This window comes from Cupressus sempervirens, chromosome 7 (genome assembly GCF_028749045.1).
Source record: "Cupressus sempervirens isolate cs-2001-9-10 chromosome 7, ASM2874904v1, whole genome shotgun sequence".
Taxonomy (NCBI): domain Eukaryota; kingdom Viridiplantae; phylum Streptophyta; class Pinopsida; order Cupressales; family Cupressaceae; genus Cupressus; species Cupressus sempervirens.
Genome location: NC_143124.1, coordinates 600,031,385 through 600,175,563, shown reverse-complemented (window position 1 = coordinate 600,175,563; position 144,179 = coordinate 600,031,385). Strand labels below are relative to the sequence as shown.

The 144,179-nt window shown below is 37.2% G+C and overlaps 2 protein-coding genes across 2 annotated transcripts; both read left to right on the top strand.

The window, feature by feature from the left end:
- The first annotated feature begins 38,922 nt into the window (after positions 1-38,922).
- On the top strand, positions 38,923-130,255 carry LOC149548162 (putative E3 ubiquitin ligase SUD1). The gene is made up of 9 exons (XM_089792202.1): positions 38,923-39,491; positions 68,677-69,360; positions 69,767-70,546; positions 70,710-70,921; positions 71,028-71,417; positions 128,234-128,391; positions 128,483-128,646; positions 128,734-128,880; positions 129,321-130,255. The coding sequence occupies exons 1-9, from the start codon at positions 39,300-39,302 to the stop codon at positions 129,744-129,746; spliced, it is 3,153 nt and encodes a 1,050-aa protein (XP_089648328.1). The 5' UTR covers positions 38,923-39,299; the 3' UTR covers positions 129,747-130,255.
- LOC149548163 (uncharacterized) lies at positions 108,445-111,892 on the top strand. The gene is made up of 5 exons (XM_089792203.1): positions 108,445-109,241; positions 109,381-109,619; positions 109,735-109,887; positions 110,036-110,436; positions 110,574-111,892. Exons 1-5 carry the CDS (start codon positions 108,568-108,570, stop codon positions 110,871-110,873), a joined length of 1,767 nt encoding a protein of 588 aa, XP_089648329.1. The 5' UTR covers positions 108,445-108,567; the 3' UTR covers positions 110,874-111,892.
- Positions 130,256-144,179: the final 13,924 nt, after the last annotated feature.

The following is a 144,179-nucleotide window of genomic DNA, read 5'->3' as shown; positions in this document are numbered from 1 at the left end:
AATGGTCTAGACAGAATCTTGCTTAAGTTTTTAGAGCTAGAAGAGTCTAGAAAGGCACTAGCTAAAGTCCATGATGACATTTGTGGGGCACTCTCCAATGGCCTTGCACTTGCTTGGAAATTACTTAGGACAGGTTATTACAGCCAACCATGCAAGCTGACGATGTTTGTTATGCTAAGTCCTATAAGAAATGCCAACTTCATGGCATCTTGATTCATGCTCCTAGACATGAGCTTATACCCTCTATTACATACTAGCCATTTCAGAAATGGGCCTTTGACTCATTAGGAGAGATTCATCCAAGTTCATCAGGTGGCCACAAGTTCAGTATCATAGCAACTAAATATTTCACCAAATAGTTATCTACTACTACAAGCAAATAGGTTGTCCTATTTATACTCAACCACATCATTTGTTGCTACAACATTCCTTCCTCCATCATTACTAACAATGGAGGACAATTAAAGAACAAAGACCTCAAATAGTTGTGTAAGAAATTCAAAATCAAATAACATTGGTCCTCAATCTACTATCCTCGAGGGAATGACCAAGTTAAGTCCTCTAACAAGACATTTCTCAAGATTTTGCATAGAACAATTCATAAATTAGGGAAGGACTGGCACTTACAAATCAATCCGACACTATGGGCCTATAGAACTACCATACATACTCCTACAGGGGCCACACCCTTTTCTTTACTCTATGTCTCTAAGGTTGTTCTGCCCTTAGAAGTTGAGATCCACTCATTGTGAGTCTACTTACATGGGTAGATAATTGATGAAGACCATAGGGCTATGTGAGTACAAGAGCTAGAGACCCTTGATGAACATCGCAAGGTTGCTTTCAATCATATGAGAGCTTATCAAAAGTTCATGTCCACTACATACAACAAGAAAGTTCATCCCTATGAGTTCCAAGTGGGTGAGCTTATGCTTAGAGAAAATCCCCAAAATCAGTAAAATAGAGAGCAAAAAGGGAAATTTGAACCTAACTTGTTGGGCCCTTACATTATCATAGCAACATTTGGGTTTGGTGCTTATCTCTAGAAGGGGAGAAACTTGTGAAGCCTATTAATGTCCTACATCTAAAAAATTTATATGCTTAAAGGCTCACAACTCAACTATTTGTACATATCTATTGATCCTAAAAAAATCCTAAAAAATTAAATAAATGTCTTGAAAAAATGATCATCTTAGTGAAAACCTAGCAATAGGCACTTTGATGTATCACCAAAAAAATTCAAAAATTTAAAAACTACAAAAAAATTGAAAAGAGTCCTAAAAAAAATCCCAAGTGGTGAAAACCTGGAAACAGGCGCTACTTGAGACCCTTACACCTATGTCTATCAATCTCACTCATTCACTCTGCAAAACATTTCCTAGCTTGGAATTGTCTCTTGTCCTTGTCTCAGGGACACAATTTCTTAGCCTATTGGGGTCTCCTCATGTATTAGGGTTTCTTTGGAAACTCACAAAACAATGTTTCTCAACACTAGCCCAAACTTGACACCAAGTGTTTCTCAACACTTTTCAAATAGTCTATCTACAAACTCAGATGTTGTGATATTTCTCATTATCACAATCAAATCTTGAAGAAATGGCCAAGTGACTTACATACATGCACTTAAACATTTAAATTTCTAAGCTATGATGAACTTTATCTTTCTTTATGTGTTGTCTATGATGATTTCTTTGCTATGTATTCCCTCCCTAATAGTCTTTTGAGGATCTCATGGACTAGAAAACTAGGGGCATGGGGCATGTTTACTTGCTTTTTGCTTGTGGGTATGCTTTGTTAGTCTACAGTTTTTAGAGAAGTCATGCTTGTCCTACTTGACACTTTGGACCTACAAATATATCATCCTTGACTATTTTTGCAAGACTGCACTTGGGATTTATTTGGGCATTTATGCCTTGATACATGTGTAATCTTCTTCTATTAAACTTAGGGAATCTAATTGTGCAACCATCTTGACTTACATGTCTTTGATGCTTAGATTGGATTTCCACATTTCTATCTGATATTTATCATATTCATATCCCCATAGTTATACTAGTGATGGTTGTATGATCTTATGATGTCCCTAATAAGATCTCAATGATGAAATTAGAGTCTAAATACTTTGTGTTAGTTGCAAGTAAACCAAATTTCATATTAGTTTGCATCATAGGCTCATTTTCTAGCTTAGTCTAGCATTTTCTACAGATGGGGAGAGCTCTCTCTTCATCTTTTCTTACACGTGCCGGCTAATTGCTTTCATATCTTCTTTTCTTTCTTCTTGATCATGTGTTTTTACCTTCTTTATCTTTCACTTCACCTCTTTACTATCCTGTCATCAGAAGGGTTTAATCTAAAAATCACATTTGATCTATCCAAGTGTTACATTTTCAAAACATGAGTCTATATCCTTCACAGGAGAGCTAAAAACTATACATAAGAGAGATCCATGAGCATATCAACATGAGCATAAAATAACACACACATGAGCAAGAAACTAAAACATCACATGGAAACATAAAAATGTTGAAACATTCATACAATGAGACAAGTACACAAGACTATCACCCATACCCAGTATCTCATATGTATCAAAATATGTCATAAATGCATATACAATTTGAGATCCAAAATCTGGATATATGTATCAAAATATATGGGATACAATAAAATTGTCATGAAACATTAGCCTGGACCTAAGATTGGCTTCCCCCCTCATGAGTAGGCTATGTCTGGGGAGGAGCTATTGGTTCCCTCAACAGTGGTTGATCTAATCTACCAACCCTCTCAGAGTACATAAGTACCCGTTGGTCCACCTGAATTGCAGCAATGTACACCATATGATAGCAGGTCACCCTAGTCGTCTATCACTCCACCTCCCACTAGGCCTCTACTAAATCTCTTAGAGATCATTCTCACATGTCTGCCTTAGCCCACACATCCACCAGTTGTTGATACCTAACCGCTATGGTCATCCTCAACCTCTGTACCTTTGCCTCCAAGGCTCAAATCCTAGTGTCTCAATCATCATCCCCTCTAGTAGGCTACTCTATCCATACCTCCACTTGCTCAGCTTTCCTACATCTCAATGGACACTCCTCCTCACCATCCCTCATGACCTGGGCCCATCTGCCTCTCCTCCTTGCTCGAGAACTACTCTTGGCCTCCATCCATCTACCACTTCTACCTCTGCCTCCATGTTGTCTCCTCTATTTGTCCCATGTCCTGTTGTTGCGAGTGGGGCATTTGGTTGTGTAAACCTCAAAAATGGATGCCTCTACATCTCATATGGATATTTTAGGTCTACCCCCGCATTTGCCACCTCTGGTCTATAGTCTCAAGGATTATGCATTAGAGATGATGTCTCTCATATTCTTGCATGATAATCTAGCATAGGCAAACAACCATGTGCCTCCTCTCCATGGTATTGTGCATAAGTCGTAGTCTCTAGTGGGACCACTTGTTACTCAGCAAACTATCACCACACTCGGCTAATCACAAAATGCTCCATGATGTCTGCATGCTTCTCGACTATGGGTTAGCTATAATGCATATACTGTAACTCCCAGGAGTTAAACCATCTGTGACACTAATAGTGCAACCACCACACGAAAGATGTAAGCTCATCCTAGATCTGTTAGTGGTATGTCACATCCCCATTATAACTGTGGGGTATGAATCTTGTATATTTGAAAATGAATGGTTGGTTGCACTCCCACTGTTGAACTCACGATCAAATCATGACAATGTGCTCCCAAGCCCATATCTAAGCCAGCACTGATCTGATGCCCATGTATTCCCCTCATGATAGATAATCTTGTGTACTCATGGTACATATCAGCTAGGATCACTGGTCCCCATACCATCCTCCAAGGTTGCCCAATCAAATTTGCTACCAATCTGCCCCATCCTAGTGGAAAGCTCTTCTAGCTCCTGTCGATAACCAAAACTTGAGCAACCAACGAACATAGCAAACACTATAATGGGTACTCATCCCCATACTCATCTATGAGTTGCTCCCAACTCAAATAGTAGTCTAGGATGGTAACATCCTAAAACATCTCCTACACAGTTGCCTTCTCCTCTGTCAGGGTCTAATCATAATAAATCTATGACATGTAAAATCCTCACATTAGTATGCCTCGCATTTATATTAGAAACTTAAAACACAAAACAACAATCAAACATAAAACTCACTAGATTGTTGTAACATGGTACCTGAAGGATGCGATATACATCCTCCAGTGTGATGGTGGCCTATATAGTAGCTAGGTGAAAGGTGTTGTGCTTGTTATGCCATTGCTCAACTAGTGTAGTCAACAACCCATGGTTTTCTCGTATATGGAGCATCTGTGTCACCCACTTCAACCCCATACTTGATATGGTGACTCTCTCATTATTAGTAAGACGTTGTAAAAACATGCAACCCCATCACTTTGGGGGCCTTGGCATGAACTTCAGGAATCATGAGCTGTAAAACAAGGTAAACATCAGTAATATTGCAAAAAGTGATCAAACATGCAAGAATCCAACCTAAAAACTCAAAAAATAGACGATTGATACTTCTTTCTATAGGCATGTGATACTTTTTATTGTCTAAGTATCGTACGATACTTTTTAAAATACTCGGGTGATACTTTTTACAATACTCGGGTGATACTTTTTGCCTGGGTGATATTTTGCATCGACTCAAATGATATTTGGGTATGGCTGACAAGACATACTTTTACAAATGGGCAACACATTTTTGCATGCAAAAAAAATGTATGGTATTTCTTAAAGTACCCATGCGATACTTTTTTTAAATATTGTACGATATTTCTCATACAAACCCCTAAAATGTGCAAAAAAGATTATAAATGCATCAAAAAATGAGAAAAAGTTGATTTACAGACACCTCATAGTTGGGTGGCTAATTCTACAATCAGTTGCACTTGAAACAATGTTGGTGGGTCAGAATGCCTGCTAATGCCATTTTTCCCTCTCCAAAGCTCTCAAAATCACAAAAGACAAAACAAATTGAAAATGACACTTAGACCCCTTATATAGGTTTTTGATCTCATTTTGGCTCATTTTTCAAACTCCTCAGAATTCTGAGAAAATTGCACCCCTAGCTAATTTTGATGTCCTAGATCCATTTTCAGGATTGAAATCAAAATCCAAGTTCATCTTGATAGTGAAGATCGCATTTCAAAAATTCCACCTTCTTCTATGCAATTAGCTGACCATTTGAGGTCTAATCTTCGAATCTTCACTGGAGCATCTTCATTTCTCCATGTCTTCACTATTTCTACACTTCATATCTACTTCACTTTACATTTTCATGTCTAAATCATCTTTTCTACTCCATATAACCTAATTTTTATACTTTATCCTTCATGGTCAACTCTTTTCAAACTGAGGCATTCCACCATTTTCCTTATAGTCATTCTTTGGTTCTAATCATCTATCTGTCATCTTGGATTTTGCTATATCTCAATTTTCTCATATCTAGCTCTTTTTCTGCATCCCCTTTATCTCATTTCGATTTCATTCCAAAGGGGGCATAAATACTCTATCATCACTTGCTACAACTATCTATTTCTCAAGAGCATATGTTTGATCTTTTCTTTTGCTCTTGATCTATCTACCTTGCTTGGTGTTAGCATTCTTCTTGAGTTCTGACATCATCTCTTTCATACTATTCAGTGTTGTTGCTATCAAGCTATACATTCAAGATTTGCTATCTCTTTATGCATTTTGTTCTTTGGAATCATTTATTTCTATCTATTGCTGCCTACTTGGCTTCTGTTTTATTTGATGTAACGTGTTCCTAGATCAATCACACATTAGTCAAAGAGGGGAAAATGTAATCACCTAAAAATGGTCATCTGGACTATTAACCCCCTTTTCAACATTTTGGCTAAATAAATTAATCACTTGTCTAGGCCAAATTGCTAAAAATCTATTAATTTGGTTATAACCTATAGTTTGACTATACTATCCTAAGTTCATTATTTGATTAAAAGAATATGTCCCATTTTAATTAAATAAAAGACCCCATTCTTCTAACCCACTCAATGTTAACACATGAAGCATTATTCCTATTTCAAAATTAAAAGAAAAGGCTTTTTGCCTCACATAAAAAGTCAACTCTTTTCTTATTAGTTGACTTCCTCTTGCACATGGATTTTGCCATAGTCAACTTTCAGCCTCAATCCTTCATCCATTGATCTTGATCTCCAACATTCGTACATCTTTAAAAGAAAGAGCTCTCCCCTTCTCAAAGGATCCACACTCTTGAGTATTGTTATGATGCAGGTTTATCATTCAAATTCTCAAAGAGCTTTGTGGAGAATTTATATTTCCTTCTCTCATTCTATCATCCATGGCATTTTAGTGTAGATGCATATAACTTAGTATTTCTTTTGCAATAATCTAGCTCACATAGTATAACTATGTTGGTTTTGTAACACATCTCATTTGCTTAATCTAGTTGTATTTGTGCATCTCATTCTAGTGTAGATCATATTTGCATTGCATGTTTGAGGAACTCATTGTGGACACTTGCATTCTTGCTCTTGTCTCAAAGAACCTCCCATTGCATGGTTTGCTAGGAAGGAATGTGTCTTTAAGGCTCAGTTGAGAGCCACTTTTATACTTGAAACACACTTCTTCCACTCCATGGATAGGGACCTCTAAACCGACATTCAAGCATTCCAATCTCATGGAATCACTTGGATAGAAGGGTTTAGAGTGTGACACAATCTTAGTGTACACTATTAAGGTTCCATCAATATTTTTTATACAATTAGTAATCTTTGTTATCTTTTGAACATAAGATCTTAAAGTTTCATCCTTTTTCATTCTCACACTCTCTAACTTGCTTTCTAATTCTATAAATTTTCTAATTTATATGCTTGTTTCCTTCATAAAATTTTTGCAACTTAACCCAAATTATAGGAGTTGAATCTATTTCCTTCACCTTATGAACATGAATTTTGACAAGGCACTAATCAAGATATCCCTATTAATCATATTTCGTACTAATGCTCTCATCTCCTCATATATACATGAAGATAATTCATTCTTTGACTTTATATCTTCCTGATTCTGTGCAATCATCCAATAATTAATACCGAAGCAAATCATATGTATTTTCATCTTGTTTTTCCACCTTGCATAGTTATCACCACCAAACTTGGGATTATCCTTCTTGTAAGCTATCCTAGATCTCATCAAGCTATTGAACTTCATTCTCAAGGAGGAACACAAGCTTTGATACTATTTGTTAACTTCTAGGGTTTCTATTACACCAAAAGATAAACATGTCAATAACCACTAGAATTATAGAAGATATATGAGGCTATTAAATCACATCATGAATCTAACATAGGACACATGCCCACTATCAACACTTACAACCTACAAATACACCTACACTTATACATAAAGGGATTCTAAAAAGATACAATAATAAGGAAAAAAAATTCCCAAACACACAAAATATCAGAAAGCTAAGAAGGAACACAAGCTTATTGATCTCCAAAAGGTAAAACTTTGTTATACATTCTAGTGAAATGAGTTAGAAAACTCTATCAACTCTTATAAATAACTGTGTAAGTTACAAAACACCACAAAAAATGGTAACAACTAACTTCATAATTAATTATAAGAGGTATTTAAAACTTCTTCAAAATGATTACATAAAAATAGGGGCTCATAAACACATGTCATATGTACTCAAATAGCCTATTTTCAAGCCCACTAAAAGACTCGAAAATAGCTCCAAAATTAAGAAAATGTTAACCTTGACCAATTTCATCATAGATACAAATGAAAGTTCTCCAACTTTCCCTAAATTGACTCAAATTAGTCCTCATATCTGTACACTTGAAAGTGTCCCACTCTAAACCCTTCTATCCAAACGATTCCATGAGTTGGGAATGTTTGGATGCCGGCTTAGAGCTCCCTATCCACGAAGTGCAAGAGAGTATATTTCAAGAATAAGAAGGCTCTCAGATGAGCCTTAGAGATACTCTTCTTGCTAGTAAACCATGCAATGGGAGGTTCCAAAGACAAGATGCAAGAATGCAAATGTCCCAAGGAGTTCCTCAAGAATGCAATGCAACTAAAGATTAAACTAGAATGAATATGAAAAGTGCAGCTATTCTAAGCATGGATGAGAGTGTTACAATCCAAATATTAAGCTATGTTTAAGCTAAAATGCTATGGTATGAGAGAATGTAGACAAGAAATAGAAGTTCTCCACAAAGCTCCAAAGAAACCTGTTAGAAAACCTGCAGCATAACAATATTCAAAATGAAGATTGATTGAGGGGGAAAGCTCTCTCCCTGTTAAAGATGTATGGATGGTAGAGATCAAGATGAAGATAGTGGATGATCAACAGTGGAATTTGAAAAGAGGAGTGATCCATGTGCACACACAAGTCAACCAATAGAATATAAGTTGACTTGTCATATAAGACAAAGTCACAAAGCCTTTTCTTTTAATTGCAAAATAGAAAAAGGACTTTATGTGTGCACTTTAAGTGGGTTAGAAGAATGGGGTCTTTTATTTAATTAAAAGGGGACATGTTCTTTTAATCAAATAATGAACTTAGGATAGCATAGTCAAACTATAGGTTATAATCAAATAAATTGATTATTAGCAATTTGGTCTAGGTAAATGATTAAATTAATTTAGCCAAAATGCTGAGAAGGGGGCTAATAGTCTAGATGACCATTTTTAGGTGATTACATTTGCCCCTCTTTGACTAATGCGTGATTGATCTGAGAACACATTATGTGAAAGAACAGAAGCCAAGTAGGTAGCAATAGAAATAGATGTTTGATTCTGAAGAATGAAATGCAGAAATAGATAGCAAGTCCTGAATGCACAGCCTGATAGCGATAGTATTGAACACTAGGAAGATGATGTTAGGATCCAAAAATAATTCTAACACCTAGCAAAGAGAATAGATCAAGAGCAAGTGATAAGGTCAAACAAATGCTCCTAAGAAATAGGTAGCTGTTCTAGTATTTCTGCCCCCTCGGGATCGAAATTGAAATGAGGTAAGGGGATGCAAATACTGGCTAGACATGAAAAAATTAGAATATAGCAATGTCCAAGATGACAGATAGATGATTAGAACCCAAGAATGACTATAAGAAACTGATAAAATGCCCCAGTTTAACTAGAGTTGACCTTGAAGGATATAGCATAAAAATTAGGTCGAAACAAGTAGAAAGGTGATTTTAGACATGAAACAGTAAATTGAAGTAGATATGAAGTATCGAAATGATGAAGACATGAAGAAATGAAGATGCCCCAGTGATGATTCAGAGATTAGACCTCAAAAGGTCAGCTAACTACTCAGAAGAAAGTAGAATTTTAAAAGACAATTTTGACCATCAAGATGAACTCGAATTTGGATTTCGATCCCGAAAATGAATCTAGGATGTCAAAATTATTTAAGAGGTCAAAACTTTATATAATGTGATGATAAGATAGAAAAGAGATGAAGTGAAAGATTAAGAAGGTGAAAAGACATGAACAAGAAGAAAATAAAGAAATATATGAAAGGAGTTAGCTGATATGTCCACAAAAAGATGAAGAGAGAGCTCTCCCCATATGCAAGAATGCAAGACTAAGCTAGAAAATGAACCTAAAATGCAAGCTAATATGCAAAGTGGTTTACCAGCAAGAAGTGCATAACATTTAGACTCTTAATTTCATCATTGAGCATTTATTAGGGACATCATGAGATCATACAACCATCACTAGTATAACTATGAGGATATGAATATGATCGATATTAGATAGGTATGTGGAAATCCAATCTAAGCATCAGAGACATGTAAGTCAAGATAACTACGTGATTAGATTCCCTAAGTTTGATTTAGCAAGATTACACCTATATCAAGGCATAAGCGCAAGGATAAACCCTAAGTGTGGTCTTGCAAAACAGTCAAGGATGATACATTTATAAGTCAAAGTGTTGAATAGGACAAGCACAAATGCTTACAACACTATAGACAAACAAAATATACCCACAGGCAGAAATCAAGAAGACATGTCCCATGCCCCCAGTCTTCTAGTCAATGACATCCTTGAAAGACTATTAGGGAGGGAACACATGGCAAAGAAATCATCATAGACAGCACACAAAGTAGATAAATATCAGCATAACTCAATCATTTAAGTGTTAAAGTGTGTGTGTGTAAGTCACTTGGCCATTTCTTCCAGACTTGATTCTGATAGCGAGAAATATCGCGACATCAGAGACCATAGGTAAACTATCTGTAAAGTGTTGAAAAACACTTGATGTCAAAGTGGCTGGGGGTAGTGTTGAGAAACACTATTTTGTGAGTTGTCAAAGGAACCCTAATGCGCAAGAATACCTCAATAGGCTAAGTAGCTATGCCCCCAAGATGAGGACAAGAAATAATTCTAAGCTAGGAAATGTGTAGCGAAGTGGATGATTGAGATTGATAGACATAGGTGCAAGGGTTTCAAGTAGTGCCTGTTCCCAGGTTTTCACCACTTTGACAGTTTTTTTTTTTTTTTTTTTTTTTGGGTGATACATCAAAGTGAGGTTTTCACTAAGATGATCATTTTTTTTGGGACATTTTCTGATTTTTAAGAATTTTTTCACGATCATAGATATATACAAGATAGCTGAGCAGCAAGCCTCTAAGTATAGAACTTCTTCAAGTGTAGGATGTTGATAGGCTCTGCAAGTTCTTCACCCTCTGATGTAGACAACTGGTAAACACCAGACCCAAATGCTATTGTGATAATGTAAGGACCCAACCAGTTAGGTTCAAATTTCCCTTTCTGTTCTCGATTTTGCTGATTTTTGGGATTCTCTCTAAGCACGAGTTCACCAACTTGGAACTCACGGGGGTGAACCTTCTTGTTATATTGTGTAGACATGCACTTCTGATAAGCTCTCATGTGATCAAAAGCAGCCTTGTGATGTTCATCCAGAGTCTCTAATTCCTATACTCTCATAGCTCTATGATCTTCATCGGTTATTAACCCATGTAAGGAGACGCGCAAAGAAGGTATCTCGACTTCTAATGGGAGAACAGCCTTAGAGCCATAGACTAGAGAAAAGGGCGTAGCCCTTATAGGAGTACGAATAGAGGTTCTATAGGCCCAAAGTGTCGGATTTATTTGCAATTGCCAATCTTTCCCAGACTTGTGAACTGTGCGGTGTAGGATTTTCAGCAGTGTTTTATTAGAGGCCTCAGCTTGGCCATTCCCTTGGGGATAGTAAATGGAGGACCAGTGTTGTTTAATTCAAAAAAATTTGCACAATTGTTTTAAGTCCTTATTCTTGAACTGCCCTCCATTATCCGTAACAATAGAGGATGGGATACCATATCGGCAAATGATGTGATTTAGTATAAATAGGGCAACATGTTTGCCTATAGCAACGGATAATGGTACAGCTTCAACCCATTTAGTGAAATACTCCGTTGCTGTGATGATGAATTTATGACCGTTGGATGAGCTTGGATGAATCTTTCCTACCAAGTCAAAGGCCCATTGCTGAAATGGCCATTATGTCACAGAAGGGATTAACTCTCGCCTGGGAGCATGTATCAAGTTGCCATGGAGCTAACATTTCTGACAGGACTTTGCATAGCGCACAACATCAGCTTGCATGGTGGGCCAGTAATAACCGTCCTAAGCAGTTTTCGAGCAAGTGCAAGGCCATTAGAATGTGCCCCACAAATGCCATCGTGGACTTCGGCAAGTGCCTTCTCGGACTCTTCTAGCTCTAAACACCTAAGCAACATTCCATCTAGACCCTTCTTATACAAGTCACCAGAGACCAAAGTGTAGTGTGAGGCATTACGAAGGAGTTGGCATTTTTGGTTGTGCGTGAGGGTTTCGGGAATAACCTGATCACGTAGGTAGGAGAAAATAGCTGCATAGCGGGAGGAATCGTGACCCACAACAGTGTAGATCACCTGGTTATCTAAGGAATCATAGGCTAGATGACGCAATTCTTCCACCAGGAACTCAAATCACGATTCATGTTCTTGTAATTGGAGGATAGATGCTAAGGTGGCCATAGCATCAGCAACCCTGTTTTCTGCTCTAGGAATCTGTTGGAATTTTACAAAGGTAAAATAATTACTTAGAGCATCTATCAACTTTTTATAAGGGATCAACTTGTCATCCTTTGTTTGATATTCATTATTCACTTGGTTCACAACTAGTTGAGAATCCCCGTAGATGTGTAGCTTAGTTATTCGCCATTCAAGGGCCATTTTGGTCCCATTTGTTAATGCTTCATACTCTGTAATATTGTTTGTACATGGGAACAATAATTTGTAGGACTTTGGGATCGTATAACCATGAGGGGAAACAAACAACACCCCTGCTCCTGCTCCATTCTGTGTACGGGATCCATCAAAAAACATCTTCCATGTTCTATCAGTAATGTTCATGATCGAGGCATCTGGAAACTCAATTTGCATAGGTGCTACATCTTCAAGTGGGAAGTCAGCCAATTGGTCAGCTATGGCCTGTCCTTTGATTGCCTTACGTTCAACATACTGAATGTCAAATTCGAAAAGAATCATCATCCATTTAGCAAGGCGACCAGTAAGTGCAGCTTTACTTAATAAATATTTCAAAGGGTTTATCTTGGCAATCAAGTGAACTATATGGGCCAACATATAATGCCAAAGTTTTTGGGAGACAAAAACTATAGCAAGGTATGCCTTCTCTATACTTGTATAATTTAGTTCATAAGCCACCAAAGTTCAACTGATATAGTATATGGCTCTTTCTTTACCCATCTCATCACTTTGGGCTAAGAGTGCTCCTAGAGAAGAATCCATAGCTGAAATGTACAGAATCAAAGGTTTTCCCAAAATGGGTGGCATCAAAACGGGCAGTTTTTCCAAGTAGCCTTTGATTTGGTCTAAGCTTTGTTGACAATCACTGTTCCAAATATGGGTAGATCCTTTATGCAGATTTTTATTGAAAGGTTGAGCCTTATCAGCTAATTGAGAGATAAATCTTCTTATGGATTGTAGTCATCCTTGCAGACCTCTAAGCTGACTGATAGTCTTTGGTGGAGGCATATCCATGATAGCTTGGACCTTTTCAGGGTCAACCTCAATGCCTTTTGCTGAAATGATATAACCTAGCAATTTTCCAAAAGTGACGCCAAAGGCACATTTTTTTGGATTCAGCCTAAGTTGGAATTGTTCCATACAGTCCAATATCAAACTAAGGTCTTTGAGATGTGTGTCTCGTTTCTTTGATTTTTCCAATGTGTCATCAACATAGTCTTCCATGTTTTTATATATCATATCATGAAAGATGGTTGTCATTGCTCTTTGATATGTAGTGCCAGCATTTTTGAGCCCAAAAGGCATGACATTCCAGCAAAAGGTACCCCATGCACATGTAAAAGCTGTCTTTTCTTGGTCTGCTGGAGCTATCTTTATTTGGTTGTACCCAAAAAATCCATCCATGAGTGAGTACATCTCATAACCTGCAGTCATGTCCACTATCATATCGATGTTTGGTAGTGGAAAGTCATCCTTGGGGCACGCTTTTTGAGATCTCTAAAATCAATACAAACTCATATGGATTTGTCATGCTTGGAGATAGGTACAATGTTGGAAATTCGCTCGGCATAATCAATGGCCCTAATAAATTTTGCATTCAATAGTTTTTCTAACTCTGTCTTGACCAGTAGGGCCACATGTGCATGCATTTTTCTCAACTTCTGTTTGACAGGCTTGACATCTGGTGAGATTGATAAGTGATGCATGATGAGATCTGCATCAAGCCCTAGCATGTCAGAGTATGTCCATGCGAAGTTGATCTTCTTGTCTTGAAAGAATTGAGCAAACTGTGTCTTTTCTTCGTCTAACAAAGATTGAGCTACATGGATAATCTGAGGACATTCTTCTATTCCCAAGTTGATAGGCTGTGTAGGTTCGACTAGAACCGAAGATCTATCCTGGAAATAGCTTGGCAGACTACCAAGTACCTAATCCGCAGGTGCCTAAAAGAGGTTTTCACCATTAGATACGCCTTTATTTTTACATTTTTGAGGGTCAGACACTGCCACAATGTGGTTTTTATCGTCTGATCGCTTATTTTTCCTTTTAATTTTTTGACTGAGGTACTTGATATCCGATTTTGTCATGTTAACCATGGGTTCGCTGGTGGAAGAAATGACAGGTTCAATTTCGTTTAGATAACAAGCGATCTCATAGTCATTTTGGAAAGATCGTATTTCAGGTCTTTGATTTTGGATAGACCAATCTATGAGATCTGGGTAAATTAGTGAGAGTGAGGGAGAAGTTTCAATGTGATTGATATGGAAGGAGTCATCTCTGGCGACCTGTGAAGTTGAGCCTATAGAAAATGTCGCAAAAGAGTCCAGCTCAGGAATAGTCCTGGAGGAACTAGCGTGATCCATTGAGACATGTTGTGAGTCAAACTCATCCGACCCCATACTAGACCGTTCGACTACATCGGGTTGGGTTGCATAGGCATGAATGACATCCACCCCTGGCTTGCAAGATGCATCAGAGAGGCTTTCCCACTCATACTCATGAGAATCTGTACTTTGACCCCTATCTATGAGATGAGCAATATTCTGCCTAATTCGTCCTCTATTTATGTCCTCAGAAGTAGACCCTTCTTTTTCTTGTTGTTGGGAGGTAGAAGCTTCTTCATTATTAGTAGTCACTATTTCTTCTCCCCAAAGGAGGGAAGTGAGAGGAACAAAGTCTTCGTCTTGTGCAGTAGTACTAATTACGGGAGAATCATCATCCTCCAATTCACTAGACATGAGCAATTTTCGATCACAGTTTGGTGTATTATTGCCTAGCCCAAAGCCTAGACCAGCGGTGTCTCGAGCATCACGACCTTGAGTGTGACTTAAAGGTTCAACTAGAGCGTTCTTACAACCAGTTAAGGACCTTTGCCCCTGGTAGCCCATTTTTGTCAGAAATTTATAGCCTTTTCCATATTTTTTGGGAGAAATAGGGGTAGTCATTGTAACCTCCTCATCTTCCTCTTCTCTGTAGATCCATTCCCTAATAGCTTGTTCTTCCTTCTCTGCTTCCAGTGGTATGGAAGATTGTACAAAAGCGCCAAAAAGTGTCATAGCAAAAGCAGAAGACTTCTTTGCAATAGTTGGTTTCCCATAGGATCGAGGGGAAATTGGTAAGGCAACAATAGAGTCCAAAGTGTACTCGCCCATACCAAGGCTCATCATTTTAAGTTTTTGTTCACATTCTCTGAAAGATGGTGCTAGCTCATGAGAAGAGCGATTATGTGGGACTAGCATTTCAGAAGCAGATAATGTGTTGATAGACATGGAGTTGTCGCCGGGGAAAACTACTTCAGTACCATTAAAAGGGAACTTAATGCACTCATGGTATGTAGAGGGTACTGCTTGCATATCGTGAATCCATGGTCATCCCAACAGCAAGTTGTGTGCAAGTGGTATGTCTAAGACTTGGAAAACGACATTCTTCTCAACTGGACCAACTCTGATTGGAAGTACAATTAGGCCTTAAAGGCCTTTCAACCTCATCATAGGGCTTTATAGTGATCTTGCGCTTAGGATCGATGGCAAATTCAAACATGCCCAATTGTTGGATTACATTGAACAAAATGATATTTAACCCTACACCATTGTCTATCAGGACTCGACGGACGCGGGTACAAAAGATTTGAACTTCGATATGAAGAGCAAGGTTATGGGGATGACTGAGAGCTCGGTCATCTTCTTTAGAAAAGGTGAGATAGTGAGGCGAGGAGATGTGGCTCACCATAGCTTGGAATTGTTCCGCATCAATATCTGTGGGAACATTGGCAGAACGTAAAGCTTTCTCAAGGATATCCCTATGCAAAGGAGATAACTCTAGCAATTCGAAAATGGAGATTTGTGCTTGCGTGCATTGCAGTTGGCTAACAAGATCATAGTTCGAGATTTTGGAAGTAATTGGTTGTTTAGACGATGAAGCATTTTTAAGATCATTAGTAACTTTTAGGACAACCTTAGATTGCCCCCTAGTGATAGCGTTGAGTGGTTCACCTTGAGAAGATGAAGACTCAGCCACTTGGAGTACCACCTTGGGTCTAGTATCAGTATGATCTTGAGGAGTGGATCATGTCCTTAAGACCACTCTTGGTCATTCATCTTCAACATCATAATTTGGCCAGTTTTCATTGTTGGAGCTTGCCATACATATGTATTCAACGGGCTCAAGCATGCTTATAACATTATCAGTGTCAGCGTAAGCATAACTGATTTTGGTGTCATGATTCTTTTTGGAAGCTACCCTTGAGGTCTCACCCTTTTCATATTCAAGTAATGGTTTTTGGAAAGCCTTATGATCAGTATTCTTAACAAGGCCATCTATAACAACTTTGCCAGCTTCGATGAGGTCTTGAATTACATCTTTGAGTTTGAAGCAATTCTCTGTGTTATGTCCCTTACTTCGGTGATAGCTGCAAGTATGATCTTCTCTCCACCATGGAGACCTAACGGGTGGATCGTAAGGATGTGAGTTGTCTGGCAAGGTAACCAATTTGTTTTCAATTAAGGTTTTTAAAACCACTTCATAAGGTTCGACCATAGGTGTGTAAACACGTCGCTTCTTTGCAAATTTAGAGTCTTTGTCAAAGGTTTGTGGTTTTGATCCTTCTTGTTGCTTTGCTGCATAGATGGCATTGGAAAGGTTAAATGCAGGTTCATTAGTCTTAGGAGTGTCCACTACTCCGTCATTGACAACATACTTGTTTTTGTTCCAAGGTTTTCCTTTGTCTTTACAGTTTCCATTGTTAATTGTATCCTTGTTTATGGCAATATCACCTCTTTTGATAGCAACATCCTCAATGCGATATGCACTTTCTACCATGGCGTTGAAGGATGTGAATAACTATTTTCTTAGATTAAAGTATAATTCGTGTACAAGCGTATTGACAAAAATGTCAATTTTTTCAGCCTCAGGCACTTGCCGAGGATACCGAGAGTATAAAGTTCTCCATCGTTGGAGGTATATTATAAAAGATTCTCCTGGTTTTTGTTTGATGTTGCATAAGTCTAGCACAGTCACAGGATGTTGAATGTTGTATGAATATTGTTGGATGAAGCGTTGTGCAAGTTCGTCAAATGTTTTAAGAGGAGGACTCAATTTTGTGAACCATTCCATAGCTTGTCCTCTTAGACTTCTAGGAAACAAACGCATAAGAAAGGTGTCTTCATGCATAAAGTCCATGCTAATAGCATAGAAATGTCTCACATGGGCATGAGGGTCACCATTTCCATCGTATTTGTCATACTTAGGAACCTCTATATCCTTAGGAAATGGCAGCATGTATAGACTCCTATCGAATGGAAGAGCGCAAATTGATTCAACAAATGATGTCTTAGGTGGCTCTTTTGAAGTTTGTAGTTGTGCAAATTGTTTCCTTAGTTCCTGTATCTCTTCCCTTAAGATTTCAGCCTCAGTGGGCTCTCGTTTTGGAATAATATGTTCAACATTAAAACCTTGAGAGAGTTTCCAGCCCCTAGCTGCCATGTATCGAAAGTATTGGTCTCCATTTTCCTCTAAAGCTCTAAGCATTAGTTTTTGGGTGAAGCCATCTTGTTGAAATTTGATCACGTCTTCGCTAGTTACTTCTTCATCACTATCATGATGAGATGGTTTAGGTGAAGGACATGCGCCAGCGGCAGCTCTAGGAATCCTTGGAGGCGTGTGATTACCATCATTGTTTTCAAAGGGATTTCGAGGACAAGTTCCTTTATATCCTTCATAGCGTGCCTGATTGTCAGTTTCAGCTTGTCGATTTTCTCTCTCCATAGCATATATAGCCTCCAAAGTCTTTTGGGTTTCACGTGCTTGTTCTTCTAAGCGATGTTTAATTTCATCAGGGTGCACCATAGTGACTATACCACTCGTATCCTCGGGTGTCTCAAAGGGTGTACCAAATGGATTTTCAAAACTATAAAGTGGGTTGTGTCGAACGTTAGCTGTTTTGCGTTTGAGAAAATTCGAGATTCTTATCACAAGGTTTTTTGCGAGGATGTTTGGGTGGTGTTTCCAATTGCTTGAAAATGAAAGGCATGTGGCTATTGTTACCAACTTGATATCTAGTTGTGATCGGCATGTAAAGAGTTGTCTTTGTTTAGTAGGACAAGAAAAGCGAGCCAAATTTGAAGCTTTTACGATCAAGACTAGTCACTTGTCAAAATGTGATAGATGGCTTGTCAAACAGTGCTCAAGATCTTACAGCACGGGTGACTCGAGCCGAGCGGATGAGTGAGAAGCTCAATAGCAGATAGCTAGAATAAAATAATAGCTGAATTTTGACAAGTGATTTATCAAGACATTTCAAGACTTACATTCGACGGACTAAACCCATCTTTTCAACCTAGGACGAATTCTTCACACACTGATACGTAGCCAGGATCAAGGGTGACCAGCGTAACACTCCTTAGGCCAAACAAATCCAACGGAAAACTCTGTTTTTGACCCAAAATGACTCTAGGCGATACTTTCTCAAAAGGAGGGTGACATAAGTTCAGCAAACAGTGTCGTGTGACAGAATTTCAGGAACAGTGCGACACATTTTTCTCAAATGACAGATATTAGGCCCAAGTGCGATAGAATCTTGTAAACAGCGTGATATAATTTACCAAGGCATGCGACATAATTTTTTGAAAAAAATGTCGCACGATATTTCTTCTGAAAGCATGCGACAGAGTGTCAGTTTTGTGCAAAAAAAGTCAATTTTTTGGTTTGAAGTTCGTTTCAATTTGTCAATCAGACAGTCGTTTTAATCAAACAGCGTTTCGTTTCAGTTCGTATCAGTAAACAACAAGGTTTGCAAATAGTATGTGTTGTAACATGTCTCAAAACAATTGATCAAGGGTAAAAAAAACCTTGTCAATACGCATTTGGGATATCAGAACGACCTTCCTAACAACTTTTTTATCGAAATGTTTATGTTGCAAGAACGTTAACACTGGTTGAAACATCGAAAACAATAGCCAAGCAATCTACGTTAGAGTCATGGTTCATTAATCAACAACTTGGCCCATGCTTGATGCTCCTTCGCCTCACACCAAGTGGTTTCCCACAAGATATATTGGCTTTGTCATGGAAGTGCCATAAGCACAACCAAGGGAACACATATGGTGAGTGTGAATCTTGGGGTGATCCGGGTAGTCCACTAGGATCGATCCTTGCACCAAGAAGTTGAGCAGCTGAAAAAAGGTAGTTACTAACTTAGGGTTTTTAGATCGAACTTCCGTTCATAATGTTCTTCTTGCTCCCAATTACGGGACACCTCACCTTAGATGAGTAACCGATCTCGCGATCACAAGAGTACCTTAAGCATTCTTGCCTAGTGATCTCCCTATGGTCGAAATCCCATAAGCAATCACACTAGGCGAAGACAAACACTACGTCTACCAAAGTTTTGTGTCCTTGGTAGCCTTGAGTTTATAGTGGGTTGGAAGAGCCAGGTAATCGGCTTGTCCCCACTTGGGTCATTCCTCTCAGGTTGTCCGAGAGCAGGCCCTCTAAAGGATTCTAACTACACAAAGTGGATCAACTTTCAGAAGTCAAGATTTCTGGTTCACCACAAGGGTGAAGAGCATACTCTCCTATTCCAATCATTTTCTCCCAAACATGCCAAAAAGATTCAATTACCCCTTGCTTTTGAAACCAAATGGCAAGTCAAGATTTTTGATTCACCACAAGGGTGAAGAGCATACTCTCCTATTACCAAAAGACTCCAATCACAAGTTTTATGTGCCTAAAAAAATGAACAACTATTCAAATACCGCACATGGAAACAAAAAATAAAGCAAGTTTGGGTTTTTATGCTTTGGGCAGCCCTGCAAACAATGTTAGTAGCCCTTGCACATTTGAAGCTTTGACATGCGTTCTTTTGTATGCAAGGTTTCAATTTTTTTCTTCACAAAGAGGGCAACCTGCAATCACAACTTGTTAGCCCACAAGTTAGCACAAAATAATCACAAAAATCGTGAATTAAACCTTTGTAAAACAACCTAGAAATCTTCTTAAAAATGATAGTTAGCCAGCTAGGAAGAAATTTGATCAAATCCCTCAAGGAACGAGCAAAAAAAAAGTCAGGCGATACTTTTTGCTCAACAAATGTCGCGCGATACTTCATAGTATACGCAGGCGACAGTTTTTGTTTAGGTGACAGTTCTTCTTAAGTCGTGCGACAGATTTTTGCACAGAGGGTGATAGTATTTAGGTTGCGAGAGCGAAACTATTTCCAAAAAAGTGTCGCACGACAGTACTGTGAACTGTCGTGCGATACTAGAAAAATGTCGCCCAACCCTGCGACTATAAAAAAAGAAAAAAAAATAGAGCAGTAAGGGAAATGAAAGCAAAAATAAGAAAAGGTAGGGCAAAACGTACAGTCTGGCCCCATGGTGGGCACCAAAAATGTACACTTGATTTGTGTCACGCTCTAAACCATTCTATCCAAACGATTCCATGGGTTGGAATGCTTAGATGTCGGCTCAGAGCTCCCTATCCACGGAGTGCAAGAAGCTAGTATTCAAGCATGAAGGCTCTTAGCCAACCCTTAGAAATGTGCTTCTTGCTAGTAAACCATGCAATGGGAGGTTCCAAAGACAAGATGCAAGAATGTAAATGTCCCAAGGAGTTCCTCAAGAATGCAATGCAAATGAAAATTAAGCTAGAATGAGATGCAAAGTGGAGCTATGCTAAAACATGTATGAGAGTGTTACAATCCAAATATTAAGCTATGTGAGATAGATTATTGCAAAATAGAAGCTAAACTAACATGCAACATGAATCTAAGCTAAAATGCTATGGTATGAGAGAATGTAGACAAGAAATAGAAGTTCTCCACAAAGCTCCAAAGAAACCTGTTAGAAAACCTGCAACATAACAATATTCAAAATGAAGATTGATTGAGGGGGAAAGCTCTCTCCCTTTTAAAGATGTATGGACGGTAGAGATCAAGATGAAGATAGTGGATGATCAACGGTGGAATTTGAAAAGAGGAGTGATCCATGTGCACACACAAGTCAACCAATAGAATATAAGTTGACTTGTCATATAAGACAAAAGTCACAAAGCCTTTTCTTTTAATTGCAAAATAGAAAAAGGACTTTATGTGTGCACTTTAAGTGGGTTAGAAGAATGGGGTCTTTTATTTAATTAAAAGGGGACATGTTCTTTTAATCAAATAATGAACTTAGGATAGCATAGTCAAACTATAGGTTATAATCAAATAAATTGATTATTAGTAATTTGGTCTAGGTAAATGATTAAATTAATTTAGCCAAAATGCTGAGAAGGGGGCTAATAGTCTAGATGACCATTTTTAGGTGATTACAATATCCTCTTAAAATGTCTAGAAACTCCTCAAATCAATCCTAGTTATTTGGAAATCTCATTAATTTTCTAGTCATACCCCCTTTGACTCGTAACTCTTAACACTATTAATTTTGCATCATAAACAAAAACATTCTAAGTGGATTTCTAAATTATCACTTAGAAATATTCTTTTCACTTTACCTTTGTATGCAAAATTGAAGCAAAATATTCACGAATTCCTATGTGGTAATATCTCAAGTTTTTTTTCAAAAAAAAGATATAAAAATCATAAGGGTTGGAAATGATTTTTAAGGTAATAAAGCACTAACACACAACATATGTATCATTGTTTAGAAATATTTCTTCTCTATTGCTTAACCACCAACTGTTTCATTAAAGATTTGATGGAGGTTTTTTTGAGTTTTCTAGAAGTTTCCTTGTAGATTTTGTAGAGATCAAAGCCATGACTAGTAAGCTCAAGTTCCATTTAGGAAAAAGAAATAATAAAAATACTTCACTATTTTGTATTTCTCATGGTCAAAGTTCTATTTCTACACAAAAAATAATGAACATTTTATCTCCATGGTTTGGAGCTCAAAATCTATAGATTTGATCTACTTTAACATTAATAATAAGGAGGAACAACTAATTGAAATTGGGGGAATCTTTTGTGAGCGGGATGGGAGCTGGAGCAGATGATTTAGGTGTGGTGAGCAGGAAAGGTGGTTTTTAGATTTCAAAAGGAAATGACAATGGTGCAGGCCCATCTAGCGAAGAAGGTCAAGGGGAGAAGATGTTAGATATAGAGAATGAGAACGATCCAGATGGAGGTGGGGCACCTAGGGACCTGAGGGGGACCCAGGCCAACGGATGTTGCAAATATTTTACTTAGAAAATGGTCAAGTTTATTTGGCATCAAGTAGGCGAGTAAGTCTTCCTTTCCTCTGGTTAAGAATGTTTCTTCTTTTGAGCAAGGGTTAATTACTCTGGAGATCCTGGACCAAATCATAGACATGAACATATCTGAAATGGATCAAAATCTTGTGGGGGGGTTCTTAGGAGCCAGGCCAAACATTGAGATTGTTTGTTCCTATGTCAAAAGGAAATGGGCCTTGAAGGGATAGGTTGAGATAGCTACTATGTCAAAAGGGTGTTTATCCGTTAGCTTCTCCAATGATGAATATAGAAGGGAAATCTTATGCAATGGACCATGGGTTGTGGGTAAGCATACTTCAATTTTGCATAGATGGTCCTCAAACCTAAACTCTCAAGATGAAATGATGACCCACGCCCCTATCTAGATAAAACTTCTACGTATGCCTCTTGAGTTTTGGGTTGAAGATGTTTTTCAAGGAATTGCTAATAGTTTTGGCAAACTCTTATCCATGGACCTAGTTACAGTGTTTAGAAGAAGATTAACTTATGATAGAATCTATGTGGGGGTTATTCAAGGAGTTGATATGCCAATGTTATTACACTCAAAGCTAAATTGGGAGTCTGGCAGCAAAAGATTGAATATGAAACCATCCCTTCTGCTTGTTTCCACTACAAAAAATTGGGCCACTTGGCAAAGAAATGCTCCACCTTGTCAACATATATAAAATTTTAAGAAAATTTGGGTTTGTAAAGGATCTAAGGATTGTGTGGATGTTGATCAAATATGTGATGTGGAGAGAACTAATAAGGTCACTATTGGTTCTTAGGTAATAATTCTTCAACAGGGTAATAGTATTAAGAAGGTGGCTATGGTGGCCAATGTCTGTGATCAAGTGAATTCTACCCAACTGATTAATATTGAGGAGATTAAGATTAAGGGAACGAACCCCATGGATAATAATCTGGTAGCAAAGGACAACCTTATTGATGATGGCAAGATTACCAATAGGGTTGGGAATAAGGATAGTGGAATTCATATTGAAGATATTTTGGGAGACTGTAGTAAGAATTTAAATGAAAGAAATGAATCACACTTCCAAGAGACACAGGAGTGCATCATTCTTGGGTCGGGCTCTCATGATAAGAATAGGCCTCATAGAGGAGATCATTCTATGGATGGCTCATCAAACTGGGGGGATGTTAAAGATATCTCTAAAGCCTTAAAGGAAGAGGGAGAAGTTATTGGTGTAGACTAGTCAGATGTGAGGGCTAAAAAGAAAATAAGGAATAAAAAAAGGAGGAGATTATATTTAAGAAGAATAAAGAGAATGCTTTGGTGATTAAGAGAATGAGGAGTAACAAGACATGGGATGTTATGCATTTCAATTCTTCAACTAGAAAGAGATTTTAATAAGGAGATCTCAGGAATAACAAAGCTAGGGATGGTTGTCAACCCCTCACCCTGTTTGGGAAGGGTATCAAATCTAGGGATGTTGGCCAAACCCCTATTTCTACAAGGAGACCTTTTAATGTGCAGAAAAGAATTGTGGAGACCAACAAAAGTATAGTAGATGGTAGTCAGAGGATTATCTTAGATTCAAAATATTTCCATAAGAAATGAAGTTTATTTCATGGAACATTAGAGGATTAAATAATCCTCATAAGAAAGATATGGTGAGGAACATGATTAGAGACAATAAGCCAGATATTGTTCTTCTATAGGAAACAAAGATGCTTAAAGATAAAGTTGAAAGTCTATTGTTGTTTAAAAGTGGCAAGATTCTAGGGGGTGATGCTAATGAGGCCTCAAGAGGTATGGCTATTTTTTAGAATGATAGATTTATTTGTGGGGAACTTGTTTCACAGAATATAAATATGATGAATATTAGATTTTCTAATACTAAGGATAGCACTTCATGGGTATAACTAATATTTATGCACCTAACACTAAATGGGGTAGGAAAGATCTTTGGGTTGATCTTTCTAATCAAAAAAAGAATTTTGTGTATGAGAACTGGGTTATTATGGGTGATTTTAATACACCTCTAAAATAAAATGAGAAGATGGGGGGCGGTCAAACCAATTTGGACAGCAAGATGGATTTGATGGGTTTATTGATAGCCATCTTCTACATGACATGGATCTACATGGTGTTGACTATACTTAGATAGATAGAAGGTTAGGGAAAGACCTTATCCAAGTGAGGTTGGATAGAGCCCTTGTTAGTAATTATTGGTTTTTGTATTATAAATGCTCTCTATCTACTCATGTGAGAGTGGGCTCTGATCACTACCCCATTTTTCTTTTGTTTGACCCAATCACTATTAAGAAGCACTATCCCTTTTGATTTGAAAAAATGTGGACTCTCCATCTTGGGTTGGAAAACCTTGTTAAGGTCTGGTGGGGTATTCAAGTAGAGAGATGTTCAACCATGTTTAAAGTTGCTAAAAATTTGAGGAATGTTAAAGATAATATCAAAAGATGGAACAAGGAAACCTTTGGGAACATCTTTGACAACAAAAGGAGAATTCTTGAGGAATTAAAGGAGATTTAGGAAAATATTCATTCTGTGCGAACTTATGAGTATGTGTCTAGAAAGGAGGAAGATCTAAATTTGATTGAGATGAATGATATTATTACCAAGGAGGAGATGTACTAGAGATAGCGATCTAGAACCTTTTTTTTTTTAAAAGAGGGGGATAGGAATACTAAATTTTTCCGTACGACTACTTTGAAGCATAGAATGGTTAATAAGATCTCTAGACTCAATGTTCATGGTCTTTTTACTAATGAAGATGAGGCTATTAAAAGGGAAGCTATGAATTTTTTTAATGGACTACTAGAGAGTGAACCCAATCTAGATAAGGATAAGCAAAAGGAGTCTCTGGAGTGTATCCCTAAAAGCATCTCTAATGATCAGAATAAAAATCTCACTACCATTCCTACTAATGATGTAATTACTAAGGTTTTTTTTTTCCTTTGAGGGAGATAAAGCTCCTAGTCCAAAAGGTTTATCCTTCCTCTTTTTTCATACTTATTGGCATATCATTCAAGAGGATGTTTTTAATGGTGTTAAAGAGTTGGGTCTAGAAAACTCCTTGAGGAATTGAATGGTACTTTTCTGGCTTTGATCCCCAAAAATGCTAGTGCTGATTGTATGGACCAATTTAGACCTATTAGTCTTTGTAACTCTTTTTATAAAATCATATCCAAAGTTCTTACTCTCAAGATTTTATCTTTATTACCTTCTCTGATTTCAAGACAGTAGAATGGGTTTGTTCTAGGCATGCAGATTTTGGATTCTATCATTATGGTGTATGAAAATATTCACTTCCTTGCTAAATCCAAGAAAGAGGGGTTCTTATTAAAGCTCAATTTATCCAAAGCTTATGATAGGGTAGATTGGGAGTTTTTGAAATGTGGGCTGGAAGTTTTTGTGTTTAATAAAAGATTTTTGGAATTGGTCCTTATGTTGGTTTCCTCTACCACCTTTTTTATTCTTGTCAATGGTTCTCCAACTCCTTTCTTCTGAGCTTCTAATGGATTAAGATGAGGGGAACCACTATCTCCTATCCTATTCATTCTCATGGCTAAATGTTTAGGTAGATATGTGGAAAAAATGGTTCTTAAGGGGGATTTTGTGGGACTAAAACCTTCTTCTAAGAATTTAACTTGCTTTCATCAGCAATTTGTTGATGACTCAATTATGATGGGAGAAGCCTCGGTCAAAATATGAGAAATGTCAAGAAGGCTCTTGAGGATTATGGGAAGGCTACTGGACATATAATTAATTGGAACAAAAGCTTGATTTAATTTATCAATGTTAATGAGAATAGACAAAACAAAATCAACATAATCATTGGTTGTGAGGTTGGCAACCTTTTGGGATCTTACCTTGGTCTTCCTCTTTGTCTTGATCCTCCCAAGTCCTTTTGGAGTTCTTTGATAGAAAAAATGCACTCAGATTTAGTTAGTTGGAAAGGTACCCTCCTTAGCCAGGCACGTAAGATTACTATTCTTAAATCCACTTTACAGAATATGCCTCTATATGCTTTGAGTATTTTTAGGATTCCTAGGAAATATGCTTTGGCCATTGAAAAAATTTAGAAACATTTCTTATGGTTGGTATGGAAAAGAAGAAAATAATGGCTTTGATTGTCTAGAATAAAGTCTATGTGCCAATCAAAAAATGAGGACTAGGACTAAGAAAGATTAATAATATGAATGATTCTTTACATGCCAAGCTAATATGGAGATGGTATAAAGAGGAGGGAAAATGGAAAGATATTTAAAATGATAAATATAACTGGGAGGATCGAGGGTTTAATCTCTTCCTTTGTAGTGAGGGCATTCAAGGGGGATCTATGATTTGGAAGCAAGCTTAGAAAAATAAGAAATTGATCAAAAAAGGGGTTCGACAGAAGGTTGGTAATGGTAGGACTATTCATTTTTGGGAGGACATTTGGATTCTTGATCATACCCTGAGTTCTAATCAGAGGCGGAATGGGTGTATGGATCAATGCAAGAACTTTTTTGGTAATTTTGTTGTTGATTATTGGGAAAAGGATAAATGGTGAACCTTAACAAAGTGGATGAGAACCTTAATGAACTTAATAAAATTTTGAATGCTTTCTTTTTAGTTCAAGAGGAGGATACTTTAATATGGAAGTATAATCCTAATGGGTTGTACTATGTTTCCTCTCTATATGGAAATGCTTTCAAAGACTATTAGGTGCCTTGCTCAGCTAAAGCTTGGTTTAAAATCTTGACCCCTAAAGTTAACATTTTTTTTGGATTCTTTCACAAGATAAAATTCTTACCATTGACAATTTAATGAAGAAAGGTATGTGTCTTGTTAGTAGGTGTTATCTTTGTAAGGAAGAGGAAGAGTTAGTTAATCATCTAACCATTCATTGCTCTTATACTGGAAGGTTATGGAAAAGGATTTGTGGTATGATGGATATGGATTGGGTTTCCCCCCTTGGTATTCAAGAGTTATTCCTAGCATGGAAGTCTCCTTCTCGCAATATCTTGATTATGAAGTTATGAGAGTTCATCCTCCCATTTCTATGTTGGGTGTTTGGAAGGAAAGAAATGATAGGGTGTTCAGAGGGAAGAAGACTAATTATGTTTAGTTATTTCATAAGATTAAGCATATGGTGATTGAGAATATTATGGTTTTTAGGAAAGGTCATGAACCTCAAAATGAATGAGAAGGCAAAGTGATTCAGAATTGGAATTTGGAAGGGTTAATTTTCTCTAAGAATGATATTAATCTTAGGAATTTGGCTAGGTGGGATTGTCCACCATAGGGCTAGTGTAAGATTAATTTTGATGGGGCCTCAAATGACAACCTAGGGATTGTGGGTTGCGGTGTCATTATCATAAATATGAATGGGGATAGTTGGATGTTATGGCTATTCCTATCTGGGAACAAACTAACCATGTTGTAGAAGCTAGTGCAGCTCTCCATGGTCTTATTTTTGTCAAGAGTATGAATTTGAAGAAAATTTGGCTTGAGGGGAATTCCTTTAATATTATTAACTATCTTAATAAAATTAATAATCCCTATTGGACTATCCATAATATTATATGCAAGGCTATTATTCTTATTAATTCCTTTGAGGATTGGGTTATCACTTACAACTACAGAGAAACAAACCAAGTTGTTGATTGGGCTGCGAATGTGGAATGCAATAGTCATGCAAAGAAGATTTGGAATCATGGTGACAACATCCCTATTGATGGGCTATCCTTGATAGAGTACGACAAGGTTAGAAGTTTTCAAAAAAGCTTTAATAATGATGAACATGACATTTAGGAATAATTATGAATTGGACAGGAATGAGGAGTTGCAGCCTATGATTAGTTTTGAAGAGACTATTCATTCATTGCCACACAAATTATTGGTCTTTATGCATAATTTTTTGTTGTTGCGATATTGACATCGAGTTTTCCATATTGTCTGTTTCTATTATGACTGGGAGAATTTGTTACAGTTTAAGGAAGACGGGATGCAAGAGAAAGAGGGTCGAGCCAGCAAGTTGCAAGGAATGAAAGAAGAAGATAGATATATGGGATATTTTGGAACAACATCATTTCACAAGCTTCACAAAGAAGTTAAAGGGTAGCAATCCTTCCATTACTCGTCAATTTATTAAGACTTGGAAGGATGATAGTATTCTGGTGGGAAACCAGAGAATGGATGCCATGGAGGACATTATAGCAGAAGCTATTGGTCTTGATACAGAGGGTATCAACTTCTACAAGGATAGGAAGCTATTAGATCGTGTTGTTGAAGAGTTTGTGGAGATGACTAAGGAGCATAATAGGTTGGTTAAAATTGCTAATGCCTGTTTTAGCCCTGGCTCCATTTCTCATCCTTGGAGGTTTATCATGTTCATGGTGATTGAATACCTAACCCTAGACGATAGTTTTACCAAGTTTTTTGGGCATCATTTTATGTTGGTCAACCATTTTAGACATAGGGTTAGACTTAATCTCCCCTTCTACCTTAAGAAATCATTAGGTAACACCATTCTGACTATACAGAACAATCTTGAGGGTTGTAATGTCCCCATCTTTTTAGCATATCAGTGGAGTTCTTAGCCTTTAAATTCTCTGAAGGCTAAGTGGAGAAATAAGGAGAAATTGATTAAATTAATTTCTTATAAAGTCAAAAGTCAAAAAAAAAAAAAGTGACTTTATATTTAATTAATTGGAGAATGCATTAATTATTGGAAGGGGGAAGCTTCTAGTAATTTAATTTTCTAGAAGCACAATTAATTATTGTATTGCAAGGGAGAAGCTTCTAGCAAGTGCATTAATTATTGGGAGGGGGAAACTTCTAGAGAATGCAATTATTAAATATTTTATTTCCTTCTACGAGGGTCAAGGAAAAGCATAAAAAGAGGTGAGAGCTTCATTGTTTATCATCCGATTTTGTGAATTGCATTTGATATCAAGTTGGGAGAAGAAACTAAGGTTTCTGATTTCAGCCAACCATTGGAGAACATCAACTCTTCAATGTTGCAACCATTTGAGGTGGTGAAATATCCATTGAATTTGATATTTGGGAGAGCTTCAATTCAAGAGTTCTATTTTGTGCTTAAATTGGAGAATAAATTTTGTTTGCTACAATATGCATCCAGGATGTCACGCTACAATGTCTATGCTTGATTCATTTCCATTCTTGGGCATCACTATTATCATTGTACTTCATCAACATATGATTTTGTTGTAATAATTCAAAATAAATTTTTTTGGCATCATTGTTACATCTTGTTTCCATGTATTTGCACTAATAATACCAAAAGAATTGCATTTGAATATTAGTTCCTTGAGGGGTTACTACAGTGGTATCAGAGCTTGCTTGCAAAGTGTTTGACGAAATGTCAAACAACTAAAGTATAAAGAATTTTGGTGTTTGAAGAAGTTAGAACTTTTTGGGGTTATTACAGTGGTATCAGAGCTTGCTTGCAAAGTGTTTGACGAAATGTCAAACAACTAAAGTATAAAGAATTTTGGTGTTTGAAGAAGCTATAACCTGTTGGGGTTATTACAATGGTATGAGAGCGGTTTCCTGCCAGCTTGACAGGGTTTATGCAGCCATCATTCAATTTAGTTTACAAAAGAAAAAACAAAAGGGCTCTATTTACACAGGGAACTGGCACAGCTGAGAACATGGCTGATAGACATTCTCAAAGTCCACCCATAATTATGAGAGATGATGAGGCTTTATAGTGTCAGGATAGGCTTCTATAGTTAATCGAGGCAAGTGCATAGGAAATGATGGCTATGATGCAACATTTGATTGGGGAAAATAGGAGAAATAATCATAATAATGACCAGGACAACAGGAGCATAGTAGGATGACAACATAGGACTCGGTCTGGGACAACTGACAAATCCACATGTCCTACATTCAGGGAAGAAACTCCAGCACTCACACCTGATTCTATGGAAATAGATATTGCAGATGAACTCCAACAAGTGAGGAATGAGTGGGATTCATTACCAACATATGTATAGGATGGATGGAAATTTGATAAGTACTTGAACTATAGAGCTATCAACCAGAAGAAGTCAGATAAACACAATGAGTTGCAACAGGTCACCAACAAGTTGGCATTACCCACATTTGATGGCAGTGGGAAAATGACTGCCTATGCTTGGATTCATAAGGTGGATACTTTCCTATCTCTGAAGACTATGACAGAATTTGAAGCACTAAAGTATGTCACTTTACACTTAGATGGGGCAGCTTATGATTGGTGGACACATGGCATGATCACATTGCAATGCAATTAGGTAACCACTTATCATGAGTTCATGGATAGATTGATAGAAAGGTTTGATAAAAAGGATCCTGAAGTTTACTTTCGGGAATTAGCCCAGTTGAGATAGTCAGGAGGCTTAGAACAATTTATCAATGACTTCCAGAAGCTTTCACTGATGGTGCCTAACATTTCAAAATGGAGGCTAGTCATTTTATTCACAGAGGGATTGACTATACCACTCAAGGGGTGGGTAAAGGCCTTTGATCCTCCTACATTATAGGAAGCTGTAAAGAAAGCCTACAGTATGGAACTTGCAGCTTTGGCAAACCAGTTTAGTTCAAAGGGTTCTTCATCATTTAGAGATTACAAAGGGGGATTCAGCAAGGGTAAAGAGAAAGTTAGTGACTCAAAAGGCAAGTCAACTGCACCTTAATGACCTACGTAAGAAGAAGCTATGCTTCTTTTGCAAAGGTCCCTATGAGTTTGGTCATGAATGTCCTATGAGGCCTAAAGGGAAGGCTAACCAGGTGATGTGGGCTTATTACGAGGGTTCGAATTCAGATAGCTCAGAGCATCATGATGAGGATCCTAATGAGGCAGAGGGTGAACATGAGGTAGATAGTGTTGAGAAAAAAGAGGCTTCAGAGCTACATTTGTAGGAGGCACATCTGTCTAGTATTCAGAGAGAGGGATCTTTCAAACTTCAGGGAGTCTTGGCTAGAAAGAAGGTTATTACTCTGTTGGATACAGGTGCCACGCATAATTTCATTGATGCATGATTTTGGAGAGGCGTGGACTCATTACTGAGGAGTTTGAGGGATTGAGAGTCGAGGTAGTTGATGGATATACTCTTCGTTGTGACGGGATGGTGTGAGATCTACCTTTGCACCTGAACAACTATAAGTTCAACGCAGACTATTATGTGGTCAACATGGGTGACATGGACATAGTACTTGGGATGCAGTGGCTACATTCTTTGGAGGAGGTTACCCTAAGACTGAAGGATATGGAGATACGATTCGAGATGGATGGCAGGACTCATGTACTAAAGGCTATTTTTGATGGTGATGTCAGGACTATCTCATTTAGGCGGATGGAGAGTTTAGCCAGGCATGATGATACAAAGTGGGTGACAATATGCATCTTGATGCCTACCCAAGAGAAGTAACATAAGACTGAATATCATCCGAATATTCAGAAATTGAGAATCAAGTATGAGAAGGTATTCAACGAGATTCCACCAGGCAGGCCATCAGACAGAGGCATTAAGCACATTATTGAGTTAGAGGAAGGTGCTAAGCTTATCATGATCGCACCATACCGACACCCAAGATGACTCAAGGATGAGATCGAGAGGACCATCAAGGAGTTGCTAGCAATGGGACACATCCGACCAAGTAAGTCACCTTTTGCATGTTCTATTATTTTGGTAAAAAAGAAGGATGGTACTCTACGGATGTGTATTGATTACAGGGTGTTGAATAAGAGAACTATAAAGAACAGGTATTCCATCCCATGCATCGATGAGTTGATACATGAATTGCATGGGGCTTGTTATTTCACAAAAAATGATTTGAGATCAGGCTATCACCAGATCAGAGTTCGAGAGCTGAATATTGAGAAAATTGCTTTCAGATGTCATTGTGGGCACTTCAAGTTTGTAGTCATGCCTTTTGGTTTGACTAATGCACCTGCCACTTTTCAATCCACTATGAACAGGGTCTTCCACCAGCAGTTGAGGAAATTTGTGTTGGTGTTCTTTGATGATATGTTGATCTATAGTAGGACTTGGCAGGAACATTTAGAACACTTGGAGATAGTATTGAGCATTTTATAGAGGGAGTCCTTGTATACCAAGGAGTCCAAATGTGATTTGGGGATGACAGAGCTATTGTATCTTGGACACATCATTAGTGGAGAGGGAGTGCGAATGGATCCTGAAAAGATTTGTGCTATTATTGATTGGCCACCACCAGAGAACCTTACACACTTGAGGGGGTTCCTTGGTCTATGTGGATTCTATCATAGGTTTGTCAGTGGCTACTCACGACACGCAACACCTATGACAAATTTGCTGAAGAAAGGGGCATTTGTGTGGACTCGGGAGGCACATGATTGTTTCATGTGGTTCAAGGAAATAATGACTACATGCCCAGTATTAGCATTGCCTGATTTCACAAAGCCATTTGAGCTTCAATGTAATGCTTCTCGAGAGGGAGTCGATGCTGTACTCATGTAGGACAAGCATCCTATAGCTTATGAGAGCAGGAAACTCAAAGGGCCCGAGAGATCATTCAACATATATGATAAGGAGATGTTGGCCATCATGCATGACTTGGCCAAATTCATACAGTACCTTGTAGGCAACAAATTTTGTATTAAAACTGATCATAACAGTTTGAGGCACTTTTTGGGACAGCGAGACCCGAATGATTATCAACAAAAGTGGGTGAGTAAGTTACAGGCCTATGATTTTGATATCACATATGTTAAGAGGACATAGAATGTTGTTGCAGATGCTTTATCTCATAGGCCACACTTCACTTCTATGATTCAGATATCAAAGGATTGCTGACACTTGATTGTAGCAGAATATGCCTGAGACACAGGGGCCTTTGAAATAGTGGAGGGAAGAGCAATCGACACCAGGTACACTTTTGCAGATGATTTGATCATTTACAAGAACATGATTTACTTAGTCCCAGGATCGAAAGTGAAACAATTGATTTTGAGAGCACTCCATGATTTGCCTATAGCAGGCCATCCCGAGTATTTCAAGACTTACAGGTTAGTTCAGGAGCAGTTCACTTGGAAGGGGCTTAAGGCTAATGTTTTGCAGTATGTGTGTGAGTGTCTTGTTTGCCAACAGAACAAACAAGAGCACACTTATCCAACAGGGCTCCTACAGCCACTTCCTATGCCTGAAAGGAAGTGGGAGTGCATCTCCATGGATTTTATCACAAGCTTGCCTAAGGCCCAGGGGCGCTATTGTATCTGTGTGGTGGTGGATAGGTTGACAAAATATTCTCACTTCTTCCATATCACTACTACATACTTAGCAACTTAGGTGGCAGAGATCTTCTTCAAGGAGGTTTTCAGAGTACATGGTTTGCCTCAGAACATTGTGAGTGACAGGGATAGCCGCTTCATGAGTCACTTCTGGCAGGAGGTATTCTTGTTGTGTGGCACCAAGCTTACACCTAGCACCTATCATCACTCATAGATCGATGGTCAAATAGAGATTGTGAACAAATGGGTGGAAGGGTGTTTGAGGAATTATGTGGCAGCTCAACAGTGAGCTTGGGTCAGATGGATATATCTCTGTGAGTATTGCTACAATACTACATAACATATGACTATACAAATGACACCCTTCATGGCACTTTACGGTTATGAGGCTATCGTTGATTTTAGGGAAATGAACTTGAGGTGACGCACTATAATGGAGTGTTTGGTGAAATGGAAGGACCTGCTAGTTGAGGATGCAACAGGAGAGAATGAGGAGATTTTTCAGCATCCGGACTTAAAGTTGCTTGAGGACAAGCAATTTCAGGGAGGGCGGACTGTAATGTCCCCATCTTTTTAGCACATTAGTGGAGTTCTTAGCCTTTACATTCTCCGAAGGCTAAGTGGAGAAATAAGGAGAAATTGATTAAATTAATTTCTTATAAAGTCAAAAGTCAAAAGTCAAAAGTAAAAAAAAAAACCAAAAAAAGAAGAAAAAGTGACTTTATATTTAATTAATTTAATTTATTGGAGAATGCATTAATTATTGGAAGGGGGAAGCTTCTAGTAATTTAATTATCTAGAAGCATAATTAATTATTGTATTGCAAGGGAGAAGCTTCTAGCAAGTGCATTAATTATTGGGAGGGGGAAACTTCTAGAAATTGCAATTATTAAATATTTTATTTAATTATTGTATTGCAAGAGAGAAGCTTCTAGCAAGTGCATTAATTATTGGAAGGGGGAAATTTCTAGAGAATGCAATTATTAAATATTTTATTTCCTTCTACGAGGGTCAAGGAAAAGTATAAAAAGAGGTGAGAGCTTTGTTGTTTATCATCCAATTTTGTGAATTGCATTTGATATCAAGTTGGGAGAAGAAACTAAGGTTTCTAATTTTAGCCAGCCATTGGAGAACGCCAACTCTTTAGTGTTGCAACCATTTGAGGTGGTGAAATATCCATTGAATTTGGTATTTGGGAGAGCTTCAATTCAGGAGTTCTATTTTGTGCTTAAATTGGAGAATAAATTTTGATTGCTATAGTATGCATGCAGGATACCATGCTACAGTGTCTATGCTTGATTCGTTCCATTCTCGGGCATCACTATTATCATTTTACTTCATCAGCATATGATTTTGTTGTAATGATTCAAAATAAATTTTTTTGGCATCATTATTACATCTTGTTTCCATGTATTTGTACTAATAATACCAAAAGAATTGCATTTGAATATTAGTTCCTTGAGGGGTTACTACAGTGGTATCAGAGCTTGCTTGCAAAGTGTTTAACGAAATGTCAAACAACTAAAGTATAAAGATTTTTGGTGTTTGAAGAAGGTAGATCCTATTGGGGTTATTACAGTGGTATCAAAGTTTGCTTGCAAAGTGTTTGATGAAATGTCAAACAACTAGAGTATAAAAAATTTTGGTGTTCGAAGAAGTTATAACCTGTTGGGGTTATTATAGTGACCATGCTTGCCATGAAGGGTTGATGGTTCTAATTATGAATATTCTTAAAGCAAAGAAAATGGATATACCCCATTTTAATAAGAAAAATTTGGAGTGTGGAACTGAGGGGAGTGAATAGGATGAGGGCAATGATGAGGACATGGAGGAGGAAGATGATGAGAAGGAGGTTTAGAAGAGGAAAAAGCTTGCTCTCGGGAGCTCATCTACGAAAAAAAGGAAGACTAAGGAGGTGGATTTTGAGATGGACACATAATATGAAGAGGAGCCAAAGGAGGGTATAGGGAAGAAAACCACTAGTAATTTTGGTATTGCTACCAATTATAGGGGGAAGAAAATTGATAGGGTTTCAAACATTCCCTCTAATGATGAACCTCTGATCAAGAGGATGGAGTGGAAAGGTAAGAATTTGCTTTCTCAAGGGAGGGCTAATGACAAAGGTACAAAGGAGGAGGATTTTGAAAGAGACAATATGGAAAGGGATGAGAATTACCTAGTTCATAACAAGGACTATGAGGAATAGGGGTATTGGAAGGGAATGATTGGTAATCCAAGATTGAGGAAAATGGATATTAGTAGAATGTAGGAGTAGATGCAGGACATTAAGAGAGAGTTTGATTAGTTAAGTAGGACAACCAGAGGTGAGAGAAATCTCGGTCAACATCTTGATAGACTTTTTGAGGTGATGGGTAATGCAGAAGAGGTTAAGAATCTTATGAAGAGAATTACACCTTTGGAAGCCAATAACAGAGCTATGAAATAGAAGATGAAGGATTTGTAGAAAAGGCTAGATGGCATGGATGACAACATGGTCAACACTGAGAATTCGGTTAAGAAACTTGTTGATCAAAGTTGCTCCATCTTGAAGATTATGGCAGACAAAATTAACATTCTACTAGATAAACTGGAATAGGGGAGAGTCCAAGGCTTAAAGAACTTGAAAGAGCAACATGGCCCCAATAGACAAACCAAGGCTAACTCTAAGAAGAATGAGGTCATGCAAGTCAAAGAAATGAATTATCTGAAGGCCTCTATGGTTAACATGAATATCCTTGCAGATTAGGCTGTTGATGTACTAAAGACCCTATAACTGTCTTTTTGCTAGCTTTTTGCTTTCTTTTTGTCGTCTTTTCTTGATGTTTGTATTAAGGCTTATGGTCTTAGTTAGTTCTATTTTTTGGTGTTGATGCAGAGTTCTTCTGGGCTTCTTTTCTCTTGTTATTAACTACTTTGTAAAAGGTTTTGGGTCCTTTAAAACCTATTTTTAAACATTAATAATAAGGCAATGCTTATCAACTCCTATCTATTGTGCAAGTCACGACCTACATGCTTTATACATTTTCTTGTATTTCATTTTTCCTATTAAAAGATCAAGGTTTTATAGTTTTTTTTTTGCATATTGTGAATCCACTTTTTACATAGATGTTTCTTGATATTATTTTCTATAGGCACTTCGAAGTTTTTCTCATTTTAAGACCATTGGCTGCTCCATTGGTACATTTGCACATCTAGGTTTATTTATATTGGTTAGAACTATTCATTGTTTTATAGAGATGTATTCACTACTCTTAATCATGTGTTTACAAAAATGATTCCTTACCCTCATTTATTTGTGCTTTTTTCATTTATGGGTATAGTTAAATCAAATAGCCTAGTCTGTAAAGATTTGTCTTGAACTAAAGCATTTTTTCTTCATGATTGCATTCCTTATCCTCTATGCTTATGTGATTACTATTGACCTTGGAATTGAAATGATTGTTCTTTTTTATGTGACACTCAATCTCTAGAAAACTATGAGTATTGATATCATTATGTTTCCATTTTTTTTGTATAAGGCCTTGACTCTTTCATCATTGGTTTATGCGATTTGCATGCTCCTTGATTGTCACATCGTACCGATGCTTAAACTGAAAATCTAAGGCTTTTGCATTATATTCATTGTCTTCACATAATCATTTACATCTTCTTGAAGTGCTATTTATATTTTCTTAATAACTCTTTCATGTTATTCACCATCCTTGTGTGTTCATGCTCTTTCCTCTTACTTATTTAATTGTCTTGTTTAGTTTCTTTAATGACCATTTTGCAAATGATATCACTAGATTTGAACCATACTATTGATGTTACATTTCATTTCCTTTCATAAATATTGTCTTTAAAAGATGTTTAACACTATGTTGTATGTAGGTGCTTGTGTATAATGACCACTACCTTTATTTGTCCATGCTTTTTCACTAATCAACTAAAAAGATACTTTAATATAAATATTGCACCACATTAAGGTTTTTCTTTATTATTTTTGTTAGTAGTCCTTTATTTCATTACAACATGTCTCTTTGGACACAGTTTATACCCAAGGTATCATTGATTCTATGAATGTACCCTATTTTTTTTGGATCATGAAAAAATCAAGACAATTTTACAATATTTTTTTTGCACCATGATAGTCAATATCATTGTCCTTTTAATATGGTTTGTTGTCCAATAATTTCAAAAGTTAATAATCCTTTTCAAGACAACCATGATGATTGTACATGTGTCTTATGACACTCCTTTGATAAACAATGTTTTGGAGGGATCTATGCACTATCATAATAATATTGCAATTTTAAGCACACTACTATATTTTATTATTGCTACCTCTTTAAAATATGTCCTCAAGCTATTAATTTAAGGAAAGATCACAAACATCTCTACCATCAACTAGATAGTGTGTCATTTCTCTCCATTCTTTACTATTTCTTAAAATTTCACCATCTCTATTGACTGTGATAGTGCCTTTGGACTTCTTTGATGTCATGATGCAATTCTCCTATTGTATCATTACTCCTATTGCATGCAATGGCATTGATTCACTATTTGTGTATTATTCTATTTATCCATTGTATGGTAAATGATATTGTATTGATACATGCTTGTCACTATTAGTTTCTCCTTTTATCATCAATATCACCTCATGGTTCTCTTTTAAGGAATCAAGACTGCTCTGTTACCACCTTACCCTCTTAGGTTGATTATTGATAAAATATAACGACTTCTCTTCAATATACTATTCTCTTACTATTTCATATTTACTTTTCTTATCATTGCAATCTTCCTCTATGATTGCTACATAATGTACAACTTTATCTCTTGTATTTGGGTCCATAGTCATATATCTCCCACGATAGATCCTTTATATCTCCCAACAATTTATCTTGCCATACCATAAATCTCTTGACAAGGCTCCTCATACCTCCTAGCTGAGCGTCACACACACACATCAATTTTTCCATCCATCTTGACATCGCAAAAACAAGGTTACGAGTGTAGAATATCCATTAACAAAACACATTATCAACGATGTACCTATCATCACATCATCACATGGTTCTCAACCTTTGGTCAGAGTACTCTCGTGTAGCAATCCAACACTTCATTGATAAAAGGGAATCAAATGTAAGACCATCCTAACAATAGAATGTGTGACCATTGTCATGCTACTAGATGAACCCCCACTTTTATATATAGTTATTAACAATACTACTATATTAATCTCCTAATAAAACTCTAAAATTAAAAATAATAAATAATTATGTGTTTCATTGAATTTTACCTTTAAAAAATAATAATATATTTTTTCAATACAAAAAACTTTACAAATTTGCAATCTGAAAAAATAACGAAGAAAATTAAATATATATAATTTTTTAATTTGGCAAATTGCGGACAATCAAATTAAATGGCTGTGCTGAAATTATTCCCTTTTTTCATCTGTAATACGCGCGTAACTATTGAGATTCTATTTTACCAATAGAAACTGATCCTTCTTTCCCACAAATCTCACAGGTTTCTTTTCGGAATATATCAATTTCTCGTAGTGAACTCGATGGAAGGGAATCGATAAAAAAAAAAAATACACGATGCCGCAAGGAGCGATGTGGGCAAAGTAGTTTACTACTACGCCACATCGATCAATATTCCTGAACATGCAATTTCCAGAATTTCAATCAAGGAGTCAGAGATATGCATGATCTTTGAATACGCATACATTTAAAGTCATTTGTTTAATTTTTCGTCGACTGGGGATTATTTTCTTTTGGAATTAATGGCTGGAGTGTCGAGAGTGGGGGTGAATGAGGAGGAAGAGGACGAGGAGGATGTGTGCAGAATCTGTCGAAATGGAGGAGAGGAGGACAATCCATTGCATTATCCATGTGCCTGCAGCGGCAGCATCAAGTATGTCCATCAGGATTGCCTTCTCCACTGGCTTAATCACAGCAATGCACGCCAATGTGAGGTATGCTATGCAATACCCATTCTAAACTAAAGGGTTTTCTCCTTTATTATCGCACACAAATCCAATTTATGAATTAGTGAGTTTTCTCCAACATCCACATCCAATTAACGGACTTATAAATTCTCTTTAACATTCATAAGCAATTCTTGAATTCACTATTTGCTCTAATACCCCTGTTATGCTTCAAATTTCTTTCACATCAAACAAACAAACCTTACTAAAATCCTGAAATTCTGCAAATAAGGGTATCCAAAAAAATCTGCAAAACAAAAGACCAATACAATTCTGTTCTAGTATATCCGGTACACAGAATCACCACAGCTCTCAGGTGAGCCACTCTTAATCGAGAAAACAAACCAATATTGGAAGGATTGAAAGTCGGCCTGACTTGACGACACAATTCTGCATTAAATAACGTCACTGTATTAAGAACATTAGATTTTCACAGTGCTTGATTTGTAATTACAAGAAAGAAAAACTGCCTTTATTTACAACATTTACATTTGGGATCACCTATTACCAAAATATGTGTGTACAGGGATATGTGTCTCATTTCTACGTATATGAATTTACAGGAATAAAGCAAACAGATTGCCTTACAAGGGTAAGACAAATATGAGATTTTTTTACGGACACTTGCTTTGTGTTCCAGGGTGATGTGTTCCTTACATAAGATAACCGATTTGGGAATGTGAATGTCCCTCGGATTTGGGGATAGGAATGAAATCCAACTGCTGCATGCAAAGAGGATTTCTCTGAGACGCTCCTGCCAAAGCCAGGGGAGCTCTCGGTGGCGTCCCCACCTGCAGGGGAGGCTGGGTGGGAAATCGATTTGGGAATGTGGATATCCCACGGATTTGGGGATAGGAATGAAACCCAACTGCTGCATGCAAAGAAGATTTCTCTGAGACGCTCCTGCCAAAGCCAGGGGAGCTCTCGGTGGCGTCCCCACCTGCAGGTGAGGTTGGGTGGGACTCACTAACATCTTTCGGATGGCCAGGGGATGCCTGGGTGTACCCAAACAAAGTTGCTCCATGTCATGAAATTTTTTTTGATTTGTGTTAAAACGTCGAACAAACAGACAATGTGATGACTTTTATAAATGGATGACCCCTTGGAAGACTGAGGATTATTTACACAGTTTTGGAGGCAAAACAGACTATAAAGTTTAATACAGCTTTCATTGTTTTCATTTAATTGGATGCATACTCTTATCTTTACCTTAGAAAGTCCGGATGTTTGTGGGACTTGTTGGAATGTGTAATTTCCCCCTCAAATGAAATACTAGAGGATTCTAGAAACTCCAGCTGGATTACTGAATAGGGTTAGGTAAAATTAATATATAGTTTTGTAAACTTCTAGAAGTTGTTTGTGTAGATAGCTCTAGAAAAGTCTATTTGTCTTATGTCGGTTAATTTAGATGTTTTCGGAAACAATTAAAGACCTCTATAAAAGAGGTACAATGTAATGTTTTTTATCGATTAGGCAATGAAATGATTCTATAATTTCTATAAGTGCTTTTAGTGTGTATTTTGTGTTTAATTATTGTTGTGGATCCTATCCATCCACCCCCATCAGATTGGTATTAGAGCTAGGTTGTGAAGTTCATATGTTGAAGATAATATCTTCTGATACAAAGAAGTATATGATTGTTGTTGTCCAGCCAATGAGTCAGATCATGTGGAAGTTTTGAATAATTGTTGAAGAAATTGGTTTGGAGAAGAAGAAAATCATTGCTCCCATAGAAAGAAAGAGTGAGTATTTTATTGGAGGCCCCTGTTTGTGGAGGATTTCTATTGTAGATCACAGTCGTTGTCATTGAGGAGTGTCGATATGAATCATGGTAAGTATGAAATTTGATGTTAATAGTTGATGGTGACAAAGGTTTTCAGATTTGTGTTTTAAGAGGGAGCTTGGATTTTCATTTGATAGATTTGAGTTTATTAAAATGGGAAAACATGGTAAAAGAGTGTTAAAAAAAAATATAAATTTGACTCTTGAGATGGATTGTTTAAAAGAAAAATTATTGAAACTAGAGATAGAAAAGTTTGCAATGATTAAAGAGAGGTCAGAAGAAAAATGTAGACTTTTAAATGAAATTAGTGAATATACAGAGAGTATGGAAGAGTTAGGGGATAGGCTAAAACTTTTGTGGAAGTACATAATTGGTAGGTGAAGGAAACATGCAAGCTTAGAGAACAAAATAAAGAATTAGAAGAAAGTTAAAGTTATTTGATGATATTGAGAAAAAGAACAAAGTTTTAGAAGAAAATGTGAAGAAATTGGAAGAAGAAAATATTATGTTAAAGAAGAAATTGTCTACTTTGAAACAAGAGAAAGAATGTTTGAATGCGAAACCATTTTTATGTGATGTATCACATGACAAATGATTTGAGTGATTATACAATTAAGAAATTTGATTTTGCTGAAGCTGAAAGTGTTTATGAAAAGTGTAAGAATGAAAATGACAAGAAGTTTGCAGATTTCGTTTGTTATGTTGGTCTGAAGATTATGGAAAGAATGGGTTTCAAAGGTAAAGGTCTAGGAAAGGATGAACAGGGATTAAGGAATCCGATTGAGACTACAGTCAGGCCAAAATATGCAGGTCTTGGATATGATGCAAGTAGTGGAAAGATAAATAAAGGTTCAAGAGAATTAATTGAAGGCATAAAGATTGTGCAATGTTCACACTGTAATAGAAAAGGGCATACAAAGGATAGATGTTGGGATTTAAATCTCTTTGATATTTGTGGTTTGAAAAATCATTGTGATAAGACATGTTTAATTGAGAGTGCAATAAAGATTTTATGTAGGTTGCATCAAAATGGATTGTGGATGGAGCTATGGATCAAATTGGCAGAAAATTGTAGGAATGATCAGAGGTTTATTTAGGTACAAATGTTCAAGTGTAAGAAGGAATGCAGCAGCAGTGGGAAACAGATTAGAGAAGGGCATCAAAGAGGCAAAAGGTTTCAATGTCTACAAGCATGAATGTGGATATGAAAAATACACAAAGAAAAATAAATAATAATCATGGTACAATGGAATTTGTATGCGACAACATTTGAGGTTGAAATTAGGGGGGAGTGTTGGAATGTGGAATTTCCCCCTCAAATGAAATACTAGAGGATTCTAGAAACTCCAGCTAGATTAATAGGGTTAGGTAAAATTAATATTTAGTTTTGTAAACTTCTAGAAGTCATTTATGTGTAGATAGCTCTAGATAAGTCTATTTGTCTTATGTTGGTTAATTTAGATGTTTTCAGAAACAATCAAAGACCTCTATAAAAGAGGTACAATGTAATGTTTTTTATCGATCAGGCAATGAAATGATTCTATAATTTCTATAAGTGCCTGTAGTGTGTATTTTGTGTTTAATGATTATTCTGGATCCTATCCATCCACCCCCATCAGTACTTGGGGAATAAAACAAAACAATCCATTGTAATGTCCTCCCTTGTCTAATTATCTTTATTACTAACTAATTAATTTGTTAAGTCTTCATTTAATAATAATAAATCTCTAAAGGCTTACCTTGTGTTCTCATACAACTACTTAAACATATTAAGCATATTTTGTGTATAAATTTAACTGTGCTCATAGAAATTTTAAAGTGTCTAATCCTGGCACGAATGATCCGCATCCAAATCCGGATCCAGCCTCTTGGGCACGAATCCGGTAACTAAGCCAAAAACACTTCGAGGCCTTATAGCATTTTTGCCTCATTTTTTTAAAGTATTAATTTCTAATGTTTCCCATGTAAAAACATTATGCTATTATTTAATTCAGATTTCAAGTTTCTTGCTTAAAAATAAGCAGCAAAATACATATTCATGGGGCAACCAGCTCCACTATTATTTCCTAAAAAAGTTGAGCAGCCACTGCTGCCAAAATAAGCTAAGGAGTGGCATGGGAACATGCTATTGGGCAATGAATTAATAAAGAGGGGACATTTTGTTTTAAATTCCTATTTTTCAGTCATTAAGGAGGGGGGCACTTTATAATTATTGATAAATTTAATCCAAGGAAAATCACCTAAAATCTAGGATTTTTGAGGTGTTTGCAGTTTTTTTTGATGAAGAAGCTTTACAAGTGGGCAGATGGGAAAGATAATATGATTATTCATCTGTTTGTTTTTATATATTGTTTTTTGCAAGAAACATCTCTATTTTTACAAGACGCAGCCCATGTAGAAACCTTCTTCTGAATGAAAACCCAGAAAAATTGTCTCGGAATCTTCAGCTTCCAAGTTGTGGTTTACAGTATGAACTAGTTTTATGCCGCAGTCCTATTTGGGGCAGAAATCAGGTGGAAAGCTAGAGAAATTAAGGTGTCTCCAAAAGGCGAAATGCCGGGAAGAATTCACAGCTCTGTGTCATAAACAACTGAGTTGCAGGTCTGTAACTTATTCAACCAATCTTCCATATCAGACTATCAGGTTAGTGGCAAATGATTTCAGCTTTGGGGAATAATTATTTGTAAACTTTGTCAATTGGACTTTCAATTTCAATCAAGGATATTCTGCTATTGGTTGTCAATATCTCTATTTTCCATTTGTCTTTCTGGGTTTTCATTTGGTTGCAATAAAACAAAACCTTATTGTGTAAGTTAGATTTAATCCAAGGAAAGTATATTTCAGTGGTATCAGAGCCTCAAAACCGGCCAGCCTCTAGGGGTTTCAATATGCAGAGGTACTGTTTGAATGCATGTCACAGGTTCTTTCACTGCATGTCAAAATTAGGGTTGCTTTCTTGCGCCTAACCCATTGCACACCAATATAAAGTACTATGTATCCTAGAGGATTTGAACCACACAAATAGAATACAATGAGTAGGACTGGACAACAAGAAGAGCCAGGAAGTAATCCATGAGAAGCAGAAATGGGAGAAAGAACAGATGGTGGCCCACAGAGAGAATTAAATAATCAACTTAGCGAGTTCCTGACAATTTTTGCGCAATAGCAGCAACAAAAAATGGAACTACAGAGACAACAGCAACAGGAGCTACAAATGTAACAACATCATCAAATGTTGCAACAATCCTAGAATTGTATGATCACAACAATGGGAAAATTGAGAGTTGGATGTTTGAGATCAGGGATCCTGACGCAGTCAAGGAGAATTCCCAAAGGAGATGTTTCATGTTGCAACTAGATTAAACCACAGTGAAAGTGCCCAAACAAACTTACAAGAAACACTGCAGAATGGAAGAAAGATCACTGTATTATAATCAAGTTGGCTAGCTAATGCAGATACTACATCACCATTGTCAATATACAATTGCTATGAGATAGATACATCCACTGCCTTCAATAACCCCTTTCGCATCTGATCATTCCTCAAAATTAGGGAACCACAATCAGACACTAGCTATTGTTGTTTGATGTAGAGCTGCACCTTTGGAACACTTCTTAAGGGTTAAGTCACTCAAGAAGCCTCAACAATGGGCTCTATCACATCAGTAAGGGAAATTTTGGACAAGTTCATTTCCTCAACTCTTCTCCTACTTGCTCTCTTCTTCAATAGATCTTGGGTCAATCCCAAACTTCCTCAAACCATCAATACCCCCTTTCACTTTAGGTGACATCAACTAGCTAAATTGCTCAATACCCACAAAACACACTTTGAAGCATTTGAGACCTTGACAACTTGGAAATGGTGTTAATACCTACCATACAACATGTCCCAACCAATAGAATTGATCTCCCAATCCAATATATTGTACTTGTTTCTTTAGGTACCCAATTTCCTAGTAGCCCTATTCAACCTGTTTTTTCCACTTAACTTCCAAATCTTCCCGAAGACTTCTCAAACTAATGGGCATTCCAGATACCCTTCATGGAGTTCTATTTGATACCAAAGTTTAACTCTTAACTATAAAGGCAAGTGTCATAAGTTCCTAACACTGACAACTTTCAGAGGCCTAATAGGCCTACATAGGCCAGGTTTATGAAACGACTCTTATTTGCGGGCATGACATATCAAACCTACCACTTGGAGCACTTAGAGAATCTTAAAACCAGTTTGAATCCAAGGTTTTAACTTCCCACTCCAAATATTCAACAAGTTATAGGAGTTTGTAGTATTGTGCATGATGTAACTAGGTAGCAATCACCTCCTAGGACATCAATTTTCTATCACTTCCCAGTAGATACACAAAAATAGCTTACAAAATCTTAAATCACATTGTATAAGCTAGAATTCTTCAAAAGGCCGTAAAAAGTTAACGGTGGAAAATGGATTTATCGGCAACTCTTCATCAAACCCTAAGTTAATAAGCAAATTCAGACCTCCTGATACAAATTTCTAGTTTTCTCTGAGACCACAAGACATAGAAACTTGAAATTTGATGCATTAGAAAGCTAAGCCTCATCTATGCTAGTTCCAATTAGTTTCAACCTCTGACCAATCCGTACATGTTTGTACAAGTGCTTGTATTAGCAAAATGGACTGTAAACTGTGTGTTTTTCATTCAAACAATCTTATACATCAAAATCTGACATGCTGACACCCTCCCAACTTCATTTGACCTCCTAGCTCTTAAATGTACCTAACCCATGGCTTTTCATGGTTGTCCAAGTGGACTGACTCTTGGACTTCCATGTTGTCGAAAAATTGAAAAAAGTCACAAAAATGCAACTTTTGCAATTTTGCAAGAAATGTGGTCAAAATGACAACTAACAGAGCCAAGGTCTAATTGATCATTGCGTCGCACTTTATAAACTCATCCGATTGAAAGAGAACCAGTTTCCGAGGTTGAGGTAGAAGCAATGTACACCACAAATGATATTATAGAGGCTCGAAATGAATACATGTAGCTTCCAACTGATATAAAGCAGTTCGTGAACCAACATAAGGACAAAGCTAGGAATCGTCTGGAAGAGCAAGACAAGAGGCCTAGAAGGAAAACTAGACTGGGCTTCCAACCAATAGAGTACAAGGATGTCGTGAGCAAAATTACAATTCCAATGGAAGCGGAGAATTATCAGCTAGATCATGGGTTTATAAGTTGGACACCTTTTTGGAACTCAAGCCCATGGAAGAAGGAAAAACAATTCAGTTTGCTACCATGCAGATGGAAGGAGTAGCATGTGACTGGTGGCACCACGAACTGGTTTCCCAAGATCATGCCATGATTCATTCTTATGAAGAGTTTGTTAAAAGGCTGATTACTCAATGTGACCGGAAAGACAAAAAATTCCATTACAAGTAGTTGGCACAACTCAAACAAGTAGGACACTTGGAGTCTTATATAAATGGATTACAAAAATAATAATTTAGTGGTCCCTAATATGCCTTGAAAAGGGTAACAATGCTCTTCAAAGTGACAAAATAAAAGGTCTAGTTAAGTCTCATAGACCTAGTTCATTAGATGATGCCATCGGGTTAGCCATGAACCTAGAAGTTACACCCTCCTACTAGCCACCAAAGAAAGATTTCAGTCCCTGGAGTTCTGTTAAGAAAAGTTCAAATCAGCAGAAGAACATGAAATTCAATCAGCAATGGAACATATGTTCCAAAATTGAGCTAGAGACATAAAATGACTTAAGAAGGAGAATTTATGTTTCAATTGTAAAGAACCGTGGGAACGTGGCCACTGCTGTCTTCAAAAAGGAAATTACATTTAATAGAAGTCCATTTTGATGACGAGGAACAAAAGGAGCAGGAGATCAACATTGATGAAGATATTACACAAGAGGTTCAACCTCGACAAATTGAGTTGGAAGATACTGTAGAAAGAGAGACTCCTCATATTGCCACATTTTTTGTAGTACATCGCAGCGGTCCTTTCTGCGTAAAAGGTGTCATTAAAGAACAAAGAATGGTATGTATAGTGGATAGGGGAGCTACACATAATTTTATAGATAAGGGTTGGTGAGCAATTGTGGACTGCAAGCTGAGAAATTCTGTGGATTCAATGTTATTGTTGCAGATGGATTTCCATTAAGTTGCAACTGGGTTGTGCCACAACTGAACATATAAATGGGAATCTACACACTGGCAGGTGATTTTTATTTTCTTGGGTTGAGTAATGTGGATGCTATTTTAGGGGTACAATGATTTTTATTTCATCCTTGTTGCCTACCCACCACCACTTGCAGAAAGGGGTGTCTTTGAGAGGTCCCTAACATGTCCCTACAACTTAGGCTTAGTAGAGAGTGGAGGAAATGTTGAAATGGGGTGGTGGTTGTGGATTTAAAATCTTGTCACTGACACCTCAGGCTCAGTAGAGAGTGGAAGAAATGTTGAAATGGTGTGGTGCTGGAGGGGGATGTTATGAAGTTTTCAAAATGTTTGTGAGTTTCTGTTAATTGTTGTAACGAGTTTCTTGAAACAGAGAAAAGTAATTAATAAAAAGATTCAAGAAAGATGATTTCCTATCTTCAACTTGTAGTTCTTATCATGTAGAACAGTCAAATTCAGAGCTTTATTGTTAGTTCTCTACAAAGTGAAGATTTGGTGGAGAAACCATAGTGATAAAAAATGATGACAAATGGCTTTGTTCCATGAAGGTTTTTGTGTTCTTGAAGGCCTTAACTTGCACTTGGTGGCGGTGGATTACTTCTCGGTCTTGTTGAGGCTTTTTTGCTCTGAGATCCTTGAGCTAGTTTTATAAAATATTTTTTGTTTTGTTTTGATCCCATATATTGTATCTGGTCTTGGAGGCCTTAATTTTTGGGCTTGGTAGTGTGGGATTACTTCTCAACCTTGCTGGGGGCTCGATGTCATGTCCTCAAATTGTAATGTAATAAATAAATTAATTAGTCTTAGAATTTAAATAATATAATAAAAGAACCTCTAGTTAATTATTTTAATTAACAAATATGAGGCCCGAATCAATAATATTGTCAGCCTGTTGTGAATCTCTAGATGCTTCTTGGAGGCCTTTATAAGGAAATGACTGGGTGTTGTAATCTAGCAAGGATTTGATTTGATTTGATTTGTTTTTGTATTTCCAAAGGTTGAAGGCTGAGGAAGTTGTGTGTAGTTTTGAAGGTGGAAGACCCTTCCTACTCTGCTTGTCACAATTTTGGTGGTTCAATGCCATCCTATTTTGTAGTTGGAGATATCGCTCGGATATTTCACATTGTTTGCCAACTTGTAAGGCCTCCATTTGGAGAGGTTCGACAAATCTACATACTTATGTTTGGCTTATGATCGTACTAATTAATATTCTACTCACTTATCGAAATTGGCAAACTCGACCTCCTATTTGTACTTTCAGGACTCTGCACTCCCTTTGGCATACCAAACACCTTCTGTACGAATCCCCAAACTCTGTCATAACCCTCTATTGACATATGATTATTATAGATGTATTCAAAATATATTATTGAATTCCTTATCTAAATATAATAATAATAGTAATCAATACAATAAAATTGGCTAACTAATAATACTAATGATATTTCACATATTCAATGAATAAAAAATAATATTTAATAGATATTCAAGAATATTGATTATCAACATTAGGTATCAAAATAAATTGACTAATTAATTATAAGAATAAATTATATCACTTTTATTATTTATAATATTACCTTCAATAAATACTCATCTAACATAATCACATAAATATTAAATAAGAAAATCACCAAATAAAATATATTATTATTAAATTATGGTTATTAATAAATAACCAAATAAAATGTCCTAAATGAAGTTGTGTCTTTTGGAAAAGGCATGACCCATGTCTTATATTAAAAAGGGTCCAAGACCACCAAAGAGGGGGATATAAAAAATATAACCATGGACCAGCAAATAGAATGGAGGATAAAAAAACAATTAGTCATTAATAGGAAAAGTTGGAAAATAGCGATTAATAAATATATTTTCATGCTAAGATAGGATTATAAATAGAAATAAATTGCAGATAGGATTATAAATTGGAGAAAAACATTTTGGAATAAAAAATAATAATAAGACAAGGATATTTTATCTAGAATGTGGAAAAGACAAGGAATTTGGGAAGAAGAATCTCTAATACTATTAAAGGTATGTATATTGCTAATTTCTTTTATTATTATATTTATTTCCTTTCTTAAAAGCAATTAAAGGTATGAATGTTTATTTAATTATTAAGAAAGTTATGAATGTTTATTTTGTGAATAACTTATTAAGGGTATATCACATTAAAGATATGAATTTTCAAATGTTTACTTGGCGAATAACTTATATTTATATGCAAAGATATATTTGTACATGTATGAATATGATGTACAAAATTCTGAACTTAACATGATTAATTGTTAAGATCAAGAGAGTCCCATTGGGAAGAGAGTGATCTTAATAGCTTAAGATCAAGAGAGTCCCTTTCGGAAGAGAGTGATCTTGATATGATTATAAGGCCGAAATATTGTGTAGATGTTAACATATGCATATGTGATAAAGGCCCTGGATAGAGAACATCTCTTCCAGGAACGACCTTAAAGGGAGCACTTCATAAAAGACAGAGAAGTAAGCGAGGATGGTACTAGAATAGATATTATATCATTCAAGACCGAGAGATCCTTAGGAGGGTTATTGATCTCGATATGGAGATGTCTTTAAGGTTAGGGTTAAGCTAGAGGGTAGAGTAGTATGATTAAACTTATTATTGTTGAATTCTAACATCTTTTTTGCAGTTATTACTTTTCCCAAGCTAACATAATAGTGGGGACATTGTGAACTCTCCATCGTATGCCGTACTTACCTGTACAACTGTGTTATCCACCACCGAACAACACTCTGGAACACCTAAGACTGTACGATTGTGAGTCTACTAATTTTACCATACACACAACATCACTGTATGACGAAACATTTTGCACAACATTGTATGACAATCTTGTCAGTATGCCAAACTGGTACTATGCAACATAGAGAGAAGAGGGCGCACATTGTATGACCAAACAATTTGCACAACACCATACATTAGTCTTGTTCCCATGTCAGATTGGTACCCTATAACATAGAGGGTAGATTGCGCATTTGGTGATTGTAGGCCATGTTGGAGAGGGACGATTTGTAGTCGTACGACCAAATTGCCGTACCATTAAGACAAGCGTGGACTCTTGGAACATCCATCTTGGGAAGGGACTCAACTTGACAGTTTCAGAATATCACACTTTGCTCCTAGATCTTTGGGCTGGTTTAAAAATGATTTTTCTAATGTTTTGGGTCCATATTTTAATGCTTAACTTCCTTTTGACTTGTTGGTTTTTGAGCTTTGGCCTTGACATGCAATCAATTCAATTTAGTTGCATTAGTTAGCAGATCTCTCTCTCCTTTACTGCATTTCTTGTCTATCTTTTGTTTTGACACACTTGCATCTAGGGCTAGATCTTACCGAAACCCCAAGGTAAGAATGGTTTTGGCAATGAAATCATAAATAGCATGTGAGCTAAAACTTCTCATCAAATTAGGAGGGAAAGCTCCTTGAGATGTAACAAAATCTAAAAATAATTTAAATTGATCCTAGACTAAAAGAATAGACAATATACTAATATGCACATTACAAGTTTTCATGATGGAGTTTGCATGAACAAAAATGATTACATGCCTATGTTTTTGCCTCAAGTACATTGACTAGACTGTTAACACCTATGCCTTGGATTGAGATTTCAAGTATTAAGGATGTGTAATGTTCCCTACTTGAAATGGTCATTAGAACTAGTTGTTATCCGTTTAAATTTCGATCCCAAGGGGCTATCCCAAAACTTGATGGTGATCATGGAGATTATATGGAGTTTATTACCAACTCTTATGCCGAAGTGACCAAATTAAACTAATGTGGAGTTTATTATATTTTCGGATGTCATTAATGTTATAACAGTGTAGTAGTTTTTGTCCTTAGTGGAGATCTGAGTTGGCCATCCACGTACGCTCACAGGCATGATGTCTCTTTACTCACTATGTATGTGTGGACTTGTAACAATAGAATAGGATCCGTGAAGCGTTGGGTTGGAATTGCGTGGGGGTATTTGGGAATGGAATGAAAAGGAAGCATAGACGACATTGCTTGTTGGAGAATAGATAGTAGTGAGCAAGAAGTGTTGTTGGAAATTCATTTGCAAAAGTTTGAACAGACGAATTCATTGCAAAACTCCCTTTCTTAGTTGAGCTTTTCGGGATGTTGCTCCCTCAAGCCAACAACTTTGATGCCATTATTTGGAATGGTCTTTGAACCCTGTTGAAGAGGAATAAACAAATAATTGATGTCAAAACCAAACTGCCAGTACTTAAATGTAATATCCCCGACATAAAATTAATTAAAACAAAAAATTTATTTGGGGTTTCAATTGATTTATGTATGTCTCAAACCCATATTTAGTTTTTCTTAGGCGTAGGTGCTTGCTGTGTCATGTGTTGGCACATTGTTTATCCCTTGGGAGTTTTTGTCCAATGAGGTACATATGTCCGTTGGTTAGTTGTTGTAGGTATGCGAGTTAGATTATTTTAATTGTACTGAGAATTCTTGTTGGAGTTTACCATTGTTCGCCATTTTGGAAGTGCAAGACCTTTCCTACTTGGTTATCATGGTTTCGGTGGGATTCCCTCACCCGATTTTGTTCTCTATATTACTTGGATATGGCAACTATATTCTCTCTGTGATAAATTGTGACTCGCTTGTGTATCTATTAAATGGTGTACTTTTGTGTGTTGGAAATTAGATGCCTTCTCCGATTCATTAATGAAGGATATTTAAACTTTATATTGATTTGCTCCCTACAGTGCAAACACCTTAAACGAACGACCTCCATTTCAGATATCGTATGCTAGAAAACTTCCTGACGGGAGCTAGAAGCATTTCCTTACGAGAACCAAGCAGCTTCCCAACAGGAACTAGGGAATTTCTCGACGAGAACTACAAGCACCTTCCTGACGGGAACTAGGCAAATTCCTAACGGGAACTAGACAACTTCCTGACGAAAACTAGAAGCAACTTCCCCTCGAGAACCAAGCAACTTCTCGACAGGAACCAAGCAACTCCTCGACAGGAACTAGGCAACTTCCTGATGAGAACTAGAAGCAACCGGAACAAGGCAACTTCGCGACAGAAACTAGAAGCAACGGGAACCAAGCAACTTACTAACTGAAACTAGAAGCAACTTCCCCACAAGAACTAGGTAACTTCCTGACAGGAACCAAGCAACTCCCTAACAAGAACCAGATAACTTCTTGATGGGAGCTAGAAACACTTCCCGACAGGAACCAAGCAACTTCCCGACGGGAACCAGGCAACTTCCTGATGGGAACTACAAGCAACTTCCTGATGGGAACTAGGAACGAGACATTACATTCAATGTGTGTCATTGCAAATTTATATGAGTGTGTAGTGATTTTTTATTGGTGTAACATTTTCTAGTTGTACAGTAGAGTTAATTACAAATTGGATGGATAGCTGGAAGTACGTGTGAACATGGGATATGGATTGTTTTCTTTGTTCAAATATGCGTGTTTGAAGATTAAACAATAGAACTTCAACTAAATTGCAACAGGTTGAATATGGAAATGGACTAGCAGTAGTATTTAGACATTCCAAAACTTCATTCTCTCTGACTAGCAGTAGTATTTAGACATTCCAAGACTTCATTCTCTCTGTGTGAGAGAATGAAGTTTTGGAATGTCTAAATACTACTGCTGGTCCAATTCCATATTCATTCTGTTGCAATTTAGTTGAAGTTCTGTTGTTTAATCTGCAAACATGCATATTTGAACAAAGAAACCAAATCAATCCTGTATATTGAAATATATAAAACAAGTTCAGAGACCCCCTTTGCAATTAGAAAACTAATTGATAGAGTGCAAAGAACAAACTGGCAAAAAAAAGTAGTGGGCCATTTCAGTGGTATCAGAACTAGGTTCTTTCCATCCTTGCGGGTTAAATATTACAAAGAGTGAGGAAATGATATGACAGGTTGGAGTGTATAGCCATTGATGCACCATTACAATTTGAGGAGGACTAGAGCACGTTTGAATGTAGGCCAGGAAGAGAAAAATCAGGAAGAACAATTTGTTGCAGCTGAAGAGGGTTTCGAGAATATGGGTGACGGGAATGCCAGGGACCTGTGAAAAGAGAGATTTCTGCAGTTATTGGATATACCATAGCACAGGGATGTTGATTAGTTGAACAAAGAGCACGGGAACAAAATCAGCTAATGGATGTTTTAATTCAAATGATGGCTAGATAGATGGGCATTAATGTGAATGCAGACGGGAATATTAATGGAAATGAAGGCGTGAATAATGTAGGAAATAATCAAGGGAACAATGGAGCAAATAATGGTGGAAATAATGCAGCTCAAAATGGGGCAAGAACGGAATACATAATGGGCTGAATGGTGGAGCACATATTGGAGATAATTTTAAGTAGGTAACTAGACCAACAAGAACTATATGTTCGAGACCCATTGTACCTATTCCACCCTGTTTTTTAGTTGAACAGGGACATGAGCTACAGATTACTGAGTTGCGGGCTCAGTTTAGAAGAGATTGGGAAAGAGGTGGAGAAGAGTTTATGGCAGCCATTACCTTTAGGGAGTACATTGATGTGAGGCTGAAACACATGCCTCATACAGGTAGTAGAGGACAACATTTGATTTGCAAAAGGAATTTAGCAAACCTTCTTTGCCATATTTTGATGGATCCGATAAGATGACTGCTAGGGAGTAGGTGCAGAAAGTCGATATGCATTTTCAGTTGAATCCAATGCCGAAAGAAGAGGTCATAAAATTTTCTGTATTACATTTGGATGGACTGGCATGAGTTGTGGCACCATGGCATGGTTACCCTAGGCCATGACCAAATTACCTCTTATATTGACTTCATTGAGATGTTCATTGAGAGCTTTGACAAAAAAAGATCCTGAATTACACTTTAAGAAATTAGCTCAGTTTAAACAATGGGGTACAATGGACTCTTACATTTCAGAATTTCAGAGACTCGATTTTGGTTACAAGTATTTCCCAAAGGAAGTTGTTGGTGTGGTTCAAGGACGGTCTTATGGAACCCCTTAAGGGATGGATTAAGGGATTAACTGTAGCTACTTTTTAGGAAGCCTATAAAAAAGGCTAGAGACATGGAACCTTCTTCCTCTAGAGACAATTTTCAGTCTAAGGGATCCTCTTCAAAGACAAACAAAGATAAGAATTTATTTTAGATCTCCTTACTGATTTAAGGAGAAGGAAATTATGCTTCCAATGTAGGAACTATGGGATTTATCTCATAAATGCCCTATGAAGGCTAAGACATCTCAAATAGAGTACTTTTTAGCAGAGGAATCAGTATTAAAAGATGAGGATACACAATCTAATTCAGAGGACAGCAAGAGAGTAAGGCACAATTGCAATAGGTGATGAGAAAACAATTGCACGATTCTCAGATGATGACTAAGCTATAACTTTTAGAGTCAGGAGTGTGATGCAGGGGCAGCAAGTGATTAACTTGGTTGATACCAGTGCTACACATATTTTGTATTAGAGAAGTTAGTTAAGAGGACAAGCCTTTAGATAGAGTAATATTGTAGCTTTAAGGTGATTGTAGCTAGTGGCCATACATTGCAAAGCACTCATGTTATAAATAACATGCATTTACAGTTGGGGAAGTATGACATGGTTGGCAAATTCTTCATTGTTAGCATGGATGATTATGATTGCATTCTTGACATGACTTGGATGAAGTCATTACATGAGTTCACTTTCAACCTTGACAAAATGGATTTGAAGTTCGAACATCAAGGAATAAAGGTGGTGATTAGAGCACTTGCAGATAGTGGCCTCAAGGTGGTGTTACTTAGACACATTGAGTGATTGATTCAACATGACCAAGTACAGTGGGCAACATTGATAGTGGTGATGCTAGAGGAGAGTGTGCAATAGAAGCATGATTATCCCCCACAGATTTAGGAGCTCTTGATCAAACACATTGAAGTGTTTGAATATAGACTACAAGGCAGATTATCGGATAGGGGTATGGAGCATGTGATAGAGCTTGAGGAAGGGCCTAAACTGGGATTTATTATTCCCTACAAGCATCCAAAGAAGTATAAAGATGCGATTGAAAAGGCAATTAAGGAGCTACTAGAGATGGGTCACATTAGGCCTAGTAAGAGCCCACTTGCTTCAGCAATTGTACTGGTTAAAAAGAAGGATGGGACTTTCCAAATGTGTATAGATTATAAGGAAATGTTAAAGAGGACAATTAAAAATAGGTACCCAATTCCCCATATAGATGAGTTGATTAATGAGTTACATGGAGTATGCAATCTTTTAAAGATATATTTGAGATTAGGCTATCATTAGATTCATGTCAGGGAGGGTTATATAGAGAAGACACCTTTTAAGTCCCATTATGGGCATTTTGAGTTCTTGGTCGTGCCTTTTGGTTTGACTAACATGGTAGCTACCTTTCAGTCAGGCATGAACAGGATATTTAGGAATCAACTAAGGAGATTCATGTTAATCTTCTTCGATGATATACTGATATATAGTAGGAGTTGGGAGGAACACCTGGAACACATTGACATTGTGTTGCTAATCCTGGACCAAGAATCCGTATATGCTAAAATGTCTAAATGTGGATTTGGGATGACTGATTTATTGTATTTGGGACATATAATTAGTTGGAAGGGTATTTGTGTGGATTTGAGAAGATCTGAGCTATTTGAAATATCCCCAATAGATATTTACCCGATTTCTTCTTCAATATAATATTCAAACTTAAACATATGAAAATGCATTACAAACCAACAATATAAAACCAATAAATTCTCATAAAAGTCCTTAAAGCATGTTATTGCATTATACGACAGCAATACAATAATCAGTCTTCAAAGTTCAATGTTAAACACAGTTTTACAATCAGATTGGAACACTAAGAAAATGGGTTTGTGTCCACATGCGAGACACCTGACGTGGCGCCTCCACAGACAATGGGTTTGCGTCCACTACATACCGGCAGGAGGGGCTACGTCCTCACACTGGCTGAAAGCTGAAGCTTTCTAAATAACTCTCACAGAGAGAGAAACTGCAATCTGAATCCTAAAACAAAAACATGCTTGACTGAAAGAGCCTCTCTCCTTTTAATCCACAAAGCTGTGACTCTTCGGCTCCTTCCTGGCTTTTTGTCTTATCCCTCCTTGTCACCTTTAGCCCACCTTATAAAATTAAATTGCCCCTTTTTACTCATGCTCTCATAGAAAATTTCAATATTATATGAATATGTCTTTGAATCTTCTAATGTCCCAAAAGGGGACATTACACTATTATGGATTGGGAACCACCTAAGAATCTTTTGCACCTCAGGGGATTGGCTATACTGCTGCTTTAGGAAGGGGTACTCATAGTCATCAACTCCTCTTACAGATTTGACTTGGAAGGATGCCTTGAAGTGGACAGTTAGATTACAATAGTGTTTTGACAGATTTAAGGAGTTAGTGAGTTCTTGCCCTGTTTTGGCTACCCATGATTCCAACAAATCATTTGAGCTACATTGTGATGCTTCAAGAGGAGTTGGGGCAGTTTTGATGCATGATAAGCACTCTATCTCTTATGATACTAGAATGCTGAGAGGTGTTGGGAAGAGTTGCAACATTTATGACAAAGAAATGTTAGCCATTATGTATGCTTTGGCTAATTTTGGACAAAATTTGGTGGGCAGAAAATTTACAGTTAAAACAACTTGTAATAGCCTTAAGCATTTGACTTTGAAATAGTTTTCATCAAAGGGAAGAAAAACGTAGTTGTTGATGCATTGTCTTAGAGACCTCACTTATGTGCTTTGGGAGTTATATTAGATGATTGGAGAGAGTTGATTTTAGCAAAACATGTGAAAGACATGTGGGCTTCAAGCATCATTGATGGAACCACCTAGTATGAGGAGTATTTAGTAATAAATGATTTGATCATGCATAAGAATTGAATTTGGCTAGTACTTGGATCTGCCATTAAGAAAAAGACCTTGAGAGCTTTCCACGATTCACCTATGGTGGGATACTAAGGGTATTTTAAAACTTATGTGCAAGTAAAAGAGTGCTTCACATGGAAGGGGCTCAAAATAGATGTAGTACAACACATAAGGGAGTGCACAAAATGCCAATAGAATAAACATGACCACTCCTTTCCCGGTGGATTACTACAACCATTGCCCATTCCGGAGAGGAAGTGGGATAGTGGATCGATGGATTTTATTACAAGCCCGCCTAAGTCCCAAGGTAGGGATTGTATTTTTGTATTGGTGGTTTGGTTGACTAAATTTGTACATTACCTTGCTATTGCAACATCAAATAGAATAGTTTAGGTGGGGGAATTATTTTTCCAGGATATATTTAGGCTACATGGGTTACCATAGACTATTGTCAATGATAGGGACAATAGGTTCATGAGTCTCTTTTGGCTGGAGCTTTTCAGATTATGTGGGACCAAACTAACCCCGAGCACTAGTTATCATAAACAAATGGGTGACTAGACTAAGTAAATAAAGGGGTTTAAGGTTATCTCTGCAACTACATATCTGGGCATTAGAAAGTGTGGGTGAAGTGGTTGTACCCTTGGTGAGTATTGCTATAACACAACATACCGCATCTCCATCCATATGACACCCTTCGTGGCCTTAATGGGTATGATGCTCTGAATTACATAGATTTGCTCTTTAGTGGTAGTAGAGTGCCCATGGCTAAAGACTTGATTAAAGAGTATTAGGATATCATGAGATCTTTAAGTGAGAACATGTGGAAGGCACAAAATCAGCAAAAACAGTATGCAGATCAGCATAGAGTGGAGCAAACATTTGAGATGGGGGACATGGTCTACCTCATGTTGTATCCTTACATGCAATCCTCTCTTAAGAGGAGGGGACGAGACAAATTAAAGCCATGTTATTATGGGCCTTTCTGGGTGATGAGGCAGAATGGAGAAGTAGCTTACGAGTTGGAGTTACCAGCAGATTGGCGGATACATAATGTTTCTCATGTATCATGACTCACGCCTCGAGAAGGCATTGGGACATAATGTGATACCTATAATAGAGTTACCTCCTTTGGATGATGGACAGTTGGTATTGGTTCTTGAGGCGATTTTAGACACTAGAGAGCGTATACTCCAAAAGCGAACAATTAGAGAATACTTGGTGTAGTAAAACGATCTACCCAACGAAGACGCAACATGGGGAAATGAAGCCATCTTATAGCATCTAGGATTACGATTGCTTGAGGACAAGCAATTTTGAGGGGGTGGATTGTAATGTCCCCTACTTGAAATGGACATCAGAATCAGTTGTCAGCCCTTATAAATTTTGATCCCAAAGACCTAACATGGAACTTAATGGGTATCGTGGAGATTATATGGAGTTTATTACCAGTTCCTATGCGAAAGTGACTGAATTAAATAAATATAGTGTTTATTATATTTTCTGATGCTATTAATATTTAATGGTGTACTAGTTTTTGTCCTTAGTGGAGACTTGAGCTGGCCAGCCATGTATGCTCACGGGCATAATGTCTCTTTACTCACTATGTGCGCGTGGACTTGTAACGGCAGAATAGAAACCATCAATCGTTTGGGTTGGAATCGAGTGAGGGAATTTGGGAATGGGAAGGAAGTGTAGACAACATCGCATATTGGAGAAAAGACATTATTGAGCAAGAAGTGTTGTCAGGAATTCATTTTCAGAAGTTTGAACGAACAAATTCATTACAGAACTCCCTTTCTTAGTTGGGCTTTTTGGGATGTCGCCACCTCAAGTCGCCCCTGCAAGTCAACAACTTTGATGCCATTATCTGGAATGGTCTTGGAGCTATGTCTTGGAGCTACACTAAAGAGGAAGAAAGAATTAACTAATAACAGAACCAAACTGCCAGTGCTTCAAAGTGTGTCATCTCAAATTCATAGGAGCATGTAGTGATTTTTAACTGGTGTAGAATTTTTGAGTTATACTGCAGAGTTGAATACAAATTGGATGGATAGCTGGAAGCATGTGTGAACACGGGATGTGAAATTTTACTTCCAGCAATTAGCTTTGGGTTTAGGCGAAGACTGTGGGTGATGGTGTTAACAGAGTGAAATGTTGAAGTCACGATTGAAGTCCTGATGACTGCCACGAAGACTTGAGTATTGCATGTTTGCTATTGGATGTGAAGAGAGGCCTACCAGTACATGTTGGTCATATATCAATTCACCGTGCTTTCCATAATGATTGCCGAACCTGTATTTTTTGGGGAACCATAATTGCAGGGGTGTGTTTTGCTGTGAAGGGGTGAACACTTCCATATAGCATGGAGAATATCTGAAGTAGATTACTGCTGTCGGGGTTATTGTGCTACACTCGACTAAGTTTAGCCAACATTCCAGGTTGCTTGTCACCTGCTGCCTCCTATTGTATTCTCTCTGTGATGTGAAAGAAGTTTTGGAAATGTTTAAATAATGCTGCTTGTCCAATTCTATATTCATTCTGTTGCAATTTAAAATTCTATTGTTTAATCTGCAAACAGGCGTATTTGAACAATAAAACATATAAAACAAGTTCAGAGACCCTCTTTGCAATCAGAAAACCTATTGACAGAGTTCAAAGAACAAACTAGCGAAAAAACAGGAGTGGGCCATTTCAGGATGACATCTAATCTACACATAAACAACTTCCTACTGGAAAAGAGGCTAACAGGTCGCTGCAAACAAAATTTGAAGGAAATTCTATTTAACATGTGTTTCCAGGAGTTGAAAGACTATTTTATGCAAAGTTAAGTCTCTAGGTCTATGAATATCATTAGTCCTAAGCTTGATTTAATGTGATCTAATTTTTGATTCAATATATGAAATCACAAACGTAATAGTGCAAGCACAAAGATGACACAAAAAACAATGTTCCAGCAACATAAGCATACAATTTACTATCCTTTTTAATATGAGTAGGCTGCCACTGTTTTTAAGAATTTGGTTGTTTGAGACGGTATGGTACCCCACCTGTTGCATAAGCATAGGAAGAAATGTGGAATGACCTAGCAATTTGGTTTGGTGGTAGAAGTTTTGGATCAGCCATCACTAAAGTGCACTAGGCGAGTTTATTTAATATGGAGTCTTGGCCATGTTGAAATAGTAGTTGGAAAAAATTGCCTGTTAAATCAAGTTAGAATCACACCACTTGAATGCTTTTGCCTAAAACCTAAACACAGGCCAAGCTTTACCTTGTTGTTGCCACCTTTTTCTTGTCTTGGTAGAAAGGTCATTTATGGTGGAAAATCATGATGGTTATGCCATGTTTGGTGTGTTAAGCCATGTCATGAATCCCGAAGGGGAATGTTGGCGGTCAGTCAGACAATTCCCCCCCTCAGTGTTGTCCGAGGAGATTCAAACTTGTGACCAAGCTCTGATACCACTTGTTATAAGCTAGCATTGCCTTTGCACCAAAAGATCAACCTATTAATGCTCGATACAACCACTAAAGTTATAGAACAGATCAGACGGTTAAGCCATGTAACGAATCCCGAAGGGGAACATTGGTGGTTAGTCCAACATGTATGAATCTATTAATATTCATACATACACATATGTATATATATTTATATAATGTCTATATATATATATATATATACCCAATGTATTGGAATCTGGCCCAAAATTGCTTTTACTGAATCCTTGAATCAGAATCAGAATCCAAATCTTACCCAGAATCAGGATCACCTAGTTAGTGTTTTCATCCAAGGTGTAGAAGATGAACATAGTGCAATTTTTCAAGTATAGAAAATTTGATAATGAATAAGGAATGATCAATCTCTTGCTCAAGTCCTTCTTTAATAGTTTTCTCATTGCTTATAAGTTTAACAAAACATTTTTTTTTTTTTGTTGTTTTTGTTATTGAAATAAACATTTTTTTTTCCTTTTCTTCCCAAGTTACTTGAAATCCCCCTTTTAATTCAACTCCACATTTGGGCCAAAACATAAGTTACTTTATGTCTCCATCTACAGCACTTTTTTAAGTACTTAAATATAAGTTGCAACAGCTTAAATATATAATTATCTGATAATTTAATTATTTTCCACACTATTGTGAGCACCCATTGTGATTTATGAGTAGAAAGCGGAAGAGGGAGTGAAAAAGTTCCCTAGCTAGTATACTGGAAGATACAACAATGTGTATTTCTTTGATTGGGGAAATTGTTTGAAAGGATACTGTAATATTCCTTGAGTCGACATTTGCAAATAGGCCTAATACTTGAGGAAGTTGCAACCACAGTGGTTTAAATGGTGACTAGTTTTTTCATTTTTATTTAAATTGCTCCTGATTTTCATTTTTCATGTTAGTGTTCCTACCAGTATGCAGGGCCTTTCTTGAACCTTTAATTATGCCCCATCCAAGCTAAAAGTTCATAAATGTTTCCTAAAGATTAAAAAAAATGCTGTAGAGTTGGTTGACCTCCACTATCTACAATCTTCTGCTCAATTTCAAAAGATCTCCATTAATAGTCCTTTGAATTTTAAATCTTTATTTGCATGACTGTCTTAATACATTACTCAGTATTTATTAAAGGGGTGAATTTTTTTTCTACTTCAAGAAAAATACCAAGAAAAATTCCCAGTTATTTTTCTTTTCTAAAGTATATGGCACTCTAAAAGAACAAATGTAATGGAATGTCTCAGACGATGTGAAATGTCTATATGGCAGTATTTCTAGAGCTTGGAATTATGTCATAGGCACATTTAATCCCTCAGAATATTCTCCAGACCTAAAACTGAAATTGGAACAATTGACAGCATTTTCTTGTAAGGGGATAAGTGTGAGCTTCTAATTAGTGTTGAGAATAGTGGATCTCTGATAGACAAACAATTACAAAATGCTTGTATATAAATTCTGATTCAAACTATGCAGAATATAAGTACTTATCTGTACAGTGACTTGCAGCAAACCTTTATCAGTCTTCCTTCTACAGCAATGGCAAACGCTCCTGATCACTGTATAACACAAGTGAAGGTGATAAACAATAAATAATATTGATACTTATCCGCAGATACTCAGATGCCTTTGATTGATACTTTCTCTGCAGTTAGAATGAGCACATATATATAAATGAAGACAGACATGACTCCGAAGAGTCATGTCGGAGTCATGTCTCTACGTGGCCCAAAAGCCATGTAGGGACATGCCTCTTCGGAGGCATGTCAGTTAACATGATAACTGTCCAGTATTAGTTTTATATACCGTCGCCCGATAACAACACAAGGGCCCGATAATAATAATCATAACAAAGCCAAGGCACGGGTATGAAACCCGACACAAGTAATAGAATCTGTCATTGATAATATGAAGCCCGACCAATATAAGTTGGTCAACATCATGCACATTTTACTATCAATATTTCATATGCATGACAGAGATATATGCATACGTATATGTATGCATACATTAGTATGAATATATGTACGTATGCATATGTCTTTGTGATGCATATCAGATAGTGGTGGCATAGTTATATCTCTGTAATGTATAGCGGATATTAGTAACAAAATACAGATGCTTATATCTCTAAGGTGTATTGCGAATAGTGGCAGCATAGAAGATTCATGTTTTGCTTCTGCTGACGCTAAACATTAACACTCCCTCTTTAGCTAGGGAGAAGTAAAACATTAATCAGAGTCATCATATAAGCAATACTGCATGAACAGTAAATGATCTCTACTTGCACTTAAGCAATGTCTAGAAATAGCACACATAGTCTTTACTTGCACTTAAGCAATGTCTAGAGATAGCACATATAATCTCTACTTGCACTTAAGCAATGTCTAGAGAAGCCTAGAGTAATCTCTACTTGCACTTAAGCAATGTTTAGAGAAGCCCAAAAATAATCTCTACTTGCACTTAAGCAATGTCTAGAGAAGCCCAAAAAATAATCTCTACTTGCATTTAAGGCAATGTCTAGAGAAGCCCAAAAATAGATTTATTATTTACAAGATCGTCACCTTGTGAATAATTTTTCTATAACTGAATATGTCCATGAAGGATCGTCACCTTTCATTACATATCAAATACTACTAAGTAACCAAAGGAAACACAATTTTAAATGAAATAACTCTTTTATTTTAAAATTATCCATTACAAATAATCATACCAAGTTTTTCTCTGAAGTATTTCAGTTTCACTTTAGCAAGAGGTTTGGTAAGGATATCAGCTGTTTGATCATTTGTACATATATATTCCAATTTAATGACTCCTCGATTAACCATATCTCTGATGTAATGAAATGGAATTTCAGTATGTTTGGATCGATTGTGAAACACATGATTAGAAGAAAGCTTGATACAACTTTGATTATCACAATAAATCACAGTGGGCTTCAAAGGTCTTTTGAAGAGATTTGAAAGCAACTTTCATAGTGAAACTGCTTCTCTGGCAACCAAGGAAGATGCAATGTACTCGATTTCGGTAAAACTTAAAGCTACAGAAGTTTGTTTCCGACTAGTCCAGGAAATCATACCTGATCCAAGACTGAAACAATATCCTGAAGTGCTCTTTCGCTCAATAGAACTTCCAGCCCAATCAGAATCTGAGTATCCAATTAGTTCAAGATTGACTTTGTCATATTTGATTCCTATTCCAATAGTGCCTTTCAGATACCTCAAGATGTATTTAGCTGCATGCAAATGTATCTTCTTAGGTGCACACATAAACTGACTCAAGGTATGAGTTGCATAGCATATGTCAAGACGGGTATTAACCAGATACATCAGGGATCCAATAATTTGTTTGTAGTAAGTAGGATCCACATCCTCAGATTCATTCATATCATCTTTTAGTTCGTGTAGGTTTATCTCCATAGGGGTAGCAGCCTGTTTACATTCCAACATTCCAAACTTGCTTAATATATCAATTGTATATTTTCCTTGATTTAGTATAATATAGTTGTCCAACTGCCAAATTTCTAATCCTAAAAAATAGTGAAGTAACCCTAAGTCTTTCATTTCAAATTCAGCAGAGAGATCTTGCTTACATTTTTCTATAAGATGTTCATCACCTGTAATTAGCAAATCATCAACATATAATACAAAGATAACCATATCATCACCTTTAGATTTGAAGTATAGATTTGGATCGGCTTCATTTTTGGCATATCCCAATTTCAGTAGGTGATTATCTATTCTTTCATACCAGGCTCTGAGAGCCTGTTTAAGACCACAAAGTGCTTTCTTCAATTTACAAACATGAGTCTTGCAATCAAAGGTATTGAACCCTTCTGGTTATTCAACATAAACTTCTTCAATCTTACCATTGAGAAATGTTGTTTTAACATCCATTTGATGTACTTTCCATCCTTTAGATGCTGCAATGGCTAAGATAGTTCTAACTGAAGTATACCTGGCGACAGAGGCAAAAGTTTCTTCATAATCAATACCTTCCTTTTGAGAGAAACCTCGGGCTACAAATATTGCCTTGTATTTTTCGATATTGTCATCTGCAGCATGTTTAATCTTGAACAACCATTTGGAAGAAACAATTGATTTGTTTTTGGGTCTTGGTACAATGTCCCATATATCATTTTTCAATATAGAGTTATATTCCTCAATCATAGCTTCCTTCCAAGATTGATGAGAAAGTGCTTCTTTAACATTGGTAAGTTTAGATTTTATGAGTTCAGATAGCAGTGCAACATAATAGGATTGATTCCTAGTCCTTTTGCTTTCTTGAACTACATCATCTGGTTCAACTTGATTTTCAGCTAACATTTTTTTGGCCCAAAGGGGTCTCTTCTTATTGGTATGGTTGATGTTTTATGATTCTGTATGATTTGACATGGAAGAGATGTCAGAATTATCCTCCCTCTCAATTTCTGTAGCTTGATCTTTTTTTGAAATGGATTCATCACTATTACTAGAAATTTTAAAGGCAGTATCTTTTTCAAATATAACATCTCTGCTAATCTCAATTGTTCTTTGTCCAGGAATGTAGATCCTGTACCCTTTTGAAGTTTCACTATAACCAGTGAATATTCCCTTTTTCCTGGAAGGCTCCAATTTGGTTCTCTTTTCTTTTGGTATGTGAATATAGACAGGACATCCGAATATTCTTAGGTGGCTTAAATCTGGTTTGACACCGGTAAATACTTCTTCTGGAGTGGTGTTTTCTAATATAGAGTGAGGGCAATGATTTTGAATTTAGACAACAGTATTGGATGCTTCAGCCCAAAAGGAGTAATGAAGATTTTGATATGTAACATGGCCTTGGCTGACTCAACAATAGATCTATTTTTTCTTTCTGCTATTCCATTCTGTTGAGGATTATAAGGTACAGAACACTCCCTCTTAATCCGAACAAAAAGACATAAGTTTTTAAAGATATTAGATGTGAATTCACCCCATTGTTAAACCTTAGGGTTTTGATCTTTTGTCCTGATTGATTTTCAGCTAAGGCTTTAAATTCTTTAAACTTGGATAAGACTTCAGATGACTCCTTTTGTTTTAGAAAATAAATCCATGTTCTCCTAGAGTAGTCATCAATGGAAATCACATAGAATTGACATCCATTAAGGGAGAGAACTGACATAGAACCACAAAGATCTGTATGAATCAATTCAAGAATGTTTTTAGATTTATGATCACTTCTGGGAAATGAATGTTTAGTATTTTTACCTAAAGCACACCCTTTACAAATACTTGAATGATCTGATTTTAGATTTGGTAGCCCTTTTACAATTTTATCTATAGATGATAAGGCTCGAAAGTTAAAGTGACTTAGTCTTCTATGCTAGATTTCAGTGGAATTTGACTTATCATTACTAAGAGTTAAGTTTAACTTTGGATTTTGATTATTACAAAGCTTATAAAGACTTCCATCCTTTACTCCAATGGAAATGGCTTTCTTAATAGATGAGTTCTTCATCCAAGATAGAACTCTATTTCCTTGAAATGCAATTCTGTACCCTTGATCAGCAAGTCCGGAGATAGAGACAAGATTTCTTTTACTCCTTAGCACATATAGGACATTCTTGAGTCGAAGTGTGATTTCTGAATTTAGTTGAATAGAACAAGTACCAATTCCTTTAATAGGGTGAGAGGAATTATCTCCAATAGTTCTTTTGATTCATGATTTGAGAAGGTTTCAAACTTATCCTTAAATCCGATGATATGACGAGAAGCTTCACTATCTATGATCCAGGTGTTGTGATTAGTGCTTAACTCGCTTGAGAGAGCTACTATAAATGCATAATTCTCTTTATCCATTTTCTCATTATTTTCTTCTTTAGTTTCTGCTAGAGTTGCTTGAATTTTCTGTTTTTCTGGACATACATAATAGGAATGACCAAGCTTATCACATTTAAAGCATCTTACTTTGGACCAGTCACGTTGTTTGTGAGATTTGTGATTTTTGTTGAAGTCCTTGTTATTCTTGAACTTTCTTTTCTTATTTGACTTGGAATATAATGCTTGGATGTCACCTTCTTGATTTGAAATTAGTCCTCTGGAAGCAAGTCTATACTCCTCTTGAGTGCATTCATTCTTTAGGTGATCAAATTTTGGAAGTTCAGAACGTGAACTTAAACCTCGTATAAAGGTATCCCATGATAGAGGAAGACCTCTAAGAGCAATCATGCTTAGTTCCTTATCATCCATTTGACTTTGCATAGTAGCAAGTTGATCCTTTAATTCAATAATTCTAAGGAAGTAATAGGTAATGGATTCTCCATTTTTCATTTTTATGTAAAGTAGATCTTGTTTCAGAGTTAGCAATCTACTTGTATTATTAATTTCAAATGTATTTTGAATAGTGGAGAACATATCAAATGCGGTTTTAAGATTGGCTATGGATGGAAGTATATGATCCTTTACTGAATCTATAATTATTTTCATTGCCTTATTATTATGCCTTTTCCATATTGCTTTCTCTGATTCACAGGCATGGGTAAATTTGTTTCAATGTGATTTTCTAATTCCATCTCTCTTAGAACTATTAATAGTCTAGTTTTCCAAGATGAGAAGTTTGATGCTCCATCTAGTCTATTTTCAATTCTTACGCGATTCACCATTTTAATGCTTAATAAAAAACTTTTCCTTCCTTTAACTTTGGCTCAGTTTTAGAATTAATATTTTGTAAGAGTTTTCTTATTAGTACTGCTCTGATACCATGTTGAGAATAGTGGATCTCTGATAGACAAACAATTACAAAATGCTTGCATATAAATTCTGATTCAAACTATGCAGAATATAAGTACTTATCTGTACAGTGACTTGCAGCAAACCTTTATCAGTCTTCCTTCTTTAGCAATGGCAAACGCTCCTGATCACTGTATAACACAAGTGAAGGTGATAACAATAAATAATATTGATACTTATCCGCAGATACTCAGATGCCTTTGATCTATGCTTTCTCTGCAGTTAGAATGAGCACATATATATAAATGGAGAGTGACATGATTCCGAAGAGTCATGTCTCTACGTGGCCCAAAAGCCACGTAGGGAAATGCCTCTTCAGAGGCATGTTAGTTAACATGATAACTGTCCAGTATTAGTTTTATATACTGTTGCCCGATAACAACACAAGGGCCCGATAATAATAATCATAACAAAGCCAAGGCATGGGTATGAAACCTGACACAAGTAATAGAATCTGTCGCTGATAATATGAAGCCCGACCAATATAAGTTGGTCAACATCATGCACATTTTACTGTCAATATTTCATATGCATGACAGAGATATATGCATACGTATATGTATGCATACATCAGTATGAATATATGTACGTATGCATATGTCTCTGTGATGCATATCAGATAGTGGTGGCATATTTATATCTCTGTAATGTATAGCGGATATCAATAACAGAATATAGATGCTTATATCTCTGAGATGTATTGCAAATAGTGGCAGCATAGAAGATTCATGTTTTGCTTCTTCTGACGCTAAACATTAACAATTAGTTTCTGCAAACCAGCCCCTTAGTAGTGGGATGCTCCTGAATTCTATGCTTACAATCAAATTGTTTTCATTTTTTATTCTATTTTATTTTATTTTTGTGATGCTTTGCAGTGAAATAGATTCACCATTGATAAGTAGGAGATTCATCATTTCCACTGCTGTATTTGTGATACTTTGCAGTGAAACAGAATTTTTTTGTGATAGTTTGCAGTGAAACAGATAATTTTTGTGATACTTAGCAGTGAAGCAGATTCGTCATTTCCATTGAATTACTTGATTCTATTATTTAAATTTTAAATTGATGCAGGTATGCAAACACACATTTTCTTTTTCACCAGTTTATGCAGAAAATGCTCCAGCAAGACTGCCTTTTCAGGAATTCTTGGTTGGTATGGCAACAAAAGCATGCTGTGCTTTGCACTTTAGTTTGCGTCTGGTATTTGTTGTCTCAGTCTGGTTCATTATCATACCATTCACAACGTTTTGGATCTGGCGGTTAACATTTGTTCGGAGTTTTGTGGAAGCTAGAAAAGTGTTCTTGGGCCGCATTTCTCCCACCCTTTTGCTGGCAGACTGTTTCAATGGATTGCTTCTTTCTGCATTTATTGTATTCATTTTTCTTTGTGCGACTTCTTTGAGAGATTATTTCAGGCATCTTCGAGAACTTAGAGGACAGGATGCAGAGAGAGATGAGGATGGCATAGAGAGGCATGCTGTACGTGCTGGGAGGCGATTACCTGCTCAAGGCAATAGGGCGAATGTAGGAGGCAGAAATGTTGAAGTTGGTCAGGCCATTGCTGGTGCAGGGCAATTGATAAGGAGAAATGCTGAAAATGTAGCTGCTCATTTGGAAATGCAGGCTGCACGTCTTGAGGCACATGTTGAGCAAATGTTTGATGTTGCTGATGATGCAGGAGTAGAAGATGTCCCATTTGATGAACTGGTTGGGATGCAAGGACCTGTATTCCATTTGGTGGAAAATGCAATAACTGTGAGTATACTGCACCTTTGCCTCTTGTATTTTGAGACTGCCACAAGTCTTTGAAGTTTGAACATGTTGATTTCCTTTACTTCCTTTGCCTGGTATTTTCATTTCTTTTTGTTGTTGAAAGGATGGATGACAGCCTTATAGGTTACTGAGAACAAGCAATATTTTTAGAGATGGTAATGCTGTTCTCTATAAGTAATATTTATGCAGCAAGTTGGAAAACCAACATCTATTAACTCTTTATCCACACAATGCAATTTGTTTGCAACTGTTCAATTTCATCTCGGTTCCTCTATGTCAGTTTTATCTGCAATTTATTTGTTGTCAATTGATTTTTGCAGACCAAAATTATAGGTTTGGTCTTTTTTGCTGCTGTTCAAATTTATCCCTAATCGGTATTTTCTATCAGGTCCTGGCTAGCAATGTGATATTTCTGGGTGTTGTGATCTGGATTCCTTTTACACTGGGACGGATATTTCTCTTCATAGGATCTAGACTAGTGGTAACTACTACTAGTACATTACTTATGGAAGGCATATCTTCCACAAGTATATCGTCAGCTATTGCTAATGTCACACTGAAGAGTTCTCTCCAATCTATTGTAAACTTACCGGCAGGCACTCAAGTGGAATCTATCTTTGGGGAAGCAAAACAACCATTTGCAGAAAATCTGATGATGCACTCAACACAGAAAGATAAACCTTCAACTGTGTTTGAAAATGAAAATCCGGTAAATCTGTTAACAATTACTGGAGTTATGGGCTTGCAGATTTCTGATGTTGCAACTCTGGCTGTGGGTTACATGGTAATATTTGGTATGGTTTTTTGTTATTTTGGGCTTATAGCTTTGTTTCGCTACAACAGGGGTGAACCCTTGACAATGGGTAGGATCTATGGTATAGCCTCTGTAGCGGAAGCTATCCCTTCTCTTGCTAGACAATTTATGGCCGGCATAAAATATTTTATGAAAATGTTGAAGGTTGTTTTTCTTTTAGCAATTGAGCTTGGAATTTTTCCTTTGTTGTGTGGATGGTGGCTGGATGTTTGTACCATTAGCATGCTTGGAAAAACAATTACTCAGCGAGTTGCTTTTTTCCGGTCTTCATTGCTAACAAGCTCCTTGTTACATTGGCTTGTGGGCATCATATACATGTTACAGATAAGCATTTTCGTTAGTCTTCTTAGACGGGTATGTTCGTCCTCTCTGTGAAATCTTGTTTCATTTATTTTCTAGGACCTTGACAATGCTTCTGTATTACTGGGTGTTGCAGTTGATAGATTATTGTAAAGTTGTTAAAAACCCTTTATTTTTTTAATTGCATAAGCCAATGATTAGTTAATGTGCTGTACAGGTTCTTCGTCCTGGGGTTCTGTATTTTCTCAGAGATCCTTCTGATCCAAACTATAATCCATTTCGTGATCTTATTGATGATCCTTTACATAAACATGCCCGACGTGTCCTCCTTTCTGTTGTGGTTTATGGAAGTTTGATTGTAATGCTCGTTTTCTTACCAGTCAAACTTGCAATGTATTTGACACCATCAGTCTTTCCTCTGGATATATCGTAAGTTTAATATTATTTTGCAGTAGTTGTTTCCACTTGTCTGTTCTAAGTTATTTATTATATGATCTCATATGTTCTTAATCTTAAACTCCCATTCGTGCTGCAGAGTTTCTGATCCCTTTACTGAGATTCCTGCAGACATGCTTCTGTTTCAAATTTTCACTCCATTTGCCATCGAGCATTTCAAGCCACGGGCAACAATTAAGAAGTTACTATTCCACTGGCTTAAGATGGTTGGGTGGATTCTTGGTTTGACAGAATATTTACTGCCAAATGCGGAGGTCAACAATGGACAAGACACTGGAATTGCGGAGGATGATAGACGGGACAGATTGCATGATATTCATAATGGTCATGCTGAAGCACTAAATCACAACAGGGTAGCCTTTCCAAACTATGGGCAGAACAATAGGATAATGCATGTAAATGAAAATGCAGAACTGAATATAGATGACGCCGAAGAGTTTGCTGAGGATGGTCATGAAGATTTCAAAGAGTATAACTATAACTTTTATATAAAACTTCTATTGCATCTTTTATGAGAAAATGCAGCTGAAATTTATTCTGAAAACATCTTTTTCATTTCAGAGAAATAACTTCTTTTAGATGTCATTTCTTTGTTTCTACTTTCTACCAATATGTTTGGCTTTCTCTGATTAATTTTTTGCCTAATACTTAGTAATTTCTTGGACAAAATGTTTATTAGTTATTATGAAATATTAGCTTCAACATTTTTCAAGTCTAGGAGTAGTAGAAAACTCTATGTTTTAAAATGGTAATAGTTCTGTATGATTGGAAGCAGATGCTTATGAGTCGATTTTAACTTCAGTTTGAAATTTAGTTCTTTGTGGATAACTATTGATTGCAACTTTTAGAAGAGGAGTCCAGTGTTCCTATAGGAAACCATTACCTTGTAACTTGATTGTTCTTTGTTGCTCTTAGTTTTTAAAGGATGACTTAGGAGTACAATGCAGTGGCTCTACATTTTGTTATCAGACAATGTTTGGTGCATGTTGGATGATATGCATCTCTTTCCCACTTCTGCACTTGTATTTGGTGGGTTTACCTGTTGTTGATACTTAAATGAGAGGAGATAACTAAGTTGTGATTTAACCAGATGTTGATCAATATGGCACAGAAGTGGTCATTTTCCAGATCAATGAGAAACCCAATGCAGTGCATTACTCTTTCCATTTCATCTGCTTTGGTACATTAGAAAATTACATTCTAAAACTGTGTGTTGCATTTTGCACATTCCTGAGATATGGTCAGCATTCTTAACTGCTTGCAAAAGGGATCTGAATGCAGACATCAATTAAATTATCTTTTAGGAAAGTAGGAAATACATTAATAAATATTGTTAGTTTGCACTCGACAATATTTGCTCAATCAGAACCATTTTATTAAAATAGAAAATCTAGTGCACCATGCTAGCTCATATTTGACAATACGATATGTACTTAATCAAAACTAACTTTGAAGCAGCATATCAAGTAGGATCCTGGTATTGACTAAAGGTACAAATCTATCTCAAAATAATGAATTAGTTGCAAGTCCAGAGTCCTTGATTAGTTGTTGCCATTCAAAGTTTTCTTTCCAAAAACTAGGCTCCATAGATCTGGCCGTGTTAACAAGGTGTATGATATATGCCAGAGTTAAAAAATTGAGCCCAACATGTTTCTCTTAATATGTCAATACATGGGTTTCCCTGGAATTGATCTTGTATGAATACAGGCTTATTTGCTCTGGGTTCTGAATGATTAGGTGATATTTCAATGAAATGTGAAAATTAAATGCAAGATTTCCATGGCTGACAGAAAAGAAAGCACATGCATCCAATAAATCTTCTGCACAACATACAGATATTAGTAAACGATATGGAGCCTGTGAGATGAGATTTCTGTGTGTAGTATCCTGCTTAAAACATAACTTAGAGGGCCTAGAGGGATGTGGCATTCACTTGCCAACAATTGTAGGAAGATATTGGATTCAGTTCAGAAACCAGTGTTAAGTTTATATCGAAAGATGCCCTACAATTTTGCAAAGGTGAAGGGCACACAGTTATCTTGTTGGTTAGGAAGTGGCCTATTATGTTAAGGACTTTGGTGCCTCTCCTTGTAATAGGAGTGTGGGTGATTCTTGGAAACAATGAGTCTAATTTTGATATTTGCTTGCTTTATGCCCCCAGTGAATACAATGAGAGAGCCTGCCTTTGGAACTGAATCTCTTCCTTACCTAAGATTCCTTGGGTATTGGGGGGAGATTTTAATATTGTTGAATATAGGGAAGATAAATTGGATGATGGATATGACCTGGAAGCACAATGAATAATGTTTTTGGAATAGAATGAAAAGCAGTTTGAACTTGGCCGACTCCTTTGAAAGAGATAAAGATGTTAATAAGGGTATATGGATCACCTAGTTTAATGTCCTGAACAGTGGAATGGAGATACAGCACAGGCTCGGATTTTATGCCAACAAGGACTTATTTTATTTTCAGAGAAAGGGAGATAGAAGCTTCCGATGTTATCCCCATCACTCTTTCTGATCACCATCCTGTTGATGCTAAAAGGTCAGACTGTAGAAGTTTTTAGGAGCAGAGAAAGTCAGGAGGTCTTATACCTTTAAACTTAATACTAGCCTTCTCAGTAATCAAGACTCTATTGATGGGGTCTTCACTATTAGAGAAATACTACCCAATAAGATGTCCTGAATTTATCAATGGTACAATAATGCGAGCAGCTGGAATATCTTTTACAAATTGTTGGAAGGAAATTGACTCTAGAGGACGGATTTAAAGAGAACAGATTAAAAGAAAAACTCTTGTATAGTGAGAAGCTGCTACAAGATGATCTAGATAGTGGCAGTCTTCTAGAACTTAATTGATGCCAATATGAGTTATGGAAAATTCAAACAAAAAATTCAAGGTTTGAAGACCAGAGCCAGATTGAGTTGGGTTAAAGAAGGTGACAGAGGATCCCAATTCTTTTTCCATAAAGGCTAAGAATGTGAAGGAGCAGGTGTGTGAATTATCATTCCTAATGTTCAGATCACTGGTAGAGAGGTTATCAGAAAGGAATTCTTTAAGTTTTATTGGGACCTCTTTTTGGCTGAAGGCTATAGTAGTTCATGTGAGGATGCTCAGGAGATTCACAAGAAGATCATTCCCAGGGTGATTGAAAAATGATGCAGAGAACTTAGTAAGTATATCAACCAGGATGAAATCAGTATGGTCATCAGCTCTTTCCACAATGGTAATTCCATTGATATGGATCATCTACCAGCTTAGTTTTATCAAAGAAATGTCAGTTGGATTAGCCAACAATTGCTCTACCAACCTGCTGCTCTACTCTGATATAAATAAAATGCCTAGAACTGAGAAGCCACTTATTAAACACCCACTGAAATAACTTGCCAAGAAAGTCAATAACGGGGTCCCAAATTATCATGTTGTCATGACTGTCAGACTCAGATATGAAGAGAAATTAGTATCCCAATAAGCTACCATCACTAAACAACTCTCCAACTGTGAGTGATCTCTCATGAAAGTGCATAAAATCCATTGCAGGCATAAAATAAAATATATCAGCCTAACCTGAGTTGCTGATGTAATGCACAACAACTCAAATAGGTCTGAAAACTCCAAGGGTGCGGAGATAAATGCCATGATATATGTTTTGTGAAGGTAACTCAAGAGAGACAACCTTGTAAGACATCCTGTTAATCACGATCTAAGTACTACTCCTGTAGTCAACTACTGTAAACTTGACATCAATTATTTTTCTCCAAATGCTAGTGTAGGAAAAATGAGCATTCCAACAAACCCAGCTCACTCCAGGCGCACAAACTGATGTTATGAAGTGACCATAATGACTCAAATTATCCCAAATAGGTATGAAGAATAATTGAGTCATACCGAAGAAATGCCCCACAAACTAGTTGCACTGATGTATAAAGTACTTTGATGTCAATACCCACACTAGGAAGAAACTAGCACAACTGTGAACAATTTGAAATTCCACTCAATACATAGAGATGACAGGTAAGGAAGTAGCTGAAAAAACATTTTCTCTGATCAAAACATATCTGCCACCCATTCTCAACCCGAAACCACTCATCTACTGAACCAAAGAATCCATCTTGCTCACCTGTAGATCCAAATCTGAACTTGTGTAGGCTGATCAGTAAGTGGGCAGCAGTACAATGCTAGAAACTAATTCACTACTCCAATCTTGCGACCATCCTTAATTACTAGGAACTGTACTTGGGTCCCAAATCATGCAATCAATTTCATTCTCATCGCTGGAATTGGAAAAAAATTCTGCATCCAACTCGAAGATTCGATTATCAAATGTCCAATCAGCATCCACCTCAAATAATGAATTGACAACCAACTGAATGTCATTATAACATACTAAAGCTGTAACAACTGTATCTTCAGTAACTTTTAGCCGATTCTTCAAAGCATACTTCTCATTATTCTCATTTTGAAATGTGTTTTCCATTTCGTCATCCGAAACACCATCATCTTGAAATGCCATGTTTGATTTGTCCTCTAAATTATTATCATGCATAAGTGACTTGTAGCTATAGAACACATAATTTATCACACCTCACAAGGGTGTCATCAATGTCCATAGGCCTCAAACTCCTTAGTTTGATTTGCATGCGAAGACAAGGTTGCTTTTAGGCCATCATTCTCAAACAATTTCTTATGATGTGAAGTTTCATAAACTTCTTTGGAAACATCTCGAGATCCTAACTTGCTCACACATTAAGATCATACTGAACAAAATGTGTGTCAGTTACAATCTCCAAGTCATCATTGTAGAGATTTGTATATCCCATACCTTTAATAATAGTTGAATCAGCTCAACACTAATATTTTCTAGTGTCCCCTTTTAGGGACATTAGTAAATTTAATAGCCAACTTCATAAAATATTAAAAGTGGAGCTTAATGCTATTGTCGGTAAATTCTATATTGTAGCTGATGGGTAGAATTGTATCCGAAAGGGCACGTGATGGTTGAGTCACCCCTTCGGGAAAGTATATGTACATTGTCCGGAAGGGAGTTTGGAACATCATTGTAATTATGATAATCATATTGTAAGCATTGGAGTGCATATCGCGTATATGAATAAATTATCTGTTCTGTGTTATATCTTACTGTACTACATGTGATAAGTATCCATTTAGCTTGTACGGTAAACATTTAGCACCATTTCTAGTCAGACCTGGAACAAAGGAAGTGTTATGAAGATTAATGCTAAATTTGTTTAACAAGGATAGGAATAAGATAAAAGATAAAAATGAAATATGCGTATCACAAGAAGTTTTAATTTTAGCACAACAAGCGGAGCGCAGATAGAAGCTTCAACAGATTACGGACGAACACTGAGGGGGTGAAGGAGCACAGATGGAGGGAGTACATTCACCTAGCAGACCGAGGAGTGCCAAGAAATTGCTAGAAGAGACTTGACAGCGATTGAATTTGGTGGAAGAGACAAGGGAGGAGTTTCTCAACTTGTATAGGCCAGGGGTAGAGATTCCGAATGGAAGGGAAGTAACTCGCACGAGTGTGGAGTGAACTCTTCATTCTTGATACACCCAACGAACAGATACAGGCAGAGAATCAAACACCTTCGCTTGAGGAAGATCTTTTCTGAACAAGTAACGCGGTTGTCTGAAGTAGCGTGGGTGTGCAAACAATGCGGGTGCTCAGAATACCACGGGTACTCAGAACAACGTGAGTACTTAGAACAACGTGCGTGCACAACAAACACCACCACTTCAAAAGAAATTAGTAATGGCAGGACTAAAGGGAAAATTGCCGATGTTCAATGGTGACGGGACGACAGATCCGATCAGACACTGTAAAACATGCGGAACAATATGGATGGTGAATGGTGTAACAGACCAGGATGACTAGGTCCGATAGTTTTTGGCAACCTTGTGGGGCGTAGAGATTGATTGGTTTCTGAATGCCGATCCTCAGAAGCTAACTACATGGTTGAACATTAAGAAAGAATTCATTGCAGAGTTCCAACTGTTAAGGGACGTGTTGGTTCCCAAAACCACAGATTGGAAATCCAAGAGCTTGCCACTTCTCCGATAGGACTTCTCAATTAGTTCTGGCCAACAAACGAGAATACTTCTTGATTCCTTTGCACTTTAGGCTCGGCTACACCTAGGTGGGTAGACCTTCTCCTCGAACCTGATCACTTGGTTCAGAGCTTTTCTAAAGAGAATTTAAGCTTTGGAGTTCTCCGACTGGCAAGGTTCTTGAACTCAATGAAACTGAAACTGGATGCTGAGTGTGAATTGAATGAATTGTATAAGGATTTAATAATAGATCTGATGCTTGTAGAAGAAATATATAGATTTTTTGACTTCAATAATATAAAGATCAGTGCCTTTGCTCATCCGGGCAATAGAGTCAACTTCAGTGAATTTTCATGTACAACTTTATAATGTTCCACACACTTATACAATCAAAAATTAAATAATCAAGATGCAATAGATCAAATATTTTGCAATCTTAAATTAGTCAATATTGAATTTTAACTCCTCTGGGAGACAAACTAGACATAGATATGGAAACAATAAAATATTTCACACTATCTATGATGATCAAATTTAAATGCTAAATGATCGTGTCCACTTATCTGACATTTAAATTTTATACAACATTCCAAAAAATAATTATAAAGGACAACTCATATGCAGTTTAAATCTCCATGCCATTTAAAAATAAACAAAGAACATTTTATTTTATTAAAATAAAATAATAGAATTTAATTTAGAAAAGCCATATTTGGCTCCTTATCCCTCCATACAATAATAAATATAAAATACTTTCTCTAGAATATGAATCTGAATGTTTTCTAGAATATTGTTTGTTATTCTTTTTGAATAAAACAACTCCTATTTATATCCTACTCATTTTAGGATATGACTTTTCAAAGCCAAGAGTCACAATATTAAAATTACATAATCATGCCTTTTAAAGATTGCTTTACATTAATTAATCTATCATTGCCGGCACATAACAATAATTCCTTCTTATTAAGTTTATTGAGCTCTACCATAATATTTCTTTGCTCCTCGATAATTTTTCAACCTTTGACGGCTCCTCAGTCTCCATCGTGTATGAAGAAGTGTTGTCATGAATGAAAGGATGACTTCGATCAGGACGTTGGACCTTCCTTCCTTCCGTTATTGCCATCGCACATCTTAGTCGTTGTTGACTTTGTGGCCTCCTATATATTTCCATTGCACAAACCTGCGTTCAAGTCATCTTTGGTTATTGTCGAGTAGGGGTAACTGTTTTGATTCATCGCAAAATCCTTCACAACACATGGTGATTGATAATTGATCTACTTCTCATCAAGTAGAACTTCAATGATAATGATGTTTGAGGGCTCATAACGGTGGTTCTGATTCAACTGTTCGTAAAAATATTTCTTGTTCTTGGTTGCTGCTTCAATAAAATTTCAACCCTTGCATATTGACGACACTCTAGATGTTGACTAATTACGATTGCAAATCATTGAGAAATAAGGGCTCGTGTTGCGTGTGAACATCATCATATGGATGAAATGAACGGCATGGGAAGGGCTCTGGACCAATGGTCTATGTGATGAGGGATTCGCTCAGGAAAACATTCAGCCTGTTGCTTGTTTGATCTGCATATGTCTAGCACTGAATTACAGTCTTGGAACACTATGAATTATGATGATGCATGAGTACAATCCCTCAACAATTTTGCCAAATATTGAAAAGCCATGCAGCAATCTGGAACCAACTCTGACAACTTGTACTCATTAAATATTTGGAGAAGACATTGAAGATTTTCTATCTCCCTTTTCTTATACTCGTGTATAAACTTATGTGCTCATTCTCCTCCATAGCAGGGCCCTCACTGGTATAAACTTTCAATCATTTGTTTGAACATTTGTAGCTGCAAGGATCTTCAGAAATTAAGTTGTTGAGGATTTGAGTTGCCTGGAAACAATTATTCTTCACCACTATTATATTCTGGAAACTATATCAGGAATATTTGATCTGGAGAAGCTGATAGACTTAAACTTTTCTCAAAGTCTAAAGCTTGAACAGAAAATCTAGGGTTTTGAAGAATATGAATTTGGTAGGTCATTATACACTTAGCATAGGGAAATCATTGAAACATGTAAATATAATATTATTTGTGGGATAAAAAGGTCAGATAAGGTGCTTAAATGGAGGCCCAAATTCACCAAAATTTTTAAGCTCCATCAGGACGATAACAAAATTGTAGCAGAAATATACAGTGCAACACAAGTAAAGAATGAAATGATCCGTGTATATGCAAGAAGGCTGAAAGAGTTGGTGGGGAGGATGGAGAGCCCACCGACTGACGGATTAAAGAAACGATGGTTTGTTGAAGGGCTACGACTAGCACTAAAGAATAAAATGAAGATTGTACCTCCAGTATCGTACATAGATGCATATAACTGGGTAGTGGATTTGGAGAGTGAGTAGAAGGCAAGCAAAAAGAAGCACAAATTGTCGGACTCAGATGATTCATCTTCCAAAAGTATTAGTAGCGACAAAGAATCAAGTGAGAAAGTTCGATCGTTATAGAAGGATATGTTATGAATGATAAAGGAATTTAAAAATCTGAAAAAGAATCCTAACTCAGTGAAGGGGGAATTGTGGTGCACGGACTAAAAGGAGGAGGGCCACACAATGGGCTCCTGCTCGAAAAAATAATTTTGCGATATCTGCCAGATTGCGTGACATTCTATAGAGGAATACCCGTTCAATATGAAGACAAAGGTACAATACAGGAAGTGTCCACTGTAGGAGCAGTAACAAACACACCCAATAACGCAACCTCATAAGGTTATTGGAACAATAACCGACATGGATGAGGTGGTAATAATAATAACAATAATAACAATGAAGGTCGAAGTCAGATATAGTATGACTTGAGTGGACGACCGATGATACAATGCCCTACGTGTAACCTCTGGGACACTTTGCTAGAGATTGTACCATGAAGGAGACGCCGCAATTGTTATGCAAATGGTGTGGTTCGGGAGACCACGAGGATTCAAAATGCCCAAAGCAGAGGGGGTGAACTTATTAAGCATCAAAACATGTGATGAGGAAATACTAGCCATTACGTGTGAGCAAGAAAAGAAAGCTAAGTACTCTGATGTAGAGGAAGAAAAGAACAGGTTGCAACAAGCACGAATGGAGTTGGAAAAACAAATGGAAATGGAAGAGTTACAAACAAAGGACACTGTCGGCACCTCGAAGAGGAACCTGGCAGAACAAAACATGATAAGGCAGGTAATGCAAATAGAAGTTCCTATAAAATTAAATGACCTTACAATCCCTTAGTTGTGGATGACAATACGAAACATGACACTACTTCCAAAAGCAATGGAGGAAACAGGAAAGTGTGGTAGTGGAATGACTGCAGCAGAGCCAATGCTACTGGCACTCATGATGGGAAGACATCCGACAGTAGTAGAGATGGGTATCCTGGGAACCGTACTTACGGACACAATCGTGGACAGAGGGTTAGGTGTAAATGTGTTACTAGAGGATATATGGAAAAAGTTGGGACAAAAACCTACGTTGTGGCCACCTACATTTCAGTGACTCATTGCGGATCAACACGTAATCAAACCATTGGGAACCCTCATGGCACAGTCGGTAACTATTAGAACACAACCATTTCTATTAGATTTCGTGGTCATTCCGCTAAAAAGAAAAGGGTACGACGCTATCCTTGGATGGGTTTGGTTGGTGCAAGCAAAAGTGAAACATGATTGGAAATGAAATACCCTATTCATGGAACGCGGAGGCCGAAGATTTGTAATTGACTTGCACACACAGACGGTGGGTGAGGAGGTATCATTGTAAGATTTTGAAGGTGAAGGCGAAGGTGACGATGAGGGAAAGAAGAGAATGGAACCTGACGAAGGTGTATTGAGATTAGGAGGGTCGAATGATGACAACCTAGATTTGGTTAACGATTTACTCCATTGGCAGATGGAGGATTACAAGCTCTTTTCAGGTTGTAACATGTTGGGAGTCGAAGAGGGGAACGAGTTTTCGAGGAGTATAGCGAAGTGAAGGAGGGAGAAGCACATGTAGATGAAATGCTGATGCATACGTTTAGTGATGACAAACCTATAAAGTATGAAGAACCTACTGTAAAAACAATGAACTTATGAGATGAAGCCAATCCGAAAAATATCTTTGTGGGAGATGATTAGAATCTAAAGGTAGCAATGTTCAAAATATTTATGGAGTACAAAGACGTCTTCGCATGGACATATAAAGATTTGAAAGGAGTACCACCAAAGCTATGTGTCCACTGGATACAGTTGATAGAATTTGTAGTACCCGTATGGAAGTGGTCGTACCGGATGAACAAAAAATATGCCACATGGGTCATTGATGAGATCGGTCGGATGCTGGAAGTAGGAATTATTTTTAGAGTGCAGACGAGTGAGTTGGTATCACCGGTTGTGATATCTCTGAAAAAGGACACCACGCTAATAAGAATATGCGTAGACTTCCGATGCCTAAATGGAGGAACGATTAAAGGTCCATTTCCGATACCATTCACCAATAGCATTCTGGAAGAAGTTGCGGGGCATGAGATTTATTCATTCATGGATGGGTTCTCTGGATACAACCAGATATCCATTGACAAAGAAGATAGGTTGAAAACAACATTCATAGTGGAAGATGGAGTATACGTTTATAATAGGATGCTGTTCAGACTGTGTAATGCTCCAGCAATGTTCTAGAGAATTATCTTGCACAAATTTGATAAAATGCCTATCGGAAACTTTAAGGCATTCCTAGATGATTGGTCAATTTTTAGCGTAGAGGATAAACATATAACAACACTCGGAGAATGCATGGAGAGATGCAGATGGGCGAGATTGGCACTAAATCCGAAGAAGTGTAGGTTCATGGTGATGGAGCCCAAAACTTTTGCAAAATTTAAGGCCCCCATTTGTAAAATAATGAAGATTCATGATGGAAAGGCTCATTGATATCAATGCATTATAGTTCGAAGTAAATTAAGTGCAGAATTATAAAAGAACAAGGATCATAGGAGAACCAAAGATTTAAAGGTAACCAGTAATGGTGGGCAGCAAATCATTCTCGAGGAAAGTACATGTGAATGTGTTAGTGAAGACGAGCAGGATAAAAACGGAGGCCAAAAGTGGATAACAGAAGAAGAGTCAAAGAGACAAGAAGAAGATGAACTAAAATGGTAATTTGAACTTGAAACTGAGGAAAGAAAGCTTGAGGAAACATTGGAATTACAAAGAAAAATTGAAGAGGAGGCAAAACAAAAAACACCTTGCAGAAATAAGTAAAAAGCAAATAGAAGAAGAAAGACTATGTTGTATACTGAAAGAGTCCAATTCAAGTATAATTGGTAATAGGCCTTATTGCAATATACACGAGACTACAAATATTGCACGTGAGTGCAAGGATAACTATACTTATCAGGAGCAAATCGTGGTTGATGCTAACTCTTTGCCACCAGGGAAGAAAATGTTTTCTTTTAGTAGTTATCCTGGATAAGCATCTACAGTTCTAGAGGAGAGAGACTTTTGGCTAGATGACTGCCACAACTATTCGGTAGATCAAGGTAAATGTGCAAGTGCTGGAAAAGATAAATCTTATCTTGGTTCTTTTGGGCAACAAAACCACCAGGCAGTGAAGATGTCTAATCATGTTGATAGACGTCCATTGATGGATGATAAGAGCAGATTGATAAGGACGCAGATGGACACCAAAATTTTCGAAGAGGTTGTATTCCCTGAAAGCATATCTAATAGTACAATGAATCAAGAGAGGCACATATTGTAGAGCTCCAATCTGCATTCTAATTCTAGGAGTGGCGGAGATAATTCCGTACTGGTGACAAAATGTGAAAAATTATCTTCATCTAGACAAAAGGCTCGAGGGCATAGAAATAGACAGAAGGATAACACCCAAGTACCAGAACATGGCACATATACATACATCCCTAAAGCATCTGTAAAACATGAAAACAGTCCAATTGCTGAGAACAGTTCCACATAATCATTTACCTATTTCTGGCTTCAAAAGACATGCTAGACAACCTGTTGCAGTACTAGCAAGATCAGGTTTAAAGCAAGGTGTGCAGATGTTTAGAGGAAAATTCAGAGTTGCTTCAGGTGAAAACAACTCAAAGCCATTAAGGCAACTTCATGCTGAAGAAGACGACGAAGAATGTTTTTTAGGCAGATATTGAGCAAGCAGTTCGGCAAAGTCTTGATGTCTATAATGCCAAGCACAATTCTTTGAGTTTACATGAAGCTATCAAAACTCAAGGTGGATATCTTATAACAGATGGCATTATACAAACCTCAAGTGTTTTTCCTCTAAAAGTAGTGATTGAAGTGGAGACTTTGGGGAAAGGATTACAGAATGAAGTTGGCGAGTACAATTGCTTCTTAAATGTTATCATACAGTCACTATGGCATTTACGGAGATTTTGGGAGGAGTTTCTTGTGCTATCAAAATCCCTGCATTTGGGCGATCCTTGTGTTGTCTGTGCACTCCACAGTATTTTTCTTGCTTTAAGCTTGGTGACCAGTGAAGCAACCCATGAAACTGTTGCACCTACTTCTTCGAGAATTGCTCTCAGCACATTTTATCCTGAGAGTAATTTCTTTCAGCAGGCACAGATGAATTGCGAGAATTGTGGCCTAGAGTCACAGAGCTTAAAATACACTTCATTCTTTCATAACATCAATGCTAGTGCACTCCGAACAGTGAAGATATGACAAAGAGGGATAAAATAACTTATGGATTCTCAAACCATGGAACATGGTTCACACCATTGATACAACCGTAGTAGGTTATTTGCCTACAATCATTAGACATATGGAGGGGCCCTCTGACCGGATGTTTAACAATAACCAAGCATTTTCTTTATATCTTATAGTGTCTAATGTTTGTTGCAGGTCTGGAGCGTGGAGTCTGCAAGCGCATTCTGGAGGGCAGAATATACGTAATGGAAGGAATGATAGAATCTAGCGTCGGGTGCATCTGAAGAAAGCATTAATATTCGAAGAGATCTGAAGATATACAACGGAAGAGAAGAGTAATATAGATCTGCTCTTAGCAAATTCGGGTGTTCTCATCACTTACGTGATACATCGCATACGCATGAGTATAGGGTTTTATTGTATATAAAATCATATCATGGAAGTTGTTTTGCGCGGATATACAGAGAAAAGTGCCTAGGCGAATGATATTGGACAGGGAATACAAAGTTGAGAAGGCGGAAGATTTGTGACTACCTACGACGCCAATAATCTTCAGACTAATCCAGATGCATAGTGCGATGAAAGAAGTGCATGATGGCAATCAAAATGTTGCAATAAAAGTGCTATTGAGATTTCCTTTTTAATAATGTATAGTTAGATTAATCTTCAAAAAGCATAAAGATATATCGGGACATTTGATGTTAGTTTATTTTTCATATAGTTTTCGGTTACTAGTTATGAAGAGGTGCGGTGTTTGGAAAAGTAACTGGCACCCTTCAATCTTTATAAATATGTAATAAATTAGAAGAGACAATGATATTTTATATTCATATTTTAAATTTTTTACCTACCTTATGCTCAATGATGTATTATATTCTTTTATTGGCGGAGAAATGAAGTTTTGAACAAAGCCTGTGGATTGAATTGCGGAGCAAATCTATATGCAATTCGGGAATTGAAATGCAGTAAATAGATCATCTGTAAGGAGTGTCTTTATTGCGATTTTATTTCCGGCAAAGTTATTTATTTTTAATTTTGGAGTTTTAAACTATTATTAAGTTGTGTCCTTTATAAATGTTTATTTATTTATTTTCTATAAATATTTTAATATTTGGATAAGTGGATTGGGTTATTATTGCATTTTAAATTAGGTAAACATAAATATTGTGAAATATTTAATTATTTTCATATTTATGTCTAATTTGTCTCCGCAGGAGTTAAAGTGCATTTTAGACTAGTTTAAATTGCATTTATTTAATTGATCCGTCGCGTCAAAATTATTAAAATTGTTTATAGTTAAAATATATTAAACTTTATAAAGTTGTATGTTTCAACTTATAATATTGACTCTGATTGCCCATTTAACTAAGCATTGGTCTTTTACTCCTGATTCATAATCCATATGCTGGCAATTGTTTCATTTTTTTTTCCATTGAAGAAATAATATATTCATCTGTTGCAATCATTTTTGTTTGAAACATCATCACATTTATTATTTTTAATTTGTAATTTGCAATCTTAAAACTTTCCATAATTCTTTTCGTTTTGAAAAGCTTTTGTTGCATTCGCGTTTTAATTTATCTGCTATAAGCATCTTGGACTTATGGTGTTTTCTCCAGGATCAGGTACACCCACCTCGGTTTTGCAGAGCCGGAAGTGCAGGGAACTCGGACCGTGTTGTTCAGTTCTGTCAAGTTGGCCTTAACCGATTGGATATCCCAGCATCGAGTAGGCAAGGCTTGTAGGATTCCAATCTGCGATTTTGGGAACCAACACATGGTACCACAGGAGAAGCTATTAGGACACAGTCTGCAAAGCAGGACTGAGGACGGATCCTGACAAAGTTCGTGTAATTTTGGATATGCCACCATCGACGGATGTATCAAAAGTAAAACCATTCCTCGGGCATATTGGATACTACTGGATGTTTATCAAGAACTTTGCGAAAATATGCTACTTGTTGGACAAGCTAACTTGCAAAGGTGAACCCTATAAATGGGAGATGGAGCATAATGAAGCTTTTGATGGACTGAAAACGAGCTTGGCCACAACACTGATCTTGGCTTATCTGAACTGGGATAAGGAGTTTCATGTTCATGTTGATGCATTGAACTACGCGATTGGAGCAACATTGGCATAGATAGGTGACCACGGATTAGACCATGCGGTATATTTTGCAAGTAGACTATTATCTAAAGCAGAGAAAAATTATAGTACGACAAAGCGAGAGGCACTAGGAATGGTGTACGCAATACAAAAATTGAAACATTATTTATTAGCGAAGCCATTTGTATTTTATGTAGATCATCAAGCACTGCTATATCCCGTAAATAGGACAATCATCTAGGGAAGGATAAGTCGATGGTTATTATTGCAAGAGTTTACATTTAAGATTGTGGTGCGGCTAGGAAAGAGTCATGCAAGTGTAGATCACTTGTTGAGGATAAAATCAGGAGAGCCACCAGAGGGAGTCAATGATGATTTTCCTGACACAGCTATTTTAGATTACCATACTACCATCCTGGTATATGCATATCAGGGAATACCTTTCGATGGGCCAATTTCCTAGGGAGATGCCGCCGAATGAGAGAAGGAAACTGGTACTAAGGAGTCGAACACTTCAGTTGATCAACGGGTTACTGTACAAAATGAGACTCGATCAGATTCTAAGGCGATCCGTTCTGGAAGAGGAAATTCCCAGGGTGTTGAAGGAAGCGCACGAGGGACTAGCAGGAGGACACATGGGGCTAGACACAACTATGCAGAAGATACTTTTGGCAGGGTTATGGTGGCCAACCGTGCACAACGACTCTAGAGAGTGGTTTGTTGCATGCGACACATGTCAGAGAGTTGGAGAACCACTGAAGAGGGACTTCACGCCTCTGGGTCCTTCGCACGCACATGAGCTTTTTGAAAGATGGGGATTGGACTTTGTTGAACCCCTTAAGGTGAGTAAAACTAGGAGATGCAGGTACATCGTGGTGGCGATAGAGTATTTAACTAAGTGGGTCTAGGCATGGGGACTACCAGACAACTCTGTGGTAAGCACAACTAAATTTACCTATGAGCAAATAATCACAAGGTACGGGATTCTGCTACAATGGATAAGCGACCACGGGGGGCTCTTTGTCAATCGCGTCATTCAACTGCTCACTACCGAGTTCAAAATTTATCATTCATTGTTGAGCCCGTACTACCTGAGAGCCAACGGACAAGCAAAAGCTATGAACAAAATCTTGGTCAGGGTGATTTATAAATCTTGTGCAGTCAAGAGAGAAGATTGGGAAGAAAAACTACTAATCAACATTATGGGTGTGCTGCACTTCATATAAAGTAACTATGGGCACACTCTGTTTTAGTTGATGTATGGGCAGGAGGCCGTGGTACCGACGAAATTCATGGTACTAAGTTTCAGGATCGCAACCAAGAACGAACTAGGAGATATGGAAAGTCTGAGAGAGGTTGTACAATTTAAATAAATTGGATGAGCGACGATTGTAGGCACAATGGGCCACGGAAGTTACACAAAATAGGCGTAAGGTATGGCATGACAAGCATTTAAAATTGAATAAATCTCAACCAGGCCAGTTAGTTTTAAAGTATAATGGGTGTAACGAGATCAGACTAGGCAAATTCAAAGTGAAATGGGTAGGACCATATAAAATCCGCGAAGTGGGCGATAACGGAGCAATCAAATTATGGACGCTTGACGGGAAGGAAGTAGATGATGCAGTGAACGGGTCGAAGTTGAAAATATATCATGAAAGAAATAACGTGCCTATGCGAGCGAACTAGAGACAGAATAAAATAATAATAATTAGTAATGTATATATGTAAGATAATGTAAATGATGTATAAAGTTAAGAAAATTTTCATAGTACGGCTATAGGCAAATAAGAGGAATTATAATTAGGTGCAGAGTGACACTGCCAGATAGGCACCATATGGACAGAAGGCAAATGTGCAACTTGGGAAGCCGTACGACCATACGATCATATGGAAGTAAGAAAGCATTAAGAAAGCACTTGACAAGGGGAGGCAACTACGAATGACCACCGTACGACAACGGTGAAAGGAGAAAGACAACTGCACAGCATTAGGAAGGCATTGCAACAAACCAATACCATACGGAACTCCACCAAAACACAGGAGAAGTGGACCGTATGGCTGTACGGACAAGGGGAACACAAGCATATGGGCTGTACAGATGTATGGACTTGAGGAGTGCAAAAGGGAATATAGTAGACTGTACGGCCTCGTGCGGGGCTAGTAGGAGATCACAGATGATCCACCCTACGACTAGGTAGAGGAGTGGAAAACATATGGCTGGTACATTGGACACCGTATGACATTAAATCAAAATGGGAGTTTGCACAGGAGAACGTGCATATCGTACGAATCAAGGGAACACCAATACACATGGTAAAATAACAAGTACAGAAGGTACAGGAGGAAATATTGTGAAAAGAGAGGCAAACCATATGCTCATTACAGTTTATAGGTATTTCATTGTGGATATCTGTACACCGTACAAGGTTATAGCAATAAAACACAATCATCATCACAAACAGGGAATGAAAATTCCATACGAGCAGGGCATTAGAAATCTGGAGGTAAGGACCATCAACTAGTAGGAGAGCAAAATACAAAGGTATAATTGTACAACGTGCAAATAACACATTGAGTGGATGCTAAGGAGTAATATCATACATAGTACCGCTAGGAGGATTGCAGAGGGAAGCTGTACATACCACCGTACAGTGTACGGATGTTGTATTGGGTCTAAATGCTTCGATTTTATAAGTGAAACAAAGGAGTAGAAGCCATCTAGTTGTATAATCTTAGAAGGAGAAAATATTGCACCTGTACAACAGATAGAGCATTGGAAAGAAGCCATACACGAAGCATTGGATTGAGGGCCCTACGAATTTGTATTGATAGCATCAAAAGTTAAAAGGAAACTTCAAAATAAGTGTGTACGGAGGTAATTGACCTAACGGTTTTTTTTGTCCTCTTCAAAGCAAAACGACAAGAAGGTGATAGTTATGCATTCAGCTAGTAAAAGAGCTTGGAAAAAGAAATTGGACGAAGATTCAGTGATAATTGCAGCCATGAACAGGAATGTAAAAACTTTGCCATCTGGAGTCCGTGTAGTAGCAGGAACAACTAAAACACCAAGCAAAAAGAAATGGAGGCAACCAACATAGTTGGCTGCGACAGATAATCCCACGGCATAGAATGTTTCATTTGAAGGATTAAATGGAGCAAAATGCTGGAAATGATGATAGGAGGCACCTGATAACCATCTAGTAAAGGTCAACATTTGGAAGGCACAGGTCGAATGGGTGATACAAATGCTCGTGTTCTGAATCAGAGATTATGAAGGATTTTTACGCCTCATGATAGAAACGTATGATAGGTTCTCTCGAACCAGTACATTTGCCTACCTTGGTTGTAATTTGGTAATATCATTTAGATCGACGGACTTCACATGGGTATTCGGGATACCTGGTCATACACAAGGAGGAAGGGAAATAAATAGCAAAGCAAAAAGGTGGAGTCGGGAGGTAAAGGCACAATCGATACAGCTGGTATGTGGGGTTCTGACATAGACGGGGCAAGAAGCTCTCACAGACACATCAAGGGGTAGAGGATTGAAGAAATCTAACGTGCAAGAAGGTTACTAGTGTTGTCTTGTGGACGTCGTGAAAATTCGCCTCATAGGCTTTAGTTGCGCCTTAGATATTTCATTTCCATAGGTGGCAATGATGCATGGGATTCTGCATGGAAGAGTGTATGATTGGGCTGCATTGTTGGCAGAACGAATGTATGAATTTATGACATTACAACACAAGACATTCTACATGCCGCATTATGCCATTGGGCTATTCTTGGAGGCAATGTGGATGATCCCCAACGATGCACTGGAGGCCAAACTGAGACCACTCACTAGGTGAACCCTCGATCATGCAGTGGAGACATCTTGATACACTTGGCACTAAGACCATGGTCGGATAGAAACGACCAAGACCGGATGACGGAACTACTGATAGTGGTCGTGAGGAGACTTCTTCTGAGGAAAATGGGATTGATGGTGAGGAGGAAGAGGACGAGGAGGTAGAAGTAATTACAGCTACACTGTTGAGATTCCCATGACTTGCACTCTCAGCGACGACACACTTGGCTCCCATAGGTATACATGGCATCCCAAGGTTTGGTCAATTGAGGCAGCCAATAGTGATTACTTCGGCTTCAGTTGCGTTGCAGCCTGCCGTGGAGACACGAGCTATTCTCGAGGCATTAGTAGAGGCACATCTGCCACCAATGGAGATAGCTGTTCCGAAGGTAATGACGAAGCTGGCTCACGAGGTTTTACCAGAGGATGGGGCTGAGGTACTTGTACCTGATGCAGAGATGGACACCCAGGAAGGAGTAATGGAGATACTGACAAACGAGGGTTTGAGGATGCCGGGTGTTCATTTGGACGTAGTGGGTTCAAATGCAGTGCTCACAGTGGATACAACATTGTTAGCATCATCTACTGAGCTGGACATAGAGAGTATAACCCAAAAGTTGAGCATGTACCTAAGTACAAGGTTTCACCATACCCCAGCACCTCGTATGACAGACTTGCACACACCTACGTGAGAAGTAGTTCTGGAGGAAGACCCTTTACAGGCATAGGTGGAGGAGCCGACACAAAATGATGGACTACCACATAGCGCTGTTGAGCGAATGGGGAAAGCAGTAGAGAGGGCTATGGGTGTGCAACAACAGCCTCTAGTAGCGCCAAAAACAGTGATGAGAGAGGCATTCTTTGCTGATATAGCGGCTCTAGCAACTCGGGCTCGCCAAGCAGTGGTCTCTGTAGAGATACAGGCTTTGGATTCAGTAGTAAAGGAGTTGGAGAGAGTGGTATCCTTCATGAAATTAGGATGCTTGGTGGCCTTTACAATTTGTTTTGAGAAACGTGGATGGCCAAGTGTGGAAATTGCAGAGTTGCACTAGGATTAAGCCATTACGAGAGGTCCGAGTACAAAGAGCCAAGTAGAGACTTTGACTTAGGAGATAGTCGAGATACACAAGGATGCATATTACACCCTTTGGAGGAGCTCGACAGATCAAGTAGTGGCAGAGAGGGCTCGGGAGGAGTCAGCTACCAGGCTAGCTGCGGGGAGGGCAGCCTAGGAATCAAAGAGGGCAGCCTAGGGCAGCCTTGTTAGATAGATAGAGTCAGCTACAAAAGGTGGCAACAGAAAAGGAACAGTTAGCAGTGGAAAAGGAGCAGGTGGCAGATGAGAAAGAGAGAGAGTTGGGAGAGATTGCTGGGATGATGCAGTCAGCTTTGGAGCTTTAGATGGAGGCTGAAGCAGAATTGAAAGTATGTAAGGAGCAAGTGTACAAGCTACGAGTAGAGCTGAACGAGATTAGGGCACGGATGACCACTACACTAGGGACCTATCCCTCTTCTTAGTATCTAAACATGAATGTATTTAAATGTTTTTGTAATTTGAGTTTTGTTGTAAGGATTGTCTTTATTTTGTCGTCCGGAGACGACTTTACTTTTTAGGGGGGATGATGTTGTCAGTAAATTCTATATTGTAATGGACAAGTAGAATTGTATCCGAAAGGGCGCGTGACGGTTGAGTCACCCCTTTGGGAAAGTATGTGTACACTATCTGGAAGGGACTTTGGATCATTATTGTAATCATGATAACCATATTGTAAGCATTGGAGTGCATATTGCGTATATGAATAAAGTATTTGTTCTGTGTTATATCTTACTGTACTACATGTGATAAGTATCTGTTTACCCCCCTGCGTTGTTATTTCCATTGAAATTCTTGTTGTAATTTTGACCATAGTTGTTGTTGTAAGGGGTTGCATTCGTTCTCTGAAAGTTGTTGTCTTGCCCTTGCGACAACCACAAGTGGGTTAATTCGTTGGTAACCTGAGACGTCGTTTTTTTTCATTTGACCAATCTTAGAGTTGACCTTATTTACTGGTTCAGCGGAAATTGCTTCTTTTTAATCACGACTGTATTGACTAGCACCAATGGCGTTCCAATAGGATATGTTGGTATCATTGTAGTCGCTTGAGCTGGGACCACCAATCCTCCTCCACTAGGATTGGCTTTCTTGGTAAAGGTAATTGCTTCGTTGAAGACCCTTTCTATTGTGTCAATGTTTGCATTTACTGTAGAGGGTAAACGGATACTTATCGCATGTAGTACAGTAAGATATAACACAGAACAGATACTTTATTCATATATGCAATATGCACTCCAATGCTTACAATATGGTTATCATGATTACAATGATGTTCCAAAGTCCCTTTCGGACGGTGTACACATGCTTTCCCGAAGGGGTGACTCAATTGTCATGCGCCCTTTCGGATACAGTTCTACTCGTCGGCTACAATATAGAATTTACAGACAACAAATGCAAATTGCTAAATGTCATTTTTAATATTAAAAGAGGATTAGGTGTCAAAAGAGGAAGAAGATGAAAAGACAGAAAGGGGGAATGTGAAGAATCACCAGGTAGTGCTTAAAAGAAGAAAGAGGAGCTCATTTCAGCACATCCTTATTCTGATGCTTTTTTGAGAGATTTGGGAAGCTTAAAGCTTTTGTTTCTGAAACCTGAGGATGGAAACCTTCAAGCTATCTTGGTGAATTGGACAGAAACAATTCATCATTTGAGGTGGATTCAATTTCTTTCCTAGTTTCCAATCTGACTGTTACTTCTGTATTTAAGATTGGATTATGCTATAATACAGTTAAAGTTTGAATGCAATAATATTTATGAGATTATTTTATCTGAGAAATCTTTGGTATTTTTGCTGGTTAATTTAAAAGCTATTACATGAGTTTATCTGTTTATATTTCTGAAATATATTTGAGAATTTGGGAGAAATACCCAGTCTGGGATATTATAGTGTTATTAGAGCTGGTTTTTCTGCCAGCGTGTCAGATTTCATCAGAGACAAATTTACAAAGTTTTGTTATCAGAATTGTCATTGTGTTGGCTGAGAATATTGCATTCAGAATATTGAGAGAAAATAAGGGTCATTTTATATAGAACAAAATGTTGTATTATGAAGATTTTGTATTTGGCACAAGTTCTATCGAAGTTATACCATTTTCTTAGTATTACTTCAGCACAATGAATATTAGTAGAGAATGATTGAAACAATCTGAAATCACACAAGTATATTTGCCGTCATGGAAGAATAAGTTTATTGTCACTAGGAGATTTCATTGTTATCTTAATCAAACTATCTGCCAAAAATATTTAGACAACATTTAAATATTTGAGTATTGCCATGGAATATCTGCTTGTATTAAAGAATGCGGAAAATTATTTATTTAATGTTGTGACTAAGCATTGGGTATTTGAAGCAACGAACTGAACTTAATAAAAGATTCCTATATCGAGATATGGGGAAGTGATGTCTAATATTTCTCAGTGCCAAACTATAACACATATTGGAATCTCCTTTACACTTGTGAAAGAGACTATTGCTTATTTCTTTGTTTTGGCATGTACAAAAACAAGCTGTGTGCCCATGGAAAATTTGTTGGGTCTTCATATTTTGGTTGATGATAATATACTAGTGTTATATCATCGGGCCACTATGGTTTATTGAGACAAATATTTGTGCCGTATGTAATTGCTGTGAAGCTTTGAGAGGTCGAGAGGAATTCAACTATTCAAAGATTATTGTCGACTATGCTATTTGAGCAGAATCTTGCTTGCTACTAGAGTTACAGATTCACATAAGGAATACTGTTGTTGAACTCATAAATTCTTTCTGGGATTTATATTTGGACAACTGGACTGTTGTCAAAAGTCACCACTTGTTGTTACAGAAGGACAGGCCGACATGCTGTGTATTGCAAATGAGATTCAACAGTTGGAAGGCAGCATTTGCATGATTTTTTATGGCTCAACTTGCATTAACTGATAAATTCTCTTCATGCAAACTGTTGAGAAAGACGGTGAATGTCAAATCTAAGTTTTGGTTGCCATATACAACACTGTTATACCGACTGTGCAGGCCAATTTACAACAGACCTTTGGAGACAATTTGAAGCTTTGAATTTACACAAGATTTTTAAACTGAGTTCCTATTTTATGAGTAGACACTATACAGGAAAATGTGGCTTTGTAGCCTGAAGGTGGTTAGAAAATATTTTGTGTAGGTGTCAAGCTCTATGTGAATACAGTCAGTAGAAATTTCTGGTATCATTGAACATGAACAATATCAACAATTTGTTTTGTCAAGTTTGTAACAAAGCTAATGTGAAAAGAGAATAATATTATGGCAATTGTTATTTCTTTTATGTTCATGAAACAACTGGTAAGAACTTAGTTTAATTGCCAACCAAATAAACCATGTTATTCTCTCTTACTGTAATCTCTGCTTCTATAATTTGTCAATTCTGGGCTCATTGAGTAGTAGACTTGAAATAATTTGGGCAGTATTGAAGGCATTGAAAACTTATACAAATAAAGGAATACTGTTGTTAGTAGACTAGAAGAGTTTTGGAAACTTGTGATACAAATTGAGCCAAAGATTTTGTGAATACTATTCATGGTGATTTTATAGTTCTCACACATCTCTAAATCAGTTTTTACAGTAACAATTTGTAAATATCTAAAGCAGGAAACCTTGGATCAGAATTGAGTGTAATTCATTACTGTGAAGGTACAAATTTTTTCAGAACAGGGGTTCTTCCAGTGGCATAATACCTGAAACAATGAAAACTCTGAAAAGTAGTATTTTCTCAAGGAAATGTAACAATACATTCAATGGTAATTAGATACGAGACTTACAAAAAGAAGAATTAGGGAATGGGCTGTATATCATTGGATGGCGATTGGAGTCTATGAAAATTAATAAATTATGGATGGTGTTATTTCAAGGTTGGAAGAATTGTATTCATATTTATTTTTATTGAACCAGTCTGATTGGAGATTATTGAATTGGGCTTTGCAGCCCTCAATAGTTGCTTTAGTCCAGCACAAGTTAATGGAGCATCCGTGTGAAGGGGTGATAGTTACTGTTGCTTCTTGTCTTAGTGAAATCATCAGATTAACAGCTCTTATTGCTCCTTATAATGATATCATCTTGAAGAAGGTTCTAAAACTAATTGTGGACAACTTATGTAGATTTCATGATGTCTAAAGCCCTACCTTTGGTAAGCAGGCTAAGGCCTTGGAACTTATGGAAAAAGGCAGATTTTTTATCATTATGTTGGATCTCAGTTGTAAAAGAACGGTTCTACAAATGTTTCAATGTTTCTTAAGGGAATTTAGTAATCATCATCTAGATAATGTGAGGGCTTGTATCCAAACTATCATGTCATGTAATCTTAAATGAGGATGATGATGTATGTAAGTATTTGCAATTTGGAGAGGGGAGCATAAAATTTCACCTATGGCTCATGCGCTCTAAAGTGAATTAATTGTGCATAAGATTAAAAGATTCAAGGAGCACATGATTGACAATGAGCTAATATCAATGGGCATATAGGTTGCAGGAAATGAGTAAGAACCAAATGAGAAGAGAGCAGATTTGTTTCACATGGCAGCATAGGTGGACACTTGATCATAATTGTGGGGACAAAAATAAAGAAGAGGTAACAAAAGAAATTTAGACCACTGTTGAAGAAGATAAGAATCCAAAAGTTTGGCTCCAACAAAATAACACCAAAGCTTGTGATGAGATAGAGACCGCATAATTGGTAAGGGATATACAAGCCTCTAATCAGAAATTGCTTGCAGAGTGTTGGTGTTTAAATTCACACATTTCAGTGTGAACAAGTGTTGAAAGAGAGCCACTTTGCTAGTTAGAAGGGAAGGGTCATGTAAGAAATTTTTTAATGTAATTCGAACAATATTTGCTTGCTATTTTCAACTTATTTTCTTCTAGATGGCTCATATTCATGCTAATTGAACAAAGATGATCTTGGGTTCACCTAGGAGAAAAGGTTAATTGACTATTTGATGCAAGGCGAAAGATTATTTTACATGTTTATTGTATTTAGCTAAAAGTAGAAATAGAGTAGTGGCAGGGTTTTATTTTAGTAAAAAGATCATTAAAATCTTTTACCTCGTGCTAAAAGAGCATATTAGCCTTTTGCCCTAAGTGAACCCAAAGAGACACACCTTAATTCTATTTAGCATGAGCATGAGCCACCTTAGAAAAATTAGCACATATTGTAAATAGCATGAGCATTAACCACCTATATTAACTCATTGTAGAATGGTTATCAATGCACAATATGCAGAACAATATAGCATGGATTCAATTGTACCAACATGACATTCATTACTAATACCAGTATACCAAAATGGCGAGGAAATGTTATTACTTTATTGATTACCAAAAACATGAGTACATCATTCATATTCCAATGTTATTATATAATGGTCGGTTGGTTGGGAAAACTAATGGATGCATCCCCTTGCTTCCTAACTACCCAACCCAACAAAGCTTAACTAGTTCTAATTACAACATTACTTTTATACGTACTACATTTAGCCCCACCAAAAAATGAAGTCGTCTTCTAGACGACTACCCAATACCCAACAGAACAAAAGGAAAATCAGATTTCAAGAAGGTTGTGAAGACATCCTTGGACTCGGGGCTCCATGGAGGCGTAGAAGATCTTGTTCAACTGCTTTCTATTTGGCACAAACTCCTTGCAGAACACGCAATGCATCCATCTTTTTTGCCTCGTCTATTGTGAATTTCTCTTCTAGGGTAGCTTTCTCTATCCAACATTTTTCTTCCAGGGCATCTTTTTCTACCTTTCACTTTTCTTCTAGAGCAGCTTTCTCTACCTTCCATTCCCTTGCCAATTGTTGAGGGATTTGTCCAAGTAGATCGTAAACCACTGGTGGGACTGAAAGCTCATTCTGTACCGTGCTCTCTCTTAGGCTTCCCTTTTCATGTACTAGTTGATAGAAATTTCCTAGGCCACCACCAGATCTCGTGTCACCTGATCTTCTCTTGTTATTTCCTCCTCTTCTCTGTCATTGTTTGTTACTTGTATATGTGGTAGGAAGGGTCTTCCATTACTCCATCCCGCCTAGTTGATGACCTCTAGGTTTTGACTTAGGCAACGACGCCAAAATGTAGAATGGTTATCAATGCACAATATGTAGAACAATATAACCTGGATTCAATTGTACCAACATGACATTCATTACCAATACCAATATACCAAAATGACGAGGAAATGTTATTATTGTATTGATTACCAAAAACATGAGTACATCATCCATATTCCAAAGTTCTTATATAATTGTTGGTTGATTGGGAAAACCAACGGACGCATCCCCTTGCTTGCTAACTACCCAACCCAACAAAGCTTAACTAGTTCTAATTACAACATTACTTTATTACATACTACACTCATAATATCTTGTTTGTTTGTATGGGTGAGGCAAATTAAATTGTCGTCCAACATTGCAGGATTTGCATTGCAAACTTTAGAGATTTGTGATCGTCATAGCTTTGTATGCAATGATATGCTTTCAATTTGCCAAGTTTTTCTGCTGTATAAACAAATTTCCACAGTGTGTACTTGCATTGCTCAATCTTTACTTTTAGTTGAATAGCATAAGCATGTGGTATTCATAATATATCGTTTTTTATAGTGAAAAAAAGTAAAATTCTTTTGTGCTGTATTAAAGAGTGTGTTAGCCTTTTGTCTAGGTAAACCAAGAAAAATACATTAGTTTTACTTAGCACAACCTTGGACAGCCCTAGAAAACACCATATAGATTGTAAATAGAGTACATGTTATTCATATACGGCTATTTTCTTTTTCAGCTTTTTGGGAGCTTCTCCATTAAAATTTAAGGAGCAGTTCTCTTGCACATCTATTTCATTTTGTGTTTCACTGGAAGTAGTGTTTGGGAGCTCCCTTAGGTTCACTTAGGGCAAAATTGCTTGAGTGTTCTAAGCATAGATTAAAATTTCTTTGAGAAGTGGCAGATATATCTGCTTCTCGCTATAATGCTTGCAAAATGAGAAAACTTAAGGTTTTCTCTCGAGAAATTGATGCCGAGAAGATCTTAAATTCTTGGTAAGAAGTTGGTCACTTCTCTATGTTAAATCGTGAACTTCTCACGATAACTTGACTACTTCTCGCGGGCCCCACCAATAAAACCGGGACGTCGAGTGACTTGCCTAGTCATTGTTTATTTTGCAGTTTTGAGTGTCTGGAGGAGAAGGGTTTTGGTGGAGAGAGCCTTTGGCAGCCTTGTAGGTTGATTGTAAGTGGATTTGAAGTGGACTAGAATTTACTAGAGCTATTGGGAAGGGGAAGAGGAATTTCGTATTGTACATGACATTTGTATTTTCTTAGCTTTTTACAAAGACAATTTGCTATTTTTAGTTTACTTCACAGTTCAAAGTCTCTGACTATTGTTGCTAGCCATTAACATTCCACATGAGGATGTGATATATATATATATATATATATATATATATATATATATATAAAAGCTTGTTTGGTTTGTTTACACAGTTATTGACTCATTAGATGCATCTCCTTATTGAATTTTGCGAAAAAATGCATTTCTAATTACTTTTAGTCATTTTTAAAATTCCTGATATTTTCTTGAGAAGTTACCCATTTATCTCTGATATTTGCCAAGAACTTTTTTATTTGCTTCATCGAAAAGTGGCAGGGTATGAGATTTTGAACTATGGTCCTAAGTACACTACATGTGTATGCGGGGTAAGCCAAACCAGGGATGCATGCCTTGCGCAAACCTCCCATGTATTTGGATAAGACCTATTTTCTCTAGTTATGGGAGGCACTTGGGTAAACAAACTCCATAGCCAAAAAACAAGATTTTTATCCAAGTTAACCACATTAAACCACTATAGACAAGGGGGAAGGGGTTGTTTTGAAGCTGAAACAAAGGAGTCAATGATAGAGCTCTCAAACCTGATATAACAAAGGTGACTTTCAAATTGTTACCAAGTGCCTAAACAGATTTTTAGCAAAGCCTTAATTTTGCAAGAATGAAGACATGGGATTGACAAAAAATAGAATCAAGAGGTAAGGAAGAATAGAACCCTCTGTAAACTAACTTGCAACAACAGAGTATGAGGTTATAGAGGTCATAAACAATTCAAGGAAAACTGTTTAATGAGATAGTCTAAATTGTTGAGCTACATCTACTATGGACTAGTTAGGACAAAAACCTAAGACGACTCTTGACTTAGGGCTTGAAAAACTTACAATGACTGGAAAAGCCTCTAATACCCAAAGATAAGGGCCTAGTAATGTGGTGAATCTTTTCAAATCACAATGACAATTATGTAATTTCCCCTTTTCCTGGGCCATTATTTCCTGATGTGTTGCTATCCCTTTCTACCATGGTCTTGTGGGCTAACTGGGACTTTGCAGGGATTAATGTGAGTTCCAACATAGGTATCTTCTATTTCACGTAGATTGAAGTTGAGTTAGCATGGTTTCTAGATATTTATTATTTATAGTAAGTCAATAGGGACTTGTATTTCCGACTTTTCAATGTTGGACTTAGAAAGCCTCATCGACCTCTTTCTGACGAGCTATCATACATGATTTTCAGAGCCCTATTGGTTATTTATTTTAGTACCCGAAGATTACATAGTTTTAATAAAGTGACTTCTAAATTAAAATGCATCTTAATAAGCCTTTTTATTATTATGTGGTAATATTATCCTCTCAAGTGGAAAAATGACAAATTAAAAGACAAAAAGAGAATAAACATGAAGAGACAGACAGGGGAATATGAAGAATAATCAGGTTGTGCTTAAAAGAGGGAAGAGGAGTTCATTTGAGCATGCTTGGATTTGTGATTGAATTTTTTGATTTCTCATTGGAGAATTTTGGGAAGCTTCTAAGCTTTCTCTTGCTGAAACTTGAGGATGGAAACCTTTAGGATTATTGATGGATTGGACAGAGACCCAGTGCATCCTCAGGGTGAATTCGTGACAGAGTTCATCTTGCATTTCAAGTTCTTTTTTGGCGGTAGCCTTCTGTATCAAAGATTGAAATATTTATGACATTACTGTGTTGCTGGTTTATAATAACTATTTACTAGGTATTTTTATGTGAGCATCTGCTCGTTCATTTGCATAAATTATTTATTTATATTCTGAAAATTATTGTGAGAAAATTTGAGAAAATATACGAACTAGGATATTATTACGATAATAGATAGTTTCTATTATCTTTGTTTAGTATCTAATGGTTATCTATTGTAATCTTCTGTAAATATTGGAATGTTTCTAATATTTAGTTTTCTGTTTCTAGAATAGAATGTTTTTATTCTTTATTTATCAGTAGATAACTGTTAGTTTTCTCTTCACTAGAATAGAAAGTTTCTATTCTTTATGATTGTTTCCTAAGAAAACATTGTTCCATTCTTTTGTATATATAGACCTCTTGATCTCTGTTAATAACAAGCAAATATTCTCCAATTACTTTGTAATATGGTATCAGAGCCAATACTCTAAATTTTTTCGAAAATAATTATAATTTCCTGGTTGAAATTACCTGCCTTTTATTTTCGAAATTATTTACATGCATATTTGCTTCCAACTCTCTCTATAATCTGACTAGGGTTTCCATTTTGAGAGATCTAAATCCGCCGACTTCTGGTTCGATTCTGCAACCCATTTATGTCCAGATCCGTTTGATTTTTTTGCACATTTTTGCCATTTTTTGTGGCTTTTCTTTGCAGCAGGGCTGTTTTTGTTCAAAATCCTGATTTTCGAGTTAGGAAAAAAATTGATTCCAAATTCTTCCTGGGTTTTTTGAGAGTTCAACTAGTTTATCATCTATTTTTCCTTGGTGTCTCGATTTGTGTGCCATCTATTTTGAGCCAGCTGATCCAGAAATCGACAACATATTTTTTTTGGGTTTTTTGAGCTCTCTTTTGGGTCACCCTTCAAATTTTTTGGGTCTCTACTTTTTTAGGGTTGCATGTACTTGCATGTGCTAGTTTACCATGCAAAGTCTTGTGTTTTGCTTCCCTTAAAAATTCTGGTGGGTTTTAATAATTTTTTCCCTAACAAAAGGAAATTTTGATAGGTTTTCAAATTATTTTCCCTAAATTTTTTTTATGGGTTTTTATAAATTTTCCCTTAAAAATTTCTAATTCTGTAATTTGCAAAGTTGTGTAGGATTTGTTTGTGGGTTTGTAATTTTTTCCTCAAAATTTATTTGTTGGGTTTTGATTGATTTTTCACCTCAAAAATTATGTTGGGTTTTGATTGCTTTTTCACCTCAAAAATCATGTCAGGTTTTGATTAATTTTTCACCTCAAAAATCATGTTAGATTTTGATTGATTGTTCACCCCAAAAATTGTGTTCGGTTCTTTCAGTTTTCTTCTAAAAATCATGGATTTGTGCAATTTGTTTTGGATCATTATGCTCATCTGCAAAGTTTTGGAGCGTTATCCAAAGTACCATCAGTAGTCTTCTTTGCAGGCATCCTCTGCTCGAGATTCAGAAGGCCCCCGGAAGAAGAACATTTAATGCAACTGTTGCCACAAGTTTGGTCATATGAAGGTTGAATGTCGGAAGCACTTAGCTGCCCTATCTAAGCAATCTGGTTCGCAACCCACAGTGAACAGTGCCGAGCACCTTGAGCAGATAGAATCTGTCTTTTACACTTTTTGATAGCTTCGTTTTCGGGATAGATTAACCATTAAGCGAGGGTATTATGAGAATAGATAGTTTCTATTATCTCTATTTAGTATCTAATGGTTATTTATTGTAATCTTCTGTAAATATTAGAATGTTTCTAATATTTAGTTTTCTGTTTCTAGAATAGAATGTTTCTATTCTTTAGTTAGCAGTAGATAACTGTTAGTTTTCTCTTCGCTAGAATAGAAAGTTTCTATTCTTTATGATCATTTCCTAAGGAAACATCGTTCCATTCTTTTGTATATATAGACCTCTTGGTCTCATTTAATAACAAACAAATATTTTCCAATTACTTTGTAATAGATATTACAATGGTATTAGAGCTAGTTTTCTTGCCATCCCATAAGTTTATCAGAAAGGAATCACAAAAGGATTTTAATAGAGCAATGTGTTGTGCTAGTCTAAAGGGTTAAAATCTGTGGGAATAAAAAGATTACAGGCATGAAGTTACTCTAAAAAATTCCATATTTTGAAGTTTAATTTTTGTTAGCCTTGTCATGAAGTTATAGTATGGTGGATATTTCTAAAGTGGTGTGAAGAATGAATATTTTAGCATCCACTTGGGTCATAAGAGTTAGGATGATAGTTGATTACTTTATATCTCAAAGTTCCAAGTTTTCATGAACCCTACTTGTATTAATTCAAAAGACTATAGCTTTATGGGGATTATTAAGGCAGATCTTATTGTTGTGGAATGTAACAAAATAATGCAGGCAAACGTGTAAAGTTCCCAAAGAATTATCAGCAACTAAATACACTCCATTAAATATTTTTCGAACTTGAGAGCTGTTATTTTATCACCATTTTTAATGCTGATAAGTAGGAGATAATTTCCACAGCAAGTCAACTAGTGGTATTGCTATCAGAAATATGGGTCAATGAGTTTGACTCAAAAAACTACTGTTAAATTCTGATAGCAATATCACAATTTATAATACTATCAGCATCAACTAAGGTTATTCAAAAGGTTATTATATGTGGTTTCTCATAGTTTAATCGATATCAAAATCTTTAATTTTTGTGGCTGATAGAGTAAGTGATTGGTTTTTCTGAAGGACCTTCATTAGCAGATATAATAAAGTCTGAAAACATTTTCTTTTTGGGCGTTAAATATTTAGTTAGATGAAGGTGCATCAAGCAAATGTATTCTAAAGTATGGAGGACCTCTTTCGATAGTGGCTAAGTATGGAGATACTATGGAGGATAGAATAAATATTTGTTGGGGCTTGATTTGTATTGTTTGATTTACAAACGTTCATATTAATGAATCATCATGGTACCACATTTTATGTGGCTATTAAGGTTAGCGGCCTATGATGAAATTATTAGATTATTATAAGTTGAGCATTGTTGTATATTGGGGAGCTAGACTCTTGGTTAAAACAATTAAGATCGATTAATTTTTATATATTTTAGGGCTTATTGGACTTTGTGTTTTAGCGCTAATAGGAACATTAGTAATGTCAATGAATAAATACTTCTAGCACATTAAAATTATAGTTTTAAGCACAACGGGAAAAGAGCATCATAGCAGAGCTGTTCCCTTTCGGATTCATGAGACAGGGTTTTCGTAAAATACATAACTGGGGATAAATAATATCGACACTTTGGCTTGTTTGAAAACTATATCAACCTTTCTATGAAAACTTCTATACTCCTCATGCCTAGGATTGCCGTGAAGTGTTTGGTCGAGAATGATTACTCAAGACTATTCACATTAAGAAGTGACTTGGAACTATGATCTTTTATAGGCATTACAAGGGACAGCTGAGCATTGACTGCATAATGTTCAATGAATAAGAGTAACTGTACATAGATGCAGAGTGAAATAATACTCTGTAATAACCCCGAGCTGGCTTTAACTTGAAACACTTTGACTTCAGCAATTTACCACGCTAATCAGATAGTTTGGTATTTCGTCAAGCACTAGGCAAATATTCACAGTTATCCCTGAATAAATGATATTCTATAATTCAGACACCAAACTAGAGAATGCAAGGAAATGCTTACCAACTTTCAGATCAATTTGGTTTTTAAATTTTGCATAGATGATTACTGAGTATTATTCTGTACTATGAACTTGCATCCACAAGAACTCTAATGGATAATCATTTATCAAATAACCAGAAAGTGGGCAAACTCTAATGCAATATTAATCTCTACATAAATATCGTGTGCTGAACATACTACATTATATATGAACCTGGTAATCCACGATCAACCAGTGATTCTAACCTCTGTCCCAAATATGACCCTTGCAGCAGTCGATAAAACCAATGCTGGTGCCCAAGTCTGCACATATGAAAACAATCCCAATAGCTAGGAATTTGAGCTTCCAATCTGTAGTTTGAACGCCCAGTTTGCAACTTAATCTCATACCAGCAGTCAACACAATGGCCTCCTGAACATCTGAAAATATCAGGATAAACTCTCGGACAATGGTGTCCAGTATGTGGCAATGGATGTTTATGTGTTGCAGGGTAAAACACCTCCAACAGACATAGACACAGAACCTCCAGATGCAAATGCAATGTCCACAGATCTTGCCAAGATGATTGCAGACTTCTGATGATAAAACACAGGCCCACATACAAATTGCAGACCTGCAATTCCAGTTGCAAGCTTCCTAAAAGCCCAAATGCTGCCCTTTTCCTGAGTATTAAAATCGCTTTTGTGCAATTTGATCTCCCAGATCAGAATCGCAGGGCATACTAAGGCAATAACTCCTCCAATCCTCACAACTCAATATCAGAAATAAGAATTAACACCAACACTAATTCACTTCTCAATACAGTAACGACAGATGAGAAGTTGAGACAAACTACTATACCTCAGCAGTAATTTGCACACGACTATCAGAGCAATTCTCCACAATACCTCAGCTGTGGAATCAACGCAAACCTCCAAACCCTTATACCTCAGCAAGGCCACAAGCTTCAGAAACTCATAAAGCCACAAAGGCAACAAAAAAAAAAAAATATTCAAGCATGCTTTTTCCAATGAAATGAGCTCATATTTATAATGCTTTGTTGATAAAAGTTTCCAAAAAATTTCAACTTCAGAAACTGCGAAAGTTTCCCAAAAGAACTCAGCTCTTGAAACTTTCCAACACAACATCACTTTAAATATTTAATACTTGGCTTAGGCATATAATTAATGACCCCCTTTCAATGACGACTCAACCCTCAAGTGGAATTATAAAATGTAATTATAACTTTATAATAAGCCATTTAATAATTTAATGATAATTTGGCCATTGAAAATATAATAGTTCCCCAAATACTTATCATTTAAACATGTTGTTTGAAATAGGAGTCACACTTATTATTTCTCCATGTGACCAAATGCACTTTCCAAAAACAGGAAGGGTCCATCTCAATCAACACCCAACTTACCACAAATAGTAAGTACACAAAACTAAGCCCAAACAAAGTCCAATCTGAGCCAAATGAAGACCAACTTGTAACTTACTGAATTGTGGAGAAGATAAGACCCTCCCAAGCCAATCCACTACCTCAGAAGACCCTCCATGCACAATAATTAGCTTACGAGGATCACAATAATAGGCTAATCTCTCAAACTCCAATGCTGGCGAAAATGGGGACATTACATACTTGAATTGACAAGACTATCTGGGCCATTTTTTGAAGTGATGGTTGTCGTAATCATTGAAAGATGAAGACTCTAGAAGAGTTGAAGAAATCTTGTTTGCCACAAGAACTAATCACATGGAATGATTCCGACAAGCTTTCAAACTTGGAGGAGTGACTTTGAGCATTCCAAAAAATATAGTATGCTCGAGCTTGTGCTATAGGTGCATATAGACCTTGAGAGAGGTAGATGCAATGGTAATAGGGCAATCACTATTGCTGTGAGACTCAGTTTGTAATGATTAGTGAGTTTGGATTCTCTAATATAAAACATCTGTTGTCAATTCCACAAAAAGAAAAATAAATCATGGACGTGACAATAATTCAATGAGACAAATTGATTGCAATGCTAAAATTTTGAAGAAAATTTCGAAGGAGTTGAATGGCAAGTCTGGGTTGTATCTTAGAGTGGTCTTGAAGAGACAGATATGCGCTGCTTTTTACTTTAAAAAATTTCCGGACAATTGAATCCATTAAAAGTGTTATAGTTGTTTGTAATCGAAAACAAGTCTTTTCTGTAATATCCTTAATGGATATTTTTGCAAATTTTTCTCATAACAGATTTCAAAATACAACAGATAGCCTATGCAAACAAAACTAGCAATATAAACCAGTAGACGCTCATTGATACACTCAGTTAACACAACTTCAGATTTGCTATTGTATTATAAGCCAGCAATGCAACATGCGTAAAATCCAATCTTGAAAACAATAATACAGTCAAATTGGAAATTCAAGAGAACCTTGAAGTGCAATGTGAATTCCGTTGTGAATCCACCTCAGAGCTGAACTAGGTTTGCATCTGATTTACGAAGAACCTAAGGATTTCCGTCCTATTTTGAATAGAAGTTGAAACTTCCCACAATCCCACCAAGAAATATCTGAAATCAAAATCCAAAATCAAGCATATCCAAAAATGAACTCCTTCACCTTTTAAGAACCCAGCCTAACTCTTCAACTTCCCTTATCCTGTCCTTGTCCTTTGGCCAATTCGTCTCTTACTAACCCCCTCTTAAATGTTAAATTGACTAAAAGTTCTGCATTAAGTCTTCAATAGTCAATATTAATATTAATTGGGTAGGCCTATAAATTTTTCTAATGTCCCAGAAATGGGGACATTTCATCCTCCCTCCTCAAGATTGCTTTCCCTCAAGCAATCATGAGTCCATAAACCAATGTTAGGATCCCATATCCATCTGCTAGTATCTTTGTGACCCATACTTGTAACTCTGAAGTTAGGACCTTCTATGCTATGGTACCAAAAATAAGAATGCAACCAATCTATCACTATGATCCTTGGATCCCATGTCATGAGAGATATCGCGGCTTATGCTTGATGCGCAACTCTGAACACAACTATGTCAAGTCTTAGATAGTGAAGCAACTCAACATAGTTCGCATAATGCAAAACGGACATCTTATTAACTCTTGGATCCGAAATCAACTTATTAGCGTGATCCTCAGGTGTAGACATTGGTGTCTAACAATCGATCATCATCCTAAATCAGCTAACTGAACAAGTAGATGTGTAACACACCACCCACATGCAAGGAAGCCAATTCATCATGTCACAAGATGTCACTGTCATAACTTGGATCAGCATCCAGATTGTCATCATTGCAATCAATACGCTGCTGAATTGGAAAGGTAGACAACTCACATGGAATATAACGCAATGCATGTTATCCCCACTCATCTGCATGCAACTCACTAACCCGTATAGGCCAAGCCAAATCTGAAAATGTACTAATAGTCCTAGTAGGGTAGCCACTAACAACTGTAGCACGGATGAAGAAAAAGTCAAGAAGCAATAAGTGAATAGCTTCCATCTCATGAAGATTCGATGATAAACCTCTAGATAACTTGTGGAAACCATCAGTATATGTTAAGGACAATTCTGAATTTTCAGCATCACCATAAGTATCATTGCTCAAATTAACATCTCCATTAATGAAATGATCACCATCATAGCAAAATTCTGATCTAATATCACTTGAATCAACATTGTCCTCATGATGCTGTGATACTGTGATTATGCATAGCTGCTGATATAAAAATCAGAATTCACATGGTTGACGTTTTGTTGGCTCTTAAGGTCCTCTTTAGCAGAGAATGTCTCATTTGGATAGGGAATAGTGAAAATACCATGTGTACCTTCTTTCTCACCAAGGTCGTGGATCCCTTCTATCATTAGTATGATTTTCTTGGCCTTGGGACTAAAATCATCTTCTTTGTGACTGACTCTCATAGAGGACTGATCTGCAGCCTGATTTAAAGAGCAATGTGCCATACTTAGCTGAAGACAAAGCTCATCCACCTCTTTTCCCTTGTCTTCACCAAATTTGTTAGCAAGTTCCTTATCCACTAAGAGCTGCAAGTAATCTGATTTTATTGTTTCAAATGCTTCTTTGGTTGTTTGTAGTTGCACACCAGTGACTCCACATGATAACCCCTTCTGTCTTTCATCACTTTGAGTTTTCCACATAAGCTCTTCAACGAATTTGTGAGAGTTATATGTCCTTGTTGACACTTGTACAAGCTTGTCTTTCGTAACTAGTAAGCTATCCATCAAATCTTCTAGTGAGAAAGGTTTGTGTTCAAATTCACCTAGGGAGTAAATGCTGTCATGTGACACATTTTCTGATGTATCTTTAAACTGTAGGAGCAATATAATCATCGTACTTAATAGTTTCGACAGCTGATGACATGCACTCATCTTGAGGTGTTAAGTGAATAGCCTCGTGTTCATATATGGATTCATCAATGGTTTTCTCCCCTTCGCTAGTTTGGTCAATAGAAATCAGCATAGTTCCAAAAATCGCCATGAAATTGCCGAAATCGCCAAAATCGCGATAAGATTCATGGCTCCCGATTTTTTTGGAATCGGAAATCGCTGGTGGCGATTTTTTCGCGTGAATCGCCTGAATCGCCAAAATCGGCGATTCATGGCAAAAATCGCCAAAATCGCCATCGTGAATCTCCAGAAATCGGCCGCGGCAGCAAGGATAGAAAGTTCAATTTTTAAAAAAAAACACATTTTTTATTTGCTTTCTAAGTTGACTTTCCTCTTTGTTATAACCCTAAAGAGCCTTCTATTTGCTTAGTATGAGTAGAAGAGAGGAAGAGTGAGAGAGAAGAAGAGAAAAGAGAATCCATAGGTTTCCAACCGGCAAGAAGGAAGAGCACCAAAGAGATCAGAAGTCCATTTGGGGAGGCCATAAATTGCATTGGGAGCATTAAGGAGTCAATATCAACACTCCTCAACTCATTTGCAAGAGGTAAGTGTTGGTTTTTTTTTTGCATGTTAGTGTAGTATGCATTTTTTGTTAAATTTTTTTAGTGTTCATTTGCAAATCTTGAATGTTTTTTATTTTTAGTTTTACTAAATTGCAAACTAGGGTTTGTTGTTTTGTAGTTTTTGTTTATTAGTTGCAAACTTTGATTTTTTACATGAATTTTTTTATTGCAGCAGCCCTTTGCTTTCATTTTCCAATTTCCACAATGGGTAAAAAAGATGAATGCTGGAAATATAATGAAGAGTTTCCTGGGAGAACCAAATATCAAACAAAATGTATATTTTGCAAAGAAAAAATAAATTCGGGAGGTATCTATAGATTGAAATACCACATTGCTGGCATACCTGGCCATGATGTCACAGTTTGCACTCAACAAACCGCTGAGGCAAAACGCTCTTGTTTAGTGGCATTAGAAAAAATTGAACAAGACAAGTTGACTAAGAAAATGCAACTTGAAGGGTTAAGAGGTATTGGCTCCCGTGCTCCCACATCCGCAACCGCATCTACATCTGCAAGTGCATCTGCATCAGCTTCCGCATCCGTAGGTTGTGTTGGGGAGGGTTCTTCTAGGCCTCCTTTTCATCCTAGTGCTAGTGCTCATGTGAGTGTTAGTGGTAGTCGGTCTCATACTGAGACAGAGTCCAACACCAACCTATTGCGGCCTAGAGTGCGGAAAAGTAGAATGGATAGTTACTTTGTGCCCCGCACTACTCCTGGCTCCCAACCCACGCTTGAGGGCATGGGTTTGAACAAGGAGATTCATGATGCTGCCAGAAAAGAGATTTGCAAATTCTGGTACTTTTGCAACATTCCATTTATTGCAGCCAGGTAATTGATTCTTTTTTCTTTGTTATCTTCAAAGTTAAAGTTAAAAGTAAAAGTAAAACTTTAATTATATCTACTTGTTTTATGATTTTAGTTTTTGACATCTAAATTTCTAATCAATATCATTATCTATTTGTGACAGGACTCCTTATTGGCAGAACATGATAGATGCAGTTGCCATTTGTGGTCCGGGGTTTAAAGCCCCAACTGAGGCTGAGTTGAGTGTGAGTGGATACCTCCTGGAGGAAATGGTTGAGGATATGAGGCATGAGCTTGAGGACAACCGAAAGGAGTGGATCGAAAAGGGTTGCACCATCATGACTGATGGTTGGACAGATAGGAGGGGAAGAACACTCCTCAATTTTCTTGTATCCTGTGGAGGTGATTGATCATTCTACTTTCCTACATACATAATTTTGAATTGTGATTGACTGTTTCAAATTTTGTTTTGTTGATTGCTAATAGTAATTATAATTCGTTGTTTTGTTACTTGTAGGATATACCATGTTCCTCAAATCCATTGATGCTTCTGCTCATGTAAAAAACGCCACATACTTATGTGAGGTTATTGAGGAAGTTATAGCAGAGGTGGGGGAACAACATGTGGTGCAAGTGGTGACGGATAATGCAGCAAGTTATGTTGTTGCAGGTAAACTTTTAACTTTTTAAGTTTTGAAAATAAATTTATTTGAATTTTGAACTTTTTCTAATTCTAACTTAGAATTTCTAAGTTTCCTAAGTTCTAAGTTCTAACATGTTTGAAATTTGAATTTCTAATTATCTTAAAATTGTTGTAGGCAAACTTTTGATGGAGAGGCACCCCACCATATTTTGGTCCCCTTGTGCAGCACACTGCCTTGACCTCATGTTGGAGGAAATTGGCAAACTTGAGTGGGTCAAGTCATGTGTGGAAAGGGCAAAAAACATATGTAAGTTTATTTATAATCATTCATTTGTCCTTAGCACAATGAGGAAGTACACAGGAGACAAAGAGTTAGCTCGTCCAGGGATCACGAGGTTTGCCTCGAATTTCATCACCTTGCAGTCCTTGTTGACATCAAGGGATGATTTGAGGAGCATGTTTGTTGGGCGGGAGTGGATTTCATCTTCCTATGCTACGACCACTGCAGGGATAGATGTGGTGGATTGCATATTTGATGATGATGGTTTTTGGAAACCTGCTAGAGAAATACTTAAGGTAATTTTATTGCAATTTAACATTTAATATTTTATAGTTTACTATGCTAATTGTTTAATGATTTAGTTTTACCTTATATTATTGAATTATTCTATGTTTAAGTTTTGACTCAAATTTTTGTTTTACTTTATATGTAGGCCACTGAGCCTCTTGTATCTCTCCTACGAACTGTTGATGGGGAGAAGCCCTCTATGGGCTACATATATGAGGGCATGGATAGGGCCAAGGAGGCCATTAGAGCTCAGTATGCAGGAGTGCAGGAGAAGTATGCCCCTATTTGGGACATCATTGATAGGAGATGGCAGAATCAGCTCCACAGACCCATCCATGCAGCAGCTTACTTTTTGAATTCGGCATTTCGTTTCCGTCCTGACTTCAAGGCGGATGAGGAGGTTCTCACCGGATTATATACAGATGATGAGGTTCTCACCGGTTGAGTACTGATGAGGATAGCAGTGCTGCAATTATTGAGCTTGATAAGTTCAATAATAAAGAAGGGCCACTTTTCTCTAGCAGGGTAGCCATAGATGCTCGGGAAACAATACAGCCAGGGAAAAATTAAATAATATATTCAATGTTCATGAATCTAGATTCTAAACTTAAAGTTGATTATGTAATTTTAGAGTTAACTTGTAATTTGTAATTTGTAAATGAGACTAATTATTTTTATTTTCCCTTATTTCAGATAGATGGTGGCAAATGTTTGGGGCCACAACCCCAAAACTTCAAAAAATTGCCATTCGTATTCTGAGTCAGCCAAGCAGCGCTTCTGGATGTGAGCGCAGTTGGTCCATGTTCGAGCACATCCACTCGAAGAGGAGAAACAGGTTGACAGTGCAGAGGTTGAATGATCTTGTCTTCGTTCATTACAACCTCCGTCTTAGGATCAGACAGATTTTGGGCACTGACTCCTCTCCGATCATTCTGGAGGAGATTGATCCAGAATCAGAGTGGCTCACAGAGGTTGTAGATCCAGTCTTCACTGAGGAAGACCGTGCGTGGATTGACCAGGTGGATATAGAGGCTGAGGCAGCTAGAGCACGTTCTTCAGGCATTGGTAGACGCACACGTGCACGCACAGACACAGGCCCTAGTGACATTCGTGAGCCCATCTTATATGCGGGAGATATGGCTCGACAGTCCTCTAGGACCTCATTAGACGCCTTGCTACTAGGCAGACTGGATACTCAGAGGCTGAGGCTGAGGCTGTAGCCGAGCTTGAGGATGATGTTGAGGATGATGATGACTATGAGCCTGAGGCTTGAGCTGGAGCCTTGTTTTTATATTTTGTTTACAGATATTGATACTGAATCATTGATAGACATATGTTTCAAAGTTTCAAACTTTCATGGATCTTCATCTTAGATTCTTACATAAATTTATGATTTGATGTCTTATGGATCATCTTACATACATTCTATGATTTAAATCATTATGATCATTTGATTTCTATTTACTTCAGCTAGCTTACAATTTACATTTTAGAATCTTAGATAACATAGTTACGTATGTGATGGATTTTATGTTTCATGTCTATGTATGTTAAGTTTTAACTTCTATTTGATGATGTTATAGTGTGCTTAAGTTATATTCAATAAAGGGTGCATGAAATAAGTTTTAAATTGTTAAAATCTTTAAATTTAAAGGGTTTTTTCAAATTTGCCGATTCATCGCCGATTCATTGCCGATTCATTGCCGATTCACGATTCGATTCGGCCTTGCCGATTCCGATCCGATTCCGATTCACGTTTCTTTGGAAATCAGTATTTCACCAATTAAGAGCTTAGAATACGACTCATTTGAAGTGACGGATTCATCCTCGGCTAGTTGGAAATCAACAACTAGTTTGCTTTCCTCATGCCCGGCAATAAATATATTCAAAGTTGTTTCTTTAACCTTTTGTTGTTTGTACTTCTCAATTTTTGGCTCACATTGTTCAAGCACCTTGTTGACCAATTGATAAGCAGTTCTTGAAGCCTTTTGTTCTCTATTTGAGATTGTGAACATGTTTGTAGTAGTGGCTGGAAATGAGCATCACTCTCATTAATTGTCATAACCATAATGTTTTCCATGGTTGTAATAACATATTCTCTGTGTTCTTCCCTGATTGTGCCTAATAGATTGGAATACAGTATGTATTAAATCATGCGATCCCAAGTCAAGTAGTAGATTACACAATTTGATTTCTGCAAATGATTTTAATATGACAACTCTTCTAGAGAAATGTCAGTTGTTGATGTCCCCAAAACTTCTTATCTACCATATTGACTGATTTGAAGTAAACACGTCACTTCTTTTCATGCTTGTAGTTTGGTCAACATTATCAAACAATGTGAGCAAAAATTGAAACCATTCATAACAAGCAGCAAGATTGAGGAAGACATGAAGGACGATTTGTTTCAGCCTATAAAGGTTCATGAAAAGGAAGACAAAATTCAGTCAAATGGGCTGATTAGGAGAGATAAGACTAGTGGCATTCTTAGGGACTACAAAGGAGAAAAGGGGAAAACTGTGGACCAGCTACCTGGGAATTCGAAGGATTCTCCATGCATTATGACATCATGTCCTTCGGTTGATGACTATAAGGTTGATGAAGCATCTTTTGGATCAGCTATTAGTGTAGCAACAATTGTGGGGTAGGCATGAGGATATTCATTCTTATGGTGATAATACTTTGTACTAGCATAATGTTGATTGGATGAAGCATAGAAACTTACTTTTTGAGATGGATGCCGACTGGATATTTGCGAATCCACTATTTGAGTTGGATGATGGAACAACTCTTGAAATTGATTAAGAGTCCCAAATTAATACTGATTGTAGCCAAGAGGTAGTTGCCTTGTTAAATTTGATTGAGGGACATAATGCTGATTACAAATCAACCTTGGATTGGCTAGCACTATGGCCAAGAAGCATATAAGGAGAAAGGACTATGCATATTAGTATACATCGATTTATTCTTCTCCTCATACAGCTAGGACTCAACCATATTTATCTAGTGCCTAGAGTAACTCTACCGTCACATAGATTGAGCATGGTGATGCCATTTGGGTGGAGGCTATTCAGTATGGGATGGTTGAGCTTGGTATGAACTTTTCACATAATGATGTTGTATTGTATGACTTGGTACACAGACAGTTATGGAATCCTAGTGCTGATTCATTATCTCCCGAGGAGTCGGTTACTGTATCACATTATGGCCACATTAAATGAGATGCATATTTCTTTCCATCCAAACTCACCTGCAAAGGACTTGTTATTTCAATCACTCTATAGGTATGGGATGGGCGATTAGTTTGGTGTGCTTCCTTTCATGAAGGAGGCCAAGTCCAACAACGTTGCTAGTGTGCTTCTGTAGTGCAGTCACCAATTTGGTATACTTGTTAGAGGGGCAACATAATGGTAGTTGGACATCTTTGATATTCCACCTGTTATAGGTGTGGAGCAACATGATATTACAGACAACTGGGAAGGTGGATGGCCCTTTTTTTTGTGGAACCCAAGAGGACTAGTTGCATGGTTAGTAATGTTTCATGGAGCTGGCTGAAATATCCCAAACCGGATATTTACTCGATTTTTCCTCCAAATATATTTAGAACTAAACATATGCAAATGTATTACAAAATACAATAAAAACCAGCAGAAACTCCAACAGATATTGAACTGTTGTTTCTCAAAATGATACTCAGGATTCTGTTAGCCGACTGGATGGGTCCGGCGGTGTTTCTGTAGCCGACGGATTGACTGTCGTCGGTGTTTTGTATTTTGTAGCCGATGGGTAAATAGTTTGTAGCGGATGTAATGTTGTGGCCGACGGACTCCTTCGAGAAGGTTCGGCGGTAGTATTTATATCCCGTCTGGAATCATTGTAAAGCATCAATCATTTGCTATTACGAATATTATGAAGCCTAATGTATGTTCTGGCATATGCAAATATTATTCTGCTATTATTGTTTGTATGCATTGATTTCTTTACCTGTACGGTAAACATTTGGCGCCGTTGCCTTATGAATCTGGAAGGTGGGAGGAATGAAGATTAATGCCAAATCAGTTTAACAAGGATCGAAATAAGGCAAAGGGAAAAGATGGAATCCATACTGTGCAAGAGAATTTAATTCTGGCGCAGCAAGCCGAACACCGACGAAGATTTCAGAAGATTGCCGACAGAAACTGAAGCGCGGAGGAATTGTTGGAGGAGACTCGGCAGCGGGTGGAATTGGTGGAAGAAGCACGGGAGGAGTTCTTGAATTTGTGTTCGCCGAGGGAAGAAAATTCAGACAGAAGAGCATCAACTCGCATGGCTCGTAGTGCCGAGGGAGCACAAGCGTGGAGTGACCTCTTCGTCCGAGATAGACTTTCGCGGGAAACAATTTCAGAGGATCCTTCTTCTTCACCAAGGTTTGCAGCTGTCGACACCTCCGGTGCGGGAGTGCAGATTAGACTGTCGGTGTAGGAGTGTCGACCGCCGGTGTGGGAGTGCCGATCGTTGGTGTGGGAGTTTAGATTGCCGATGTGGGAGTGCCGACCGCCGGTGTGGGAGTGTCGACCGTCGGTGTAGGAGTGCAGACCTCCGGTGTGACAGTGCAGACCTTCGGTGTGACAGTACAGACCTCCAGTGTTGTGATGGTGGGACCAAAAGAGAAACTGCCGAAGTTCAATGGCGATGGTACGGCCGATCCCATTTGACATTGCAAAACATGTGAAACAATTTGGAGGGCAAATGGCATAACTGATGAAGACGACTGGATGAGACAATTTTTGGGAACCCTACAGGGTGTGGCGATTGATTGGTTTTCGGATACGGATCCACAAAAGCTAAATAGCTGGGATAACATTAAAAAGGAGTTCTTGGCGGAATTTAAACTCTTGCGAGATGATAATGAAATCGTAGCAGAAATTTTCAATACCAAGCAGGGGAAGCACGAAACTGTCCATGTCTATGCTAGGAGATTAAAAGACTTAATCAACAAAATGGAAAGCAAGCCGGTGGACGGATTGCAGAAAAGATAGTTCGTGGACGGCCTACGATCGGAATTGCGGAGGAAAATGAAAATTGTGCCACCGTTTTCGTATGTGGACGCGTATAACAGAGCACTGGATCTTGAAAGTGAATAGAAGACAAAGAAGAAGAAAACTAGCTCATTTGATTCTGATGACGACGAGCTTGCTGGAGATGATAGCAGCGATGACGAAGGTAGCAGCAAGAAAGTTCGGGCCCTACAGAAGGATATGATTCGCATGATGGAGTTTAAAAATATGCAGAAAGAGCCAAAAGGAAGTGAATTGTGGTGCACCAGAATGTAAGACCGACGGCCATACTAAAGGATCGTGTCCAAAAAATCAATTTTGTGACATTTGTCAGATCATGGGCCATTCAACAAAAGACTGCTCCTTTAACATGAAGACAAGAGGATCTCCGCAGGTGCTTCTCACACAGGAGGCTTCCCCGTCGGGTAGTAGCGGAAACACGAATATTGCTGGTGCTACATTCGGAGGATACAAGAATAATAGCAGAGGGCAAAATAACAACAATACAAATAATAACAATAATAATGGGAGCCGAAGTCAAACTCAGTATGATGCAAACGGACGGCTGATCGTTCAAAGCCGAGCATGTAATTTGTGGGGTCATTTTGCGCAGGATTGTACAATGGCAAACACACCCAAATTATTATGCAGATGGTGCGGACCTGGCGATCACGAAGATTCCAAGTGTCCAAAGGTTGGAGTAAACTTGATCACTGTTGGCATGGATGTAGAGGACGTTCTGACAATTACACGGAGGCAAGCGGAGGAAAAGAGAAAAGTGGGGGAAGCGCAGGCAGACATTGCAAAGGCATCGTCGGTGGGGACATCTCAGTTGAAGGACATCACCGGCACCTTGGCAAGGAACTTCACAGAACAAAACATTGTACGACAAATCTTACAAACGGAGATACCGGTCAAGAGAAGTGACCTTCTCACAATGCCGCAGTTACGGACGACCATTCTGAATCATACACCGTTTCCAAAAGCACTGGAGGACACAGGAAGGGATAGTAGGGAAGTGATGACAACAGACCCAATGCTATTGGCACTCACATCCGGACGGCACCCGACGGTCGTCGAGATGGGGATTTTGGGAAATGTTTTGACAGACAGTTGTCGATGGAGGGTCCGGCGTGAATGTGTTGCCGGAGGATACTTGGAAGAAGTTGGGAAAGCCGACATTGTGGCCACCTGCATTTCAGTTGTTCACAGCAGACCAACATGGAATCAAACCGTTGGGAATCTTGAAAGCGCAACCGGTAACAATTGGTACACAACCATTTTTATTGAATTTTGTGGTCATTCCATTAAAAAGAAAAGGATATGATGCTATTCTGGGACGGGATTGGTTGGTACAAGCAAAAGTAAAACATGATTGGAAACAAAATACTCTATCAATGGAGCGCAGAGGCAAAAGATTCACAATTGACCTGCATACACAAATGGTCGGTGAGGAGGCAGCATCGTCAAATTCAGAAAGTGACGGCGAAAGTGATGACGAAGCAAAGAGGAGAATGGAACCAGACAAAGGAAGAGTATTGAGACTTGATGGAGGACGGAATGATGACAACCTGGACTCGGTGAATGGCTTGTTCCACTGGCAGATAGAAGACTACGAACTGTTTCCGAGTTGCAATATGTTAACGGTCGACGAACGTAAAAAATCACAGGAAAATGAATGTTCGGAGGAATGTAGGGAAGCGGAAGAAGGAAAAGCTGCCATGGCTAAAGCTGAGAGGAAGAACATACAGTTGGAACATAGAAAAACGAAAGATCCCACTATCCGGTAGATGGTGAATGGACCGCGCGGAAAGAAAAGGTTACACCGTAGCATAAAATTAGTGGAAGGGCACCGACAGCAAGGAAATAATCCAGTTGCACGACGACCGCAAGCACAGTGGGCGACGGAGGTGGCATAGAACAAACGTAAGGTGTACAACGGTCGGAATGAAATCAAAGTGGAAAAGTTTAAGGCCAGATGGGTTGGACCATATCAGATTCGGAAGATCGGCGACAATGGAGCGATCAGATTATCAACTTTGGACGGGCAGAAAGTACCTCAGGCAGTCAACGGATCCAAATTCAAAATATATGGTGCTAGGAAGACTCTGTCGTTGTCGCAGAAGGAGACTCCCTCGTCGTTGCCGAATGGCAACGGTCAGAGGCAAATTTGAGGTGCTTTGTATTTTTTTTTGAGACAAAAAAAAAAATTTGAAAAAAATAAATAAAAAACAAATTTGGGGGCCCCGCGGACAAAAAGGCCCGCGGACTGAAAAGCCCCGCGGGCAATAGCCTGTCCGTGGGCGAAGTCAAAGACCCCGCGGACAGTAGCCTGTCCGCGGGAGTGAAGAGGAATGTCCCCACGGACAGTCTGTCCGCGGGTTGTTAAAAGCCCCACGGGCAGCTGTCCGCGGGCATAAAACATTCTTTGCCAAGGAAAGCCCCGCAGACTTAAACACTTTTTTTTGTTTTTTTTCCTCTGAAACTTCCTAAAATCTCCTCCGTGCGGGCAGTCTTTGCCGGTAAATAGGAAGGCTGTGGGCTTAAAAGAAAACAGTCTCACCAGAAGTCTCTGCCGGTAAAAGGAAGAGGACCGCGGGCATAGAACTTAGAAAACTCCTCCAGCCAGCAGACTTCTCCGCGAGAATACAAGATTTCGATGCACTTTCTTGGGTTTTCTCTGTGCTTCAGTTGAACAATGTAACTGGCGTCGGCATACGGGGGAAGGCTGTTCTCGGGCAGTTGGCCATCATTCTTTTGCCGATTGGCGGTTCTCAATTTGTGCGCTCGACAGTTTCCATTCAGAGGATTAGGATTTCCGCCAAGAGTTTCGAGAGGCACACTAATTTCATCAGGAAGGAGAAATTGCAAAAAAAAAAAAAAAAGAAAAAGAAACGATGACGACAGATTCAAGTTGTTCAGAATGAGTTACAGATTGTGCCAAAGGGAAGGGGACACATCAGTGGTTGCCAGAAAGAGTGTAGAATCGACAGAAATGGTGTGTTCCGTGCATTTCTGTGAGGGTTGCGAAGTGCTAAATTGGTCTTGGTGGTGAGGGGCGCTGCCCCAGGACCCCGCAGGTCGACCCCGCTGGGGGTGTTGCCCCCTGGACCCCCAGTCGTTGTGGATATCAGTTGTGGGAGTCTGACCAGTTGAGAAGAGTTGAAGTTGTTGCAGGCATGGACTGTTTGTGTACCGAGGCACTGGGAGTAGGTGTTGGCCGGAAGGCTGTCTTGGTGGATGCGTAGAGAGCTCGGGAGGAGCTAATCATCCACTTGGAGGCAGTGCAACGACACTTAGCTTAGTGGACCCAGTGTTGGAAGCAGAGAAAGCAGCACAGGTGGCTATCAAGGTCAGCTTCATCAAGGAGGCAGTGTTGTGTTAGCGGAGGCTACAGGCACGGGACGAAGATATTTAATCAGTCGTTAGGAGACGACTTTTCTTTTTGGGGGGGATGGTGTTAGCCGACTGGATGGGTCCGGCGGTGTTTCTGTAGCTGACAGATTGACTGTCGTCGGTGTTTTGTATTTTGTAGCCGACGGGTAAATAGTTTGTAGCGGATGTAATGTTGTGGCCGATGGACTCCTTCGAGAAGGTTCAGCGGTAGTATTTATATCTCGTCTGGGATCATTGTAAAGCATCAATCATTTGCTATTGCGAATATTATGAAGCCTAATGTATGTTCTTGCATATGCGAATATTATTCTGCTATTATTGTCTGTATGCGTTGATTTCTTTACATGTACGGTAAACAGATTCAAGCATATAAAAATGCATTACAGACCCCCATAAAACCAGAAAACTCCTCATGTTATTGCATTATACAACAGCAATACAATAACCAACATTTAGAATCCAATCTTAAACACAGAGTTTACAGTCAGATTGGAACACTTAGAGAAGAACCTATAAGTGCATACGAGACACCTGAAGCGACGTCTCCACAAACAATGGGTTTGCGTCCACTGTCTGCCTATAGTAACCCCTTAAGGAACTAATATTCAAATGCAATTCTTTTGGTATTATTAGTGCAAATACATGGAAACGAGATGTAATAATGCTGCCAAAATTTTTGATTCTGAATTATTACAGCAAAATCATATGCTGATGAAGTACAATGATAATAGTGATGCCCGAGAATGGAAATGAATCAAGCATAGACATTGTAGCGCAACATCTTGCATGCGTACTGTAGCAATCAAAATTTATTCTCCAATTTAAGCACAAAATAGAACTCCTGAATTGAAGCTCTCCCAAATACCAAATTTAGTGGATATTTCACCACCTCAAATGTTTGCAACACTGAAGAGTTGATGTTCTCCAATGGCTGACTGAAATCGAAAACCTTAGTTTCTTCTCCCAACTTGATATCAAATGCAATTCACAAAATCGGATGATAAACAATGAAGCTCTCACCTCATTTTATACTTTTCCTTGACCCTCGTAGAAGGAAATAAAATATTTAATAATTGCATTCTCTAGAAGTTTACCCCTTCCAATAATTAATGCACTTGCTAGAAGCTTCTCCCTTGCAATACAATAATTAATTGTGCTTCTAGAAAATTAAATTACTAGAAGCTTCCCCCTTCCAATAATTAATGCATTCTCCAATAAATTAAATTAATTAAATATAAAGTCACTTTTTTTTTTTTTTTGACTTTTGACTTTATAAGAAATTAATTTAATCAATTTCTCCTTATTTTTCCACTTAGGCTTCAGAGAATGTAAAGGCTAAGAACTCCACTGATATGCTAAAAAGATGTGGACATTACAGTGCGCCCTCCCTGAAATTGCTTGTCCTCGAGCAAACTTTAAGTCCGGATGCTGAAAAATCTCCTCATTCTCCCATATCGCATCCTCAATTGGCAGGTCCTTCCATTTCACCAAATACTCCCTTATAGTGTGCCGCCTCAAGTTCTTTTTCTTGAAATCAATGATAGCCTCTGGCACCAATATCAATTTTCCCTCATCATCCAAGGGAGGTAATACTGCAGAAGGTACCACATTTTGACCCAACGCCTTTTTGAGGCATGACACATGAAACACATTGTGCACTTTACTGTCTGCGGGAAGCTCCAAATCATAAGCCACCTCACCAACTCGCCTGACGATCCTGAATGGTCCATAATAGCATGGCTTGAGTTTCTCTGCACCACTCTTCTTGAGAGTGGACTGCCTATATGGCTGCAACATGAGGTAGACCATATCATCTACTTCAAAACTACGCTCAATCCTCTTCTGGTCTGCATATTGTTTTTGCTGGTTCTGAGCTCTAGCAATGTTGTCCATGAGAGTGGAAACTATATCCTTACTCCTATAATAGTACACCTGCACGGGGTACCCGACTGTCACTCAACAACAAATCTAAGAAACTGGGTGCCTCATAACCGTAAAGTGCCATGAAGGGTGTCATTTGTATAGTCATATGGTATGTAGTATTGTAGCAATACTCAGAGATATATCCATCTAACCCAAGCTCGCTGCTGAGATGCCACATAATTCCTCAAATACCCTTCCACCCATTTGTTCACAATCTCCGTTTGACCATCGGTCTGTGGGTGATAACTGGTGCTAGGTGTAAGCTCGGTGCCACAGAACCGGAATACCTCCTGCCAGAAGTGACTCATGAAGCATCTATCCTTGTCACTCACAATGTTTCGAGGCAAACCATGTAATCTAAAAACCTCCCTGAAGAAGACCTCTACCACCTGAGCTGCTGAGTATATAGTAGTGATAGGGAAGAAGTGAGCATATTTTGTCAGCCTATCCACCACCACATAGATACAATCGTGGCCCTGGGCCTTGGGCAAGCTCGTGATAAAATCCATGGAGATGCACTCCCACTTCCTGTCAGGAATAGGAAGTGGCTGTAGGAGCCCTGCTGGATAAGTGTGCTCTTGTTTGTTCTGCTGGCAAACAAGACACTCACACACATACTGCAAAACATCAGCCTTAAGCCCTTTCCAAGTGAACCGCTCCTGAACTAGCCTGTAAGTCTTGAAATACTCGGGATGGCCTGCTGTAGGTGAATCATGGAGTGCTCTCAAAATCAACTGCTTCACTTCCGATCTTGGGACTAAGTAAATCTTATTCTTGTAAATGATCAAATCATCTACAAGAGTGTACTTGGTGTCGATCGCTATTCCCTCCACTATTTCAGAGGCCCATGTGTCTCAGGCATATTCTGCTACAATCAAGTGTTGGCAATCACCTGATATCTGAATCATAGAAGTGAAGTGTGGCCTGCGAGATAAAGCATCTGCAACAACATTCTGTGTCCCCTTAACATATGTGATATCAAAATCATAGGCCTGTAACTTACTCACCCACTTCTGTTGATGATCATTCAAGTCCTGTTGTCCCAAAAAGTGCCTCAAACTGTTATGATCAGTTTTAATACAAAATTTTTTGCCCACAAGGTACTGTCTGAATTTGACCAAGGCATGCATGTTGACCAACATATCCTTATCATATATGCTGAATGATCTCTTGGGTCCTCTGAGTTTCCTGCTCTCATAAGCTATAGGATGCTTGTCCTACATGAGTACAACACCAACCCCCTCTCCAGAAGCATCACATTGAAGCTCAAATGGCTTCGTGAAATCAGGCAATGCTAATACTGGGCATGTAGTCATTATTTCCTTGAACCGCATGAAACAGTCTTGTGCCTCCCAAGTCCACACAAATGCCCCTTCTTTAGCAAATCTGTCATAGGTGCTGCGTGCCGTGAGTAGCCATTGACAAACCTACGATAGAATCCACATAGACCAAGGAATCCTCTTAACTGTGTAAGGTTTTGTGGTGGTGGCCAATCAACAATAGCACAAATCTTTTTAGGATCCATCCACACTCGCTTCGCACTAATGATGTGTCCAAGATACAATAGCTTTGTCATCCCCAAATCACATTTGGACTCCTTGGCATAGAAGGACTCCCTCTATAAAATGCTCAATACTGTCTCCAAGTGTTCTAAATGTTCCTGCCAAGTCCTACTATAGATCAAAATATCATCAAGGAACACCAACACAAATTTCCTCAACTGATGGTGGAAGAACTTGTTCATAGTGGATTGGAAAGTGACAGGTGCATTAGTCAAACCAAAAGGCATGACCACAAACTCGAAGTGCCCACAATGACATCTGAAAGTAGTTTTCTCAATATCCTGCTCTCGAACTCTGATTTGTTGATAGCCTGATCTCAAATCATTTTTTGTGAAATAACAAGCCCCATGCAATTCATCTATCAACTCATCGATGTGTGGGATGGGATACCTGTTCTTTATAGTTCTCTTATTCAACACCTTGTAATCAATACACATCCGTAGAGTACCATCCTTTTTTACCAAAACAACAGAAGACGCAAAAGGTGACTTACTTGGTCGAATGTGTCCCATTGCTAGCAACTCCTTGATGGTCCTCTCGATCTCATCCTTGAGTCGTTTTAGGTGCCGGTATGGTGTGATCATGACAGGCTTAGCACCTCCCTCCAGCTTGATAATGTGCTCAATGCCTCTATCTGGTGGCTTGCCTGGTGGAATCTTGCTGAATACCTTCTCATACTTGATTCTCAATTTCTGAATATCCGAATGATATTCAGTCTGATGCTGCTCCTCCTGGGTAGGCATCAAGGTGCATCTTGCCGCCCACTCTATATCATCATGCCTGGTTAATCTCTCCATCCGCCTAAATGAGACCGTCCTGATATCACCATTACGGATAGCCTTCAGCACATGAGTCCTGCCATCCACCTCAAATTGTATCTCCATATCCTTCAGTCTCAGGGTAACCTCCTCCAAAGAATGTAGCCATTGCATCCCAAGTACTATGTTCATGTCACCCATGTTGACCACATGATAGTCCACCTTGTTGTTCAGGCGCAAAGGTAGATCTCGCACCATCCTGTCACAACGAAGAGTATATCCATCAGCTACCTTGACTCTCAATCCCTCGAACTCCTTAGTAATGAGTCCACGCCTCTCCACAAATCGAGCATCAATGAAATTATGTGTGGCACCTGTATCCAATAGAGTAATAACCTTTTGTCTAGCCAAGACTCCCCGAAGTCTGAAAGATCCCTCTCTGAATACTAGATAGACGTGCCTCCTATAAATGTAGCTCTGGAGCCTCTTTTTTCTTAGCACTATCTACCTCCTGTTCACCCTCTGCCTCATCAGGATCCTCATCATGGTGCTCTGAGCTTTCTGAATCCGAACCCTCGTAATAAGCCCACATCACCTGGTTAGCCTTCCCCTTAGGCCTCATAGGATAGTCATGACCAAACTCATAGGGACCTTTGCAAAAGAAGCATAGCTTCTTATGCAAGTCATTAAGCGTTTCCTTATCCAAAGGTGCAACTGACTTGCCTTTTGAGTCACTAACCTTCTCTTTACCCTTGCTGAATCCCCCTTTGTTATCTCTAAATGATGAAGAACCCTTCGAACTAAACCGTTTTTCCGGAGCTGCAAGTTCCATATTGCGGGCTTTCTTCATGGCTTCCTGTACTGTAGGAGTTTCCAAGGCCTTTACCCACCCCTTGAGTGGTTCAGTCAATCCCTCTGTGAATAAAATGACTAGCCTCTGTTCTGAAATGCCAGGCACCATCACTGCAAGCTTCTGGAAGTCATTGATAAATTGTTCTAAGCCTCCTGACTGTCTCAACCGGGCTAACTCCCGGAAGTAAACTTCAGGATCCTTTTTATCAAATCTTTCTATCAATCTATCCACGAACTCCTCATAAGTGGTTACTTGATTGTGTTGCAATGTGATCATGCCATGTGTCCACCAATCATGAGCTGCCTTGTCTAAGTGTAAAGTGGCATACTTGAGTGCTTCAAATTTTGTCATAGTCTTCAGAGATAGGAAAGTATCCACCTAATGAATCCAAACACGAGCAATCATTTTCCCACTGCCATCAAATGTGGGTAATGCCAACTTGTTGGTGACCTGTTGCAACTCACTGTGTTTATTTGCTTGCTTCTGCCTGGCAGCTCTGTAGTTCGGGTACCTGTCAAATGTCCATCCGTCCTGTACATATGTTGGTAATGAATCCCACTCATTCCTTGCTTGTCGGAGTTCATTTGCAATATTTGTTACCATAGCATAAGGTGTGAGTGCTGGAGTTTCTTCCCTGAATATAGGACGTGTGGGTCTGTTAGCTGTCCCAGATCGAGTCCCATGTTGTGATCTTGCTATGCCCTTGTCATCCTGGTCATTATTATGATTATTTCTCCTGTTTTCCCCAATCAAATGTTGCATCATAGCCATCATTGCCTGTGTACTTGCCTCTATTGACTGTAGAAGCCTATCCTGACGTTGTAAAGCCTCATCATCTCTCATAATTCTAGGTGGGCTTTGAGAATGTCTATCAGCCATGTTCTCAGGTATGTTGGTTCCTTGTGTAAATAGAGCCCTTTAGTTTTTGCTTTTGTAAACTAAATTGAATGGTGGCTGCATAAACCTTGTCAGGCTGGCAGGAAACCGCTCTGATACCACTGTAGTAACCCCAACAGGTTATAACTTCTTCAAACACCAAAAAAAAGCCTTTATACTTCAGTTGTTTGACATTTCATCAAACACTTTGCAATCAAGCTCTGATACCACTGTAGTAACCCCTCAAGGAACTAATATTCAAATGCAATTCTTTTGGTATTATTAGTGCAAATACATGGAAACGAGATGTAACAATGATGCCAAAATTTTTGATTCTGAATTATTACAGCAAAATCATATGCTGATGAAGTACAATGATAATAGTGATGCCCAAGAATGGAAATGAATCAAGCATAGACACTGTAGTGCAGCATCCTGCACGTGTACTGTAGCAATCAAAATTTATTCTCCAATTTAAGCACAAAATAGAACTCCTGAATTGAAGCTCTCTCAAATACCAAATTCAATGGATATTTCACCACCTCAAATGGTTGCAACACTGAAGAGTTGATGTTCTTCAATGGCTGGCTGAAATTGGAAACCTTGGTTTCTTCTCGCAACTTGATATCAAATGCAATTCACAAAATTGGACGATAAACAATGAAGCTCTCACCTCATTTTATACTTTTCCTTGACCCTCGTAGAGGGAAATAAAATATTTAATAATTGAATTCTCTAGAAGTTTCCCCCTTCCAATAATTAATGCACTTGCTAGAAGCTTCTCCCTTGCAATACAATAATTAATTGTGCTTCTAGAAAATTAAATTACTAGAAGCTTCCCCCTTCCAATAATTAATGCATTCTCCAATAAATTAAATTAATTAAATATAAAGTCACTTTTTTTTTTGACTTTTGACTTTATAAGAAATTAATTTAATCTCAATTTCTCCTTATTTCTCCACTTAGCCTTCGGAGAATGTAAAGGCTAAGAACTCCACTAATATGCTAAAAAGATGGGGACATTACACTGCCGCATGAGGGGCTACGCCCTCACATTGGTTGAAAGCTGAAGCTTTGCAAATACTCTCGCAATAGAGAAATTGAAATCTAAATAATAAATCAAGCATGCTAAATGAATGAGTCTCATCTCCTTTTATTTTCACAATTGTGACTCTTCGACTCCCTTCCTGGCCTTTCGTCTTATCTCTCTTTGTCCCCTTTCAGCTTACTTTATAATATTAAATTGACCTTTTATAATTTGAATCCATGCTCTCCAAGTCAATTTTAATATTATTCAAATATGTCTTTAACATTTCTAATGTCCCAAAAGGGTGACATTACATTGGCTGGCATAATGTTGACCTCCTACCTTTATGTGCCCTTAGTGGTGCTTCTAATTTCAGTTGGAGTGAGGTTCTTCATTGGATTGAGGATCTTCATGTTTATAATAGCAACAAATGGCAGGTTGATTTGACAGATCATGAACATGGAGTGTTTTGGTATCTTGGTATTAGTATGATTGGTGCATTGTTGTTGTGGGGGATTGATGGGTAGCTTCACAATTCTAGACACATGGTTTATATTAGGGTAGCACAATGGTTTGGTGGAGCAACTTCCAATATAGATTGCTTGAGGGAAAGCAATCTTTGGGAAAGGAGGGCTGTAATGTCCCCTTTTTCTAGGCCATTATTTCTTGATGCGTTGTTAGTCCATTTCATTATGGTTCATGGGCTAACCAGGACTCTGCAGGGATTAGTGTGAGTTTCAACCATAGTAACACGGAGACATGTCCCCCCCCCCTCTTTTTGCTGCACGTCCCAAAGACTTGGGCGCATTGGGGACTTGTGGACTCCATCCCCCCGTCCCCAACGGCACCACCGGATTCCTCCACCTCCGCCAAGGATGGGGGACGTCCCGATGTTGACTATTGATGTTCAATGTTTGATGTTCCAATTCCATCCAATGTTCAAGTATTTACTCTTTTACATCTTTATATCTTATATTGCAATACATCTTTTCATAACTAGCATTTAAAGTACCATATGTATATATATACACACCCCCTCCTATCTCCCGCCACTGTCCCCCCGATTCCCCCACCCTCCCCAAATTAAGGTCCCTTTGTCCCCCCGTCCCCTAGGGTGGTGTAACTATGGTTTCGACATAAGCATCTTCAGTTTCAGGCAGATTGGAATTCGAGATAACAGGGTTTCTAGATACTTAATAGTAAGTCAAAAGAGATCTGTATTTCTGGTTTTTCAATGTTGCACTTGGAGCGCCTCACTAAACTCTTTCCAACAAGCTTATCACACATGATTTTCAGAGCCTGATTGGTTATTTTTTTAATGCCTGAAAATTACATAGTTTTATTAAAGTGACTTTTAAATAAAAATGCATATTAATGAGCCACTTTATTTTTATGTGGATATATTATTCTCTCAAGTGCAAAAAGGACAAATTAAAAGAAAAAAGAGAACAGAATTTAGAAATGAAGAGACAGGCATGGAAATATGAAGAGTCACTAGGCTGTGCTTAAAAGAGGGAAGATGAGCTCATTTTAGCATACTTGGATTTGTGATCGAATTTTCTGATTTCTCTTTGGAGAATATTGGGAAGCTTCTAAGCTTTCTTTTGCTGAAACCTGAGGGCGAAAATCTTTAGGATTCTTGAGAAACCCAGCTCATCTTCAGAGTAGAGTCGTGATAGAGTTCACCTTGCATTTCAGGTTCTTTCTTACTATCCAATCTGGCTGTAACCTTCTATTATCTCAGATTGGAATATTTATGAAGTTATTGTATTGCTGGTTTATAATGCATAACTATTTACTGAGTATTTTTATATGAGCATCTGCTGTTCCACTTGTTGGTTTATTTGCATACATTATCTGTTTATATTCTGGAAATTATTGTGAAAAAAATTGGGAAAGTATCCGGACTAAGATATTAGAAATTACAATTACACCATTAGTGATTTACCAGTAAACTGACGAATTCACCTGAATAACATAACGATCAGTTTTAAGTTATAGTAATCTAGCATGTTAATACAAATTATCTCCTAGTAAAAGACTGCCCAAAAACTTAGGAAAATGATTATTTAAATGTTAGAATTTTAGTTTTATTTATTTTTTATATTTATGAACTCATAAATTTATAGATTTAATTCTATAATCTGTATTTTAGTATAAATAATGGGCAATTTTTTATTGTGAGGAGTTGTCTATGTGAACTGCTTCACACACATCTATGAGTAAAATATTGTAATTGTTATCTTCTAGCAGCATATCATTTTCCATGATTCCTGGAAAGCTTTACTGGAAGTTTCAAAATCTACCTTTAAGAAGTTCTGTAGAGCAATATTGATTAATATTGACATTGCCCAATTTACATTTGTGACAACAGGTACATGTTTTTTGTACAAATTGGGTTACTGTTATGTTTGGCATGGATTAGTTTACTTTTATTCAACTCAGCCATGGTGGTAGTACCTATTTCTCTTGGCCGGATGTTGTTTGCTTCCATTCCACAGCTTCCTGTTACGCATGGGGTTAAGTGCAACGGTAACTTGTCTTATGTTTGCTAGAACTCTGTTTCAGTGTGAAAATTGTGATAATTTTGGTCATTAAGTAATTCATTTATGGTTGAATTCAGATGTTTATGCCTTTAACATCGGATGCTATATTATCTGGGCTCTTGTTACTGGAATTGGGTTTGCTGTTGACTACCTCAGATCCCACAACCTAAAATTTCTTGTTATTCAAGTTTTAAAATGGTCTATGATAATTGTGAAAAGCTTTCTTCTGCTGTCATTATGGGTAAGCCCTTTTTTTATATTAATTTTCTTTTAGTTTTGAATTCCAAAAGTAGGTATGACTTATTGAAGTTTTTCATCTTGCTTTCAGATCCTTATCATCCCTGTACTTATTGGACTATTGTTTGAGCTATTGGTGGTAGTGCCTTTGCGGGTACCTATCAATGAAAGTCCTGTTTTCCTTCTCTATCAGGATTGGGCTTTAGGACTTATATTTCTCAAGATCTGGACAAGACTAGTACGTGGTTTCCATCTCTTTCTTTTTGAATTTATTTTAATTTCACTTCTTTTCAGAGTTGACATACAGGAAGAACGATTGCAAACATTATGGTGCTTAGCTTCTGGATTAGATTGTGTTAGAGATTTTTACCATCAACATTTCGAATCACACTACGTGATCCATCGTCACGATGAGAGAGCAAGAGATGTAAAACAATGTGATTCAAAACGTTGATGGTAAAAATCTCTAACGCAATCTAATCCAGAAGCTAAGCACCATAACTTTCATGGATTGTGGAAATTTGATCTCCTTGATTGCTAACATTTGTAAAGCATTGTAGTTAAAGCTTGTAGTCATAGCTCCAAGCATCGCAAGTAGTTGACTTTTATCCAAGTTGCCTTTATAGATTAAAGGGACTGATTATTTTGAAAGTAATAGTTCTTGCCATGTTTGAACAGGTTATGCTAGGCCAGATGGCACCCTTGGTAGATGAAACTTGGCGTATTAAATTTGACCAAGTCAGAGCAGATGGATTTTCTCATCTGCGTGGTCTGTGGATTCTTCAAGAAATTGTAATGCCCATTCTTCTGAAGCTTTTGACAGCCCTTTGTGTGCCATATGTGTTTGCACGAGGCATGTTTCCTCTATTTGGATATTCCCTTATCATTAATTCTGCAGTTTACCGTTTTGCATGGTTGGGTTGCCTTACCTTGGGGCTGCTGTTGCATTGTATGAAAAGATTCCATCAGTGGTGTATGAATCTCCATAACTCTATCCGTGATGATAGGTATTTGATAGGAAGGAGGCTACATAACTTTGGGGAAGAAAAATGGGTTCTCCTAAAGACTATCAATGTATCAGAAATGCAGGGGGAGATGTCTTAGTTAGGAAATAGGGTCTCATAGCCTCAATGATACATAAGAAAGTGATCTCTCTTTACTCCTAGTGGAAGACAATCAAGGCTTGTGAATGGGTCCTGGAATTAGGACTTCAAAATAGGCAAAAATGAAATTGGAGGAAGCCCAAGGCACTAGTGCTCCTGATTCCAACTGTATGGATGGTATTTGAGTTTGTGTTGCATGTATAATTTTAGCATGCACGACTTTCTCTACATGTTCAATATCAATCCTCTGCAGCTTGCAGATGTTTCAAATAGAAGTGGTCGTGGCATATTTTTGCATTTCATTAGAAGGCCCCTAAAAGTATTTTGTATCATTTTTCTTTATACGTGCACAATTGGTATCTCTGCTGCATCAGCTTATCTGGAATTGTTGTTATGTGGTAACATCTTGGATTGGAAGCATATTATCCTTCTTCGCAGGGGTGAGAAGATTGTGGATGATTGATAGTCAATTTTCTTGCTATTTTTAATAAAGTGATCTTATAAATGGAATTTACTTGAATCATATTACAAATTCCATTTTGATTTAATCCATCTCTGCATCCCAAACTTGTTTAAGGTGGGTTTTCTGAGCAGGGATTTTTAAGAGATTACTTATCCATGTTATTTTGTGGTGTTCCAAAAACTTAAGTGTATGCCATTGTTGAATAAACATGCTATTGCTTAAGGTAGGAGTTGGCATTACTATTTTACAATTGCTAGTATCATGTCTAGGCTGTTAAAAAAATGAAACATCACATTATTGTATCCATTGCTACCTGAAATTGTAGATCCATGTTGATATCTTACACAATTCAATTTTTTAATGTAAAAATGAGAACTGATTACCAGAAACCATTACTACTAAACAACAGTGGTAGCAGCCAGCAGCCTGGAGGTGTGGTGCTGCAATCTATTGAGATATGACGATTCCATGGTCATGATTCTTTGTTTATTGATACTTTATTGAAGCATTTTATTTTGCATCCGTAGGAAACCTTTTTGAATCTATGGAACGGGAAATAACATGAAATGTATAACATGTTATATGTAGTTTTAGCTTCTATTTGCATCAAGGTTTTTCCATAATGCAAACAAATATTACATGTGCCAAATCTTTGGTTCTTTCCAAATACATCTACCCACTACTCAGATTGCACACTTAATAAAGCTGCAATAAATTCAAGTTTTTATGTTCTAACAAACCCATCTACCTTAGCTGTTATACAAGGGTGATGTAGCATGCTTCTCATCACCAATTTATACATGTTTAGAAAGCAGACATGCATTCTCTGTAGTTTTCCATTGCCCTGTTTCTAATGCAACACCAATCACCACCACCACATCTGAACTGGTGGGATTGCCATACCAATCAATTAAAGTTTCTGCCGGTCCAGTGGCATTCGTCATCTGGGAAATGTACTATTGGAGAGTCGGTTAAAAAATGCAAAACAATGTTTTCCCAAACATAATGACATCCATTGTTGAAGATGGCTAAATGTTGATGCATAATGTGAGCCCAAGCACTAGTCAATTATTTGCTGTTAACATGAACAAGATCCAAAAATTGCAAAATCTATAATTATTTGCCCAAGACATGAATCAAAACAATGAAAGTGATCATTTTCATGAGTTGAAGTGTTGGATGTGATTGGGAATAGGACAAGAAGTCAATCACACAATATGTATATGCTCTGAAAATAATACAATCTTCAGAAAACAACCAAATCCATGCCATTTGTTAAAATAGTGACTGGGCAAATGTTTGAGTTCAATTGTGATCCTGAGCGTCATGTTGACTTTTGAATGTTGGCAACTGCGTTCTTGATCTTCCAAAATATGTATGATCAATGATTCTATGCCAATTGTTTGTAACTATGTGCGAAAATGTCATTTATAGGATCAACAATACTGACTCGGGCGTTATATCTAACACCATTATGATCTGGTTAATTGTTTGTAGAGCCATGAGAAGCTACCCAAAATGGTTTTTTTTGGATAATTGGTCCTGAACAATAAAATGAATCTCATTGTCCATGTAATCTCAAGCAACTTTTTGAACCATCTATCAGAAGCAAAGGTAAATTTGTAAAAATGTTTAGTACATGGCCATCCATCTGTCAGAAACACACATGAATTTGTAAAAATGTTTTAAGTACACGGCTATCCATCTATCAATTGCATTTGAGAACCCATCAACAGTTGCAGAAATATCCCCTTTCACAAAACTATATCAATCAATCGTTTTGCTAACGGAAAATACAGACTTCATGAGTCAAATAACATCCTTTGACATCACCTCCAAAAGTGGGAAGCCCATTTATAATTTGGTAAACTGTAATCATCCCCACATCTTTCAGCCGATTCCTTAAACCCCAATGCATCCTGAAAAATCCTTGAAAAGTAAAGTGATAAACCACACACCATAATTGAAAGTATCATTCTGATCTGCTTCTTGTAATCGACAATACTGGGACTACCTTTGTAATCTCATACAATATCAAATCTAGTCACTTCATCAAGGATAACATGTCTTAGATAGTAGGATGCTTGGTAGTTCTTATGCTCCTTTATATGTTGTTTTTGGTGTGTTAAGCTATGTTAGAGGGTGATTTTTTGTGTGGATTGGTAATCTGCTAATAGTTTGTGAGCTTGTCTATTTGTAAGAGCCAGCCCCCTTGTTTTGGTTGCTTAATATTTCAAAAACATGTGTTAGATCAAACTTTGAAAATCGATACAATTTCTTGAATTATTGGGCTCTTTTATTTCATATCTTTGTCAAGTTAATGAAATTTAGTTGTGGAGATTTAATTTCTTAGATATTGTTCTATATGATGGATATTGTATTGATTCAATATTATTTATATACTTGTATGTTTGAGGCACATTTGAAGAGCAATGGAATATTTCATTTTATTACTTATTCACTATGCGAAACAAAGTTTATTGATGATATGATGATGGCTCATGAAAATATTATTTGGTGGAGGTAAGAAGTAGACTTAGATTATCAATTGGTCACCACTTGGCCCTTTAAGTCCCTTAAAATGGATAGGCTAAATAGCAATTTATGATGATTAGAAATTTCAATTCATGATCTAGTGGAATAGAAAAACATAAGCTTAGGTGAATCTCAATATCATTCTTTTTGTGTTTTTTTTATTCATGAATTTTCCTTGAATTATTAGTTCACCAAAGTAAATAGTTTGTATGCGCCAACAAACTCACAACACGTTGATGAGTCGTCACTAGCAATAGGGGCAAACAACTATCTTAGCATTTCAGACACTATTTTCTTTTGTGTAAATGTGAGTTGTGATTTGACATTTAATACTTATGTATACTTAGAGTTTGAATTGGTGATCTTTCAGCAGTTTGTTTTATCTCTATTTCTAAATATAATTCTTTTTTTTTCGCTTCCTAAGGACGGTTTTTTTGTCATACAACTTCTCATTTTCTCGAGAATTGCTCTAATGTTCAAGCTTTGTCTATGACCACTTGAAATCTTCCAAGCTCCTTGGCATCAATAAGGTCTGATTTCTATTTCACCATTATTGAGTGCAAGTTTTTTTTTGTGACGCTCATTTTTCTTAGGGAGTTGCTCAAGTGTTCATGCTTAGTCTATGTACACTTAATGCTTCCAAGCTTCTTGGTATTCAAGGGTCGGGAAGTTGAGATTACATCATCTTACACATACCTTGGGGTTAAGTTTTCTGGATCTCGTTTCAGCTTGAGATTAGCTATTCAACCTCGGATCAGTAAAGGGTTGGGTTCCCTTGCCATGCTCGAGAGACAGTGCTTTAGACACCACTTTCAGGATACATCGTCTAAGCTATCCCTCTTGGACTCCTTAGTAAGACCCACCGTGCTCTATGGTTCGGTGGTTTGGGGTCCTCCTCTTTTAGACTCGAATTGGGCCATGATTGAGTGTACCCAGATTATGCTCCTCCGTCGGATTATCAGATGTCACGGTTCTACCCCCCACAATATTATTTTGACCGAGTTCGGTGCTCACCCATTTAGACTTGCAGCCATTTTTGACTTGATCTGGTTTCTCCACCGTCTTCGTGGCTTTGCTAACTCGGAGGAAGGCTAACACAGATACCCTTATTTAGCCTACTGCTCCTCAGTTGCTATTGCTGACGTCGATCCTGCCACTAGAGCCCGCAGTTGGTATGCTTAGGCTACTATCCTACTGAGTTCAGTGGGGATCGACATTGATCATCTTCCTCCCTACCAGTTCTCATTGGATGCCCCTGCTCATCTACTCCCTTCTCGGCAGGAGTTGAACGAGCATGTTAGACTTGACATTTACAGGAAGTATATCACACGGACTTGGGTGGATCCTCCAGGGGGACTACGTCTAAGGATGGCTTTCTACGCTAAGCACTTCTTAGTTATCCGAGATGGGATTATTGTACATCTTGAGTACTTACATAGATACTGGACTCACGCCTTGCGTATCTCCCTTGGCTCCTTTAGGGTGGGCTCACACAAACTCCGGATTCAGGTCGATCACCATATTGCTAGAGACGATCGAGTGTGTACACTTTGTACCTTAGCAAAGGTAGAATCTGAGATTCATTTTCTTTTCAGATGCCCCATATACTACGAGATTAGAGGGAGATTTTAATGTTTGTTTAGAGATTGCAGATCCCTCTCGAATTTTTTCAGGTACACCGATCAACGTTGCATTGCACTCTATCTTCGCGAGTCCTTACAGCTTCATGACCATACTTTACAGCTTTCATTTCCCAAGAGTTAGACCCAGGCACAACTTATTACGACCTTCTTGCCCTCAACTCCAGCTCGGGGTGTGAAGCAACCGTACAGTTTCCCTAACACGGGCTGTTCCAGATCGGTGAGACCCCGTAGGGGACCTTTTTGCCAGCAACACTCCTCTCGTGGCACTCAACTTCATCACAGGGCTTCTGGTAGCTGCACAGATCAGTCACTGTTGGACTTTTTCCCTGTGAAGATGGATACCTAATCTTTTCCGTGATGTTTCTTGCTTTTTTCTTCTTTTGTTGTGCTTGTTCTTTTTTAGACACCATTTGGTGCTCCATTTGTCTGCTTTTTCCTTGTAAGCTTCCAGTCCCATAGACCCACGTTATGGTCTTTTGTTGGACATTAATAAATTTATTTTATCTTATCTTATCTTTGCTCTTTTTCATAATTATTAAGCTTTTTTTTTGGTTATTGTGCGTCATGTCTCCAATTTAAGATATAATATTAATAATAATTAAGTAATAGAATATTAGTGTAAGTAATAATGATAACAAAATTATTTATTAAAATTAATATTTAAATATAAAATAAGAAATAATGATATGTGGTATAATCTATTATCAATAAAAAAAATCAAAATAAGATTTAAAAATATATAACAATTAAATAATAATAAAATTACAATGAATGAATAAATAAATAAAATTAACTACAAGAGATACTATTGTAAATAGTATTTACTTTCTAAATAGAATTTAATAATAAATAATAGTGAATTTAAAATAAATAAGTAAATAAACAATATAATATAAAATAGCTAAATCTAATGAATGGTAGAGGTTTAATAAAGAGTTGTGACTCCTTTAAAATAAGATATAAAGGAAGAAGAGTTTATTTGGAAGATGAAGGAATGAAGATGAGGAGAAGAAAGGAGTTGAAGGATTAACTATTATTTGAGTTCTTGAAGACAACCTAAACTTTGTGCCACATCTTGCAAATTCTTGTATTTCATATGAACTTTTCATATAGATTTATTTTTAGATCTAAAATTAAATTAGAGTGTATGCTTTATTTGTTTAAAAGAGATTGTGTAAAGTTAAATTCTAATGTGGGGTAATATTTAAAGTTAGTTATTGTTTTAAACTGAGATCATTCCTATTCTACTTTTGTGTTGACTTAGTTAAGTTTGAGTACAAGACAATGCAATTGGTATCATAGCACCCGACTTGCTATTGTTTGAAAAAAAAAGTGGATGCAATGTAAAGAAATCACAAGATCCAAGTATTTCCAAAATATATTTTAAGTCAAAGGGGCCTTGGCCTACTGGTGAAGTTAAAAGGCTCACAAAGAGCCCACTAGGGATCAAGTCTTGTTGAGTGCAAGACCCCTCGATGCCTAAAATGGATGAGATTGGGATCGTGCCTCAGGCAAATTTGGCAGGCGAAAAAAATTGACTTCCATAAAAAAAATAAAATTTGAAGATCTTAGACTTTATTCACTTCCTTATCGAGGAAAATAGTTAGAATATTAAATGGTCAGTTATTTTATTATTAAGCATCTAACTCTTATTGTGTATTCTTTTATGAAGTAATTAAATATTATTATTTAAGTATTCTCTGTCTTTATAATTAGTTAATTAACTAATATTTTCTCTTTGTTATTATTAAAATTATGTAACAATTGCAATTAAAATAATCATTTCTTCCTATTATTTCTTTGATGAGTAAAAGGTCATAAGCAAAAATATATTTTTAGCAATAAATTATGATAAATAACAAGTACATCTTAATTTGGTGTGGGTACTAGTAGCAAAATAATGGAGTAAAGAAACCCTAGACTCTATCATGAGACTCAAAAGTTCATAATAAAATTAATTTGTAGGTCTTACTTTTAAAGTGCATCTGGTAAAAGATGATGACATATACTCTTTTACATCTGATTCTTACTTGTCAAAGTCCACAATCCTATTCTTATTTTATAACTTGTGGCATACTTGAGATTTGAGATTTTATTTCATGGACCCTTCTTTATGTGAAAGAGTTTTTGCATTATCAAATTTTTAGCTCTCTTTAGATTCAAATTTTCTATATCTTTTTGTGAGATTGTTATAGATTTCTATTGGCTAATTTCACATATAGGCTCAATTAGAAAGAGCCTTTGCATTTGCAAACTCAAAGGTACATTCAAACTTATCCCACATTATGTACTTTACCAGCAAAATAATTCTTTTGATTGTTTCTTTTGCACAAATAAATTATTACAGTTTATGAAAGAAAGAAAATAACAGAAAAAAAACTCAAATTTGAAATTCTTTTCAGAAAATTTAATAACTTATTCATTAAAATATTGTTTTGCTCCACACAAGCCATGAAACTAGCTACAAATAAATTCATCATTTTGAAATCGAAGCAAGCATACACGTGCCTAATGCTCTCATTTTCTCGCTGCTTCACTTTCCTACTTTTTGATGCTTGTATAATAGAAGTCATAACAAAATGGGATCATATTCAACTGATCTAAGCAATAACTAACCCAAGTTTTCTAATGCACCCCACACATGCAAATATACTTGAAAACCAAAATGCAAATTATTTTCTAACAAGTTTGTTTGTTGTTGCATGTAGATGTAAATGAAGCTCCCACAAGAGTTTCAGTTCAACATACCATTGAGAGACAAGATTCAGGTGACGATCAGGTGAATGCTAAGCTATATTAAAGGGACATGTAATCATAATATATGAAATCTTTTATTACATTTAAATATAGGAAGTGTAATAAAGTAAATAATTATCTAAGAGATAATTTATTCGAAGTTGAAACCTTACAATCTGTTGAGATCAGCCTGATGATGACACGACCAACAATAAATACAATCAACACAGAGTGCAAATAAAGAAACATAATTAGTTCAACAGATAAACAAGTTAAATTAGAGCATGAAAAATTCTGTCATGATGGAATTTCAGGGTTACAACAATGGGACGTGGCTATCCTCTACCCAAACTGCACAGTTGACCAATTTTCAAAAGATTGAAAACATCATAGATTTTTCTGAAAATTTCACCATTTGATCTTCATGATCTGCATAGGTTGTAGTCGAAAACAACAAAAAACTTTAAAAAAACTCACTACATTTTTGTGAATCTGGAAAAAAGAAAGTTTTGACTTTGTTTTATCTTTAGTGTATTTTAGATCGAGATTAGCCCATTCCTACAACAATGTAGGTGCATGGACATCACCAAAAGTCATAATTAATCAAATCACTATTCAAGTAATCACTACATACATTGTTAGGAGCAAGAAATTTCAATGCAATTTTCAATGATTTCTATTACTGGATGTAAATATACATGAGCGGAATAAGATCAAGGAAAAGTATTAAACGTCAATAATGACTATGGATGAAATAAGGTGATTCTCGTCCCACAAGTGAAAATGGGCAAAGATGCACAAGAGTATTCCAATATGAGCTATTCTAAAAGTGCAGATAAGGGCATTCAACATGAATAATTAAGAGATAATGGTCACATTAATGAATAAAAAAATGATGTAACATCAAGCTGCAATACATCCGAGTGTCTATGCAAGACATGTTAAGCTACGGTTAGAAACAGCTACATGAGACGATAGTTTGGTACAACATTTTCCATAATATAAATGGGGCAATTTCATTCACATTTCAACTACAAGAAGCACTAACAAAGTAACAGGTAACAATACAAGCATTTTACAAAGAGCAAGAGAATGCAATCAACATTAAAATGTTAAGGTTATTGTTCTAAAATATGCAAATGCAAACGCACACATTTCAAACATGAATGAAAATGAAAATAAAGGGATCCAGTTCGGAAGAATTGGTACCCAATACTTTTGATCTTATGCAGGTCTCGGAACAAGCTAACTAACAATGTAACATTCCATCCAAAAATTGATAATTTTGCCAATTGTACGAAGGAAAAGGGACAATCATATCAAGGTATGATGAGAAGATTGGTACAACAAAAATTAGACTCTTTGCCACAATTGGTGTCAAGGTTTATCCGAGACTAACAATTGCAGTGCTTTCTACAGGGGATAAACTAGTAGATCTATCATCGCGTTTCCCGAGTTGGCGTCAGATTAGGGATTCAAATCGAGCCACACTATTGGAAGCTTGTGCTAACAAACAATGTAAAGTATGTGATTTAGGTATAGCATGTGATGAGAAAAAAGACTTGGAAAATGAACTGGATAAAGCTATTTCTATTGTAGCATATGTCATCTTATCTTCAGGTGGTGTTTCTATGGGAGATAAGGATTCTGTAAAAAAATTAATGGAGAAGCATGGAACTACATATTTTAACAGAGGTATGACATTGAAAAAGGGAAAATCTTCAGAAAGATCATAACATTATCAAATGAAATGCACAAATGGACGTAGCCAAGAAACTGCATATCGGAGAATGAATCCATGTCTTCGAGTAGTTGTGTATATAAATTTTCCCCACTTATTCAAAAACCCAAGTCAAATGAAGAATCATGATATGTAAAAACTAGCTCGAGGGTCTCAAGAAATACATCAAACCATAAGGGTGTTCATTGTCACATGCTTGTAATATAAAATTAGATCCAAATGATGGAGTAAAATGCAAGGACATGTATTTACACAAAAATGTGAAAAAAGAGCACCGAAGATTCTTATTTTTTTTTTGTAGACATGAATAAGATACAAGAAGAATGGAATATACAACTTAATGTAGGTAAAAACTCAAAAAGAATAAGAATAAAGGGTGTTCATATAATGTGGAGTTTAATCAAACTTAGAGGCTATTTCCCCACTTCATTTGGTGTAGTTTCTCCTTAGTTTTTTCTATGGAGTTTGGGGGCACTACCCTTTGCAGGGTCTAGGGGCAACACCCAAGGTGGGGTCTTAGGGACGCATCTCAGGAGCACTCCCTATCGTGATACAGGGAGGGGTCAAGGGACAACATCCCTAAAGCCAAAAATAAATTTACTGATGTAAAAGAGGTTGAGAGTTATTTTTTCCCTATTGGACGACATATTCTAGCCCTAATTTTGTAAGCAACACAAGTCTTGTATAAAATGGTTAACGGTTAGGGATTTTATGATGTATGATGATTTAGTAGCTTCTTGAGATGGTATTGAGTTGCAAGGGATTGTTGATTCTAATAAGGTTGAAATCACTAGATAATAATATTAGACTTGTTATTTGGTAGACGTATCCTATGGATTGGCTGAACCACATTTAATCTCTGTGTCTTGTGTTCGCTTATGTGTGCTTTGCTCATTTGTGATATTGGTTATATTTGCATGTAATTGTTATTTCTGTCTCTTCAATCCCAATAAGTGGTATTAGAGCATAGTTGTTTAGTTATCCTCTATAGGAAGGTCTCTCGGTTTAGTGGAAGTCTCATGGTTGAGTGGGAGCAATGAAAGACAAGGGTAGGCTAAAGGCTGAGAAGTTTAATGGGAATAACTTTTAGTGGTGGAAATGCAAATGGAGAACTCTGTTTAGTAGAAGGATTTATGGTGACCATTGGGAGGAAAATTGAAGGGCCCAAACATGTTAGATGAGGACTGAGATATTTTGGACAGAAAGACACTTGGAAGTATTCATTTATGCCTGACACGATAAGTGGAATTTAATATCACAAAAGAAAAGACATCTGAAGAGATGATGGAAACCCTAGCAAAGCTATATGAAAAACCCTCTTCTTCAAACCAGGTATTTCTCATGAAGTATTTATTTAATATGAAGATGACAATTGGTGGATCCTTTTTCTGCTCATTTAAATGAGTTTAATATGGTTACTAGTCAGTTATCTTTTGTAAAAAATTTGGGCTATCTTGATTTCACATTCTTTGCTTGAAAGATGAAATGGCTTGGTAATAGCTATAAGTAACTCTAATAACCTAAAATTTGATGATGTTATTTGTGTTCTTCTAAGTGAGGAAACTTGTAGGAAAAAATCAGGTGGATCTACATCAAGAAGTGTCTTGAAGGCACAAAACAAAGATATAACAAATGAGCAAGGAAATGATTTTGGAAATCATGTGAAATCAATAGAAAAATCAAAGGGGAGGAGTTCTCAATCCAAAGGACCAAGATATTATTGGTACTATGGGAAACCAGGTCATAAAAAAAAAGATTGTTGGTCTTAGAAGAACAATGAAGGAGACAGAAACGATGGAAACACGGAGGTGAATGTGGTAAGTAATAAATTTTAAGAGGATGCTTTGCTTCTTTCTTTAGAAAATTTTGATAATTCATGGATTTTAGATTCAGGGGCTTCATTTCATACTACACCCCATATAAGTCTTTTCTTGATTATGTCAAAGGGGATTTTTGGCTAGTTTATTTGGGAGATAATGAACCCTGTCAGATTGTTGGAAATGGAATAGTTAATATTAAATTACAAAATAGGAATTATTGGCTACTATAAGAGATGAAACATGTTTCTAGACTGATTAGGAATTTAATTTCAGAAGAGCAACTCAATGATGAGGGTTACACAATCTTTTAATGATAAAAATTGGAAGGTTTCAAAAGGTTCCTTAGTAGTAGAAAAAGGTGTACAAGTAGGCACCTCATATCATATTGTTCCTTCTACTTTAATTGTTATTGAGAAAAATTAGTGTTTAGGAACAACTGTTGTAGTTGACCAAGAAGAACATCAAATAATTATTGTAGATGCTGAAATAAAACTATGTCACAATAGACTTGGGCACATGAGCGAAAAGGTATAAAATTAATTCATTCAAAGAAAGTTTTACAAGCATTTCACAAAGAGCAAGAGAATGCAATCAACATTAAAATGTTAAGGTTATTGTTCTAAAATATGCAAATGCAAACGTACACATTTCAAACATGAATCAAAATGAAAATAAAGGGATCCAATTCGAAAGAATTGGTACACAATACTTTTGATCTTATGCAGGTCTCGGGACAAGCTAACTAACAATGTAACATTCCATCCTAATATTGATAATTTTGCGAATTGTACGAAGAAAAAGTGACAATCATATCAAGGTATGATGAGAAGATTGGTACTACAAAAACTAGACTCTTTGCCACAATTGGTGTCAAGGTTTATCCGAGACTAACAATTGTAGCTCTTTCTACAGGGGATAAACTAATAGATCTATCATCGCATTTCCTGAGTTGGGGTCAGATTAGGGATTCAAATCGAGCCACACTATTGGAAGCTTGTGCTAACAAACAATGTAAAGTATGTGATTTAGGTATTGCATGTGATGAGAAAAAAGACTTGGAAAATGAACTGGATAAAGCTATTTCTATTGTAGCATATGTCATCTTATCTTCAGGTGGTGTTTCTATGGGAGATAAGGATTCTGTAAAAAAATTAATGGAGAAGCATGGAACTACATATTTTAACAGAGGTATGACATTGAAAAAGGGAAAATCTTCAGAAAGATCATAACATTATCAAATGAAATGCACAAATGGACGTAGCCAAGAAACTGCATATCGGAGAATGAATCCATGTCTTCGAGTAGTTGTGTATATAAATTTTCCCCACTTATTCAAAAACCCAAGTCAAATGAAGAATCATGATATGTAAAAACTAGCTCGAGGGTCTCAAGAAATACATCAAACCATAAGGGTGTTCATTGTCACATACTTGTAATATAAAATTAGATCCAAATGATGGAGTAAAATGCAAGGACATGTATTTACACAAAAATGTGAAAAAAGAGCACCGAAGATTCTTATTTTTTTTTTGTAGACATGAATAAGATACAAGAAGAATGGAATATACAACTTAATGTAGGTAAAAACTCAAAAAGAATAAGAATAAAGGGTGTTCATATAATGTGGAGTTTAATCAAACTTAGAGGCTATTTCCCCACTTAATTTGGTGTAGTTTCTCCTTAGTTTTTTCTATGGAGTTTGGGGGCACTACTCTTTGCAGGGTCTAGGGATTTTATGATGTATGATGATTTAATAGCTTCTTGAGATGGTATTGAGTTGCAAGGGATTGTTGATTCTAATAAGGTTGAAATCACTAGATAATAATATTAGACTTGTTATTTGGTAGACGTATCTTATGGATTGGCTAAACCACATTTAATCTTTGTGTCTTGTGTTCGCTTATGTGTGCTTTGCTCATTTGTGATATTAGTTATATTTGCATGTAATTGTTATTTATGTCTCTTCAATCCTAATAAGTGGCATGCGAGCATAGTTGTTCAGTTATCCGCTACAGGAAGGTCTCTCAGTTTAGTGGGGGTCTCATTGTTGAGTGGGAGCAATGAAAGATGAGGATAGGCTAAAGGTTGAGAAGTTTAATGGGAATAACTTTTAGTTGTGGAAATGCAAATGGAGAACTATGTTTATTAGAAGGATTTATGGTGACCATTGGGAGGAAAATTGAAGAAGGGTCCAAACATGTTAGATGAGGACTGAGATATTTTGGACAGAAAGACACTTGGAAGTATTCATTTATGCCTGACACGATTAGTGGGATTTAATATTACAAAAGAAAAGACATTTGAAGAGATGATGGAAACCCTAGCAAAGCTATATGAAAAGCCCTCTTCTTCAAACTAGATATTTCTCATGAAGCATTTGTTTAATATGAAGATGAAAATTGGTGGATCCTTTTTCTACTCATTTAAATGAGTTTAATATGGTTACTAGTCAGTTATCTTTTGTAAAAAATTTGGGCTCTCTTGATTTCACATTCTTTGCTTGAAAGATGAAATGGCTTGGTAATAGCCATAAGTAACTCTAATAACCTAAAATTTGATGATGTTATTTGTGTTCTTCTAAGTGAGGAAATTTGTAGAAAAAAATCAGGTGGATCTACATCAAGAAGTGTCTTGAATGCACAAAACAAAGATATAACAAATGAGCAAGGAAATGATTTTGAAAATCGTGTGAAATCAATAGGAAAATCAAAGGGAAGGAGCTGTCAATCCAAAGGACCAAGATATTATTGGTACTATGGGAAACCAGGTCATAAGAAAAAAGATTGTTGGTCTTAGAAGAACAATGAAGGAGACAGAAACGATGTAAACACGGAGGTGAATGTGGTAAGTAATAAATTTTAAGAGGATGCTTTGCTTCTTTCTTTAGAAAATTTTGATAATTCATGGATTTTAGATTCAGGGGCTTCATTTCATACTACACCCCATAGAAGTCTTTTTTTGATTATGTCAAAGGGGATTTTTGGCTAGTTTATTTGGGAGATAATGAACCCTGTCAGATTGTTGGAAATGAAATAATTAATATTAAATTACAAAATAGGAATTATTGGCTACTATAAGAGGTGAAACATGTTTCTAGACTTATTAGGAATTTAATTTCAGCAGAGCAACTCAATGATGAGAGTTGCACAATCTTTTAATGATAAAAATTGGAAGGTTTCAAAAGGTTCTTTAGTAGTAGAAAAAGGTGTACAAGTAGGCACCTCATATCATATTGTTCCTTCTACTTTAATTGTTACTGAGAAAAATTAGTGTTTAGGAACAATTGTTGTAGTTGACCAAGAAGAACATCAAATAATTATTGTAGATGCTGAAATACAACTATGTCACAATAGACTTGGGCACATGAGCGAAAAGGTATAAAATTAATTCAAAGTTTTACAAGTTCTAAAATGTGTCAGTATGGATTTCTGTGAAAGTTTTGTTTATGGAAAACAAAAGAGAATTAGATTTGTGAAGAATGGGAAGGAAAAGAAAA

Coding starts and splice junctions, on each gene's coding strand:
- LOC149548162 (XM_089792202.1), top strand. CDS start 39,300: ATGGCTGGAGTGTCGAGAGTGGGGGTGAATGAGGAGGAAGAGGACGAG. Junction 71,418..128,233: donor GGTCATGAAGATTTCAAAGA/GTATAACTATAA, acceptor TTGTGACAACAG/GTACATGTTTTTTGTACAAA. Junction 128,647..128,733: donor TTCTTCTGCTGTCATTATGG/GTAAGCCCTTTT, acceptor TCTTGCTTTCAG/ATCCTTATCATCCCTGTACT.
- LOC149548163 (XM_089792203.1), top strand. CDS start 108,568: ATGAATTTTTTTATTGCAGCAGCCCTTTGCTTTCATTTTCCAATTTCC. Junction 109,242..109,380: donor ATTCCATTTATTGCAGCCAG/GTAATTGATTCT, acceptor TATTTGTGACAG/GACTCCTTATTGGCAGAACA. Junction 110,437..110,573: donor CTGCTAGAGAAATACTTAAG/GTAATTTTATTG, acceptor CTTTATATGTAG/GCCACTGAGCCTCTTGTATC.